The sequence below is a fragment of the Lissotriton vulgaris genome, chromosome 12 (genome assembly GCF_964263255.1).
Source record: "Lissotriton vulgaris chromosome 12, aLisVul1.2, whole genome shotgun sequence".
NCBI classification, from domain to species: Eukaryota; Metazoa; Chordata; class Amphibia; order Caudata; family Salamandridae; genus Lissotriton; species Lissotriton vulgaris.
In genome coordinates, this window is record NC_141700.1 from 75,193,540 (window position 1) to 75,337,718 (window position 144,179).

Genomic DNA, 144,179 nt, shown 5'->3' on the forward strand with positions numbered 1-144,179 from the left:
TCTGCACCACATTGGGTCTATTCTCTTAGGAGAACAAGGGTCTGAGTTTGGGTAATCCCCTTGTTCGATCACTGGGCCTGCCGGGCTGCTGTGTGGATGCTCAAAAGTCTCAGAATTCAAAATCTCTCAACTCAAGGAGAGGATGTGGCGCCAACCCCTCTCTACACCCCTCTCTCTACACCCCTCTCTCTCGCTACACCCCCCCACTCTTGCTACAACCCTCTCTCTCGCTACACCCCCCACTCTCTCTACACCCCCCTCTCTCGCTACACCCCCCTCTCTCGCTACACCCCCCCACTCTCTCTACACCCCTCTCTCTCTACACCCCTCTCTCTCGCTACACCCCCCACTCTCTACACCCCTCTCACTCTACACCCCTCTCACTCTACACCCCTCTCTCTCTCTACACCCCTCTCTCTCTACAACCCTCTCTCTCTCTACAACCCTCTCTCTACATCCCTCTCACTCTACACCCCCCTCTCTCTCTACACCCCCCTCTCTCTCTACAGCCCTCTCTCTACATCCCTCTCACTGTACACCCCTCTCTCTACACCCCTCTCTCTCTACACCCCTCTCTCTCTACACCCCTCTCTCACTACACCCCTCTCTCTCTACACCATGCTTACACCCCTCTCTCTACACCCCTCTCTCTACACCCCTCTCTCTACACCACTCTTACACCCCTCTCTACACCGCTCTCTCTACACCCCTCTCTCTCTCTAGACCTCTCTCTCTCTACACCTCTCTCTCTCTACATACCCCTCTCTCTCTACATACCCCTCTCTCTACCTCTCTCTACACCTCTATCGCCCTCACTCAATCTATCTATCTATCTATTTATCTATCACCCTCACTCTATCTATCTATCTATCTATTGCCCTTACTCTATCTATCGCCCTCCCTCTATCTTTCGCCCTCCCTCTATCTATCGCTCTCCCTCTCTCTATCAATCACCCTCACTCTATCTATCACACTCACTCTATCTATCTGTCTATCGCATGACCACAGCATCACTCAGCACCACCACAGCATCACTCAGCACCACCACAGCATCACTCAGGGGCACCACAACATCGCTATGCACTACCACAGCATCACTGAACACCAGAGCATCACTCGTCGCCACCACAACATCAGTCAGCGCCACCAGAGCATCAGTCTGTGCAACCATTCAACAACAACTGGTTCAAATATGTTCTCTCAATGTTTCAAGGTTTATTACAAATGTCACAAAAAGATGTTAATATTTCACTTCTGTTCTTGGATTTTCGTCACAATAAAATACACTGAACATAATCTTCACAAAAGTTATTTACAAAAGTTTAAGCTATTGCCATTATAAATTACAATAACTTTTTATTTAAGTATTAATTATAAAAAAAATAAAGGCCATTGTTATTTGTAATATGAATACATCTAAGTCACGTAAATAAAACATATTGCATTACAAATGCTATAGGTGTCACATTTGCAAAAGTTATAACTATTGGCATTGTAAATGACAAAGCTATCAATTTAGCTATTTTAAAAACCAACACATAAATAAAATATGTGTCATTTACAAGACCAATAGCTCCAACTTTTCTAATGCGAGACCTATTGCATTTCCAATGCTTGTTTGGAATTTGTTCCCGATTTGCTCCTTCCGGTTTAGCCATTCTACCTCCTTAGGACGGGGGTTCGGAGGTTCTCTCGCCTTGACATATATATCAACAAGGCATGTATATATGTGGAGTTAGGTAAAGAAAATGTATCCAGACTTACCCTTCAATAATGTATTCCTCGATATTACAGCTATAATAAATTGTGACCAGTCGATATTTCGGATTTGATACTCTCTTCCTGCACTGATTGAGAGGAGGGAAGTACCATTTATTTGTTGCTTCGAGGAGCTTTATAGTGGATTTCTAGCCTGTGTGTCCCCGAATGTGTGAGGTAACTGATTAGTGATAAAAGTATTCTGTTCTAAATATCGCCTATGAAAATATTGCCCCATTGGAGGTAACATAAAATGTACAAAAAATGGACAATATTTCTGAAGAGGATATTTAGAACACTACGTCAGGTGATATTTCTGTATACAGTATTCGGGCATACCACCATCCTCTGGTTAGATCAGTGCCAGCTTTTCCAAGCTATTCAATGCAACACTTTTGTGTATAGTGAATGTATAAGTAACATATATTCTGGACATGTGGAATGGATTCCAGCCTTCTGGACCTTCTTTGGACACCCGGCCTTGGTCTCTCACCCACAATCTTACTCACCTGTACTCCACTCTTCCAAATGACTCCGTTTGGAGCACCCGAGCACCACTCAGGAGGAGATTGGTAAAGAGTAAGAGAAAAGGAATGAAAATCTCTGGAGAAGGGGGAATTCAGCCAGAAGGTTTTATGGGGAATGTATACAATAACAGAGGCGCGAAGAGGGAGGTGAAACAAGCTGGGGCAGCTGCAAAGACAAACGAAGGAAAAGCAACGGAGAGAGCCACTGGATGGATGGGGACATACAAAATAAAATTAGAAAGAACGCAGAAAGTGAACGAAGTATAAAGGCCAGAGAGAGGCATGGGTGAAGGAAGCATGAAAAAGGGGGAGGGTGGGACGAAGGGAGGAAGAGAGGATGGGGTGGAGGGATTCAAGAAGGGAGATGAGGAGAGGTAGGTGGAAAGGGAAGAGGAGCGAAAGGAAGGAAGAGGGAAGGGGGTGGAAAGCGCGAGGGAGAGGAGATGCTGTTGAGATTGCGCAGGTGAGAGAGATCTGGTTTTGGCAGCATCAGTGGTCCTGGGGTGTGATGTAAACACATGCTCAGGGGGAGGCATCCATTATTATTCTGCATTGAGCCATGAAGCATCACTCCGGCCCTGGTTCCGCTGCGCAGCTCCCCAGGAAGCAGCATCCGTGGTACCCGCCTCAGCATCACTGACTTCTGTCTCATGAAATATCCAGAAACAGATTTTGGGCCGAGCCGAGCGTCCTGGGGCCTGGAGACAGCCGCTACCTGCAAGTGCTCAGTATTCAGCGGGGACCTGTGCCTGGACTAATTCAATTAAAACCACTGCAGCAGGGGGAGAGGGAGGGGCGAGGGAGAGGGAAGAGGGGGGGGGGGGCGGGTGTCTGCTTTGGGGTACACGGGGAAGGAGCAGAGAGAAAGATGTCAGAAGGAGGGGGGTGGCAGCAGAGAATTGGTACAGAGGGGGGAGAGAGGGCGGGTGGTGGGGTACACAGAAAGGATGAACGCAGAGATTTGGGTACACGTGAGGGAAGGGGAGCGGGTAATGGGGTTCAGAGAAAACAGGTCAGGAGGAGAAGGAGTGATGAATACATGGAGTGGAATAAGTTGAAGGTAAAGAGAACACACGTTGGGTTACACAGGAGGGAGACAGAAAAAGAGGGGGAAGGATGAAAACAGGCATTTGGGTACACATGAGGGAAAGGGAGCCGGTGATGGGGTTCAGGAAGAACAGGTCAGGAGGAGAAGAAGCGATCAAAGCATGGAGTGGAATATGTTGAAGGGAACGAGAACACACACTGGGGTACACAGGAGGGAGACAGAAGAAGAGGGGGAAGGATGAAAACAGGCATTTGGGTACACGTGAGGGGAAAGGAGCAGGCAATGGGGTTCAGGGAGAACAGGTCAGGAGGAGAAGAAGAGGGGATAAAAGCATGGTGTGGAATATGTTGAAGGGAAAGAGCATACACACTGGGGTACTCAGGAGGGAGGCAGAAGAAGAGGGTAAAGAATGAAAGCGGGGATGTGGGTACACGTGAGGGGAAAGGAGCCGGTGAACGGGTAAAGGAAGAACAGGTCAGGAGGAGAAGAGGGGAATCAAAACATGGAGTGGAATATATTGAAGGGAAAGAGAATACACACTGGGGTACACAGGAGGGAGACAGAAGAAGAATGAGGGAAAGGACGACAGCAGATATTTGGGTACACATGAGGGGACGCAGGGGTGTGCCCACTGCGGAGTAGGGTGGCCCACATCTCAGTGTGTCCCCATGCAACCTAAGGATGATGCATTTATGTGTGGTATGGGAGTCTCAGGGGCCCCAACCCACTGTGCATGGGAAGGGATAATTTGACATTATGTCAGGAGGCAGAAGGTGGGCACCAGAGGATGTGAAGAAATTACAGCAGAGAACTGGACATGCAAGAGGGTAAGAGAGTAGACAGTGAGGTTCTCAGAATAAGACTCATGCGGGGGGCAAAGGGCGGCAGTGGAGAGTGGGTTACAGGGGAGCAAATGAGAGCAGACAGTGGGGTGCACATGGCTTAAGGAAGCTTGTAGACCCCCACTAGCAAAGTACATGGAGGGCTCCCCCTCCGGAGTCAGTCAGGCGCTCATAGGCCAGGGTACTGTGCTGAGGCGGCCCCCTGAAGCTCGGGCCCCTGTGCACCGCGGGGGCTGCGGAGCCCTATGTTCCGCCACTGCCACAGATGAGTCCCACTCCCACAGATGAGTCCCACTCCCACAGATGAGTCCCACTCCCACAGATGAGTCCCACTGCCACAGATGAGTCCCACTCCCACAGATGAGTCCCACTGCCACAGATGAGTCCCACTCCACAGATGAGTCCCACTCCCACAGATGAGTCCCACTCCCACAGATGAGTCCCACTCCACAGATGAGTCCCACTCCCACAGATGAGTCCCACTGCCACAGATGAGTCCCACTCCACAGATGAGTCCCACTCCCACAGATGAGTCCGAAGGCGCGGGGATCAAAGAGCATGCACAGAGGAGAGATGTGCAGCAGAGAATGGGATGCACAGAACAAGGGAACACAGGCACAGCGATGTTCAACGCAGCAGGTGCAGTGGCCCGACGACCCTAATTATTGCTGCCTTTTACTCCCTGACCAGAGGCGCATGGGGCCCATTTTCTTTGCTTACAATATGTCAAATGGCAATTGTGCTATTCCATTGAAAGAGGGATTAGGGAGGGGACCAGAAACAAACACAGATGGGAGGGATGTAAAGAGTGGGTTTGAAGTGCAAGCTGTGGAAACACAAGAGGGTAGTCGGAGGAAAGAGGAGGTAACACAATGCAGCACACAGAAGATGAACCTGGAAGTGGAGTGTGGCAAAAGACAGGAATATGGTTAAGGGATAGGAAGGGAGGAAAGGAAGATGGGGAACAATAGGAAAGAGAGCCATGGAGAGCAGGTGAGAGGTAGGACAGAGACTGAAACAGGCATAGGAGAGAGGAAGCAAGGCCTCAACCACAGCTGATGATAACCCCACACCTTGAGAAGATCAGGCCTCTGGGGCTCCACAAAACATTTAAGAACCGCAATTAACGCAGGCCTTACTAATTAATCCTGTGCCAACAATTTCTGAATACTACCGAGCAACCTGCAACCTCCACAAAAGACAGCACCACGTCCAAATACTGATCAAAACCCCTTCATGGTACGGGGTTGGAAACGCGTTGACGACAGCGTCTGGGAAAAGCTAACCTCGAGGGCTTAGGGAGAAGGTTCAATTAATTTCCCTCCCATGTTACCCTAAACTTGATCAAAAGGATCCCCAGAACTGTGCATATAGGTAGGAGAAACTATAGTGATTTGCAAATTTGGATTTGCTACTCCGCCTGATTGCTACTTTTGATTTATGGACTGGCACTTTGACTACCTTTTTTTGTTTCCTCAACTGCACAACAAAATACTGATGTATTATAAACATTTGTATATAATTGTCTACATGTGTTATTTGTTTATGTAACTCATATGTTGAAAAATGTTATCAGTGTGTATGGTCCTTAATGTTTGACATGACTTGAATGTCAATAATCTTATAAAAAGTTTCAAAAAATTGTGAAACACATCACACGAGCCTCTGAATTGATTCCACTGGCTCGGTTGTGAATACATTCTAACTAAAGCTACTGGATATTCGTGTTTATACTTTTAAAAAGTTGGCATTTTCTTACTTAACCATTCGGGCCTCTGTCTGTCCCTAGAATACATGTCTGGGTTGGATGACAGTTTGATTTTGTGAATTCACTCCAGACAGTCACACACAAAGGAAGATGAAGTGAGTGTGCCCTGCACATTCTGATGGCCCATTACCAGACTGATGAGCCTTCTTGAGCTCGAATGGTGGGCGGAGCAGACACTAGCACCAAAATAGGGCTGTGCCTATCCTCACACAAAGAAGTTGCCTCCACATGTAGTGTGCCTGGAGCCAAGGCAAGGAAGGGCGGGGTCTTGCTTTCTTTGAAGTCCCCATACTTCAAAGGCCAAAATGGGCGTAAGTGCTGGACCTCAGGCACCATCCACTTGGAACACTTCTGGACTGGTGACATTCTACCAGGAAGAAGAGCTGTTGTGATGCTGAGAGAAACTACCATTCTGCTGCTTGCTTTGCTGGGTTGGCCTGCTGCTTCTGTCCTGGGAGTGAAAGGACTGGACTTTGCTCTCTACATCCTGCTTTCTAAGGTTCCCAAGAGCTTGAGTTGAGCTTGCAACCTTTTGGAAGACTCAGGGCCATCAAAGACTTCACCCATAGCACCTAGGCTCCTGTGATCGGAGTCCTACTTGCCAAGTGGAGTCAAATCCAGTTCCTGGGCCCTTGGAAGTGAGTTCCGTGCTACAAGAAAAAACTGATGCTGAGCACTTCGGAACTAGAGCCTGTCTGTAACTTTGATTCTGTGCTGCTGCCTGCACAAAGCCTTGGTGCCTGCACGACGCAACAACTGTGATTTACAATGCAGGCTTCAATGATGCCGCAGTGCCTCTGAAGAACCACCACTGCAGGTGTGTCGAGCACTGTGCCACCGATGCCCATGACGCACTACTACGACTCCGGCACCACGCTGTGGTCCAGTGATTTGACTTTGTCGCTGTACACCCAAAGCCTTGCGACTTAACACGGCTTCATCATTGACCCTGCACAGAAGTAAGGAACCGAAGGTCATCTTGGCAACCGCCACATCAACTCACCTGCACTCCACAGCGTCCATTGGCGTCACTGACTCCCGGACTCTGATGAAAAATGTTATATGCAAAGTTTGCCACATGAGGCAAGATGTCATCTCCTTGTTTAGCCCTGTAACAATTAATCTGCATCAAGCTTCTAGCTTTATCCATTTTCTTAATTCATTGTAGATAAGTGATTAATTTGTAAAGAAATAAGCGCCGGGTCCTCACCAGGAGGCCACTGCACCTTGCATCAGCCATTGCTCCGGCCAGTGCTGCTCATGCCAGTACCAACACAACTATTAACTATCACACTCCTATTCAGACCATTCCAGGTCCTCAAAGCTATAAGAATGGGATGAGCACTGGTAATAGTCATTTTAATGTATCGTTAATTAATAAGCATCTGTTGTTGTGCTCATCTCTAAATTAGACAGTCGGAGCCACCATGGTACAGACTGCCATAAGTACAGGCGTTGACAATTAAGTGCCTGTGCTGGGCACCGGAAACCACCAGCTCAAATGAAGCACTATTGTCGATGTTTTGAAACATTTATGCATTGGAATCAGGTCTTTCTCAGGACAACAAGGAAAGGAGCTGCTCCATTAATCATAAGCTTGAGGGCAGCGTATCTTAGAGGTCTATTGGCCCGGATACCAGGGCAGCAGATGATACAAATTCTGCGTGCCTACCAGGACGAAGGACCTATAGTAATACCGCCGCTCACCATTAAGTGGTTTTTCAAGCTATATCCCTTCCTTTGTATATAACTGTACACAGGCTCTCATTGATGTAGTATATGTTGTATTTTTCTCTTTTGATGTGACCTCACATTCAAGAACACTGTGCTGAACTCAGCTTGTGGAAAACCCTTAATTATATACTGGAGGAGAGAGAAAAAAAGCAATGTCTCGACAATTCATAATTCCAATACAGTAAATAGTAATATACAATGTAGTTCTTGAATATTTAGGGGTGGGCATCTATATCTGAATATAAATATATTAAACTAGCAGCCCGTCCCGACGTTGTCCGGGTATGAATTGCTGACGGCCAGTAGTATATTGTTTTGTAGGATTTCGTTTAGATAGCATTTCTTATCTGTGACAGGCCTGTGAAACGCTTCGATTCACAGTGCACTGCTGATGCACTTAAGAGTGCGTGTTCAGTAGTGTGTGAACTCGAGTTTCCCTACTTTATTTTTCCTTGCAATATTATATAGCGCGAACTCGACAACATGGCATGAGCACAATTTACATTACAGAAGAACACATTCATTTGTGGTAGGCACGGGGAGACAAAGCGATTTGCCTGGAATCACAGAATGTTGAGCTGATGCCGAAATTCGAACGTAGCTCCCCAGCTCTAAAGTTCGCAATTCTAGAATATGTGGCCGGGGGTGTGTCTAAAAGTGTATGTCGGTGCTGGCCATCAATGAGAGGGAACTGTGCATTTTTTAAATGGGTAGTGAAAAAATATGAGCATGTTGCTGGAGATGTGGGCCGCCGTGCCACCAATGTACTTACCGGGGGAGGGTAAACACCCATTATTCCGCAAATTTCTTTCTGCATACCATCACTCCGCATACTTTCATTACGAAAGTACCATGACTCCGCAATGCCATTATAACGCATGGCATTACATTTTATATGCTTTTACCACGCATACATTTACAAAGAAATTTGTTGTAAATGCATGAATGGTAAAAGCATGTTTTTTTATGTTTGGATAAGGTAAGTATGGGTATAGGGGTATATGTTTTGGGGTACTGAGGTATATGTTTTGGGGTGTTTGGGTATTTTAAGGGTTCAGATATAGTTTTGGGTTATGGGGTACAGTGGTAGTTTTAGGGTTTAGGGATAGGTATGGGTTTTGGGGTACAGGGGTATTTTTAGGGTTCAGGGCTAGGTTTTGGTTTTAGGGTATAGGGGTATTTTTTGGGTTCAGGGTATGTTTGGGTTTTGGGGTACAGGGGTATTTTAAGGGTTCAGGGCTAGGTGTGGGTTTTGGGGTACAGGGGTATTTTTAGGGTTCAGGGTTAGGTTTGGGTTTTGGGGTACAGGGGTATTTTAGGGTTCAGAGGTAGGTTTGGGTTTGGTGGTACAGGGTTATTTTGTATGGTTTAGGGCTAGGTTTGGGTTTTGGGGTACAGGGGTATTTTTAAGGATCAGGGGTAGGTTTGGGTTTTGGGGTACAGATGTATTTTAAGGGTTCATGGCTAGGTTTGAGTGTTGGGGTACAGGGGTATTTTAGGGTTCAGGGGTAGGTTTGGGTTTTAGGGTACAGTGGTATTTTTAGGGTTCATGGCTAGGTTTGGGTTTTGGGGTACAGGGGTATTTTTAGGGTTCAGGGGTAGGTTTGGGTTTTGAGGTACAGGGGTATTTATAGGGTTCAGGGCTAGGTTTGGGTTTTGGGGTACAGGGGTATTTTTAGGGTTTAGGGATAGGTTTGGGTTTTAGGGTAGAGGGTATATTTATAGGGTTAAGATGGGTTCGTGTTTAAGGGTGTTGGGGTATTTTAAGGAGTAAGGGTGGGTTATGATTATGGGTGCAAGGGTATTTAAAGGGAGCATGGTGGGATTAGCACACGATATGAGACATGGCATGAAGGGTGGAACGTACCACACCCCCCCAGCGTTTGTCACGCCCCCAGCACACGCCCACAGCCCAATGCAGACACGCCCACAAGGGACTACTTTGCTGGCACGGTTCTTTTACCTTTTAAATGTATATGGTAAGCGTCTGCATAGCCTATGTCCTTTTGCTGCAATTGCCCTTTCCAACGCTGTATTGGGTGTTGTGATTGGTGCTGTGGTTCCTGAGATTACCCGCCTCAAAGCTTTGGGCTCTCTCTTTATTATATTAGTATGGATATTATAAATAGACCGTAATGGCATATTAAAGGTTCTTATAGCTACCATCCATATCTATTTCTTCACTTATTGGTGTGTTACAGTGCCTACCACTTTTAATTTTATTCTGCTCCCCATATTTGTGCAAATTTCTGGACAGCCCCTATCCTAAGGGAATAAAGTGTTTCTCTTTCTTTCGTGCTTCTCATTTTGGCTACCCGCTGTGCGCATTTTGGTGGATCCGATGATTTTCAATTTTGTAAAATGAAGGATCTATATATTGTTGTCTTAGAATTCTTAAACATGTATTGCTTTTGACAACAAGGGGATTCTTTGACCCTTTTACAAAAAGTTAGCTTTCTAAAAATTGTTTCAGTGGTAATTCCTGATAATATCCTTCTGGAATTTTATATTCCTCACAAACAAAGTTGCACAACATGTACACCCGCGGTGCAACTGCCCTTCACACTGACTTGCTGTGTAGCCTGGCCAGTGGTAGTGAGTTGGTATCAATAGTGCAAGCTTCTCTGACACACAGAACAGCTACAGTACAGAAAACAGGACTGCTGGCTTCCTTTACCATGTAGGTGAGGAGAGGAAGCCGTTGGCCTGAAGATGGACACCCTCTTGAAGCTGGGATACGGTGAGCAGAGGGCTCGGTGCCAAAGGACACAATGCTTTTATTTTAACAACATAATGCATTCTGGTAACTGTAGTCTTGATTCCCACCAATGAAACCACTTTGGGTACACTCCAAGACAGCTATGACGTGTAAAGAAGAGGCCAGGGCTCGAGCATGGTCTTGTCGCAATATGGAAACTTCGAGGGACAAAATTCCAGGTGGTGTCCAGACATACCAGGGCGTGCCTGCTCAAAATCACAGCAAACCTTTTATTCAGGGCAGAATACCAGCCTGGCTCCCAAGGCTGGTTTCTGCTGCCTTGCACTACACTACCTGGTGCCGGCTGTGCCTGCTTCACTCACTAAGCACACTCCAGATTTGGCCTCACACTGTCACTTGCTACTGTAACCTACTTTCAGTGCCTGCAGAGGCCGGCTAGCCCAGGGCGCATGCGCACAGGCCCTGCTGACAGCCACAAAAACCTTATTTTCGTCTTTTCTCAAAGGCGCTTGGGACTGAACTGCTGTATCAGCTAAAATGCCCGTGGAAATGTCAAGGGGGAAGGGGGGCGGAGGGGGAGGAGGCAGTTTGGGGCTAGAGAAAAGATTTTCACTTTAGGAAATGTCAAGGTTTTGCTCGGCTTCTGGTTTGAGTCTGCCTGAACAAAAGGGCCGGAAGGATGGCCAGCTTTGAAAGAACCTGACAAGAATAGGGCTGGGAGTACTTAATTCCTTATAGTACATGTTGCACTACCCCTCCCCCATCCAAAACATGTTTTGGATTTAGAGTTATGAAAAGAAAACTTTGTTGTGCTTATTGTTTTCTTAAAAAGTAGTTATAATGTCACAAATAGTCTGTAATCATGAATTATTTAAAGTTTTTTAGAACAATTTCTTGTCCTTATACCATGTGGCGGAATATAAAGATATGTCGATTTTATGAATGAGTGCAGGTGCTGAGCCCCAGCAACACTGGCACAAATTAAGCACTGAAGGTGATGAGATGGGTATTTAGGGTAATTTGAATCTGAAGTAGTCATTTACAATCTAAATTACAGTGCTAGAGCTTCGACAGGAAAGAGCTTTGTGCTTGAATGGAAGGGCCTCTGGATTTTTTGTATCGAGTCCGATGAGTAGAAGATACCAAGTATGAGTCATAAGGTTTATGATCGCAGAAACAATGTTACAAGGTAACTCAGTGAGTGAATATGAAGCATCTGGTGGTCGTGACAAAGGAACTGATTATGATCCTGTGTAATGGGATACTCCATCACAAATATGACGTATGTCCCGTCCACCGTATTACAAATTCCATAGGATATAATGGAGCTGTAACCCGCCATGTGTGTGATGGAGTAACCCTGTCCGCCAAGATTGTAACGAGGCCCAAAGACTTTTAAAAGATGATTGGTCTTTTACTGATGCCACAGGAGAGTTCATATCGCTTAAAGCCAAAGAACAGGTGAGTCGCCTAGTTCTGAACTCTCTGGAGTGTTGAGAGATTTTCTAAGAGACAGGAGTATAGGCTGTTTCAGTAATCCAAGCAGGGCATGACCACAGCAAGCAATGTTTCAGGAGTAATTGATCAATGCCAGAAGCACTTTAAGCACTTATAAGGGTACAAGATGCAGTTTTGGAAACATTTATTTTTGGGAAGGGGCGTAGGACAGGCCACTATCAAAAAGCAGTAGTTGTTTATAAATAGGGCTCCCAGTTTTCTGTTTTTATTGATTTTTACAGATAAATACAGAATGAAAACTATTTATTTTCCTGTCCGCATTTATTCTTAAATACAGAAAATAGTCCTTCTTTGGATGATTTTTTTATACTGTCAGTAATGAGTGCCAGGTCAGTAGTTGTACAGATTGAAAAGTAGGGGAGATGAAAAAAAAAACCAATAGATTTCCTAATTAAGCTTACTTTTAAGTGCAGATCTACAGTTATTTATGCTATTCTACAATGCAAGTGTTTTCAGAGAACGCTATTGCACTGTATACTGCTGAAATATTTTAGACATTCAAATGCGAGTTTTATAAATGTAGAAAAATATGCATTGCAGCTTCATTTATACAGAAAATGCACACAAAAAAAGGATAGAGAAAAAAGGAGCAAAAAATAAATATGGATAAATACAGATGGAAATGTTGAAAAAATAAATACCATAAAACCGGAAGCCCTATTGATAATCCACTTGGATTGTCTATGGTTATTGCCAATCCCACAGGTCCCAGGATAAAGAGGAAGCAGAGACATTGCAGGGGACAACATTTATCAGGTGCCAACGTGGGGTTCACCCTATACACGGTGTACCCTTACTTAAAAGAAGATCTGGGACTCACCTAACCAGTGATTCTACTTGGTGATAACCCCAACTGACATTTAACAAGAATGATTGACAAACTCCGTATACTTTCATAATTAGACATGGAATTAGGACATATCTGAGGTAATTACTCAGGTTCTCCTTTACAATGGTCTGGGACCCACCCTATCAATCACATCCCCAAACTAGAAACGGATCTTGGGTGCAATGCTGGACGCACACCAATGAACACTAACGGGTTATAGGAACAAATCCCATCCAATATCCTCCTTCATTGGAGAGCGGGATACACTCCACCAATGAAATCACAGCAGGAAGTGGGACTCACCCAACCCTGTGTTCCAATCATAGCAGAACAGGAAATGTGACCACCCCTCTCAGCAACCCGTTGATTCAGAAAAAATACACCACACCCTGCAAACCCCTGTAATAAGAACAGGAGCTGTGTATACCACTAACAGGCGTATCCCTGTAATAAGAACAGGAGCTGTGTATTACACCAGTGGGCGCACCTCATTAATAAGAACAGGATCTGTGTAACACACCAGCGGGTGCACCCCTGTAATAAGAACAGGAACTGTGTACCACACCAACGGACACCCCCTGAAATAAGAACAGGACTGTGTACCACACCAATGGGCGCACCCCAGTAATAAGAACATGCAGTGACAGGCTTCCGAGCAGGCGCACCCCTCTAGAGAGAACATGCTAAGCACGGCCACTGGAAGTATGCAGTAGGAGAGGACCAATTATGCGTCTTGTTCACTAAATTATGCAGCGCAATGCAGCACATTCTTGTGATAGTATTCATTCATTATATTATCATTTTTACACATGTTAACACCATCTAGGAAAAGGTTTCACCTCATTAGTACTAGTCTGACACCCAGATACCGCACTAAGCACCGGCAAGACGAGCAGTCAACCTATGCCAAGGGCCTTCCACTGTGCGGAAATGCGCGCTGTCGCATTTTTGACAATTTTTTTTTATGCTTTCTAGCTCGAAAAATAAGATTTTTTTGTTAAAATCTGCAGATCATGTAGAAGATGATGGATTATGTTGCAGTAAATCCATAATGATGTTGAAACCGCTGCAGACACTCCATTGCATAATTCCAGTGGGTCTGGCTGTGAGGCGCCCCAGCTCTCATTCCCCTCTAAGAATGGAACACGCGCTCAGCCCTGCAGGCGCACCCCTGTATTTAGAAAAGGGTGAGGGGCCCGCCCTATGACGCAGCCACGCAGTCAGCTCAGCAGCCGATTGGCTGTAGATCACCTTGAGTTATACGTGCTGCTGGCGCCGCCTGGCGTCTTATCACTGTCATGGACTCCCTGGAGACCCGCCTCCCAGCCCCATCCATCACCCCCAGGCGGGCCACAGGACGGGAACAAGTTGTCATGCCATAAAACTCCTGTTGGACACTGTCCAGCCGTGCGCGTGAGGACTCCACAATGAGGGGGAGGCTCGGCCTGACTGAGTAGCTTAATGTAACGACTTATCCTCAGGGGGAAATGAGCAATCAATGAGCTGTCCTGACCCAGAGGGGAAACTGAATCGTTTCATGTGCCGCGGGCTAACACTGACAGTGAGGGTGGTGGTGGCAATCACTCTCTCTTTCTTTCTCTCCTCGCTCGTTGTCTCTGTTTGACTCTCTCTTTCTCTCTCTGTCTCCATCCATCTCTCGGTCTGTTTCTCTCTTCTGTCTCACTCTCTCTCTCCGTCTTTTTCTGCATATCCCTCCCTCTCTCTCCCTGCCTCCTCCCTCAAGCTCTCTCTCTTTTTCTCCATGTTTCTCGCTCTCTGTCTTTCTCTCTCCTCTCACTCACATTCCAAGTCTCTGTTCTTTTTCTCTCCCTCCTCTCTCTCTCTCTCTCTTACGGTCTGTCTCTGCATCCTTCTTTCTGTCTGTCTGTCTCTTTCTTTCTGTCTCTCTCTCTGTCTTTCTCTCTCCTCTCTCTCACATTCCAAGTCTCTGTTCTTTCTCTCTCCCTCCTCTCTCAGTCTTTCTCTCTCCTTTTTAACTTGGACGTTGCTGTCACAGTATTCAGAGCGTGTCTTTTTATTTCAACCCGACCCACAGCTTGCGGTACCCGCTCCGCGGGTCCCGCTGCGAGGAAGGCGAACTTCAACCTTCAACGAGGGAAAGTGAGAGAAGCAGGGCTGCGAGCTGTTGCTGGCGCAGGACTACCTGTCCCAGGAGCGCCAGCAACCTCCCCAAATTGTGACCAGCTGGGGCGCTCTCCCTGCCGGCTCCTCCCTCGCACCAGCAGCGCTGATAAGCTCTTCCCTCTTGCTCACCGGTGGATTCCTTTTTAACTTGGACGTTGCTGTCACAGTATTCAGAGCGTGTCTTTTTATTTCAACCCGACCCACAGCTTGCGGTACCCGCTCCGCGGGTCCCGCTGCGAGGAAGGCGAACTTCAACCTTCAACGAGGGAAAGTGAGAGAAGCAGGGCTGCGAGCTGTTGCTGGCGCAGGACTACCTGTCCCAGGAGCGCCAGCAACCTCCCCAAATTGTGACCAGCTGGGGCGCTCTCCCTGCCGGCTCCTCCCTCGCACCAGCAGCGCTGATAAGCTCTTCCCTCTTGCTCACCGGTGGATTCCTTTTTAACTTGGACGTTGCTGTCACAGTATTCAGAGCGTGTCTTTTTATTTCAACCCGACCCACAGCTTGCGGTACCCGCTCCGCGGGTCTCGCTGCGAGGAAGGCGAACTTCAACCTTCAACGAGGGAAAGTGAGAGAAGCAGGGCTGCGAGCTGTTGCTGGCGCAGGACTACCTGTCCCAGGAGCGCCAGCAACCTCCCCAAATTGTGACCAGCTGGGGCGCTCTCCCTGCCGGCTCCTCCCTCGCACCAGCAGCGCTGATAAGCTCTTCCCTCTTGCTCACCGGTGGATTCCTTTTTAACTTGGACGTTGCTGTCACAGTATTCAGAGCGTGTCTTTTTATTTCAACCCGACCCACAGCTTGCGGTACCCGCTCCGCGGGTCCCGCTGCGAGGAAGGCGAACTTCAACCTTCAACGAGGGAAAGTGAGAGAAGCAGGGCTGCGAGCTGTTGCTGGCGCAGGACTACCTGTCCCAGGAGCGCCAGCAACCTCCCCAAATTGTGACCAGCTGGGGCGCTCTCCCTGCCGGCTCCTCCCTCGCACCAGCAGCGCTGATAAGCTCTTCCCTCTTGCTCACCGGTGGATTCCTTTTTAACTTGGACGTTGCTGTCACAGTATTCAGAGCGTGTCTTTTTATTTCAACCCGACCCACAGCTTGCGGTACCCGCTCCGCGGGTCCCGCTGCGAGGAAGGCGAACTTCAACCTTCAACGAGGGAAAGTGAGAGAAGCAGGGCTGCGAGCTGTTGCTGGCGCAGGACTACCTGTCCCAGGAGCGCCAGCAACCTCCCCAAATTGTGACCAGCTGGGGCGCTCTCCCTGCCGGCTCCTCCCCCCCATAGCTTTAACACTACATTAGCAGTCAAAGAGACCCGCTGCGCGGGAGCGCGCGGGAGGGCGCCGGGAGAAGCCCGGGACAAGGGCGGGACCGACTGCGACCGACAGAGACTGATAGAGGCTGGGCTGGGACACTTCCCTTTTATTTCCTATTTAGGTTAACACTGGTAACACTTTAAACCATTAATTTCCCTCCTCATCGTTCAATTCTTTATTATTGATAATTATAGGATTGTATTGTGTCCCACATTCACCCTTGCTTTTTATATATAAGATGACTACCAAGAAACTAAGATCCGGGCGAGTACTAGTTGGTAGAGCTTGTTCTAAAACCAAATCTAATCCCTTGCGAAATAGAAATGGGCCAGCGCTACAAGTAACAAGCATTTACAATGCAATGGTTTTGCCTTTGTTCAAGTTAGAGCTATTGGCATTGCTCTTGACATTATTTTTATTTATGTTTTTTTTAACATAAATAAATGGCATTGTCATTTACAATGCCAATAGCTTAATCTCTCGCAAATGCCACACACAAACACCCACAGAGAGCCCCCCCACACACACACACAGCGCCCCCCCACACAACCACACAGCGCCCTCCACACATACACCCACACAGAGCCCCCCCCACACAGAGCAGAAGTATGCTACATTTAATGCGAGTCAAGAAAGATAATGCAAGTCAAAAATTGCCAACATGATGAATTACTTGATAAGTCACATTGGTTTGTCTTAAACTTGGATTCTACGGTCAGGAATGTTAAGACTTCCTGTTATGGGAGCTTTCCTCAATCACAGATACATTGAATCAGAATCCTCTATCTTTTACCACTGACTCACATGTGCAGATGATTCCCAAGAGGTTCTTTTGGATCAAGGTCCAAGTGATAGGAGAAGAACGCAAAATGACATGAACACCATAACCACAATTTCTCGCAATGTTTCCATGCTTGTAAGATGCAAATACTTTTCTTCTTCTCCAGGTATATTGTGCTTTGGTAGGGAGAAGAAAATGTAATCCAACCACCATCACTTAAGAGTTCTCTTGTTTATCCCCCAGACTGACCTAGATTTACATACATAGATCTCGTTCAACGAACGACAGATGTTATTCTGCCAAATAAACATGTATACTGAATCCATGCAAGGTGGAAATGCTGACATCACTTGTGTTAACGCGCAGCCCGCTTCCCTCCAAACGTGAATAATGGTGTACACGAAACAGATATCTTAGGTACAATCACGATAGTCTTTCCCTCCCTGGTAAACTCTAACTACAACATGGAGAAGAAAATGCGCATTAGCAGGGTTGTTATGAATATGCTAGTCGACTCTGGAAACAAAAACTATAAACGATTAGGCAACAATAAAAAAAAAATGTGCATCCATTGAAGACAAGATGGGGTGCCAGGGGTTGCCTCTAACGTGCACGGCAGTCAGTTTGTAGACGGCAGCACATCTGCTCCGATCATTCAAGTCACAACAGGTGAAGAGCGGTTAAAAACTGCAAACCTGTTCACACTCCTAACCACAATGAAAGCGAAGACAGGTTTGTTTTATTAGCTGTCTCGGAGCTTTTGATCACAATGCTGCTGTTATTTAGCGATTATATAGCGCACAAACAAAAAGAAACCTGTTCAGCATCGAAGGACTTTCGATAGCCTGGGCACTAGGGAATGAATATTGATAATCCTCACAAGCAATAGTTCCAGGGTTTCTAAGCACAGGGTCAATGGGTCAGAACCGATCTCTAAAACAACAGCGGGGCATCCCGTGTTTAGGAATGTAATCCTGGCTGAGAAAACGAAACCCCACCTCAGATGATCCGTGGGACCCTAGAGGTCAACAGCTCTGTCAAAGAATGAATGCACTCCCATAAAGATTCCTGTGCAACCCGTGCCTCAAAACAACTGCACTACCGTTTGCAGAGGTACCTGTCTGCATCAGTGACTGCAACCCTGACATGGTGAGTCCTATCCTACCCAAGTGAGTGCAATGTGGTTTGAGGCAGCGAGTCTGGCTGAGTCACTACAGCCCTGTACGAGAGGCTGCAATCCTCCCCCGGTTACTGTAATAACGCCCCATGGTTCAAACAAGAAGCAGCTAGAGATGCTCACGAGTAACAGGAGCAAGGATCCCTCAAGCTGGCCAGAGAAAAGAGGCATACACACGCACTGCATGGTACACAAAATCTATAGATAGAACAAACCAGGCAGCAAGCACGCTCAAAAACTTTGAACAAATGTAACACTAGGAAAGCGATTTGGAGACTTTCAGGAAGATATGGTTCTGACTGCGGCCCTGCCTGGATGAGGATAGTCCTGTCGGAGTGACTTGAATCAGCCTCACTGACGGCAATCCTATTCCACAGTCATCGACCCTACAACCAGGCAGCAAGCACGCTCAAAAACTTTGAACAAATGTAACACTAGGAAAGCGATTTGGAGACTTTCAGGAAGATATGGTTCTGACTGCGGCCCTGCCTGGATGAGGATAGTCCTGTCGGAGTGACTTGAATCAGCCTCACTGACGGCAATCCTATTCCACAGTCATCGACCCTACTTGCGCGCAGCAATACTACCAGAGTGGTAGCAATTTTGTGAGAGTAGCAGTAGAGTTACCACAATCTTGTTACTGAGTGTGATCCTGATTCAGGGGGCGCAGTTCTGCCAAAGTGACAGTAATCTTGTATTAATCCTGAGTTAATAAGTGATATCCAGAGAAACTGCAGTCTGTCTTGTTAACGTGAAAACATACCTGCTTTAGTGCCCGAAGTTCTAGTTTAACTTTAGTACAGAAAACAAAGCGAACGCACTTTTTTGTCAGTGGCAGCAAACCCCCTTAGTTACTATAATTCTGCTTGAATGCAATCGTGTCAATGTCAGCGAACCTGCCTTAGTGTGTACAATCCTTCTTCAATGACTGCAACCACGTCCTGATTAGTGCATTCCTATGTTCGGAACCGCTATCTTGCTCCAGTGACAACAAACCTGCATTAAACACATTAGTGACAGCACCTGTGCCTGTCTGAGTAGAATACTGCTGCTGCCCGGGCGGGGTCTAATTACAACACCGCTGGCCAACTGCTGAGAGCAGCACTCAGGGAGAACCGACCCCCACCGCTGGAAATGCCAGGACAGCCCTCGATCCGCTCACAGGCTGCAGCACGAGGTTTCACCAGTCTCGAGCTGGCGAGAACGTGAGGAGAAGAGGTGGGGGCAGAGGCCAGCTGGGGCCGCCCTACCTCCACTCCCGCCCATGTGCCGCTCTCCGGCACCAACAGCAGCCGCACGGAGCCCTCCCCAGCCCTTCAGACTCACCGGGCTCTCTTGGGCGGGCTCCTCCGGGCGGCGGCCTCTCTGCTGGGCGGCGGCTCGGCGGCGGGTCTCCTCCTCATAATGAAGCACCGCCTTCTCCTTCCGCCGTCGTCCTCCCGAGTGGAGCCGCCAGGCTCCCGATCCACTTCTCCTCCGGGGCGCCGGGAGCCCCCAGCAGCGGCGACGCGACCTCTCCTCTTCCCCGGTCTCCCTCTGGGCACGGGAGACCGGCAACTCCCGCAAAGGCTTCCCCCAGGCAGGGGGAAGCGGAACAACACGTCCTCCCGGCCCCGCCCACAACCAGGCGGCGGGCCGGACCTCTGCTTCCGGGGAACAGCCAATGGCTGCGCGGCAACTCTCCCTGGGCCACCCAATGGCAGCGCGGCCCTCCTGACGAGCCCACTGGCTCTGGTCGCGCTGTCGAAGCCACGGCGGCGGTTTCAGCGATTGAAAGAATGGGGAAAGGGTTTCCCAATACTAAGGACTAGTGGACTCGCCATAAATCCTCATTAGTGCGCAAGAGGGCAAAGTGGTAGGATGCAGTAGTGCCGGCAATGCCGGACCAGACACGGGGGCGTTCCCGGCGTCCCGTGACGTCGGCAAAAGCCAAAGAATGTCGGGAACGCCCCCGTGTCTGGTCCGGCATTGACGGACAGGCCCCTCGTCCAATGGCAAGGCTCCGTTTACGGAGCCAGCCAATCAACGACGAGGGCCGAACCAAAGCACCCTACGGTTCTCAACAGGATTTCGCCTGCGCGGAAAAGCTGCGCAGAGCGCAGCTTCCGCTAGGCAAAACCTAAAAAGTACATGCCAGTTATATTCATTATGGGATAAGGGCAAAGACAAAGCGGATCGAGAAGAAGTCAATTCTGAAAATACTACCATTAGTGCTAAAGATCAGGTACAAGACTTCTGCATGAATAAGATAGTTAGTAATCCGCCAGATATTACAGCTCCATCCCACACTGAAGTGTTAACCTATAAGAATCAAGAGCAAGATATAGTTCTCCCTCCAGAATCCCAAAATTCGGCAACTAAAGTGGTAAATCAAGGTTCCCCATTACTAATTATAGCACATAACCCTTCTCATTCTTTAAATAATGATCAAAATCTATGTTCTGGTTCGTCATCCCCGCCACATATTCCTCTAGAGGACTACACCCTTCCTGATATTAATCTTGAGTCCCAGAAAGTTTTAACTCAGAATTTTACCCCAAGACAGGATATTATGGCTACTCCTATGTTGCACCTATACAGCAGCACACCCTCTCATAAATCAGATTTTTCTACCCCTGAAATGAATTTATTTGTTAGTCCCTCTCTTGACCAAAATCAAGATAATGACCGACATAATTCACATATAAAAGAAAATAATGTAATCTCCGATTCCTTAACTACCCTAGAGCGACTAATTTCTTCTATTTTAATCCTTTTGGAAAAATTAGTAAATGGATCCGATAATGTTTTTGATACAGTAACCTTGATCCTAAAGGCACTATTGAGTAATCATGCAGGATTGGAAGATATCATCTATCCAAAAATAACAAATTCCCCTCAAAATTTAGGTGAGGATCAACAATTCGAAACAAAGGATAAAATAATAACTGATCCGCATACTGCATCTGATTCCCCAGGTAAGACTAATACAGACCGTATAGCCCCGCTCCACTCCCCCATTCAAAGGATTGGGAATTTAAATAATTGTGTCGCTCTTATTGGACAAGAAATTAAGACTTCTCCGCTTTTGGAGAATAATGAGAGTAATACCTTACCTCCTATCTTTCCTATTTTTGTCCCCCAAACAAATAAAGAAACCCTAAATTCGTTGGCCACACTGGATAAAGTGCCTCATTCAGATGAGAATAAACTCGAAATAAAGGTACCTAAAAAACAAAAAGGGAAAAAAAGAAAACTAAATCGTAGATTTTATAAAAAAAGACAACGGAAAATCATTTTCGAAAATGTTAAAGATTCTCTAATGGACAACTCCAATCCGGTGGACTTAGATCTCAATTTATCAAATGAACTAGTGTCAAGTCCAAAGGTAACTTTTCCAGTAGTACAACAAGATCTAATAAGCCACACAAATCAGCAATACGCTGATGTTCAACGTACTATTGTAAATGATTTAAACTCAATTCCTGTTTCTGATTTAGTTTCAACAGCAATCCTTAATCCCTTGGCTATCCCTTTCTCACAAGTTGTTGTACCTGAAATCATATGCAAGACAACTCCTAAGATTAGAGAATATGCAGATACTTTTTTTCTTGATTTTATTCCCATCTTCGATCCAGACTTGATTTTAAATAGATCAGTACTGGTTAACTGTTTTCAGGAAATAGAGAGCCTAAAACTAATCCACACGGCAGACATAGATGTTGTAAATTTAATAACTTCGAACAAAGGAAAGATAGCTCGTGTGAAATTTTACTCCAAACTGGTATTAAATCACATTCTACAGCGGGCAGAAGAATTTCAAATAAGAGGAATAGATGTTGATATTCATTTACCGGCCAACTTAGTCGGCCAAAATTGTAAAGGATTGTTACCTTATCAGGGGTTGAAAGCCTGTTCTTCGGATAATCTTCCTGTAAAGAATGAAGAGTTAAAAATACGGATACAAAAAAATAAGCGACAAGTGATAGTTAATAACCCACTCTCGTTAAAACAGACTAGGGTAAAAGATGCTGATTTCGAGTGGAGCTGGTTACCCTCTATTCTGTCGAATAAATCGGGTCCTTCATTTGGAGCCAATCCTAATCTTTAGCGATAATTTAAAAATAATCTCTTGGAACGCTGCTGGTTTAACCCAGAGTTCCGATAAATTGTTATTTTTAAACTCTTTAGATGCAGATATAATCTGCTTGCAGGAAACATGGCTAATAGGGCACTTTCCAGTCATGAAAGATTATTACGTTCTAGAGAGCAGTGCCACTCCCTCTATAAGAGGCCGAGCGAAAGGTGGGCTAGCTTGTTTGCTATCTAACAAAATAACATGGAATTATACCCACTTTGTAGACTCGAATAAATTATTCCAGGCGATTACATTAATAAATTTCCTGAACGATGGCTCGAATAAATCGGTTATAATAATAAATGCCTACTTACCCCCTGATTTAAAATATAATTGTGGCATTAAGAAGATTTGCTCCTATATCCTTAACCTACAGGAATCCTGTCCCCCCCCATACATTATACTGGTGGGTGATTTAAATGCAAAAATATCTAATGGAGCGTTAGGGTTATTCAGAAATAAAACAAAGGAGGAAATGTTCCAGATACCAAAAGCCATATTCCCAAAGAACATTAAAACAAATAAAAGAGGGAAATTAATTCTAGAGAGCTTAACCGAAGCAGACTGTATTATAGCCAATGGAAGGTTTCCCTCCGACAGTCCTGCTCATTTAACGCATAAATCAGGAAATGGTGGTTCGATTTTGGATTATGTGATTGTTGATAGCACATTTTTTGGTTTCTTGAAGGACCTGGGAGTGTCAGCCACCGATCTTAGTGATCATAATGTCTTGATGCTGAAGTTAAATGTATCATCTCCCAAAAATCATTGGAAATTTGGGGATGATTTATTGAACTTTAATATTAAAAGCAGGAAGTGCTATTGGAACCCCGGGACTATTAAAAATCTGTCCAACTTACTGGAATATACAGTATCTAACTTAGCTATATGGGAAGGCAGAGAATTAGACTGCTTTACGTCATTTTTACAAATTTTAAAATCAAAAGCTCAAAAGCAAATAACAGTTAAGGTAATGCCCAAAATTCCCTCTGATCTCCTTTACTTAAATAAGGAAATAAATAAGCTGGTAAGGACCCAATACCTTTTTCCCTCTCCAGATCGTAGACAAAGAATTTCACTTCTGAAGAGGAGAAGAAACAGGCTGAAGGTCAGATTAAAACGTCAGAAGGAAGATGCTCTTTGGTGTAAATTGCGTGAAGCAGCCAAGAATGGTCGGACTAAGACCTTTTGGTCACTAATTGGGGAGGGTTGTGGGGTGAGAGCCAGTCCCTCTCCGATATCAATAAATGAGCAGACTTGGGTAAATTTTGTTCAGGGTCTATATAGTAGCAATGGTGAGGAGTTTGATCTTAATCAACTGCAGGAAGATTTATGTCCTTATGATCCTCCTTCCGAATTTGAAATTGTAACTGCAATTAAAGCCCTCCGCTCGTCCGGTGCCCTAGGCCCAGATGAAATTCCAATCTCTGTTTTGAAGACTCATAGTGCCTTATGGGGAAAAATTCTATACCCCGTCTTTAAAGCCTGTTACAATAATGGCATAGTACCATATTCCTGGAAAGGGAGCTTGCTAATTCCTATCTATAAAAAGGGCGCCAGGGATTCTCCTGAAAATTATAGACAAATAGCTCTCCTTGACGCTATAGGCAAGGTTTTCACCAAGTGTCTTTTGAATTCTATAAATGACTGGGTGACCATGTCTGCAATCCTTCCATTAGAACAGACTGGATTTAGAAAACACCATGGTACCTTAGATAACTCTACTGCCCTACAAATTTTGATTGAAAAATATGTCACAGTCCGTAGAGGAGGCCTGTATGGAGCATTTATTGACTTCTCTACGGCCTTTGACAAGGTAGAAAGAGCTCTGCTTTGGAGTAAGCTAATAAAATTAGGAATGCCCCCGAGCCTATTGAAACTAGTTATCGCACTCCATACAGACACCTGGTGCAGAGTTTTAATGGGTGGTGATAGAGGACTTTCCAGGGTAATACCTACTAATAATGGGCTTAAACAGGGCTGCCTCCTGGCGCCCCTGTTATTTTCCTTATACATTGCGGATTTGCCTAAAGCAATATTAGCCACGAGCAATGGTATTGCCCCTGTATTAGGGGGATCGTCCATCGCATGCTTAATGTATGCTGACGATATTATAATATTAGACCTCACTCCAAAGGGTCTGAATAATCGCTTAAAAAGTCTGTACTCCTACTCCGTGGCCCACTTTTTAAAAATTAATACTTCAAAAAGTAAAATAATGTGCTTCTGTGGAAGGAGAAAACCTAAATACAGCGATTATTTCTGGTCTGTCAGGGGGGAAAGGTTAGAAGTAGTTAAATCCTACCCCTTCCTGGGGAAGATCGTCACGAGTAATCTCTCAGAAAAAACCCATACAGAGAAGAATGGTAGGAAAGCTCTCGCTCAAGGGAGGAGTCTTATCTCCTTATATAAAGCGACAGGTCGGAGGCATTTCTCAATATTGCTCGAAGTTTATCGGGCAAAAATCCCCGCATCCCTAATCTACGGATTAGAAATAGTGGATATGGCATGCTGGAAATTCCTGGATTCTATTGAGGGAAGAATTCTTCGTAATCTAGCCTCTGTAAATACTGCAAGCTCTACGTCATCTTTGCGACAAGAGTTTGGGCTGTGTAGTGCACGGTCCCAGGCAGTGGCGAGTATTGTGAGATGGGTTTTTTATATTGCTGAAGGAAAACCGGGCACCCTGAGGTCTTTAATAAAAAAAGAACTACTGGGTTCCTATAACGCTTACTCCTCTATAGTAAAAAACTTTAGACAGGCAATTTCTCTATTACAGATTGATGAACAAAGTCTTTTTACACTATCGGCTCCCCAATTAAAACTAACTTTAAAAACCTCATCTTGGGAGTTGAGTTTTAGAGCTGACAGTACGATCCGAAAGCCTAAGAGAGGAATCTTCACTCTCGGTAACTCTTGTGAAATTAAAAAATTTCAACCTTATTTAGGTTGGAATCTTCCTCATGCAGTGAGGCGATTTATTTTATTGTTAAGATATGATTTACTCCCTTTAAATTGTTTATTGTCTAAATGGCATGGTGGTACAGACATCTGTGACCTCTGTAAACTCTTTCCCCAGGATTTATACCATGTAGTTTTTGTTTGCCCAGCCCTTATGGTACCCAGACGAAAATGGGTAAAACCTCTGTGTTTTCAGCTGGGTATTTTTACTGCTTATGATTTCATTGTAGCTATGTTTAATCCTCCTAACAAAATGTTTTGCTTTAAATTGTTTTCCTTCTTTAAATGTTTTTTGACACTGTATTGACATTTTTTATCTAATTGTGTATCGAATATTGTTTTTCTTTTTCTGTTTTTCTTTTTTTTTCATTGCTCAACTGTCATGTGGATCTCGACAGAGTTCCGTTATCATAAAAATAAAAAACTTGAAACTTGAAACTCTTTCTCTCTCTCTCTCTTACGGTCTGTCTCTGCCTCCTTCTTTCTGTCTGTCTGTCTCTTTCTTTCTGTCTCTCTCTCTGTCTTTCTCTCTCCTCTCTCTCACATTCCAAGTCTCTGTTCTTTCTCTCTCCCTCCTCTCTCAGTCTTTCTCTCTCTCTCTCTTACGGTCTGTGTCTGCCTCCTTCTCTCTGTCTGTCTCTTTCTTTCTCTCTCTCTCTCTCTGCCTTTCTCGTTCGAATTATTTGAAATGTCCTGGGTTTTTTCAAAGCGCCCAGGCTTCAGCAGGCCCATGAATACATGTTAAACAACATTTCTTCTTTTATCACAAATTGCTTGCCAGCACAGGCCCAAGCAGGAAGAAAAGGAGGTTTTATGTTTTTTTAATGTCCTGCCTTTTGATGCCACTGGATATCTGGAAATTAATCACAAACCTGAAGCCGTCAGTGATACTGGGCGTGGGGAAGGGCCTGCTTTAGAGACCCCTGCTGGTACGTAAACACTGCCAGTCTCCACTCAGAGAGGTCCAAACAACTCTAAGGGGTTCCCTCACCCCAACTCATTCTTAGACACCACTATTTGACGTTCCTCGAAAATTCCCAGCATACCTTGTAACTGTGCCATCAGCCCCTCTGGAACCTCTGCTGGATTCCCACACCTATATGACCCATATTCATGGATCATATAGCACTATATCCACCTTCACAGAGTCCAGCTTGTCATTAGACACCCCCAGATGTCACTCACTAACTCTCAGCTTACCTTCAGATACTACCAGAATACCCTCTGAGACCCTCGGCTGGCAATTGAGGAATGCATACCCCCAGAGCACCTTACCCTGTTCAATTAGACAATAGCAAATCTCTTATGCCTACCTGCAGGTACTCATAACCAGTCCTGAGACACCAGTCAGAGACTGTCCGTCTGCCTTTAGACACTCTCTGAAGACCCCTAGACAACCAAGGCTGTAGCCTTCAGACCCACTGCTTGCATTTAGAATCTCACAGCTCACCATTAAACTCTCCCATCCAGCCATCGGGTGCCCTCGGCATATTATCAGAGACTTTCTCATTGCCTTCAGTTATCCACAACTGTGACTTCAATACCCCCGACCTACCTTCAAAAAAGTTGTTCCCCGAGATCTTCGGCTCATTTTACGAAACCCTTTACTCTAGGGATGATCTAGACTCTGATTCTCAACAGGACTACCTCCAGGCAATGCCCTTCCCTCAGGTTTCTAATGAATGAAACAAGTTACTCCCTGCTCCTATTACCCACGACAAAGTCAATCTTGCTATTAAAGCCCTTAAGCCCCACAAAGCCCCAGACCCGGACGGGTATACCGCCCTCTTTTATAAAACTTTTGCTCCTTACATCTGCCCCCACCTTATGCGGCTCTTTAAAATGATGGCCGAAGAGGGTGAGACACCTGCCTCCATGACTGTGGCCATGATCTCCGTGATACCCAAACCCGGGAAAGATCCTCAGCAATGTGCCTCATATTGACCTATCGCGCCTCTAAATATCGAGGCGAAACTGTACTCCTCCATCATAGCTAAACGATTAAACAACCTTATGCCTGATCTCATACACCCTGACCAATCGGGGTTTATTAAAGGACGTCAAACCCATAATAACACCCGTCAAATTATTCACCTGATAGAGAAGGCCAACAGACCCCAGATACCCACTGTTTTGGTGGGACTGGATGCTAAGAAAGCCTTCAACAGGGTTGACTGGGCATTCCTGTTCCACACACCACGGCGTTTGAATTTTCACCCAAATTCCTAACCATGCTCCGAGCTAATTACCTTCAACCTCGCTGTAGGGTGATAGTCACCGTGGTACACTCATCCTCCTTCTTCCACTCTAGTGGCACTAGGAAGGGGTGTCCCCTTTCACCCCTACTCTTCGCCCTTAGCATTGTGCCCCTTGCGATGGCGATTAGAGCTAATCCTGTAGTTCAGGGGATACCATTCACTGGGGAACCCCATAAAATGTCCCTCTTCGTGGACGATGTTCTTTTGTCTCTTTCCAATCCGGCCACGTCCCTCCCACCTTTACAGTCAGAACTTGAACGCTTTGAAGCAGTAGCAGGTTTTAAAAGAAATTTCAGCAAATCGTATATCCTCAACTTCACATTACCGCAAACGGAAGTCTGCAAGCTCCAATCTCTAACTCCTCTTCCGTGGACTACCTCCTCTATACAATATCTGGGAGTCCAACAATCACCGAGGATTGAAGGGCTCTACGCGGCCAATTTCCCTCCAATTGTCACTCGTATCCAAACGCAACTCACAAAGTGGAAACCCCTCTTCTTGTCGTTACTCACCCGGATACACGTGGTGAAAATGACACTTCTTCCTAAGCTTCTTTATCTATTCCAGGCCCTGCCCATAGAACTGGAGATAGACTTCTTCCGGCGAGTCGAAACTATGATCCTACATTTTATTTGGCAAGGGGGACCCTCTCGCTTCTCCTTCTCCGTGCTGCGTCGCTCCCGCACGGAGGGTGGAGTGGGACTTCCAGACATCCAACTATATTATAAAGCAGCACAGTTAAGAGTCCTGATTGAGTGGTCAAAACGGGAAACCGATAAGCACTGGCTACATATGGACCGTAGTGTGACAGGGAGGACTACTGAGACTTGGTCTGGCGCCCTAAAAGAGACAGACTCAAGAATGCTTACATTGCTACTCGGTTGCAGGAGATGATAGATGGACCTCTTTCCCCTCACCATTTACACCACTCCATTTTAACCCAGCATTCCCCCTAGGCCTGCAAGAGGGACCTTTTGATGCTTGGAGGGAGGATGCCTTGCTCTGACTCATCTTTTTCACAATTTTGACCCCCTCACCTTTGACAACTGTCAGCGAGATTATGGCCTAGGGAACACAGAGCGATATCACTATACCCAGTTAATGCATTGGGCCCTTACACCCCAAGTGCGTGAGGCAGCCACCCGCCCTCTTACGAAGCTTGAATCCTTCCTCACCAAGACCACTGCCATGAGGGGGGCGATTTCATTTATATATAAATTCCTACTCACTACCACACTCTCCCCGCGACCACGATATATGTCCATGTGGGAAGGAATACTACAAGGTGGTATTTCTGATGACGAATGGGGGCACTTATGGAAAAACATCCCAAGATTCAATCATTCCTCTGAGCTGCGGGAAGCCCATCTTAAGACTATGATTGACTGGTATCTCCATCCGTCCAGGCCTAGGCAAATCTTTCCCACCACTTCTGATAGATGCTGGAGAGGGTGTGGGCTGCTGGGAGACTTCCAACACATATGGTGGGATTGCCCAACTATTCGCCCCTTTTGGGAGGAAATACTCGCGCACATTAAAGATATGCTAGGATATCCTATCCTGACCACCATGGCAGGGGTCCTTCTGTGGCTTCGCGACCCCTCCTTAGAGCACCAGACCCGAGCAGATAAAACAATAATGTGGCTCTGTATGGGAGCAGCGAAGGTTACCTGGCAGCTGCTTGGAAAAGAAAGGAGGCCCCAGCAATCTCCCTTTGGCCTTCTCGACTATGGAAGCTGCTCAGTCTGGAACGAATGTCAGATGTCTTTAGAGACGATTTTAAGAACTTTGAATTCAAATGGGGCCACCTAATCACCTTCCTTCCACGTGGTCTACCATCAGTTGTCTGTCCTTCCACCATTAGGGCCCTTCATCTCTTTCAACTTTGAGCTGTCTCTCTAGAACAAAAAGAAACGTGTTCTTGAAATGTGTAACGTAACTGATTCTATGTAAAGTGCTTTGATAACATGTAACGGAACTGGTGCTATGTAAAGCGCTGGGATAACCTAATCGGTTCAAGTTCCTGAAATGTGTAACGTAACTGATTCTATGTAAACTGCTGTGATAACATGTAACGGAACTGGTGCTATGTAAAGCGCTCTGATAACCTAATCGGTTCAAGTTCGCGCTATAGAAAACTCTAAAAATAAATAAATAAATAATACCACCAGACAATTACATAGTATGGATGCTGCCGCCACCATTGTAGGGGAGGGGGAGGGGTTTTCTTTGATTCTGTTTTTGTTGTCTCCCAGTTGGGGGTTGTTCCTACATATTTGTACCTTATTCCCAGTGGCTTCCTCCGACTGGAGGACCTAGGACGCTTACCATTGCAAAAGAAAGATGGGATGGACGTTGACCTGTCTGCTATCACTAACTGATTTTAAAGAACTACCCCAAGCTCCGCTAATGTAAGGAACTGTAACCCTCATTTAAGCAAACCATTGAGACCGGGCTTGGGCTTATATTGAGCATTATGTGACTCTAGCTACTCACAGCCTTGTTAAATCCTGCAACACCCCCTGCGAGAGGTGAAATGATAGCATTGACATACGATGTACTTTGAAAAAAGTTCAATAAAAATGTTTGACAAAAAAAAAGTTGTTCCCAGAAATCTTGAACATACCCTCACAAAAAACAACAGTGACTGCCCTTAGTCACTGCTGGACCGTCACTCCCCTGGCTGGTTCTTACACCCCCTAAGTGGTTGGTACACTCCCCAGGGTGGTCCTTCACTCCCCTAGCGGGTCCTTCACTCCCCTAGCGGGTCCTTCACTCCCCTAGCTGGTCCTTCACTCCCCAGGGTGGTCCTTCACTCCCCTGGCTGGTCCTTCACTCCCCTAGCTGGTTCTTCACTCCCCTAGCTGGTTCTTCACTCCCCTAGCTGGTCCTTCACTCCCCTAGCTGGTCCTTCACTCCCCAGGCTGGTCCTTCACTCCCCTAGCTGGTCCTTCACTCCCCTAGCGGGTCCTTCACTCCCCAAGCTGGTCCTTCACTCCCCTGGCTGGTCCTTCACTCCCCTGGCTGGTCCTTCACTCCCCTGGCTGGTCCTTCACTCCCCTAGCAGGTCCTTCACTCCCAGGCTGGTCCTTCACTCCCCTAGCTGGTCCTTCACTCCCCTAGCGGGTCCTTCACTCCCCTAGCTGGTCCTTCACTCCCCTGGCTGGTCCTTCACTCCCCAGGCTGGTCCTTCACTTCCCTAGCAGGTCCTTCACTCCCCTAGCTGGTCCTTCACTCCCCAGGCTGGTCCTTCACTCCCCTAGCGGGTCCTTCACTCCCCTAGCGGGTCCTTCACTCCCCAGGCTGGTCCTTCACTCCCCTAGCTGGTCCTTCACTCCCCTAGCTGGTCCTTCACTCCCCATGCTGGTCCTTCACTCCCCTAGCGGGTCCTTCACTCCCCTAGCTGGTCCTTCACTCCCCAGGCTGGTCCTTCACTCCCCTAGCTGGTTCTTCACTCTCCTGGCTGGTTCTTCACTCCCCTAGCTGGTCCTTCACTCCCCTGGCTGGTTCTTCACTCCCCTAGCCGGTCCTTCACTCCCCTGGCTGGTTCTTCACTCCCCAAGCTGGTCCTTCACTCCCCTAGCTGGTCCTTCACTCCCCAGGCTGGTCCTTCACTCCCCTAGCGGGTCCTTCACTCCCCTGGCTGGTCCTTCACTCTCCTGGCTGGTTCTTCACTCCCCTAGCTGGTCCTTCACTCCCCTGGTTGGTTCTTCACTCCCCTAGCTGGTCCTTCACTCCCCTGGCTGGTTCTTCACTCCCCTAGCTGGTCCTTCACTCCCCTGGCTGGTTCTTCACTCCCCTAGCCGGTCCTTCACTCCCCTGGCCGGTTCTTCACTCCCCTAGCTGGTCTTTCACTCCCCTGGCTGGTCCTTCACTCCCCTAGCTGGTCCTTCACTCCCCATGCTGGTCCTTCACTCCCCTAGCGGGTCCTTCACTCCCCTAGCTGGTCCTTCACTCCCCAGGCTGGTCCTTCACTCCCCAGGGTGGTCCTTCACTCCCCCAGCGGGTCCTTCACTCCCCCAGCTGGTCCTTCACTCCCCAGGCTGGTCCTTCACTCCCCTAGCTGGTTCTTCACTCCCCATGCTGGTCCTTCACTCCCCTAGCGGGTCCTTCACTCCCCTAGCAGGTCCTTCACTCCCCTAGCTGGTCCTTCACTCCCCAGGCTGGTCCTTCACTCCGCTAGCGGGTCCTTCACTCCCCTAGCGGGTCCTTCACTCCCCAGGCTGGTCCTTCACTCCCCTAGCGGGTCCTTCACTCCCCTAGCTGGTCCTTCACTCCCCTAGCTGGTTCTTCACTCCCCTGGCTGTTCCTTCACTCCCCTAGCTGGTCCTTCACTCCCCTAGCTGGTCCTTCACTCCCCATGCTGGTCCTTCACTCCCCTAGCGGGTCCTTCACTCCCCTAGCTGGTCCTTCACTCCCCAGGCTGGTCCTTCACTCCCCAGGGTGGTCCTTCACTCCCCCAGCGGGTCCTTCACTCCCCTAGCTGGTCCTTCACTCCCCAGGCTGGTCCTTCACTCCCCTAGCTGGTTCTTCACTCCCCATGCTGGTCCTTCACTCCCCTAGCGGGTCCTTCACTCCCCTAGCTGGTCCTTCACTCCCCAGGCTGGTCCTTCACTCCCCTAGCTGGTTCTTCACTCTCCTGGCTGGTTCTTCACTCCCCTGGCTGGTCCTTCACTCCCCTGGCTGGTTCTTCACTCCCCTAGCCGGTCCTTCACTCCCCTGGCTGGTTCTTCACTCGCCAAGCTGGTCCTTCACTCCCCTAGCTGGTCCTTCACTCCCCAGGCTGGTCCTTCACTCCCCTAGCGGGTCCTTCACTCCCCTGGCTGGTCCTTCACTCTCCTGGCTGGTTCTTCACTCCCCTAGCTGGTCCTTCACTCCCCTGGCTGGTCCTTCACTCCCCTGGCTGGTTCTTCACTCCCCTAGCGGGTCCTTCACTCCCCTGGCTGGTCCTTCACTCCCCTGGCTGGTTCTTCACTCCCCTGGCTGGTCCTTCACTCTCCTGGCTGGTTCTTCACTCCCCTAGCTGGTCCTTCACTCCCCTGGCTGGTCCTTCACTCTCCTGGCTGGTTCTTCACTCCCCTAGCTGGTCCTTCACTCCCCTGGCTGGTCCTTCACTCTCCTGGCTGGTTCTTCACTCCCCTAGCTGGTCCTTCACTCCCCTGGCTGGTCCTTCACTCCCCTAGCTGGTCCTTCACTTCCCTAGCTGGTTCTTCACTCCCCTAGCTGGTTCTTCACTCCCCTAGCTGGTCCTTCACTTCCCTAGCTGGTTCTTCACTCCCCTAGCTGGTTCTTCACTCCCCTAGCTGGTTCTTCACTTTCTTCACTCCCCTAGCTGGTCCTTCACTCCCCTAGCTGGTTCTTCACTCCCCTAGCTGGTTCTTCACTCCCCTAGCTGGTTCTTCACTCCCCTAGCTGGTCCTTGACTCCCCTGACTGGTCCTTCACTCCCCTAGCTGGTCCTTCACTCCCCTGGCTGGTCCTTCACTCTCCTAGCTGGTCCTTGACTCCCCTGGCTGGTCCTTCACTCCCCTAGCTGGTCCTTCACTCCCCTAGCTGGTTCTTCACTCCCCTAGCTGGTTCTTCACTCCCCTAGCTGGTCCTTCACTCCCCTAGCTGGTTCTTCACTCCCCTAGCTGGTTCTTCACTCTCCTAGCTGGCCATAAGAGATCTTCAGTTGGCCCTTTAGACACCGGCAGGAGGCCCCAAAGACCATTGGAAAATCTCTGAGATTTTTGGTTTGCATTGAGATCCCTTACCTGGTCATTAATTACCTTGAAAGCCCTTGGCCCACGTTCAGACCCCCCCCCCCCCCACCTTGTCATCAAATCCCACCAGACATCCGTTGGAGACTCTCAGCTTCCCATAAAGATTCCCAGTAGGCTTTCAGAGAGACTAAGGAAGGCATCAGGCCCCTTCACTCGCAGACATCCCCAGAAACCACACACACCTCAAAGGCCTCCAGAAGGCAGTCATGCACCCCTTCGGCACCTCCATTTTCAACTGGCCTTTAATGATGATTGGCATGCCTTTGGATACCCCCATCATGCCCTCAAAAGACCCAGAGGCCTGTCATCTGCCACCCCAGCTGGTGCTCACACAACCCCAGCCTGTCCTCCCTTACAGACCCTCAGTGTGCCCTCAGACACCTCCAGTAGACCCTTAAAACACCCTGGTTTTGCTTTAGACACCAATCTGGATCCAGAGGTCACCTGTAGACACAACCCACTGCAGCATCATCTGTCTGACAGACACCGGTTCAACCGGCCCTCGAGACATCCGGTCTCCCCGCCTGGGGGAAGGATGCCCCAAGTCTCCCTCTAGCTACCTCCTTGACACACACACATTCACTCCTCCCACTGCCTGCTAGTACCTCTTACCCCAAGGGCAACAGCTCTGGGGGTTTTCAGTGGTGAGAAGCGCTAAACAATGGTTACGATTCAACACACACACCCATAGACACACACACACACACACACACTAGGGGAGGCGTAACTCCTGTTAGTCCATGTAGCGTCACGAGGAGATACCTGAGAATCATGCGAGATTACGCTTGAATTACGCAAGAAGAGTAATTCTGTGTTTAGCGCTGTTTTTTGGAACAAAAATGCCAAAATGGATGCGACAATGCGTTTTGTGCTAAGAAACCACGCTAATGCTGCAGAACACACATAGCTAGCGCGAACAACCGCTCCCTAAACGTGCTCTTGCAGCAAAAAAAATCCGCCCAAATTACTCAATATTTCTCAAGGAGGAGTAATCGTGTAAATACTGATAATTCCAAGTCATAGAGTAACACGGAATTACTGACATTAGTCCGATTACTCTGGCGTAATTGAAATTTCTGGCCAGGACTAATGTCACACACACACGCACACTTTCTCAAACCTGAATCCTCTTACCCAAAGGACAACAGCTGTGTGGCCTTCAAGGGTCAGGAGCGCTAAACAGCTGTTACAATATAATGCAATAAACACGCGCACTCGCACACACAGACATTCACGCGCGCTGACGCACGCACCCTGCATCTGTGCACACCCTCAGCTGACATTGCCTGCACTAGATCAAAGCACTTGCACACCAGTGCGTGGGCGGGCACCTCCGGGGCAACACACCGACCCTGGCATGGCGCCACGAAGTGGGACTTTAGGCACTAAGAGCACCAGAGGCCTCGCAGTGGAAGGCCTCTCCTCTGATTGGCCGGCCTTGCCTGGTGCATCTCCACGCGCGGGAGGGGGGCCAGGCACGAGCTAACGAGCGGTGCGGCCTACAAGCAGGAGCGGGCCCGCCGCGCGCGAGCGCGACAGATGCCGATATAATTACCTCTGCCCCCCCACTACCCCCCAGTCCTAGGGGCCGCCCCCGGGCCCGCCCCCCGCTGCTCTCCGGAGCGAAGCCCATCAACTGGAACAGGCACGCGGCCATGAGAGGCTTTTAATTGCTAAACCTATTAACCTAGTGAGTGACGCGCAATTCATCCGCAAAGCGATAGGCGGGGGCGCTCTCCGTGGACAGGGAGAGGCGGGGGCCACCCTGAGGGAGGGAGGGCGAGAGTGCGGAGAGAGGCTTTTATCCGCCGGATAGTGCTTTCCACAGAAAACGGGAGGCGCTATACGGCGGTAGGGGGAGCGGTCCAAATGTACCATATGGAGTGCGACACTATCCGTCCAAAGCACACGAGAGGCACTATCCACACACTGTGAGCGGATAGCTCCACCACATCGAGTAAAGGACACTATCCACCCACAGCTGCTCCACCACAGCGTGTGAGGGACCCTGTCAACCCACAACTGCTCCACCACAGCGAGTGAGGGACCCTGTCCACCCACAACTGTTCCATCACAGCGAGTGAGGGAGCCTGTCCACCCACAGCTGCTCCACCACAGTGAGTGAGGGACCCTGTCCACCCACAGCTGCTCCACCACAGCGAGTAAAGGACACTATGCACCCACAGCTGCTCCACCACAGCGTGTGAAGGACCCTGTCCACCCACAGCTGCTCCACCACAGCGAGTGAGGGACCCTGTCCACCCACACCTGCTCCACCACAACGAGTGAGGGACACTATCCACCCACAACTGCTCCACCACAGCGAGTGAGGGACCCTGTCCACCCACACCTGCTCCACCACAGCGAGTGAGGGACCCTGTCCACCCACAGCTGCTCCACCACAGCGAGTGAGGGACCTTGTCCACCCACAGCTGCTCCACCACAGCGAGTGAGGGACCCTGTCCATCCAGAGCTGCTCCACCACAGCGAGTGAGGGAACGTGTCCGCCCACAGCTGCTCCACCACAGCAAGTGAGGGACACTATTCACTGACAGCTGCTCCACCACAGCGAGTGAGGGACACTATCCACCCACAGCTTCTCCACCACAGCGAATGAGGGACCCTTTCCACCCACAGCTGCTCCACCACTGCGAGTGAGGGACCCTGTCCACAAACAGCTGCTCCACCACACCGAGTGAGGGACCCTGTCCACCCACACCTGCTCCACCACAACGAGTGAGGGACACTATCCACCCACAACTGCTCCACCACAGCGAGTGAGGGACCCTGTCCACCCACACCTGCTCCACAACAGCGAGTGAGGGACCCTGTCCACCCACAGCTGCTCCACCACAGCGAGTGAGGGACCTTGTCCACCCACAGCTGCTCCACCACAGCGAGTGAGGGACCCTGTCCATCCAGAGCTGCTCCACCACAGCGAGTGAGGGAACGTGTCCGCCCACAGCTGCTCCACCACAGCAAGTGAGGGACACTATTCACTGACAGCTGCTCCACCACAGCGAGTGAGGGACTCTGTCCATCCACAGCTTCTCCACCACAGCGAATGAGGGACCCTTTCCACCCACAGCTGCTCCACCACTGCGAGTGAGGGACCCTGTCCACAAACAGCTGCTCCACCACACCGAGTGAGGGACCCTGTCCACCCACAGCTGCTCCACCACAGCGAGTGAGGGACCCTGTCCACCCACACCTGCTCCACCACAGCGAGTGAAGGACCCTGTCCACCCACAGCTGCTCCACCATAGCGAGTAAAGGACACTATCCACCCACAGCTGCTCCACCACAGCGAGTGAGGGACACTGTCCACCCACACCTACTCCACCACAACAAGTGAGGGACCCTGTCCACCCACACCTGCTCCACCACAGCGAGTAAATGACACTTTCCACCCACAGCTGCTCCACCACAGCGAGAGAGGGACCCTGTCCACCCACACCTGCTCCACCACAGTGAGTGAGGGACCATGTCCACCCACACCTGCTCCACCACAGCGAGTGAAGGACCCTGTCCAACCACAGCTGCTCTACCACAGCGAGTAAAGGACACTATCCACCCATAACTGCCCCACCACAGCGAGTTAGGGACCCTGTCCACCCACAGCTGCTCTGACACAGCGAGTAAAGGACCCTGTCCACCCACACCTGCTCCACCACAGCGAGTGAGGGACCCTGTCCACCCACACCTGCTCCACCACAGCGAGTGAGGGACCCTGTCCACCCACAGCTGCTCCACCACAACGTGTGAGGGACCCTGTCCACCCACACCTGCTCCACCACAGCAAGTGAGGGTCCCTCTCCACCCACACAGCTGCTCCACAACAGCAAGTAAAGGACACTATCCACCCACACCTGCTCCACCACAGCGAGTGACGGACCCTGTCCACCCACAGCTGCTCCACCACAGCGAGTGAGGGACACTGTCCACCCATAGCTGCCCCACCACAGCGAGTGAGGGACCCTGTCCACCCACAGCTGCTCCACCAGAGCGAGTGAAAGACACTATTCCCCCACAGCTGCTCCACCACAGTGAATGAGGGACCCTGTCCACCCACAGCTCCACCACAGCGAGTGAGGGACCCTTTCCACCCACAGCTGCTCCACCACAGCGATTGAGGGACACTATCCACCCACAGCTGCTCCACCACAGCGAGTAAAGGACACTATCCACCCACAGCTGCTCCATCACAGTGAGTGAGGGAACCTGTCCACCCACAGCTGCTCTACCACAGCGAGTAAAGGACACTATCCACCCACAGCTGCTCCACCACAGCGAGTGAGGGACACTATGCATCTACAGCTGCTCCACCACAGCAAGTGAGGGACACTATTTACCCACAGCTGCTCCACCACAGCGAGTGAGGGACACTATCCACCCACAGCTACTCCACCACAGCGAGTGAGGGACCTTGTCCACCCACAGTTGCTCCACCACAGCAAGTGAGGGTCCCTCTCCACCCACACAGCTGCTCCACCACAGCAAGTAAAGGACACTATCCACCCACACCTGCTCCACCACAGCGAGTGACGGACCCTGTCCACCCACAGCTGCTCCACCACAGCGACTGAGGGACACTATCCACCCATAGCTGCCCCACCACAGCGAGTGAGGGACCCTGTCCACCCACAGCTGCTCCACCACAGCGAGTGAAAGACACTATTCCCCCACAGCTGCTCCACCACAGTGAGTGAGGGACCCTGTCCACCCACAGCTCCACCACAGCGAGTGAGGGACCCTTTCCACCCACAGCTGCTCCACCACAGCGAGTGAGGGACACTATCCACCCACAGCTGCTCCACCACAGCGAGGAAAGGACACTATCCACCCACAGCTGCTCCATCACAGTGAGTGAGGGAACCTGTCCACCCACAGCTGCTCTACCACAGCGAGTAAAGGACACTATCCACCCACAGCTGCTCCACCACAGCGAATGAGGGACACTATGCATCTACAGCTGCTCCACCACAGCAAGTGAGGGACACTATTTACCCACAGCTGCTCCACCACAGCGAGTGAGGGACACTATCCACCCACAGCTACTCCACCACAGCGAGTGAGGGACCTTGTCCACCCACAGTTGCTCCACCACAGCAAGTGAGGGACCCTTTCCACCCACAGCTGCTCCACCACAGCGAGTGATGGACCATGTCCACCCAAACCTGCTCAACCACAGCGAGTAAAGGACACTATCCACCCACAGCTGCTCCACCACAGCAAGTGAGGGACCCTGTCCACCCACACCTGCTCCACCACAGCTAGTAAAGGACACTATCCACCCACAGCTGCTCCACCACAGCGGGTGAGGGAACCTGTCCACCCACAGCTGCTCCACCACAGCAAGTGAGGGAACCTGTCCACCCACAGCTGCTCTGCGAGTGAGGGACCCTGTCCACCCACAGCTGCTCCGCCACAGCGAGTGAGGGACCCTGTCCACCCACAGCTGCTCCAGGACAGCAAGTGAGGGACACTGTCACCCACAGCTGCCCCACCACAGCGAGCGAGGGACCCTGTCCATACACAGCTCATCCACAGAGAGTGAGGGACCTTGTCCACCATCAGCTGCTCCACCACAGCGAGTGAGGGACACTATCCACCCACAGATGCTCCACCACAGCGAGTGAAGGACACTATCCACCCACAGCTCCACCACAGCGAGTGAGGGAACCTGTCCACCCACAGCTGCTCCACCATAGCGAGTAAAGTATACTATCCACCCACAGCTGTTCCACCACAGCGAGTGAGGGACACTATCCACCTACAGCTGCTCCACCACAGCAAGTGAGGGACACTATCCACCCACAGCTGCTCCACCACAGCGAGTAAGGGACCCTGTCCACCCACACCTGCTCCACCACAGCGAGTAAAGGACACTATCCACCCACAGCTGCTCCACCGCAGCGCGTGAGGGACCCTGTCCACCCACACCTGCTCCACCACAACGAGTAAAGGACACTATCGACCCACAGCTACTCCACCACAGCGAGTGAGGGACCCTGTCCACCCACAGCTGTTCAGTGAGTGAGGGACCCTGTCCACCCACAGCTGCTCCACCACAGCGAGTGAGGGACCCTGTCCACCCACAGCTGCTCCACCACAGTGAGTGAGGGACACTGTCCACACACAGCTGCCCCACCAAAGTGAGTGAAGGATCCTGTCCACCCACAGCTCCACCATACCGAGTGAGGGACCCTGTCCACCCACAGCTGCTCCACCACAGCGAGTGAGGGACACTATCCACCCACAGCTGCTCCACCGCAGCGAGTGAGGGACCCTGTCCACCCACACCTGCTCCACCACAACGAGTAAAGGACACTATCCACCCACAGCTACTCCACCACAGCGAGTGAGGGACCCTGTCCACCCACAGCTGTTCAGTGAGTGAGGGTCCCTGTCCACCCACAGCTGCTCCACCACAGCGAGTGAGGGACCCTGTCCACCCACAGCTGCTCCACCACAGTAAGTGAGGGACACTGTCCACCCACAGCTGCCCCACCACAGCGAGTGAAGGACCCTGTCCACCCACAGCTCCACCATAGCGAGTGAGGGACCCTGTCCACCCACAGCTCCACCACAGCGAGTGAGGGACCCTTTCCACCCACAGCTGCTCCACCACAGCGAGTGAGAGACACTATCCACCCACAGCTGCTCCACCACAGCGAGTAAAGGACACTATCCACCCACAGCTGCTCCACCACAGCGAGTGAGGGACACTCTGCACCTACAGCTGCTCCACCAAAGCAAGCGAGGGACACTATTCACTCACAGCTGCTCCACCACTGCGAGTAAGGGACACTATCCACCCACAGCTACTCCACCACAGCGAGTGAGGGACCTTGTCCACCCACAGTTGCTCCACCACAGCGAGTGAGGGACCCTGCCCACCCACAGCTGCTCCACCACAGCGAGTGAGGGACCATGTCCACCCAAACCTGCTCAACCACAGCGAGTAAAGTACACTATCCACCCACAGCTGCTTCACCACAGAGAGTGAGGGACCCTGTCCACCCACACCTGCTCCACCACAGCTAGTTAAGGACACTATCCACCCACAGCTGCTCCACCACAGCGAGTGAGGGAACCTGTCCACCCACAGCTGCTCCACCACAGCAAGTGAGGGAACCTGTCCACCCACAGCTGCTCTGCGAGTGAGGGACCCTGTCCACCCACAGCTGCTCCACCGCAGCGAGTGAGGGACCCTGTCCACCCACAGCTGCTCCACAACAGCAAGTGAGGGACACTGTCACCCACAGCTGCCCCACCACAGCGGGCGAGGGACACTGTCCTCACACAGCTCCTCCACAGAGAGTGAGGGACCTTGTCCACCAACAGCTGCTCCACCACAGCGAGTGAGGGACAATATCCACCCACAGATGCTCCACCACAGCGAGTGAAGGACACTATCCACCCACAGCTCCACCACAGCGAGTGAGGGAACCTGTCCACCCACAGCTGCTCCACCATAGCGAGTAAAGCATACTATCCACCCACAGCTGTTCCACGACAGCGAGTGAGGGACACTATCCACCTACAGCTGCTCCACCACAGCGAGTGAGGGACACTATCCACCCACAGGTCCTCCACCACAGCGAGTGAGGGACTTGTCCACCCACAGCTGCTCCACCACAGCGAGTGAGGGACCCTGTCCACCCATACCTGCTCCACCACAGCGAGTAAAGGACACTATCCACCCACAGCTGCTCCACCGCAGTGAGTGAGGGACCCTGTCCACCAACACCTGCTCCACCACAACGAGTAAAGGACACTATCCACCCACAGCTACTCCACCACAGCGAGTGAGGGACCCTGTCCACCCACAGCTGTTCAGCGAGTGAGGGACCCTGTCCACCCACAGCTGCTCCACCACAGCGAGTGAGGGACCCTGTCCACCCACAGCTGCTCCACCACAGTGAGTGAGGGACACTGTCCACCCACAGCTGCCCCACCACAGTGAGTGAAGGACCCTGTCCACCCACAGCTCCACCATAGCGAGTGAGGGACCCTGTCCACCCACAGCTGCTCCACCACAGCGAGTGAGGGACACTATCCACCCACAGCTGCTCCACTGCAGCGAGTGAGGGACCCTGTCCACCCACACCTGCTCCACCACAACGAGTAAAGGACACTATCCACCCACAGCTACTCCACCACAGCGAGTGAGGGACCCTGTCCACCCACAGCTGTTCAGCGAGTGAGAGACCCTGTCCACCCACAGCTGCCTCACCACAGCGAGTGAGGGACCCTGTCCACCCACAGCTGCTCCACCACAGTGAGTGAGGGACACTGTCCACCCACAGCTGCCCCACCACAGCGAGTGAAGGACCCTGTCCACCCACAGCTCCACCATAGCGAGTGAGGGACCCTGTCCACCCACAGCTGCTCTAAAACAGCGAGTAAAGGACACTATCCACCCACAGCTGCTCCACCACAGCGAGTGAGGGACACTATCCACCCACAGCTGCTCCACCACAGCGAGTGAGGGAACCTGTCCACCCACAGCAGGTGACAGACACTATCCGTCCACAGCTGCTCCCCCACAGCGAGTGAGGGACCCTGTCCACCCACAGCTGTTCAGCGAGTGAGGGACCCTGTCCACCCACAGCTGCCCCACCACAGCGAGTGAGGGACCCTGTCCACCCACAGCTGCTCCACCACAGTGAGTGAGGGACACTGTCCACCCACAGCTGCCCCACCACAGCGAGTGAAAGACCCTGTTCACCCACAGCTCCACCATAGCGAGTGAGGGACCCGTCCACCCACAGCTGCTCTAACACAGCGAGTAAAGGACACTATCCACCCACAGCTGCTCCACCACAGCGAGTGAGGGACACTATCCACCCACAGCTGCTCCACCACAGCGAGTGAGGGAACCTGTCCACCCACAGCAGGTGACAGACACTGTCCGTCCACAGCTGCTCCCCCACAGCGAGTGAGGGACCCTGTTAACCCACAGCTGTTCAGCGAGTGAGGGACCCTGTCCACCCACAGCTGCCCCACCACAGCGATTGAGGGACCCTGTCCACCCACAGCTGCTCCACCACAGTGAGTGAGGGACACTGTCCACCCACAGCTGCCCCACCACAGCGAGTGAAGGACCCTGTCCACCCATAGCTCCACCATAGCGAGTGAGGGACCCTGTCCACCCACAGCTGCTCTAACACAGCGAGTAAAGGACACTATCCACCCACAGCTGCTCCACCACAGCGAGTGAGGGACAATATCCACCCACAGCTGCTCCACCACAGCGAGTGAGGGAACCTGTCCACCCACAGCTGCTCCCCCACAGCGAGTGAGGGACACTGTCCACCTACAGCGAGTATGGGACACTACTACCCACAGCTGCTCCAGCACAGCGAGTGAAGGAACCTATCCGTCCACAGCGAGTGAGGGACACTAGCCTGTAACCACAGCTCTGCCCGAGCGGGTGAGGGAACCCGTACACCCACAGCGCTATCCATCCGTAACTACAGCATGGGCAGGTAGCCCTATCCATCTGTAACTACTGAGCAGAGACACTATCCATCCGTCACTACAGACCGAGCAGGAAGCACTATCCATCCATAACTACAGCCTCAGCAGGAAGTGCTATCCATCCGTAACTACAGCATGAAGCAGAAAGCGATATCCATCCGTAACTACAACATGAGCAGAAAGCGCTATCCATCCGTAACTACAGCATGGGCAGAAAGCGCTATCCATCCGTAACTACAGCATGGGCAGAAAGCGCTATCCATCCGTAACTACAGCATGGGCAGAAAGCGCTATCCATCCGTAACTACAGCATAAGTAGAAAGCGCTATCCGTCCGTAACTACAGCATGGGCAGAAAGCGCTATCCGTCCGTAACTACAGCCTCAGCAGGAAGCATTATCCACCCATAACTACAGCCTGAGCAATGAGCACTATCAATCCGACACTAAAGCCGGAGCAGGAAGCGCTATCCGTCCGTAACTACAGCATGAGCAGAAAGCGCTATCCATCCGTAACTACAGCATGGGCAGAAAGCGCTATCCGTCCGTAACTACAGCCTCAGCAGGAAGCATTATCCACCCATAACTACAGCCTGAGCAATGAGCACTATCAATCCGACACTACAGCCGGAGCAGGAAGCGCTATCCGTCCGTAACTACAGCATGAGCAGAAAGCACTATCCATCCGTAACTACAGCATGGGCAGAAAGCACTATCCATCTGTAACTACAGCCTCAGCAGGAAGCATTATCCACCCATAACTACAGCCTGAGCAATGAGCACTATCAATCCGACACTACAGCCGGAGCATGAGGCACTCTCCATCCGTAACTACAGCAGGAGCAGGAAGCGCTTTCTATCCATAACTGCAGCCTCAGCATGAGGCAGCATCCATCCGTAACTACAGCCTAAGCATGAGGCAGCATCCATCCGTAACTACGGGCTGAGCAGGAAGCGCTATCCATCTGTAACTACGGGCTGAGCAGAAAGCACTCTTTCAAATATATATGTGGTCCGCACACACAAAAAAAGACAGTCCGTTCTTGTAATGATAATTCACACTGATGTATATTCAATCTTTATTTTCTTATTACACTTCACAGTAGCCAACGCGTTTCGTCCTTTTGAAGGACTTCTTCAGGGCTCTTCAATCCGTGTATCAGTTCCACCAAGTGTCCTTTCCTCCTTAGGACAACAGTGAGATCAAATCCCTCTTCTGTAATATAGTGTATGTAGGTCTATCTCTGTGTTCCATAGAAGGGGTTCTCTAGTATTCCCTATTTGAATCTTACCCCAGATCGATATCTCACGGTCCTCAAGGAGCAGAGAAGGACCATAATCCAATAACTCTTGCGTTGTCTTCCGCCCGTGGGGTTTCCAGGCAGACGTACACTAAGCGGACGACTCCTTCAATGATGGATGGTCACTGTAGACCCATTCCTGCACCAATACACAGGTGTGCGTACGAGCAGGCAGCACTATCCATCCGTAACTACAGCCTGAGTAGGAAGCCCTATGCATGCAGTCTTCGTTTTTTGCAGTTTTATGTGGCACGAACATGGCTGAAGAGAGAACAGCAGCCACAAAAAGCTCCTCGTCTGAACCATTGTTCTCTGTGTTCCTGCCGTGGTACTTTGATGCTGAGAGAAGGTGAACCAAGCTCCGACTGAGCAGTTTCACCTCAGGTGGTCTTTGCTGGATGTGAGAGCCCATCAGAGGACCTTGGACAGATGAAAGTCTGTGTTCACCTGCTACCCAGGAGGAGCATCTCACACTTATTGCTGGTCAGAATTCATGGGCTTCTGACCTAGAGTTAAACATTTCTGGCTGTTTTAAGTGCAATTTGCAAAGGTCTAAGGCTCAGCCCTGCACCCAGGGCCATTTCTAATGCCTATGGCCAGAGGGCAGGGAACAGGGGATAAGGTGAGTTCACCCAGGGAACTTGTACTATACACATGAATAACATAATACCTTAAATAAAAGTCTGTTTTTTATTTTCGTGTGCAGAAGGAGACAGGCGGGGGCACTGTGCAAGAGGTGAGGCGAAGATGTGGAGTGTTTCAACCCTGGGAGCAGGTTCAAGACATCACTTCCTCTGCAAAAGTTATGTGAATTGTCAGAAAAATGATGCGAAATTACACTAAACTCTAGTCTAGGATTTTGCACCAATTTTGTATTGCAACATCTGTCCTCATGTTAATTTTTTGACAAGCGCGGATAATCACGACGCGCGCACTTAGGACCCGGCCTCTCCGGACCCCGCCCCCCTAGTCTCTGGTGGTTGGTCGGGCAGACGGCCCAATCGGCATCCGGCCGACCCATTTCCGGTCCGGCGATATCGCGTGACCTGGGGGTCAGGGGGCGGAGACCTTTGGCCTATTTAGGGTCAAATCCTTGTGACTGGGGTCTCTGTTCCCGCTATCACTCCTGGATACCTTACTGCTCACGCCGGCACCTGGCCATTCGCGTGATCCTGGTCGGCTTTCCGAAACTCTAGAAGCAGAAGGATCGAGCATCATTCGCGTAGCCAGGTAAGGGGTCGAGTGCCTCTGGGGGCCTCGTGGGCAGCCGTGAGTCACGGTGGGTGCTGGGACGGGATAGAATTGCCGCTGCCTTTACGGGGCTTACGGCTGTGTGCGGGGATCCTCGTGGTGCGGGCTCCTGCCGGGCGGCGTGAACGGCGCTTAGGGGAGCGGGAGCAGGGAAACCGGGGCGCGTTAGGTGCAGTGCGAGGTAGCGCGTAAGGGCGAGATACAGACAGCATGGCGCCAAAAAAGAGAGGACAAAAGAGGAAGGATTCTGAGCCTGAGTTGGCACAGATTATAAAATTACTGCTGGAAAAGTTAAGCAAGGAGACTCCCGATAGCGGAGAGGATAGCGATTCTTCTCAGGGGGAGCAGCCCGAGGTAGTGGAACGGCCACGCAGGGAGGCGGTGCCACCTAGGGCCGCTTTTCCACCATTAAGGAAGAAAGTCAAGGCACAGCCAAAGAGGAAGGGGGGAGCCAAGCAGGGGAAGAGTAGGCCTAGCCCTGCCAGGGGGAAGGGGGACGAGGGATCAGTAGGTCCCGTCTCCACGCCTCCTTTAGCTGCAGAGCCGGTCAACTCTTCCGTTCCCATTCCGGATGTTCAACAGGTGGTAGTGCCCGCGCCAGTAGACCCAGTGGGGTCAGTATTGTCCGAGATTAGGGAGGCGCTGAAGGCGTTGGCCCCGGGAGGCGCGGTACCAAAGGTTACGGGCCCACCGGCCCCACTCCCACCGCAGCCGGTGGCCGCAGTGGCAGCCGCGTGTGATCCATTAGATAGCTTGCTGGCATCAGTCTCCACATTAGTAGGCCAATTATCAGCTCCGGATAAGGTATCAGTGAGAGTGAGCAATGGAGCGGCGGCACCGTGGGTGCCCCCTCAGGCCACGGAACAGGGCGCGTTGCAGGACATTCAGAGGCAGTTGGCGCTCTTAGTTGAGTCGCGCAAGGCGTTTCCCAGCGTAGCGATTGGAGCGCATCCCCCTGCGACAGCGGTAGCTGTAACATCTACAGGAGGTAAGCCTGGTGACGCTACAGCGAGGAGCAGCGAGGTTGGGGCTATACAGGGGAACGTGTTGTCTCAGTCAGGGATGTTAGCTACACATGTGAGTATGGAAATGCGTGAGAAGATTTGGAAGGGTGCCTACGTGGATATATTCTCCCTTATCAGGCCTAAGAGAAGAGAGGAGGACTACAAGGACAGGGAGGGGAAAGAGCACTCCTTCCAAGATCGGAGACCTAGGATTGAGGAAACAATAACGAATTGGCTTTTCGGTTTCCACGTTTATGTAACAGTATTGTTGGAGAAAAGGCCAGAGTTGGCTATACCATTGGTGTTTTACACCAATAAGATCGTGAAGGCACATTCCACTCATGGGGGCTCAGTCTGGTTGACTTATGATAGGGAGATTCGCTGGGCGAAGGAAGAGAACCCAGCCATTTGTTGGGATCAGGTTGAGGTCAATGCCTGGTTAGAGAGCGTGAGCAGTAGGGAGCATCCGGCTAGGCAGCCTTTTCGGACTTCCCAGGGAGGGCCGGGCGAGAAGAAGGGTACATGCTGAGCACTCAATGGCAAAGGGTGCACATGGCCTCCCGGGCAGTGCAAGTTTAAGCACGCATGCGCCTACTGCGGTCACCTGTCCCATCCCGAATCCAAGTGCAACAAGAAATCCAAAGAGCGGGGGGGTACCGCCCCTAAGGATATCAAGCCCCCCAGGTCTAATCTGCCTTCCCCAGTGGATATTGAGAAATTGATTTTTTGGCTGAACAAGTACCCAGACAGGGCAGCTGCTAAGATGTTGTTTGATGGTTTTTCCAAGGGATTCCGTATCCCGGCGTCTCATGTCCCCCCTATTAGCCAGTGTAGGAACCAAGTTTCAGCGAGAGCCCATCCCTCTGTAGTGGCCACAAAGGTGGAGAAAGAGCGGGCCTTAGGCCGAGTAGCAGGCCCTTTCCCTGCTCCTCCCTGGGTGAACTACGTGTGCTCCCCTCTGGGAGTAGTGCCCAAGAAGGAGCCGGGTCAATACAGGATGATTCATAACCTATCTGCACCAAAAGGTGCATCTGTAAATGATGCCATCGACCCGGCATTATGCTCAGTGACGTACTCGTCCTTTGATGCTGCAGTTCAGAAAGTGAGGGACTTAGGCCGGGGGGCGTTGCTAGCGAAAACCGATATTGAGTCAGCATTTCGCTTGTTGCCTGTGCACCCCGAGGATTACCATTTGCTAGGCTTTCAGGTACAACAGCAGTTTTATTACGACAAATGTATGCCCATGGGGTGTGGGGTCTCCTGCAAGTACTTTGAGACCTTTAGCTCCATGCTGCAGTGGGTTTTTTCGCAGAAGTCAGGATGAACAGATGTGGTGCATTATTTAGACGACTTCATGGTGATGGGCCCGCGTCTTCAGATGCCTGCGCCTTGGCCCTGGGTCAGCTGGTAGCTATGTTGAAGGAATTTGGAGTGCCGCTGGCACCAAGCAAAACAGTCGGCCCGGACACGTGCATGTCCTTCCTGGGCATCGAGATTGACACGGTAGCGGGGGAGTGTAGATTGCCGATGGATAAAGTGAGAGCCTTTTCCCTAGCCATTGAGGTAGCCTTGGCGTGTCTGAAGGTGACGTTGCACCAGTTACAGGTACTTGTGGGACAGTTGAACTTTGCTTTGCGCATCATCCCCATGGGACGCCCTTTCTCGAGGTCTATAGCCAGAGCGATGGTAGATCTTACCCAGAAGCACCATCGGGTGCGATTAAAAGCAGGGGTTAAAGAAGACCTCAAGGTGTGGCGCGATTTCCTGAAGGACTTCAACGGGCGGGTGGTGTGGCCCGCGCCGCCGGTGTCCAGCGTTGAGCTTGGCCTATACACCGATTCGGCCGGGAGCATTGGTTTTGGGGCGATCTTGGGTCCCGCCTGGTGCAGGCGGTCTGGCCAACGGCTTGGCATTTAGCAGGCTTAACGAAGAATTTAGCCTTCTTAGAACTTTTCCCCATTTGGGTGGCAGTTACTGTCTGGGCGGAGCGCTTTAGGGACAGGGCTGTGACTTTCTGGTCGGATAACATGGCGGTGGTTCAGGTTATCAATCGGCAAGGGGCGACGTGCCCACATGTGCTGAGGTTGTTGAAGCCGTTGGTGTTGGCATGCTTAAAATTGAATTTAACTTTTAAGGCTGCGCATATACCTGGCGTTGATAACCATGCTGCTGATGCTTTGTCTCGTTCCAAGTTGCAGGACTTCCGGAGGTTCCATCCGCAGGCGGAAGAGCGCATGACGACGTTCCCTACGTCACTGTGGAAAATTGGAGCCCCGCTTTAGCGGGGCTGGTAGGTGCCGCTCTGAGTGATCGCACCAAACGTGCTTATCAGTCACAGTTTAACGTTTACAGATCATTTGTAGAGCAGACAGGAGATGCGAAGATCTTTTCTACTGAGACAATCTACGCCTTTTTACAGGTTATGCGGGATCAGGGCAGAGCAGTGGCATATGCTAGGGCCTCCCTTTCAGCGATAGGCTTCTTTGCTAAATTGGCAGGGGAGCGGGACCCTGGGGCATCATTCTTGATCAGGAAGGCCTTAGCAGGCTGGGCCAGATTAGAGGGGCCGCGACGGGACTGTCGTAGGCCTTTGGATCTCCCGACCTTGATTGATATTTTGGGGGTGTTGCCTGCTATTTGCCAGTCCCTGTTCGAGGGAACCATGCTGGGGGCGGCCTTCTGCCTGGCCTTCTACGGGGCCTTCCGCCTGGGTGAGATAGTTGGGGCCTCCAGACTAGACCATGGGGGGGGGGGCCTGCAGTTCCGGGATATCTCCCTTACCCCGGGGGGCTTAGTATTGCGGTTGAGGCGGTCCAAAACCGATCAAGCAGGAAAGGGGGTCACCATTCGTTTGCAGCCTGCCCCGGGGGTAGCGGCCTGCCCTGTATCCCGTATGCAGGCGTACCTGGCCCGACGCCCAGCTGGGGGGGGGGGGTCGGCTCTTTTCGTCCATGAAAACGGGGATTGCCTGTCCCAATACCAGTTTAAGGCAGTATTTAGTTTAGCACTGGGGAATCTGGGTCTGGGAGCAGCGGGCTACTCGTCACATTCCTTTAGAATTGGCGCTGCCACTTTGGCAGCCGGGGCGGGTCTCGCCCCTAATACTGTGAAAGGCATAGGTCGCTGGACGTCCGAGTGTTATAAGCGATATGTAAGGCCGGAATTGTTGTGAAAACATGTGTGTAATGTGTCTAACGGTTCCATCTCTCTCCTTTTGATTAGTATGCCCGCGTCTGTGGTGTGGGTACTCGGGCACTCTTTTGTGCGTCGCGCGGCGGTGCGCTTGCAGCGAGGAGAGGTGGTGAAACCGGCCGCATTGGGTGAGACCGAATTCCTATGGCGTGGCGTTGGAGGGATGCGAATCCGGCACTTGAGGCGAATCGTCGAGGAGCTCAGGGCACGAGAACACAAATCACCTGATCGGATTATCTTGCATTTGGGAGGCAACGACATGGTCGACAGAGGACGCTTGGCGGTCAAGGAGGCCCTACTGGCAGAATTTGCCTGGCTGGGGCATATGTTTCCATCAGCAAAGATTGTCTGGTCAGGCATGATATCACGCAGGGCATGGGGCCCAGGATTGCGTCCTAGGTCTTTGAACATCTCAGTAAGAGGATTGAACGGCGAACTAGCAAGGTTGTGCTCAGTGAAGGACCGCTTGCGCTACCTCCAGCACCGGATGATTTCTGGAGAAATGATGTACCACCGATGATGGGGTACATTTGTCGGACTTAGGAACAGACACTTTTATCAGAGAACTTTGGTCATTTATGCTGAACGCAGGTGGGGAGGGTGTCAGACCTTTGGGCCTTGGCCACCCTTGTGGCGGAGAAGAGACCTGCGATCAGTAACCAGTGGCTAAACAAAATGGATGGGAGCCCGCCTGCCGGGCTCCATAGGCCAGCTCTGAGGGGGGATATGGCAAGCTCTCCACTGGGAGGAAGTGACCACCGGCTGGGGAGGCTAGGGCGACAGATTTTGAGCCTCCCGGGCGTCCCTGGGCAGCCTGGTGGTCCCCGGTAATGGCGGACAAGGATCGGAGGGCGGGACCCACCACTCTAAGGGGCAGGTGCATGGCACCTGGCGTAGGATACCCAGTTGCGAGATGCGAACCAGATGGTGTTCCTCCCTTAGGGTTGGGAAGGTGAAGGAGCATAATAGGCTCGTAAATGTAGTTATAAATGTAATTTGTAAATATTAGATATGCATGTTATTTGCTTGTCATGTTTATACAATGTTGTGATTAAACATGGCCTTTTTAACCCCACCTGAATCTAATGGTGATTTCAAATGTGGGGATTATGCATGTCTATGTCAAGTGGGCGGCGGGGGCATATCTGGAGGGTACGGGTCCTATGACAAGCGCGGAGAATCACGACACGCGCACTTAGGACCGGCCTCTCCGGACCCCGCCCCCCTAGTCTCTGGTGGTTGGTCGGGCGGACGGCCCAATCGGCATCCGGCCGACCCATTTCCGGTCCGGCGATATCGCGTGACCTGGGGGTCAGGGGGCGGAGACCTTTGGCCTATTTAGGGTCAAATCCCTGTGACTGGGGTCTCTGTTCCCGCTATCACTCCTGGATACCTGACTGCTCACGCCGGCACCTGGCCATTCGTGTGATCCTGGCCGGCTTTCCGAAACTCCCACCCACCCTTCCCTTAGATAAAATGGTTTGAGGGGCGTTCTGCGGAGAAGAGACCTGCGATCAGTAACCAGTGGCTAAACAAAATGGATGGGAGCCCGCCTGCCGGGCTCCATAGGCCAGCTCTGAGGGGGGATTGGCAAGCTCTCCACTGGGAGGAAGTGACCACCGGCTGGGGAGGCTAGGGCGACAGATTTCGAGCCTCCCGGGCGTCCCTGCGCAGCCTGGTGGTCGAGAGGTGGGCCCCGGTAATGGCGGACAAGGATCGGAGGGCGGGACCCACCACTCTAAGGGGCAGGTGCACGGCACCTGGCGTAGGATACCCAGTTGCGAGATGCGAACCAGATGGTGTTCCTCCCTTAGGGTTGGGAAGGTGAAGGAGCATGATATGCTCGTAAATGTAGTTATAAATGTAATTTGTAAATATTAGATATGCATGTTATTTGCTTGTCATGTTTATACAATGTTGTGATTAAACATGGCCTTTTTAACCCCACCTGAATCTCTTGGTGATTTCAAATGTGGGGATTATGCATGTCTATGTCAAGTGGGCGGCGGGGGCATATCTGGAGTGTATGGGTCCTATGATTGTAGGATGCATTTTGTGCTAATAAAATAGTGCAAAATCGCTTGTGATGTGAACCGCCAGTCAAGTTCAGTTAATTTGTATTGCGTGCTCCCGCAATATGGCCCCTGAATGCAAACTCTAATTCTGCAATGTGGTGTAATGCTGGTATTTCGGGTATTTCCGTGTTCACGCGTTGGGCGAAATTCTGGAAATTACGTGAGAGTACGTGTGCCTTATTAACATTTTGCCCAGGCCTGCTTGACTCATGGGTGAATGATGAATGAAAATGGCATTTATGTGGCTCACTTCATAGCCAGTTTACTTTAGATGCAGGGAAGTGTGGCTAAGGGAGAAGGTAAACCTTGTTTACAACGCGGTGTTTACACCGCAGTGCCTTTACAACTATGCCATTACAACGCAAGTCGGTACTACGACTTGCGCTAGATGGCGCTGTTGGACAAGGAATGTTGTAATTTTATATTCCAACACCTTCCCTACTGTTACGTGGACTGGTGTTGGAATATAAAATTATAATATTCCAAAATCCGAGCCCTCCAACGCAAGTTGTTGTAATGACTTGCGTTGTAATGCCCTCGTTGTCAAGTACCGCGATCTAAAAGATCGTGTTGTACTGACATACATCCAAGGGAGAAGGGTGCTCAAGCAAGCCTCAGCAATTGCATGAGTGTTTTAGGGCATTGCTGGTGAGTCCTCACACTTATCTCCCACCACTGATACAGGCACACCTCACTGTCACATTTACACACACTGTCACCTCTTAACATTCATACACTCTGTCCTGGCACTCCTTACCTCTCTGACACTCTCGGCCTTACACTGATTCTCCGTCGCCCCCTCACTCTTGGATCCTTGCGCGGGATCACATTGCATCCTCAGATCTGAACTATGTCTTGCATTAATATTTCTTGGAACTCAGGACTCATAAAGGGTACGACATGATATACTAACATGATATACTTTTACTCTGCTATAGTTACTCGCAATCTTAACTCCCAAACTGGACACCTCAGTGGGGTTCAGCTTGTATGTTTCCAATACTAATAGTACTGAAAAAACTTTAAAAAAAGACCCAAAAACAAATTGCTCAAATGCAAAAGTAAATGTGGCATCAAGGTAAGTTCAAGAGAAGTGTTAGAAGTTTGGTAACTGACGATCTCCCCAGAGGACACAGTTCACAAAGAGGACCAGTTAGGAACTCATCTGGTCTGACATAATTTGGGGTCTGGTGGCTGGAATGGAGAGCATGGGTGATAAAATGTACAGTTTACGTCAAAGGTTTGATAGATGGGAGCCCCAGATGTCCCAGGCCACCCTCCGGCCCAGGACTCGACTAGTTGAAACTGGCAACCAGTTTGTAGTGGTAGGGTTCAACTGCAACTATATAGGTGCAACCCAGGAACAGTAGGAGCTAGAGAGATCGTTGAATGGTCAGGACTCCAGGCAAACAGCACAGAGCTTGGGCTACAGCTAAAAGACTTAAGGTATAGACTTTACATGGGAGATAATGGTATAGTAACGAGTTGGTCATGGGCAATGCAAGCTGAACACACCCAAAGTCCTGCGTTGTATCTTATCAGGAGGGCAAACTCTGGCCTCCCACTCGCCTCTTGATCAGTTCTGGTCCTCTGGACTTCAAAGGCTTTGAGGCAAAGAGCATTTAAGTTCCTTGAGAGCCACCTCCAGGCATGCTTCACTCAACCAGGCCTTGCACTGGTCTTTCTTGACAGGGGAGTAGTTCCTTTCCTCTCTCCCAGAAGCTTCCAGTGAATACCAACAGAGAAGACGGACAGCGGACGAGAGGTCACAGATGTGTCCCTGCAGCAGCAGTGAGATCTTAGACCTGGTCTTGATTCCTACATGACAGTGGTGATGGAGGAGGCTGGGGCAGGAGTGGTACCTTTGGTGCCTTTATCTGAAGGCAGGAGGTCAGTGGTGCACTGCTGAGAGAGGTCATTGAAGGAGCCCTTTTGTCAACCTGTGAAAATCACAGAGAAAAGCCACCTGAAGCTGTGAGATTAAAGAAACACAAGTGGGTAAAGTATAGACTTGACTGTCACTCATGTGAGCTTCATCTCTGTCTAAGCCACTGACAGATGCACTCAATTCGATCAAAGAATAAACAATAACTTTCAATCAGAAAGCGACAGACTGCAGATGCCTTGAAACAGCGCGGTAAAGGTTCAGGTGCTATAGGAAAAGTACCTTTTTAAAGAAATCTTGACAAATAAAATTGTTACTTCACTTCATTTACTAATAATAAACAAAACATAGCAAAACAAAAAAAAACTCAAGTTTGGAGAGTCAAAAAACAAAAATATTAAAGCATTCCTTTCTTCCACTCGGGCTACAGGTACTCTGAGGGTCAGTTTGGGAACGGAATCCCAAGACGCCTTGTTCCCATCAGAGCCGCGCGGAGCATCCGGCTGCGGAGAATGGACCACTAGAGTGACACTTCCCACATGGACACATTTGTGAACTTCACTTTTGTTTGTAAAGTGCAAAGTTCCTGGACGTTACCATATTTTGAAGATGGAGTGTTCCGCTTCGAGCATTACCAAAATCTAGCACTAATATGAAGGGTTATCGTATAGTAGAAGAACTTTAAAAAGGGTATAATCCATATGGTATCTCATGGGAAACAGATGTTATTATAAAAGGTATTCCATGATACCTACATTTTAAATCTACAAATTCGCAATAATTACGAGAAGATCACATCAGAGGTTGTAGAGGTTGGTCAGAACTTGAACAGTTTTTTATTAAAATATGGGTGCTGAAGTTTGAATAAAACACACAGGGAATATATAAAGCCAAGATAAAATTCACAGCACATTGCTGATAAAATATTAAAGCCTCTGATGATCTCACAACAGACCTAACTGTTGCAGGTACCACTGGTAAAAAATACAACTTCACTAGGTTGAATGTTTTTTTTCTACATCCAATCGATAAAAAGCAGAAAAGTTATGCTCACCAGATATAGAATCTATTTCTTCAATAAATTCATGGATCTTTGCAAATAGGTGGCCTCCTTGGATAAATCTTGCTTGATGTTCACTGTTGAGTAAGCAGATTCTTTACTTAAGTACATTCACAAATGTATATGTTTCCTCCAAATTTTACAATGCTTGGATCTTCCTCTAAGAGAGCTATATTCCTACCGTATGCATACATTTTTGCAACTGTTGCATTCTTTTCCTCCTTCCATTGTGTGGAAAATAAATACAAACTTGGTGAACATTATCGGCGCCATCTTGCCCCTTTTCACGCCCATTCGTGCGTGTAAGCGGCAGCCATTTTGAACACCATGGCCTCCCTGCCCCTCGCTGATAGCCAGCGCGTCTCTCTCTCTCTCCTAACCTCGCAAGCACCCCCCCCCGCACATTGGCAACCTCCGTTCTCTCATGCCTCGGGTCATAAACCCCCCCTCAGCGCAGCTTCAACACAGAATCCCATCCTGTTCCCAGCGCGACACCTCCCCTCATTCCTTTCATGGCCACAGATCCTTTTGATGCAAACCCCCTTTTCCTGTGTCCCCGTTTGTCTTCCTTGTTCCCAGGCCGCCACCTGGCCCTGCGGATACTGTTTATTACCCCGTACAGTAGGAAGCTTCCCCTCCCCATCAAAAGACCCTCGAGCCGATCAAAGCCCCCACCCTATGAGATCCGATCAACCCCATGCATTCCGTGAATCGGCGGAATGCCCTGCTGTGCGGCAACCATCACCTGTTGTGACCGGGGTGGGGAATCCAACTGTAAATGTATGTGGGAACGGGCCTGAAGGGGAGATTCCGAGGATGTTCTTTCAACTATCAACGTGTTGCGAGAATGTGTTATGTGCAATAAAGGTCATAAACCCTAGTATAAGAGGCCAGGCCTCAGAGATGTGGTTAGAGCACCTCGTGACGATACTTGCTGTCTGAATTGATGTGTTCTCCTCCGGAGAGAATAAAATCCTCGTTTCTTGCCTTCCAGTCTCCAGCGCCTGCTTCTTCATTGATTAACATTGGTGGGTCATAGAGGCGATACCGCCGGGCAACAAAAAGGGGTCTTGGTTACTGGTTGTCTTTGGAACCCTTTTTAACAATTGGCGTCCCAAACGTGGGGCCCATCAGCGACTCGTGGATCCAGTGGGAGAGGTCCTGACGACAGAGTGAACGACTGCAACGGTCGGAAGGTACCCTGTCCGATAGACCCTCGTCTGACAGCCGATCATCCGAACTTCACTGGTTCCGAACAGACCTCTCTCGAGTGATCTGCGGTCCTGACTGGGAACCATCAGGAGTGCCACGAGAAGTACGAAGAGAAGAGGACGATCGGGCGCTGGATTCGGAAGACAAGAAACTGTCCATGCGGTCCGGGTAAGGTCGTGTAAACACGACGAATTGCGAAAGTGATAGATAATTGAAAGTGATTGATAATTGTTGAGAAAATACTAGTATTACTTTTTGTTAATTTATTTGGAGATTCACTGTCTGCAAACGGAGAAACAACAGGCTCTCCCTTTATAAACAGCGAAGGATAGGTACGCACCCGTCGGACCTATCTTTCTCCCCCATTGAACAATTGCCCCCCACCCCCCATTGATTAACTGTTATAGATTGTTTTCTGGAGATTCTCTGTCTGCAAACAGGGAAGAATAGGTCCCCTCTTTGCAGATAGTGAAAGGGTAGGTGACGCGAACCTTTGCGAGCCTACTTATTCTTCCCATTGACCATATTGATTTTTTATTTTTGACCTAACATTGATTGCTCAAGATTGGTTCATGAGGTATTCACTACGTGCAAACAACGTAGAATAGAAATATTCTGTCTAGTCTTTGCACGCAGCGATAAGATAGGTAGTGCTGACTATTATCCCGTTGTGATCCGTCATGCCTGTCTTCTCCCCACTGGTTAGTAGCCTGTTTAGCCCGGACCGCTTATTAGAGATGAACCATCCGGCTCCGCTGGAAGGCACCCCTAATAAGGACATGTTCATGAAGCATGGATTAATCGCTATAGCCTATAGTGAGCTGTGGCATAAATATACGAAAAAGGATCGAGAAAGTCAGTGGCCACTGAGAGGATCCTTCGATCTTGACAAAATAGAAAAGGTAGAAATAGCCCTTCGTAGGAATGAAACAACACCTATTATGCTCGACAGTCTCGGTATGTGGCGCAAAGAAGCCACACGACGAAGGGAAGGCGACGAATTTAGAAAAGGTGAAGGGACACGACGGACAACCCTCCAAACGTCTAGTAGGCAAAGGGAAGGGCCAGCGATGGCACAGTCCCGAGGAGTAGACATGAAAAGAGAACGGTGTAAAGGGGTGTGCCGACAAGTCGACCCCGGGACACAACGACCCGAAGATAATCCCCCGACACTATGCACAGGACGAACAGATTTAAAACAAAACCAATGTGCTTTCTGTAAATGTCTCGGGCACTGGAAAGCCCAATGCCCGACTCTGCAGAGCATAGGTAAGAACGGAGGGTCGACAGAAAGAACAGGCCGACAGAAAGGGAAAAGGCGCGAGATAAAAACCAATCAGACTAGTGCAGACAGGACAGACAGAACCACCCCTTTTGATTATGCTCGATGGCACAGATTTCGTCAGACCAATTTTAACGACATGTTAGAGTTCTGGGACTGATTGCTCTCTGTTGCTCCCCCACTCTGAAAACCAAACACAATTACAGGCCAGTGTAAACAACCCCCGTTAGAAAAAGGACTCAAGGAAGCCAAGCGTCTATTATATAACTTAGGATTTAATTACGGTAAAGAAAACACACAACCAACAGTAAATAGAATAACTAGTAGAACTCTCTCTAAAACAAACTTTACTAATAGGAAAAATACAAAACATATTATGCTCACTTCGGAAGTCCTCGAAATGTAACAGTTCGATGGTCCCGCCCACCTGAAACACATAGCACGTGTGGGGCGGGGCCTGCCAGCAACCATGGGCCAAAAAGAGATCGCCGGCGAGAAGGTACTGGAGGCTCCACAAAGCAGGCAATGAAATGGTCTTCCCATACTACCCTTCCAGGGATGGCGTCCCCCGGGCCGCGAGTAGGGAGGGGGCGGCTGCAAATGACCCCCTCCCTCGTATCTCCTGGTCCGGCCATCACGAATTCCTCCATCGAACGGATGCAGGGTGGGCAGGGAGGGAGAGGCGACGCGGACGAGCCTCTCCCACCTCCACAGGTAGGAGGCTCCCCTGCCCTGGTCCGGCGCCGATGTCCTCCAGCCGGGCGACGGCCATATACCTACGCCGCACAGGACATATAATGCCCGACTGGTATATTTTCGCAGCACAAGACATACAACGCCCGACTGGTATATTTACGGAGCACCGGACGTACAATGGTCCCCCAAGAGTCGGAATCAGGGGTGTAGGGTGGTCATCATGTGCACCCCTGATTCAAAGGGACGGCGTGGGATGCGCCGGGAGAGGGAGACGGCACAGACGAGCCTCCCTCACCTCCCCAGATGAAGGCTCCACTGCTGCACCCTGGCGCCCCGAACCAAAATGTCCTGCTCCAGCAGCATGATGCTCTGTCCTTCGCCATCACAAGAAGTTTCTTCCATTCCTGATGGATACGACAAAGGGTGGCTGCTGCAGGGTCTCAAAATGGCGTCTGGGCCCTCGAAAGGCGGGTCTAGGCCGCTGGAGTAACTTTGTCCGAAATTGCAACTCGGGCACTTGCCCACCTGGGCGCAAACCCCCACCATCGACAAACGTCCCCTCGACTTTGAAGATTCTACCAAAGTCCCAAGAGCCCTCAGCCCCTTCAGGCTTCCGGTGAGGAACAGCTGCATTGATCTCATATGAAATAACCACGGCACAGCAACAAGATGGCGGTGCTCTCGTGTCTGCATCAGCTTCCGTCTGAACCACCCAGGAACATTATGGGCTAACGAACTCGAGTAAGTTCCGGCTGAACATCAACATGACCCGGTAAGAAAGACTCTACCCCCTCCCTCTCTTGATTGACGGTCCACATCGCCAGCCCCTCTGTTAGCACAGTTTTTTTTGAACTGCCGAAAGGGACCCTGGTCCAACCGCCAATCGTCGGGGACATTTTTTGCCCCTGATGCTACTTCCGGACTAAACCGGCCTCGCCCAAAATGGCGCCGGTATCAATGGAAACTAACGGATGCCTCGTGGTATTCCTTAGCTAATGAAACTTGATGTACTAAGATATATATACGAACCATTGTGCACTCGATGAGAAAGGGAGGAGGATTCACTTGGCGAACATGTGAGAGGGGTTCCGTAAAAAATGTTGATTTCAATGAACGATTTATTTTTGATATTTATTGTAACTGGTACATAACGTCGCTTATGATGCACACCCACGGTTTACATCTAGGAAATGTGATTCTGATGAGCTTGACTGTGTTTCCATTTATGAACTGAAATGCCCCTGATTCCCTCGTCACGCAATGAAATGTTTTCAGTTACGTGCAAATAATAACTTAGGCCTTTTTTTACATGTTCTTGTGCTACAAAATAACCCCCTACTGTATGTGCTTCCATCGACGACATGTCAGGCCAAAATATGATTGCGCTCTCACATTTTACGTACTGAATAATTATACAAATAAAGGTCTTAAAAACTATGAATAGGCATCGCATACTTTTGTAAATGCGGGTATCGGTGGGAGGGTTTTTCTGTGCGCAACTGTTCTGCTCCTTTTTTTAAGGTTATCCGAGAAATGGTTGTTCGGCCCTGGATTAATGATCGAATCGAAGGTATGATACGTTGCCTCCAAAATATGCGACTGAACTCAGGAACTTGCGTATGAAGAAGGACCTCGACTTCTGAGAATGGGTAAAGTAAAGCGGTGTGATTGATAAAATGCTATAAAGTTATGGTGGTTGAAGGTACTCAGGTACAGGGTTGAACGAAGAACTGATATGCCTTAGAACATCACAGCTTTAGGGAATGATTTAAGGATCCCGATGGCCGGATACATCTACAAAACCGGGTACCTCACGCTAGGCACCTCTGATCTTTTTAGCGTTTCCCTACACACGATCCTTAATGCCATCCTCGAACCCCCCCCCATGAACCACCTATCACATTGCCCGCCCTCTTGACTTCAGAAGCCAAGACCCTAGGGATTATATCCCGAAGAGATAAGTACGAGTATGCGGTAAGTAAAGGACTTTCGTGCCCGTACATTTGATGTGTTCGAATGTTGTTCCCCCACCTCCCCCTTTCCCCCCTTTTTTCCCTCTGCAGGTTACATTAGAATCCCGATTAGAGTATCGTAAGGGATCTGGAGCCACGTCACGCCCGATGCATGAAAACGGACTAACGCTGCAAGACGACACAAAAAGACGCCCTACCCAATGCACGACCTTTTTTGTACCTGATCTAATGCTCTTCTGTCCCAAAACTGCATGCTTTCTACATCCTAACACAGACCCGAAACGTCTAACGTTGGGTAACGCACTGAATAGCCCAAACAATACATGGTCATTCTCCATGTCCCACGTGTACTGTTTGGCCTATTGTCTCTCTCTCTCTCTCTCTCTCTCTCTTCTCTCTCTCTCTCTCTCTCTCTCTCTCTCTTTCTCTCTCTCTCTCTCTCTCTCACTCTTTCACCCCTCCACACTTTCCCTCTTCCTAGCGACTGGCACCTAATTGACGAACCTGGTGCACCTCCTGATTGGCCCCAAATACCACAAGTATTTGCACAAATTTGTCCTAAATAAAATTGTATCGGTACCACGTTACTACCTCTCCTTTTCTACTAAAATATGGATGAAATTTAAATTGACCAAAAGGAAAAGGACAGGTAAGACAACTAAGGTTCTCCAAATTTGACCCACAACCAGGGAACTATTTGTCAGTGGCTTCTATGATAAAATATGTCTGTGGTAATGCGACCATCCCCATTCCAAATTGTCCCCATACCCCAAACAGTAAGAAATGATCGAGACACCCCCGTCTTCCCAAAATGCCCCCAGTTTGGTATCAGCTGCCCTGAACGGGAGCCTGAAAAACGCCCCCTGCTCCAATTCACTGTGTTCCTAATTGTTTTCCATAAGATCCCACCTTCCCCGAGGATGAGTTTACTAATTATCGCAAACCACCCCCCCGAGTTTTTGTAGTAACCAGGTTGCGAGGATTTATATAGAAAGTTAGAAAAATGTGTGCAAAGTTAAAATTAGATCGAAAATCGAAAGAACTTGGTGCAGTAAGCCTTGTTGAAAATAAGATGTTTTGATGTAATGAAGACTTGTTTAGCCTATGTTCACCCCTCAGAAGGATGCCTATCAGACTGTGGTGAATAGCACGTTGTACTTTTTCGTAAAATACAAGGCCCTGAAGACCAGCCTAGCCTTGCAAGACTCGTACTAGGGAAATGGGTCTCTACCAGAAGAACTGACATCTACTATAATAGACGTATGCAATAAATGAGTACCAGACCTCGTACCTATTACAAATGAACGTAATAATCATCAAAGCGCCAAAGAATTAGCCAACAAAAGGAGGTTGTAAGGAATCCAGCAAACCCAACATCAATTGTTTATACGTTAGCCGCAAAAATCTCAAATGTAGCGAGTGCTTACCCCAGTTGCTTGGTGTTGGGAGAGAAATAGATTTATGTAATTACCTTCTTCTGCAAAATCTCTAAAGACTGTCTTTTCAACACTCATTTAAGGGTATCACTGTCGGAGGAGAAAGAGACCGGATGTGGGAGCACGCGGCCTGACTGCGGATTGTGGAACATCAGCGACGGAGGCCGAGGCGAGACCACAGCAGTAAGGAGTCGCAGGACGGGGCACTGTTTCAGACAAAGCTAAGGAAAGGGCTGACCTGAAGCCCCTGCTCTATGATCAACGTGTGCCAAAAGGTCCCCGCTCTCTGAACATGGTTACGGACCCGCCTGTCGCAAACTCTCCGTCCCCCTGATCTGTTCCCGACTTGGCCTTGCTCCATCCCCTCCTCCTCCGACCTACCATAAGGACTGTTCACACCCGCACCTTTCCACCCGAACTCCCAAGTTCCTCCAAATCCTACTGAGCTACCCAGAGAAGAGTACTCCCTGCGTCAGAAGGGAGGGAGCTCCGACTAAGTAGACCACGAACTATGTTAATCCCAGAACGGTGACCTAGAACTCCACCAAGGATCGCCCCCGAAGAAAAGATAAACGAAGTCTGTGGTTCTGCCCGCTACCGAGCACCTTGAAGATGATGGAAACGCCAGATAAGAAGATGATGGAGGCAACAGGAAATACCCATCACAGAGACTCAAGAAACAAACAGACCCCACCACTCAAAGACAAATTGCACTTTCTTATCACCATCCTTTCTGCCTCCTACTAACTATGCACTGGGTTACGGAAGAAAATGCACCCCTCCCCGCAGACCCCCAACGACTCAATCCACATGAACATTTCTGTTGATAGGTAATCCAGGTGCTCAACAGTGCCAACAGAAGACGGCATAGACACTGAGAACTCTGATTTTTTATTTTTTATTATATCTCATTTCTCTCCCAACCACCATTGGACTGACTATGCTCCCGCCAAGTACAAAAAGGACTTACTTATATGATAACTTACCAGTTCTTATTCCAAATGACTATAAGTATCTATGATCTGTACCCAACGCCCTCGCTACGTAATTTTAGTCTGATATTACATTACGATGACTTTTTCTGCAACCAACTTAACAATGAACCCGCTTACTAGATGATGAGATTTTTCAATGTGATGTTTATAATGTGATGTTTATGTACAGTTCTTTTGCCTAAGTCCCCTCTCCCTTACTTATGATCGCTGCATATAGGTGTGGATAGGAAATAGGCCAGCAAGATGTCTTGGAAATGTTAAAGGGAGGACTGTGGAAAATAAATACAAACTTGGTGAACATTATCGGCGCCATCTTGCCCCTTTTCACGCCCATTCGTGCGCGTAAGCGGCAGCCATTTTGAACACCATGGCCTCCCTGCCCCTCGCTGATAGCCAGCGCGTCTCTCTCTCTCTCCTAACCTCGCAAGCACCCCCCCCCCCCCCGCACATTGGCAACCTCCGTTCTCTCATGCCTCGGGTCATAAACCCCCCCTCAGCGCAGCTTCAACACAGAATCCCATCCTGTTCCCAGCGCGACACCTCCCCTCATTCCTTTCATGGCCACAGATCCTTTTGATGCAAACCCCCTTTTCCTGTGTCCCCGTTTGTCTTCCTTGTTCCCAGGCCGCCACCTGGCCCTGCGGATACTGTTTATTACCCCGTACAGTAGGAAGCTTCCCCTCCCCATCAAAAGACCCTCGAGCCGATCAAAGCCCCCACCCTATGAGATCCGATCAACCCCATGCATTCCGTGAATCGGCGGAATGCCCTGCTGTGCGGCAACCATCACCTGTTGTGACCGGGGTGGGGAATCCAACTGTAAATGTATGTGGGAACGGGCCTGAAGGGGAGATTCCGAGGATGTTCTTTCAACTATCAACGTGTTGCGAGAATGTGTTATGTGCAATAAAGGTCATAAACCCTAGTATAAGAGGCCAGGCCTCAGAGATGTGGTTAGAGCACCTCGTGACGATACTTGCTGTCTGAATTGATGTGTTCTCCTCCGGAGAGAATAAAATCCTCGTTTCTTGCCTTCCAGTCTCCAGCGCCTGCTTCTTCATTGATTAACATTGGTGGGTCATAGAGGCGATACCGCCGGGCAACAAAAAGGGGTCTTGGTTACTGGTTGTCTTTGGAACCCTTTTTAACAATTGCAGTTTTGCATCAGAGCTGGTACCTTTTCACCAAATAAGACCCGGGAGGTATAGTTTTAACTTTGTCTCATACAACGTCACAATACTCTTGACTTTTCATTTAACAGAAAGCATTCTTTATTGCACTGAGTGACTTGCTCTCTAAATGCTGCATAAGCCAAAAAGGAACCCTTGAGGAGCAGCCATTTCAGCTTGATCCTCTCTTCCCTGCTAAACTCACTTTCAATCAAGGAATGATTTAATAACATTATGTGTTCAATACTAACAGCAAAACCATTTGTATTGTCTTTATCCAGGAAAAGATCAATGCTCAAAGAGCCAATATGCACTTTCCTGACATTTACATATGTGAAGGTTGGAGTTTTGTTGACGCCGGACATCCCATAGATTGAAAGTGCTGATCATCTCTCGGAGGCGAGATAGCGCTATTGATTTCGGGATGACTTCATATAGCTGCGGACTAGGTTTCGGTCACCTTTTTAATCCGTCTGCCTCGTGCACGGAAAGTAAAATTGAAATTGCCACAGAACATTATGGGGCATATTTATCGTGGTGATGTCACGCAAGGGGGCGCACAGGAAATGCATATCCTAGAATGACATTTACCAAGCCACGCAAAGCCACATTGCGTGACTATGCACAGCTTGGTAAATGTGGAATAACGCAATGCAGTGCAAGCCACTGCCTTGCGTTACTCTGCCCCAGGGAGGCGTTCCTTGGGTGGAGAGTGGGTGTTACCACGCTCCACCCATGGATTTTACTGCATTCCCATATTTTCCATTAGTGGAAGTTCTAAGAATGCATCAAAATGCCACGTCTTCCCAGGGAAGGCATAATGAGGATAAATATGTCTATTTTGCCCTATTTTATTCTTTCTGCAAGAGCTGCAGAATGCAGCCCACATAGAAAGAGGAAAAAGCCTCAGAAGATTGTTTTTGTACAGGAAAGTGTCCCTTTCTGCACAAAAAAAAGTTCTGCCTACAATGTAGGGACCCTCGCACCATGGTGCATGGTGCCTATGTTGGCGCTCGGCCAGGAATGTGGTGTATAATGTTAAATACGGAGCATTCCTGCCCTCTCCCTTTCACGCAGAGCAGCGCAGGGTGGCTTGCAGCATTGCCTTTCGTGAATATTTGATATATATGCCCCTGAGGCTTTGGGACACAGGCCAAGAGTCGCTACAAAAACGCTGCTTTGAGGTCTTCTTACTTCTCCAGGTGGGAGACATAGATATTCTAGCTGTCTCCGAAAACCTGGTTGGGGGAGTCATCCACCCCAGATGTCATCGCAGCTCTCTCGGGGGACTTTGATGTCCTTTGGCACAATAGACCGGAAAACATGAGAGGGGGAGGCGTCTCCATTTTTTATAACAACGGCTGGTGGTTACAAAAATTGTGGCTGAAAATGCGGACTGTGCAGCCATCTTAGGGGTAAAAATCGCCACTAAGTCCCTTTGTTTAGACCTTGTGGTAGCGTACCGCCGCCCGCGAGTAACATCTAAGTTCAATGAGGCTTTTTCTGAAATTATTAGTAAGGATTAGTTACTTACCTGTAATCCTAGTTCTCTTCCAGGGGTATCCTCATCAAATTCATAAGCACATGAATATTCCCGCCCATGCGCTTATGATTATTGATGAGGATCCCCTGGAAGAGAACCACTGTTCCCAGGGCCAACGCCTCCAAGTGTTTGGATATTTTAACTACCAGTGGGATGTATTTCCAAGGGAGCTCCCAGCCAGTCTATTTGATGGTGCAATGAACGCGATGGGACTCTCCCAGCTGGTGGGCACCCCCACCCATGTCAAAGGTCATATCTTGGACCTGGTCTGGACCTCTGTGCCACAGACGACCTTCACTGACATTAGCCCTTGCGCCTGGTCAGACCATTGTTTAATTAGCTGCTGGGTCCCGTCGGCTAGCCAACTGCTCCGTCCCCCCCCCCGAGTGGAGAATGGTGCGCAGTTGGAATAAGATCAAAGCAGACAACCTAATTGGTGCTCTGTCCAATAACTCCCCAAATTTAGCCTCATACGATAACCTTGATCAGAAGTGTCAAGCACTAATGGGAAATCTAAGTAGGGCTATAGATCAGGTGGCAATGGTCCGGATAGAAAGAATAAGAGATAAGGGCAAGGGAGCCCCCTGGTATAATGAAGATCTGCGAAAGAGGAAACAAATCCTCCATCAAGTTGAAAGATCATGGCGTAAACTATACCATCCAGATGCACTTGCACACTATAAAGCCCTGTTAATGCTATATAAAAAGGCCATAATAGACAGGAAGGTAGAAAATCATGAGACCAGAATAATGGAGGCTGCCAATAAACAGAAGGAAGCTTTTAGAATTTTTTAAAGGAGCTTAGCCAGAAGTCAGAACAAAAATTGGCAGCGGATGCAACAGACTGCAATAAATTTCAGGACTTTTTTCTTCAGAAAGTCAGGGACATCCTCATTGAGATAGACAACAGCCCAATGTATCAGGTGGATACAGACCAGACCCAAATCCCCGGTAACCTAGATGTGAGGCTCACTACCTTTCCTAACCTAAATTCAGCCCGTATATAATGTCTGATGAATAGGGTAAAATCTGGCTCCCCGTCGATCACTGTCCACCAAGGATTTTTCGTATGGACCTTCCCGGGCTAGAAAGTATGATTCTTTCACTACTCAATCATTCCTTAGAGACAGGTTTTTTGCCCATTAGCATGAGGGAAGCCAGAGTCACCCCTCTACTGAAAAAGCCAGGGGCGGATGTGGCCAAACTCAAAAACTATAGGCCTATCTCTCAGCTCCCCTTTCTGGCAAAGATTATGGAGCAACATGTCCTCACAATATTGTCATCTTTCATTGAAGAATATAATCTACTGCAAGGGAGCAGGCTGGCTTCAGGGCCCATCACAGTACTGAACTTGTGATGGTGGCCATGCTCGATGAGCTCAGAACTAGAGCTGATAATAAAGACGCGAGCGCACAGTTTTTGTTAGATCTGTCGGCAGCGTTCAACACTGTCAACCATGCACAACTCCTGCTGAAAATTGCTAATTTGGGCATCGGCGGGCTGGCTCATCAGTGGATTGAGTCCTTTCTGTCAGGAAGGTCCCAAAGGATCCAATTGGGTGACCAAATATCAAAAAAGGGTGAACTTACTTGTGGAGTCCCTTGTGGGCTCAGCTCTGTCTCCTCTTCTTTTTAATGTGTATCTGCAACCACTAGTGGCAGCACTAGCCTCTATGGACTGTCAAGTATTTAATTATGCAGATGACTCTTATTCTGCAAATTAATAATTCCTCGCAAGCTCAGTCCAGCGGCCAGAACATCCTCAGATACAACGGTGAACTGGATGACAACTAATTCATTAAAAGTCAACCCGGACAAGACTGAAATCCTTCTGATCTGCCCTAAGGGGAACCCCTATACCGACCTCTTTTGGCCGCAGGAGCTTGGCATTGCCCCGAGGTCAGCGCAGGTTGTTAAAAGTCTGGGCATTAAGATAGACGCCAACCTCTTCTTGACCAATCAAGTGTCCTCGGTGGTTGGCACCTGCCTGGGTCTAATGCGACAGTTGCGGAAGCTGGCTCTCCTGCTTTCACCTACCACTCTAATAATTATTGTATCTGCCACGATCGGGTCCAGATTAGACTATGGCAATGCTTTGTACATTGGTCTCCCTGAGAAATTAAGTTGCAGGTGATCATGAACGATGCGGCCAGGCTGATTTTTAAGCTGCCTAGCTGGGTTCATGCCGCCCCTTTGTTGAACAGGTTACATTGGCTCCCTGTTAAACAGAGAGCCAAGTTTAAGTGCCCATAAAGCCATTTTTGGTAAGGCCCCGGGCTATATCAAGGAACGTCTGATGAACTATGTTGCGGAACGTACATTGCGATCATCCATGGCAGGTTTTTGGGCCCTTCAAAGAGTCAAACTGGCATCAAAAGGTGGCCAAGCGATCTCGGTCCTAATTCCCCGAATCTGGAATTAATTAAAGGACTCTACCTCCTTTCCTTGAGGAAAGGTCTGAAGACTTATTTGTTTAGGGAAGCCTTGGCTACAGTATAATTCTGCATGTTCCTGGGACTCCTGTGGCTACCTGAGTTTTATCTACAAGCGCTAAGAGACCTGCAGGTGATTATGCGCTATATAAGTTACAACTAACATAACTTACCAAAATCATGCATTGATCTGAGATCACCTGCAATAGGGCACTTGTGATTGGCTATTAGTTTGTGTTTCCCTTTAAATTGGCATTTGACCAAGGCTAGTCACAGATGATCATAAGTTTCTATCCATTCCCATAAAACAAAACAGGCCTGCCATATTGCGTGGGGCCCCTGTATAAAAGTAGTGACAACTTTGGGTGATGCACACAAACCCTAATCATGTTGCACTGTTATAGTCCTATTTAACATATTAAAATGTACTGAAAGAATATTTTCATCCACTATTTTACTTGTTAGTTAATCTCTCGTGCAAAAGCACCCTCTGCCTGCTCTTAGGCCCATTTCTCCTGCAGTTTCCCAGTGCCCCCCCCCCCACCCCGTACTGAACCCCTGCACCTTCCCTACCCTCTCAGAGGGCCCAAATAGAGGAGCATCGTGGCCAGCTCTCTAGTCAGTCTTCCTCCAAATTGTGGTCACATTTAAGCTGAGCTTTAAACCCTATTAAGGAACCAAAGTGGCAAAAAAGGAGCAAAGAAAAACAATGAAAAGGGAGAAAGTGAAAGGAAAGGAAAGAAAAGACAGGGAAAGAAAAATAAACTACTAACACAAACACCATAAATAGGAGTATTAATTACTCCAAAATAACCTATCTTCACAGCAGTCACAACAGTATTAAACTATGTATTACCAACTATACAAAGTGAAGTTATAAATCTACACTCTTAGTTAAAACTTACTTACTTACAAACCACATTGTCATTTCTGAGTGCTGTGACTAATGGATCTTACTATGACGTAGTTTAAAGGAAGCCAGAATGTGTATAGCCGGGATTAGAAGTTGTGACCTTCGGATCACTGTGGATGTCAGGGCGACCCTTAGCTCACTGAGCCACCTGAGGTGTAGGATCACTGCAGATTTTCAGCTTTCTAGCAATTGTCAAAAAATTACATGAATAAGGATTACAATGTGTGACTGTTACAGCTTCCTAGCAGCACTTACATGCCTAAATATTTAGACATATGGAAATGGAGCAGGTTTACATTCCTGTCTGCAAAAATATATGACCTGAATGCATTTACATGCTTATCTTTTCCCTTTCTTTCAAAATGATACATATATTATTCATGGGAACACTTCTTCAAAAGCTGCTAGGACTTCCGTGTTTGTTCCTCCCTTTCTTTCCCTGAGGTAGATGCACAACTGCTGATTGCTTGAGAAAATCTCTGATTGGTTTTCAGGGTGAGATAGAACCTGCAAGGAGATTGTGAACACCCACAAATATCTGAGCGCTCTATAAATGTTTCAAGTATCGCTTTAAACGATTGCACGGATGCATGAGTCTGAGTGAATTTATTGGAAAAATGTTGTGTGAATTAAACCATTTACAAGGGCCAAATCTGATTTCTAGATTTGCAGCAAAATTGTATGTATTTATTGACTCAGGGGAGTTTTTAATCTGTTTCCCAGAGCCTACGGCTGTAAGTTAAATGGCTTTGTCAGGTACGGTTGAGTGTAAAAAGATACCTTTTCACCCATGTCTGTAGCCTAGTGGTGATCCACTCCCTGTCCAACTGCTTTGGAGTCCATGCGCAGCCAACCAATGATGAATGTTATGCTCTATGTAAAAGCGTACATAAAGGGATGTGGAAATGCTTGAATTATTCTCAGCCACTGACAATTATTCGGGTCGCATCCCTGTCAATTGTTATTTTGCTCACCATGCCACCTCAGTTTGGCCCGAGCCATATGCAAATCAGTCTTGACCCTGCTCCAATGGGGAGAGTCCAGCCCGAACTGCCAGCCCATAGTCTCCTTGAACCAAGCACAAGAAACCCAAGACCGGTTTTGCCCTGATTTTCGTCAGTTGGGTGCAGCTTGGTTCTGCTGGCTCCGTGAGCATGGCCGTAACCATTGCACTTAGGGCATCACACTCAAGTAAACAAAAAGTGATGATGGAATACTTTAATTAATTTCAGCCACTGGTAATTACTCTGGCTGCATCCGAGTCCATTGGTTCTTATGTAACACATACCTAGCCGGGTGGCATGTTGAATGAAACAAAGTTATGGTTGACAATCAAGAGACGGAGGAGGAGCTCTTTATGGGCTGGCCGAGGTTGAAGATCCACTGGGCTGCTATCAGTGTTGGAAAAAGTGTTGACAAGATGGTTTCTTTGCTGCTTTCTGAAGTGGAGGAGTGAAGGTGCTTGTCGGATTCAAGTTGAGAGGGTGCCGGATTGGATGAAGGAACCTGGCTGATGTTGAAAAAGGGCATGAATATGATGTCGGTTGCATTTGGTCTCTAGTGAAGGTCTGACATGGTCATGGGGAAGTGATCAGAGTTCTTAAATAACACGATGAGACTGTCTGCTTCGTGCAAGACGCTTTTCATTATTCCAAGAGCAGTGTTAGAGGCTTCTGTGAGAAGGGATTGTGCCAATATAATCCTATTTCAGTATCTCCTCCTCATCTGACTGCAGAACCAAATCAACTAGAAGGTTGTAAATTGGTGACATTTGATCTTACTCATTCTGGGCTCCAGGGGGTGCTGCTTGTTGTGGGCTGTGGTTGGTGTTTGGTGTCTGAGTGTTATGGGGCAAGGTTTAAATATGAAGTGTAAGGAGAGGGGGATTTCCTGAGTAGTTGCCACAGAGTGGAGTTTGGTGAGGGTGGGTGTCCTTCTGAAGGTGGGTGGGAGTGCACATGTCGTACAATGAATACAGCATCACTTTTTGGAAGGGGCTGAAGTTTATACAGTTTACAGAAAGGATGGTGGAGCCAATGCGGATATAGAGACAAGAAACAGAGTGGACGATTATATGGAGTTATAGTCGAGTATGAGTTGTGACATGAGTGCTATGATGCAGCAGGAGCAGAAGACGAGGAGTGGCAAGTCAGAGTCGGTTCTAAATTTGGGGTGTGGAAGCAAGGCCTCGTGGTTGAAATTGGGATGGTGAAGTGGGAACCAGTGCTGAAGTGGCGTGCAGTAGGTGGAGATGGAGCTGGACAGCAGGAATGGGGGCGGTTTCAGTAATGGAGGCGGAGTTAGGCAGTGGGAGCTGTGATTGGGTAGTGGGAGCTGAAGTTAGGCAGTGGGAGCTGTGATTGGGTAGTGGGAGGTGAAGTTAGGCAGTGGGAGCTGTGATTGGGCAGTGGGAGCTGACATTAGGTAGTGAGTTCCGTGACTAGCTAGTGGGAGCTGGAGTTGGGTAGTGAGTGCTGTGATTGGTTAGTGAGAGCTGGAGTTAGGTAGTGAGTTATGTGACTGGCTAGTGGGAGCTGGAGTTAGGTAGTGAGTGCCGTGATTGGGTAGCGGAGCTGGATGGGTAGTGATAGCCCTGAGCTGGAGCTGGAAGATGTAAGGACAGTTGGAATTGGTGTTGGCGATGGGTAGTGGGTCCTCAGGTTTGGTAGTTGGAGATGGAGGTGGCATTGGGAGCCAAGCGAGCTGGTCTTTTGCAGCAGCAAGCCAGAGGGGGAAGCAAGACCTGGGTTTGGGCAGTGGGAGTTGGATTGGGTCCTGTGTTGGGCTTCTGCACTAGTAGCAGGAGATGGCAGTGGGAGCTGGGCTGGGCAGTGAGCTGGACTTTGGCAGTACCATCAGGAGAGGGTAGTGAGGGGTAGGGTTGGGCGGGGGGGTTGGGTAGTGACCTAGGCTTTGGCGTAGCAGTCAGAGAGGCAGTGAGAGCTGCGGTTTGTGCCTTGGGAGAGTAAAAACACACTGAACCCGGAAGGTGTATGCAGGGCTTTAAGAGGGATAAAAAAAACTGGGGGTCTCTCAAAGGGGCGTGGCCGATGTAATTAAGGGAGTGGCTTAAAACACGTAAACTAAAAATCTGTGCTTCGCATATTGTGCAGCCCAACTTGTATTTTGCTGTTCTGTCATTTCATCCGGATATATGATACAACAAGTAACATCATACCTACAATAAGTCAGGACTACTGGTGTTGTCAATGGTTGTTAGTTGCATAAGACAAATAAGCAGCAACTATGGCTTATATATAATATTGAAAAAGCATCCACTTAAAGCCCTGGTGACACCGCAAGAATGTTGTTGCTCCTAAGTTGTAATAAGAGAAAGGAAATCGGAGAGAAAATGACTCTCTTTAAAGGAATTCCTTTCTCCTACAACACTCACCTGGCATGACGTCATGCCGTAACTTCTCTACTAGTGAGAAGTGAGCAGTGTGAGCACGCGCACATGGATATGCCTGCTGTCACTGCAGTCCGTGCACAAAACAGAGCCCGATAGAGACCCGTTTCGAGGCCCCCTTTAAAAAACTGCCGGAGCTCAGCACCGGTGAGACCCGGCCCATTTAAAGCCCTGGGTGTATGGACTCTAATGGCCGCCTCGCATTGCACTTCATGATAAATTCCCCAGCCGCGGCCCTCCTCGCCTCCCTGGACAAGGCCCTCTCCTCTCTCGCAGATGCAAGGGGTTTGGGCGAAAGACCCCCTTCCTCCGCCCCCCTCCCACACCCACCCCAGGGTCCAGCTCCTCACTCAGAGTTACCTCTGCTCTGGCGAGTGGGCCTCCATCTTGCATTGATGTCCGCATCATGGCCGCGGCCCGTGCGCTCCCAGCCGTGAGGTGATGGGGGCGAGGGGGGGCCTGAGCTCAGCCGTCAGGCAGCTGACCAGATTTTCAATTAAGGAAACTGGGCCATGGATGTGCATCCGTGCGGCACGCAGGTGCCCCTCGCTCCGTCTCTTGCCTCCTTCTGCTTCGCTCCTACAGTCTCTCCTTGTCCCTCCTTCTTCTGCACTTCGAGTGCCCCCCCTCTCGCCTCTTATACCCAGGGATGGGCAAGCCAGCACAATATCAGAGAGAGCTGGGCCAGGACCCTGGCTTGTCTTCAAAATACCATAATACGAGCCGAGCCATCAACATATTTGCCATGTACATCGTAATTTTTTTACATCTTTCTCATAGGTTCCAACGTAAACAATGGACATTGAAACCCCCTCCCCATACCAAATAATGCGCCCACTCCAATGTTAGCGAGTAAAGGAGTGTTTGTTCACACTACATAATTTACGTTCTTTATTTACAGAATTCACATTGATTACTCTACAATGTATTCATAAAGATTGGTCCAAAGCCCGTTGGGTTTAGCTGCCTGCCAGGCCTATGTGCCACACTATGGTGCATACAGAAGGTCTGAGCCAGGGCGCACTCGCCTCAGTCACCCCGCACTGCACTATGAACCCTTGAGCAAACTCCGCTGAAGACACTTCTTGTCCCACTTGTTCCTGTCCCTCCCTGATATGAGCAGGAAATTGTGACAAAAGAGATGCTCAAGAGTTATAACCCTTTGTGTGGTAACTTCATAGTCAACAGCGCGTGACAAACAATAGAAAACATTTTTGTACGATGGACATGCCAAATATGTTGACGGCTTGGCCCATGTTATTGTACCTGGTGACAAGCCAAAATTCTGCCCACGGCTCTACCTGATAATTTGGTGGCTCCTTCACCTCTAGGTAGACAATTATTGCCATTTCTCCTGTTGTGAGGGAGTTACAATCCTGAGGAAGAGGATGGATGACCTGACGCAGACTCCCAATCTCGCATCGACCGCCACCGGCACTTCAGTGGCATTAATGCCTCCTGCACCAAAAGTATGGGAGATACTCCCTGGGCCCACCAATGTTCTTTGTTGTCCCTTGAGTCGTATTGTAATATTATTTTCAGAAGTTGCGTAAATAGTAAGGTCCTTTTCAGAGAGCAGCAGTCGCGTACCAAGTAGGGAGCATGGGAGGTGTTGGCTGTTACGGTCAGAGCTGCCTACTTTTGAACTAGGCGGTACACAAGAGGGTGGTGATGGACGGAGCATCTGAACCAATCAAACACTCACACCCAGTCAAGAGATCTGGGTTTAATCCATCACCGTTCTTTAGCCCACTCTGCCACCCCAGTTCAGACATTGCTATATGCAAATCAGTCTGACCCTGTGCCTCATGGGAACAGTCCAGCCCGAACTGCCAAGCCATGCCTTTCCTGGACCGGAAACAAGCTTCCGAGGACCGGTTTCTGGCATTCCAGCCGTCTTCAGCCCGGCTTGCTTGAATCCAGTGGCAAAGTGAGCAAGGGACTCACGTCTGAGCATATCCTGCCAACTTATGGACTAGGTAACCAGTTTCAAATCTTGGTGTTTGCTCAACAGCCTCGGATTCCAGGAAATGACCAAAGGAATCACAATTGCCTATGCATGTAGGAATCGCAAAAAAATGTGTGATTCCTACACATTCCTTAATTGCGACTCACAAATTGGAAGTCGCAATTAAGGAATGGCTTCCCATTCATTCCTATGGACCTAGAGGCCCATTGGAATGAATGGGAATTGCATATGCAATTTGCGAGTACCAAATAGCTACTCGCAAATTGTGCATGCAATTTCAAGGGTGCTGGGGTGCCAAAAGGACACCCTAATCCACCCCTGAATTAAGCATTTGATCACATGTTGCACTCACACATGCCCCAAGGGCATGTATGTGTGCAACATGGAACTTAGAAAAATGCACTTTTGGGCATTTTTCTAAGTTTTCGCAAATTACCATCAACTTGGATTTGACGGTAATTTGCATTTCATAATTGCGAACTCGCAAATATTTTTTGGTTCTTGCATTACATTTAAGGAATTGCAATTTGCGATTCCTTAAACACAATCGCAATTTAAGTAATCACAAATTTAGCGATTACTTAAATTGTCATTTTTGCATTAGGGTTGATGCATCCCAAATGCAAAAACACCAGTCGCAAAGGGGCAGATTCTGCTGATCTGACCCTTTGCAACAGGCATTTTTGTTGATTCATGTGGCCCATAGTTTCTACACCTAAGAGACATTCACACCCCCATAGTCACCACCCTAACGACGATGCCATCGGTAAACAAAGAGGCAAGTCAGTAGTTATATGAACCCTGTGTGGATCATGGTTATTGGAACTACATTATTACAGAGTCTGTGAGTCCAACAGCTTTGAAGTCGAAACAAACTCTGGTTTCCTTGGACCATGCCGATGTAAAACTTTGATAGTGCTGTGGGAGGTTCTATAAAATGTGGCGGCTTCTCAAGAACATGTAACAGAAGGGTCAGATGCCTTTAAAGGGGATTTCGCTAATATATCAAGTCTGCGAAAGGCTTTTGAGGTGGCCTTAAGATCTGACATGTGGATGCTTGACGATTGTCTCACCTCTCCATGATGGGATTAAAATTATGCAGCAATGGTAGAGGGCTTAAATTGGGGGATTCACTAGGCCTTCTCACATGCATTGGTCAGGTGCTTAAGGAGAGAACCGTAAGATTCATCTACAGATAATAGCATGCTGTCTGGCATTCCAGGACTTCTTCGCGCATGTAGGGCAAGGTTTCACGAATCAGCGTTTCACATGCCTTGAAGAGTCTGTACATGATCATTTTTATGGGTGAACTAGATTCCGAGACTTAGGCACAGGTGAAATCTGTGAACCTGTGAGATATTGCCATTGTTGGGGTACTGAAAGACAGTCCTTGAAATGCAATGTTCATCGAGGCCACTTTAAAACCTCAACCATCTAGTGGGGCTACAGACTTTATAGTTTGGCGGACGGGATACTCCATCACAAACATGAGTGATGCCCCATATTACTAGTGCTGCACAGCCTATGGGACTTGTAATATGGTGGACGGGATAAGGCCCTTGGGGCCAGGTGAAGGTGGCCAAATACCGAGCGGTAATGCAGAAATTCGCTGCCGAGTGCAATGTAGATGAGTTTAAACCTACTTGCAAAATAAGGAATCGCAAAATAGTGATTCTTTATTTTGCTCTTGCATTTAAGGAATCGGAAATACCGATTCCTTAAATGCAATGTATGTAGCACTAAAAAAAGTGCACTTCAGCCTTAAGGAATCGCTAATTACCACCAACTTCAAGTTGGTGGTAAGTATCGATTTCCTTTAAAAAAGCACTTTTTTGCTTTTTTAAATGTGCCACACATCCATGCCCACATGCACAATTCAGCGGCGCAACAGGGTGTCCTTTAGACATCCTGGCACCCTTGAAATAGCTCCCGCTATTTGCGATTCTGTAATACCGAATCGCTAATAGTGGATATCTTCCCATTCATTCCTATGGGCCTCCTAGCCCATAGGAATGAATGGCTAGGTATTCTTTAATAACGAATCTCAATTAACGATTTGTTATTAAGGAATATTAAGAAATCGCTAATATTTTAGCGATTCCTACCTACATTCAATTTAGCGAGTCCTTAATAGCGATTCTGTGAAAATCGCTATTAAGGACTCGCTAAATTGAAGTTACCTACATCTGGCCCGTAATTTTTTATGGCTCAAAAAGCTCAGACACTTATTAAATGAAGAGCTCTTGTATCTCAAACAGCAGCAAGTGAGAGATACAAGGCCATGTACGCCTGCCTACAGGCGGTTAGTTTGTTAAAAAGTGTAAAATGGACAGGTTCTGCCGAGACGAGACCAGCCCACTATGATCTTACACTTGACACAGATAAGGAATATGGGGACAATACTGTATGCCAGGTCAGGTGTGTTCTCGCACATCCTTTGCTAGGAGATTGCATCAGCCTAGTGATCAAGCTTTGCCTGTGCCTCTAAACACAGGGATCTGACTGACATGAATTAGTAATTGTGTCTATAGAGGAAATGAATTCTGATTGGCTGATGGAGGGATTCAGAACAGCCAATACCAATTGGTATTCGGAGCGTAGCGTTACTTGTTCTTCTGCGTCCCCTGCCTGTCGGAATCTGAGCATTGTCTAGTGGACGGCCCAGGCTGTAACCACCAGCGTTGAGGCACCGTCCTGACAGCGCCATGCTGTGCAGGTCTTCCCACAAAATGGCTGCCTTGACTTCCCTCACCGCAGCCTCTTGCGCGTGAAGAGCGGGCCTCAGTTGGCATGCTGCGGCCCAGCGGGAGTGATACTTTGCAGAAATTGAGAATGAACAGCAACCAGAGCTGAGCAACATTGTCTATTGAAGCGGGACTGGGGACTGAGAACTGAAATTGCATTTTCATTTAATCTTTTGCTGCCATGGGCTGATAAACTGAATGTGGGGATGCGCCGCAGATACCATCAGAGCCTGCGCGAGAGTGTGCATTTGAGAGAGAAAGCATTCCCAGATTGATCCATCAGAGAATCTGTTCGATCTTGTTCACATTGACAAGAGCTAATACAAATTATGGCCTGGCTACAGTCAGATGCCTGTACCCTACCCTCGAATGGTCACGGGAGATCCATATCCGGCCAATCCCCTAAAACATCCCTTTACGAAGATCAAGAGCAAATTAGATCAGTCCAAAGCCCTTACAAACATAAGTCTGAGAGAGAACCAGCTCTGTGTTTGAGGAGTTTCCTTTTAAGCTTGGGTTGGGGTGTAGGCGTTTATTTACGTTTCTCAGTGTGGAATACTATTTGTGTGGCTAGGCACTTGGGCTCCCCATCTGGGGGTAGTAAGCACTACATAAATGCTTCAGTGTAATACGCTATCCTACGTGGAGATGATGATGTTTTATTTCTACAGTTTTACATCTTCAGATTGCACCCTATCTCAAAAAAATCTTCTCTATAGTCCTAAAATCATGCATGAAAAATGTGCCTGGACTTAAAACTCAGAACTCTCCTCTTTCTACTTCATATCTATCGAATGGTCGTCACCCTAGCTTCCAGCCGATGCTTGCCTTACTCTCTATCTGTGTAGCCTGCCATAAGTCACATGCCTGTCTGCCTGTTATCTGTTATTGTATTTCTGCAAATTGCTCACACCTCACGGAGCACTTGTGTTTTACAAATTAGAACATTCAGCCCTCTAGGGGCGCAATGTTCGAATAGCCTTAGAGCTCGCTGTAGCGGGCACTACCGGCCATTAAAGGCCTTCGGCTCCGGCCTTTGACACTAGAGTGGGCCTTTAATGGCAGGTAGAGCCCGCTACGGCAGGGCTCTAAGACTATATTACCCAATAACCAACAATAACCACATTATTACCCACAAACCTTGAGTCTGGAGTAGCTTGCTAACCACCATAAAGCGATTCAGCAACTGATCAGGGGTTGTAAGTGGTATATAAATGCAATTACAGTACAATATTGAAAGGTTAGAGACAGCTAGCATTAGAATACGGTACAGAGGAGCCACATCACATGATGGTACCTGAAGTTACCATGGTTGTAGGATCAGTGATTTCGAACAAATGATCCTAACCCAGTTAAGGTAAAAAAGTGTTCATTAGAAATCTTTTGGCTTCCAGTTTAAAAGCAGTCGTTGATGAGATTCTGCGTACTTCCGGTGGAAGAGAGTTCCATATCCTTGGGGCAGCGCCAGAGAAGGCTCGGAGACAAGTTTTCCTTTTCCTAAGGATGGGGGTTTCAGAAAGAGAGTGATAGCGCTTCCTGAGGCTCTCCCACCACAGGATAGTTCAAGCTTTTGCGCTAATGAATGCACTTTACCCCAATGTTTGTTTCACTGAAGTTAGAACAGTAAATCTGACCGCTATCTAATGTATGAGCGTTCCCTCAAGGTTACTGGACTGGAGTTCAACTAGTCAAACTCCCCTTAGCCAATGTATGCATTTTCCTCTAAGTTTGTTACAATAGTAAATCTGACCACACATTGTAGTTAGAATAGTATATTAAATTTGATTTGAATTGTTAATTTTGTTTAACGGTTTGATTTGGGGTTGGTACAATGTTTTCATCATTCATTTTTTTCATTCCATTTTAAAAGATTTTAATTACTTTTTATTGAATGTTTTCAAATGATTTGTTATATTTATTTATGCTGTTCACTATTTAAAAATATTTGTTTTTGTTACATGTTTGTGCTTTGTTTAAAAGTTTGCTAAATGTAAAATATGTTTTAATTTTGTATAATATCAATATCAGACATATGTTTTTACCTCCTTAGGTGGTAGCTTGGTTTTGAGGGAGAACGTTTGTTGCTGGACAGGTCCTTGCAAGGCTACCCCGATGAAAGTGTGTACCCTGTTCATTTACTGGTGGATTTTGTGCAGGCGTATCCTGTGTCGCGGTGTGAATTCGGAATATAGGGTATAGAATATCTGGAGGTCAGAGGATTATGACTGAAAAATTGACGACAAAAATATCGACAGGTAAGTGTTCCCAGATTTCCTATACCTAACTTAACATCTAAGGCACTTAGATGTGGAGACAAGAATAACAAATCTGTACTTATCTAAATGCACTTATACCCTTGATTTTTTGTTTTTTGATATTTTGATCACAATATTGTGGACACTAGAATTCTATATTCGATATTCTGGACTCCAATACTGTATTTCCAAATGCACTCACTGATGATAGGTTTTTGGGCTGTAGTTGGAAATGTTGACCGATCAGGACAGTTGTGCCAAGGACATGTAGTGACAGTGGTAGTCGGCACTTCAGTGTCTGTCTCCAGAGTCTGCACTGAGGTGTCACAAGGAGGCAGTTTCAGATCAGGCCGTATGCAGCAGACAGGAATGGCTCAAGGCACTGTAAAAATAAAAAGTCCTACTCGGTATTTAAGGGGCAGTGTAAAAATTGTAGGAAGGGCTTCCTTACTGGAAATCATTTTGGGACATCTAGGCACATACGCTTACTTCCCTGAGTGAAAGTTCTTCCTTGAGTAGAATGCCGCATAGTAACAGTTCATTGGGCTTCCTTTGCTTAAATTCTAAAGAAAGAAAGTGCCGGTGCTCAGAGATTTGTACTGGTGAATGCTCGAGATGCACATACCAAGGTTGTTCAGTCTTGATTCCACCTCATGCCTCTTCCTTCCACAAACCAAAACTCTGTTTCTTTATCTCCTTCTTGCAGCCTCACACTCATCCCTGCTTTCTCCATTTGTCGCTGTTTTCCTGTGGTTCTCTTCCTCCGTCTTTCCCGCTTTTTACCTATCTCTCTTTTGCTCTGGTCAAAGTCCACTGATGAAAAATAAGTCCCGGTCCACAAAAAGGAGGTAAAAAGCCCACCATTGGTAAGCACCTGCACAAATTAATCACTGAATTAACTTCAATACAGTCAGAGGCCTGGAACTGCCTGCTGGGTAGAGGGTGGGAGTGCAAGAGATGATGCTACTGCCCAATGCCCACCATTGATGCTTTGGGAACCCCCCGCTTTAGCAGCTATGGCTGGGCGGGGTTCTGTATGGGCCGACAAAAGCTCATAATTAGCACAGTGAAGGAATACTAGCGTCAACGCGAGAACAACCCAGAACAAAGAACGAAAGTTGGGTAAATAGAAAAAGGGAAAGAAGAAAGGAAGTTTGAATGGAAGGAGGGGTGAAATGAAATAAATGTGAGAAAGGTCGAAAGGGTTATAGGAAGGATGGATGGATGAGTGGGTGAATAACTGAGTGGGTAGATGAATACGTGGTTGAAAGGATGAATGAATGGATAGCTGGGTTGACCGGTGAAAGGATGGCAGAGTAAGGGAAATCTCAGTGTGGATGAATGGATGTCTTTATTGATGGATGAGTAAGTCAAAGGATTGATGTTTTTGTATTTTGTGTTTTACATGAGCGCCAGTTACATTACACAAGGACACATTCATTTTTCGGTAGGCGCGGGGAGAATACGCGATTTGCCCAGAATCCAGTGATGTTGAGCTGACGTCAAAACTCAAACACGGTTCCCCAGTTCCAAAGTCAGCAGATCTGGTCGTTACGCCACACCATGGATAGTTGCTTGGATGGAATAGACGATGGAGCTCGTCTAGGTAGGTTAGGCTCACTTGCTTTGCTTGCTTGGTGCCATCAGAGCTTTGCTTCAAAGTGGAAGGTATTTACATTTTTTTGGCTACTCCGTTGCCCATCATTAGCCATTGTCTTGAAAAGTCCTCTCTCTCCTTTGTTTTCCCCTTACCCTCCCCCACCCATCACCTCCAAGGATCTTCCTTGCATTCACACTTCACCGGCTGGGATTAATATTTCATCACTTTTATTTTTGATAACTTGTGTTTCCATAATTGATGTGTGTTAATGAGACAGTACCGCGGGCCTCGGAGCAGAGCCTGTTGAAATTTTAAAGTACATTGCTATCAATAAGTCATAGGCAGGGCCAGAGAGGAAATGCTGACGTCTGTGTTATATGGAAGATGGGAAGGGGGCTGGTGCCCAGAACTTAGCATGGCATCACTGCACCTTCTTCGGGGTGGCAAGGCCACTGCCACCTACTAAAGATAGAGTGCAGAAGTGTTACATTTCCAGGTGATACGCTTTTCGCTCATCGCGTCTCTTAGTATTCATATCGGATAGTTCTTAGATGCGTGAACCAATTATTGGAAGCATTCATTGGTGTTGCTTAGCTGCAGTGACAAAGTAATCTTACACTAAGTTACAGAAGTCCTATGATAGATATATTGTCACAGAGACACCTTCTGCATTCTAAAATTCTGATAATAATGGAGTAGAGTGTGGTAGAGTAGAGTGTAATAGAGTGGATCAGAATTTGATGGAGTAGAGCATCGTAGAGTGGAGTATCATAGAGTGAAGTGCCCTAGAGTAGAGTACCATAAAGTGTCATAGAGTGGCCCAGAGTGAAGTGGCATAAAGTACCGTGGTGCAAAGTAGATTGGTGTAGAGTGCAGTGGTATAGAGTGCAATGGTTTTAAGTAAAGTGGTGTGGGGGCCATTGACGTAGAGTGCAGTGACGTAGAGTAGAGTGGCGTAGAGTACAGTGGCGTACAGTAGAGTGGTGTAGAGTAGAGTGAAATGGCGCAGAGTAGATTGTTTCAGAGTGTAGTGGTGTAGAATAGAGTGGTGAGTGTGATGTGGTATGGAGTGCAGTGGTGCAGATTAGATTAGAGTGGTGTGGAGTGAGGCAGAGTGTAGTAGCATAGAATGGCATAGTGTTGAGTGGAGCAGAATAAAATGCAGTGGCATAGAGTAGAGCGGTGCAGAGAGCAGTGGTGTAGATTACAGGTGTGTAGAGTAGAATAGAGTGGTGTTGAGTGCAGTGCCGTAAAGTGTAATGATATAGAGTGCAGTGGTGCATAGTAGAGTGGTGTTCAGTTCAGTGGCAGTGGGGGCAGTCTTGGAGAGTACAGTGTCATAGAGTGCAGTGTTGCAGAGAAGTGGTACAAAATACAGTGGCGCAGTGTAGAGTGGCACAGAGTACAGTGGTAAGAACAGAGCAGCGTAGAGTGCAGTGACATACAGTGCAATGGTGTAGATTGGCATAGCTTGCAGTGGCGTAGTGAGCAGTGGTGTAAAGTGCAGTGACGCAGAGTAGAGTGGTGCTGAGTTCAGTGGCCGAGAGTGCAGCCTTTCAGAGTAGAGTGGCGTAGATTGAAGTGGCACAGAGTAGACTAGTGCAGGATAGAGTGGATCAGAGTAGAGTGGTGCAGAGTAGAATGGTGCAGAATAGAATAGAGTGGAGTAGCGAGCATTGGCGTAGAGTGTGTTGGGTTTTAGTAAAGTGGTCTTGATTGCATTGGCTTATAGAGCAGTGGTTTAGAGTAGAGTGGCGTAGAGTGCAGTGGCATGAGTAGAGTGGTGCAGAGTAGAGAGGCGCAGCGTAGACTGCAGTGGCGTAGAAGTGCCGCAGAGTGTAATAGTGTGGCACAAAGTGGAGTGGCGTAGAGTTCAGTGGCATAGAATGCAGTGGCATAAAGTGGCATAGTGTGGCATAGAGTGCAGTGGCATAGAATAGACTGTTTCAAAGTAGAGTGAAGTGGCGTAGAGTGGAGTGGTGCAGGGTAGAGTGCAGTGGCATAGAGTAGTGGCATGGGGTGAATTGGTGGAGAGTGTAGTGGCATAGAGCGCAGTGTTGCAGAGTAGAGTGGCATAGAGTGGAGTGGTGCATAGTAGAGTAGAGTGGAGTGGCCTACACTGGTGTATAGTGTAGCAATGAAGAGCTTAGTAAAGTGGGGTAGAGTACACTTGCACATTGTGTAGAGAGACATAGAGTGAAATGGCGTAGTGTCCCACCATGGCCGGCTTGCCACACCAGATGCCAGCAGTGCTGGTGGTAGGCTGTTGCTGTTTCAGTGGAACATGTTCACCTATTTCCCATTGTTGACAACACACGCATCCACCAAATAGTATATAGATGATGTTTTGAGATAGGCAGGATGTTTAAGGCTGTAGTGTAAATACTGTAGTTGTTTCCAGGCTCCTGTTTATAGTTTTCTGGAAAGCAGTCATCTGTGTTGTCTAGGTTTTTATGGCACAGTGCTACTGCACGTGTTGCACATACTGAGGCTGTTGCCCATTAAGTGTAGTTGTGTAGGCTACACCTTTTGGCTTGCCAATGCCTGTTATTATTGAAAGGGTTTGGTTTGCGGATTCGCTGACTGTAAACAGAAAGATCATTAGACATTCACTAGAGGATCACTAAGCAAAAGCCAACTGTGCTTTGAAAGAAGAACCTCGAAATGAATATTTGTTGGCACACAAAGTGCGTGCACCTCCTCCCCGGCGGCCCCGTTTTAAGTGTTATGTTACAGCCTCGCAAACTGGCGCACAGGAGCGGCACAAGCGGGCTCCATGGGGAGACTAATCTGCATTCCAATTACTTTCCTATAAACTCTCTCACTTTGAATTCACTGAAAGAAAGTAAAAACTCAGCTCCCTCAGAAGAAGGAGCCTGACATTTGCCCTTTGTGTTTAAATGCACAGCAAATTGGACAAGATAAGAACAAGATTTAAAGGCCTGTTTACAGAAAATGAGATCTTGAAGGATACAATAAACAAGGTTTGTGCAAGGGAAGGGATGAACTCAAGATGGACAGCCTAAAACAAATAGAAAGCAAGGAAATGTGAGTTACACACCACAAAAACAATGGTAAGAAGTGGGCAGAATGCATTCCTGTGTCTACTTTCTGAATATCCCCAAGATGTCTTAGTTAAACCAGACAGCTGCACTGTCTGCCAGGCCTAAAACGTGGTCTGGCCTTGAGTCAGTGATCATGTCTAAGATATTTAGTCAATTCTTGATCATTGATTGTGCTTTGACCTGTGGACAGTTTAGGTGATGGTGAGTGGTGGAGAGACGCCAATAAGTCAAGGTGGTGATTGAGATAAGTTTCAAATCTGTTGCATGTGTGGAGAAAGACAATGGAATGTTGGGAACATGACTCCTGTTTGTCGGAGTGGGATTCACTTCCAAGAGTTACAATTCTAGAGAAGAGCGCTGTTGTGCAAGTCGAAGTGTCTGGAGTCACTTTATAGTGAAGAATAACGAGTAGAGGTTCGGTAGTGTTAGGTTTGACTTGCATCTTGGTTTACTACGTGCACCTGATGAGTAAAATCACCAAAGTCCTCTTTTTTGTCATATATTTTATTAACTTTATAGGCCTCACATTACGATTGGTACCATCATGGAGAAGCAGGAATTGGTACAAAGTCAACTTGTTCACTCTTATGCATCATCTGTGAATCCCTAGGGCGCATACATTATCAATTTTATGGCCCCCCCATCGCAGCCGTATAACCTTATTACTGTTACTGTACATCCTTGGGTTATTTCCCCTATTTTTGTTGTTAAAAGAATCACAAAGATAAACATTTAGTGGCATGGTTATGTATCTTACATACTTTTCTTTTATAATATTGTAATCATGCATTATTGTTTAAGGCCACTTGTCAAACATCTCAACATTTTAGCCCATTGAGTAATATCATTGGCCTCCTTCTTCTCTTTCCATGTGTCTTTAAAATGTCGTCCATCCGTCGAGTCATTGAAGTCCCTACGACTACGTGAAGTTCCGTCCAATGTGACATGACAGAAATAGACGGAGGCAATGAGGATTGGGTTTGGGAATTACTATGTATAGGAAAAACCAATTAACTACCAGAAGACCAAAGGTTCTTAGGATAAGTGTTTTACTAACTGTCCTCCACCTATCCTTCATCTTCTATGTCTTTTACAAATGTTCTTTGGCTTGTTTTTGTGTCTACTCAGTCAGGGCTTTAAGTGGGATGAAAAAACTGGGGGGGGGGTCTCCCAAAGGGGCGTGGCCAGTGTAATTAGGGGCGTGGCTTTAAATCACTTAAGCTAAAAATCCGTGCTTGGCATAGCGTGCCGCCCGACTTGTATTTTGCTGTTTCCGTCATTGCATCCAGATATTTGATACAAGTAACATCATACCTACAATAAGTAAGTAATATTGGCTTTGTCAATGGTTATTACTTGCAGAAGATAAATAAGCTGCAACTGTGACTTGTATATAATATTGACAAAGCTTCCAATTAAATCCTTGGTGACCCTACCACAATGTTGCTGCTCCTGAGTTTCAGAAAGAGAAGGGAAATCCAGAAAGAAAATGACTCTTAAAGGATTTCCCTTCCCCTACAAGGCTCACCTGGCATGACGTCATGCTGTAACTTCTCTACTACTGAGAAGTGAGCAGTGTGAGCAGCGCACATCCATGTGCCTGGTGCTGTCTCGAAACGGGTCTCTATCAGGCTTTGTTTTGCGCCCTGGCACTTTTTTCCGGACTGCAGTGACAGCAAACAGCGATCATTGCAGTCCGGGGAAAAAACGGACCCTCTGTGCCAGGGCTCAAAACAGAGCCGATAGACACCCGCTTCGAGGCCCCCTGAAAAAAACTGCCGGTGCTCAGACCCCTTGAGACCCGGCCCACTTAAAGCCCTGTGCTCAGTAGAGAAAGGGATTCTGAAGCACCTCTTTGCTGCTCCTCTCCCCACCAAAAACGTCTACTACAAGCCATAATCACACTTCAACTAAACTGCATACATTGACAGTCAAAGGAGACAAATTTTCTACCTTTAACCCGTTCATTCTCGTTGTTTTCACTTTTGTTTTTTTTCTTCTTACATGCACCCGTTTTTTTCTGGCTTTTGTTGCTTTCTTACCCTTTCTTTATATCGTCAGTCATGTCATTATCTACTGTTATGAAAACATTTTTTTAGGAGTACTTGATATGGGAAGTTGAAATCTAGCACCAGATAGCCCAATCTTTTAAAGGTATAATTTTCACAATTCACGAAGACTCTAGATGGTAAGTAGCGCTTTTGATAAATGCCACGGCTCAGCTGGTCTGCTGATAGCGCCCCCTGGTGGCAAGTGATTGATGCGCCACACAAGTTGGTCTGGCAGAGGAAAGAGAGTTGACCAGAGATTTGTTGCATTCCAGTTTTTAATTGAGCAGACTTGAAATGATGTCATGGTGGAATGCGTATTTGGGAGGCAGTTATGGGGAATTTTCTGAGGGACGTACGCTCAGAATAAACTTCTGGACCTCATTTATACAGGGATCATGTTCCAGTGCATTGAAATACTGCACAAAGGGATGAAAGGTTCACTAATCAGGATCACGTGACAGTTTCTAAAGAGTGTCACGTGGTTCATGTGCATATACACGTTTATTCCTACAGCAGTAATAGCTAGCAGCTTGCTTAGGGTTGAAGCAACATTGAGGACGTCTCCACAAGAGTGTACAAATGTGAGCATTATTAACTTTGCTCTGTACAGTAAACGGTTAATTGCTTAATGCGAAGCTGAAGCTTGCATAATGAGGAGAAAGTTAATGCCCCGTGGCACACTGACAACAAGGATTTTCCTTCCAGTGGCCAAAACACAGGCCTGCTGTCCTCAGCTACTCCATGTCACTCTTCCACACTTTGTCTTGGCATACAATGCAGGCAAGAAACAATAGTTGATGCCCGCATTCTAAGCTTTCTGATTGGCTGAGCCCAAGTCTCTTAATTACAAAGATGACATATGGACATTTCCACATGAATTCTTCAGAGGAACACTTGTGGAGGTTGTGGATAAAGCCACACAACCTCATGTGTGATGAAAAATGCAAACCTTCGCAACCGGCACCATGCCAAACCTTGCCCGTGGTTGCCACTACCAGTGATTGTTTTTAGCCAGTCTTGGTTTTTCAGCCTCCACCTCTATTCAAGAATGGTGCCAAGTTTTTCTGATCCCCAGAGAAAATAAAATTCTACACCTGGAACACTCTTCATTCAACAAATAAATGCAATTTTGTGGCTTTTTTTGCCTTGGAGGCCAAGTCAGGATGGTCAAAGTGAAACTACAAACCTCTTTAAGCTCAGGGCAGTGGAATGAAAACCCCAGCTAGCTGAAAGCGGCCCTCATTACATGGAACACAGTGGGAAGCTGTGTGTGCGGCGCCCAGTATTATAGTTGCATTCCTATAGCACTTATTACCACTCAAGACACTTTGAAGCGCCTTATAACGAGTAGCACACAATGCAGCTTGGGATTATTATTATTATTAAATGGAGTTTGTAGAGCGCACTGACACCATGGGTTTCCTGGCGCTATAGGACAGAGGTGATACACAGTCTGGGGTTTATGCGAGGTTAGCAGGGTGGGGGAAAGAGGAAGGTTTTGAGCAGCTTCCTAAAGCGAAGGAGGGAGCTGCTTGATTTGATGGTCAGGGGGAGAGAGTTCCAGAGCTTCGGGGCCAAGAGGGCGAACCTTCGTCCGCCAAACTTGTTGGTTCTGGTTTTGGGTACGACAAGCGACTGAAGATGAGCAGAGCGTAGATTGTGATTTGGACGGTGGGGAGTGATGAGGGAGGTCAGGAAGGCAGGGCTAGTGCAATGGAGGGCCTTGAACGTGAGGCAGCCCAGCTTGAAGGCCACCTTCTGTTCTATAGGCAGCCAGTGTAATTTATGCATCAGGGGTTTGGCCGATTGCCATTTCGGAGATTTGAAGATGATGCGAGCTGCCTGGTTTTGGACTACCTGAAGGCGGTGGAGAAGTGTTTTTGGAAGTCCGTGGTAGATGCAGTTGGAAAAGTCCAAGCGGGAGAGCACAAGAGAGATGATTACTTGGATCAGAGCAGGCGGGGGAAGCAAATGGCTGACCTTCCGGATCGTTCTGAGTTGGAAGGAGCAGGAAGAAATCACAGAGCCGACATGGGGTCGGAGGGAGAGCTCGGCGTCAATGGTCACGCCGAGACTCTTTACAGAGATCGAGGGGGTCGGTGGAAGGCCTAGTTCGGGGGGCCAGAACTGGGTTCCCCAGAAAGAGGGGCTGGAGCCTGGGGGGAGAAGCTTGGTTTTCCCGGGGTTCAGCTTCAGTTGGTTGGAGTTCATCCAATCTTGGATGTGGAGCATAACAGAGTGGAAGTTGTCTACCGCATTGGGGGAGTTGAGTGGAAAGATGATCTGCAGATCATCGGCATAGTTGTAGACTGTTATGTCCCAGTTCCGGAGTGACAGGAGTAGGGGCCGGAGGTACAGGTTGAACAGTAAAGGTGACAGGGAGGAGCCCTGGAGATCTCCGCATGACGTGGGGGTCTTGGGTGCTGTGTAGGGGCCCAACCAGACAAGAAAGACCGAATCCAGCTGAGGGCAGGGTCCTGGATGCCAGCCTGTTCGACACGGTGAAGCAAGATGTTATGGTCAACCGTGTCGAACGCGGCCGATAGGTCCAGGAGAACAAGGGCCTGGGGAGTCCCTGAGTCGGCATTTCTCCTCAGCGTATCCAGAACAGCTAAGATGACGGCTTCAGTGGAGAAGGAGGGCCTGAAGCCAGCCTGATTAGGCTCCAGGTAGCCAGAGGTCTCAATAAAGTTGGAGAGGCATCTAGTAGCATGTACTACAAGTAGTTTGGAGAAATAGGGCAGAAGCGATAAGGGGCGGTAGTTGGACAGTTCAGCTGAGTCCGCGCCAGGTTTCTTGAGTAGCGGGACTAGGATGGCCTCTTTGAAGGATCTGGGGACAATACCTGTACTGAGCGAGCCGTTCAGGAGAGGTAAGATGCATTCCGGTAGGGAATGACATACGCTTCGTAGGACTGAGGGTGGGCAGCCATCGTTCGGGGAGCCTAATTTTATCCGGGACGCAAGCTGTGCTAGGGAGGCAGGGTTGATGGGGGGAATTCGGTGAAGACGGAAGAGTTGTTGAGGGAAGTGTCCGGATAGGTGGTCTGAGGGACGGTGGAGATCGATGCCTTGATTTTATTGATTTTTTCAATGAAAAAGAGATTGAGAGCTCACAAGTTTCTTGGGTGGGGGTTTGGCCTGGGAGGGTTCTGTCATCAGATGTAAGTTTGTTCATAATTTTTAAATTTTCTTTAGATTTGTTGTCCGAAGAAGAGATTCGGTCAGAGAAGTGGGTTGATTTAGCTGAGGCGATTGCGATTTTGTAGTCTCTGCGGGCTGAGGTGTATTGCAATCTGGCTGATTCGGAGTAGTCACGTCTCCATGCCCTTTCTAGCTGACATACCTTCATATCAACAGACGCTGGCAGAGGCCACGTGGGTACCTGAATGGAAGGGCAAAGTTCAACTGTGCTCTTTATGGATGGTTGACACCAGGAACAGATCAGGTGGTACCCTTAATTCACATGAATCAAGGGGATGCAATGAGGCAGGTAATTGAAAACTTCAATGGGCAGCTCTCAGGATTTACAACAGAGCTCGCTTCGCTCTCTGAGGCCAGTGGTAGGCTGCCAGAGGTCTCTCATCTTGACAGCATATTCCTCTGTTTTTTCTTTCATTGACGTGAACACGTTATGCTCTATAATTTTATTAAAAATGGAAATAGAATTCCTTCACCTTACAAATATGCCTGGGCGAAATTGTTTTAAGCTCCTGAAATTCATGAATTTTACATTGAACACAGGTGACGACTTTGAACAGAAAATGTCTTGCGGGACACTTTGGCATTGAACCAGTCTCATGACGGTATCTCTCTTGACGTTTAAAGGCAAATTTTGCATGTTCAGTTTTCATATGATGTACCGGAAAGTTAATTTTGTAAAATGTTGATTCATTTGCATGAAAAGTATTGAGCATGTGTGACCTTGCGCACACCAACTCACAAGATAGATATTTGATTCCATTGGTTGGCAAACGTTTCAGCCCCAGCCGCTCCTACTGACACAACTGCCCATCTCCTCTATGTTACTACCGTATAATTTGATGATTCTCCCCGACAGGGTCCACCGTCTGCTCTCAGCACTGCCCAGATGCTGTAGAAACATATTCATTCTAACTCCCATCTCTTCAAGTGGTGGTGATGGGAAATTACCACTTAGCCGTTGATATTAGCCAGTACAGAAGAAAATACTGCCGGGCGGCAAAGCCCACTCCACTCTGCCAACACTGGAGTAAGATGGATAAAAGCAGAGCAAATTGCTTTACATCTGTTTTCCCACTTACATCTACACGCCATGTTGCTGGATGTCATCCAGGGCAGTGGTTCTTAACCTGTGGTCTCAGCACCCCCGGAGGGTTTGCAAAGCATACTCAAGGGGATCGCGATAGCTTCGAAAATAAATATTATTCACAGATTAATAAATTGCAAATAAATAAAAAAGTAAAATGTCAAATTGGAAGTTTCAAATTAAGTTGGTCTCCTCAGATGGATTCGTGGGAGCGGCGCAAGTGCGTTAAATAAGATACACCAAGGACGATGAGTATCCTTGAGTAAACTTAGAAAAGCTCCAACCTTCCCATTAAAATAAAAATTATGTAATTGTTTTAATATTTATTTGCAGATTAAATAAAATATTTCATCATTTGTGTATTTGTTTGAAAAATACTTGCTTCTGTACTTTTTGTGTATTGTTTTGCAATTCAAATGATCGAAAATGCTTAGGTTGGGGTCCCCCAGCTTCCAGTAATGATTCAGTGGGGGGTCCCCAGCTTCCAGTAATGATTCAGTGGGGGGACCCCGGCTTCCAGTAATGATTCAGTGAGGGATTCCCGGGCTTCCAGTAATGATTTAGTGGGAGGACCCCGGCTTCCAGTAATGATTCAGTGAGGGGGTCGCCAGGTTCCATTAGTGATTAAGTGGGGGTCCACAGACGCCAAAAGGCTGAGAACCACTGATCTTGCACACAACGGTACTTTCCGCCAGGACACACCGCACACTAGTCTACAACAGAATACAATGATAGACCTCCAACTCAGTCCAAAGAAGCCACCGCCTCACCCATGTGAATCACTGAAGACGCATCCTCACAATCCAAAAACCTCAGAACCCATTGGCAAAAATCACCCCTGGCTGCAAAAGAGAGCTGCAATGCCAAACCAATGGCAGATTGTGTTCTTTACAAATGCTAATAACACAACACATCATTCTGCCTGAAATGCTGCAATTTACTGCCCAAAGCGAGTCTGGGCTATGCGATGGTCTGGTGCAAGCGTAGTTTAGTGTAGTACTCAGTTATTCGTCTTTATGCAGTTTTGAAACTTTCCTGCTTTCTCTTCCCCTATTCCCAAGTATAGTTTTTTCAGAACTTGAAAGCAATCTTTGCTTCTGATTTCTCAGCAAATAGTAATGTGATGCCCTTAGAAAGAAAAACACATCATTTCTCTCTCACACTTTCTCTCTCTCCTTCATCTCTTAAGCTTCCGTGGTCAAGCACTTGGCCACAGGGAGTGGGTGGACACACTTGGCATGTGGTATTTGTCATTTTATACTCTTGTGCATATCTTGTATAGCTATAGATTTGGTTGACAACACACAATGCAAAGCTAGGCCAAAATATACTTGTTTGGACGTTTTGAAAGTGCTAATTCAGGAGCTTCGAAAAGGCCCAATTTTGATGTTGAATCCCAATTCTGTATTACTTTGTGACCACCGCATATTTACCACAGTTTTTGCGAGAAAAACACAATGGTCAAAAAACAAAGTGCACTCTCCCACGATATCCGCTGTGAGATTCTCTTAAAATGGGTAGGACCTGCGATCAGCAACCACATTGTGAAACATTGAGTGTATACGTATTTGCTAAACATTCAGGAAATTTGGCAGGTACTGCTTGCATTCTACCATCAGAAGAGCCACTGGAATTATGCGGTAGGGGGGCGAATTAAGCGGAAAGTTGACTAAACTACGTGTCAAGTAAAGGCAAATTATGGGGCATAGTGAGAAACTTTTTTGAAAAGTATTGCTTCATTAGTTTGTCATTTTACACGTTAATACTGTCTGGACATCTTCTTGGAGGTGATCTCTGTGAGGGGTGTCACAAAGGACCCATACCCTTTGACCCAGTCAAGCCAAGGACTTGGGTCTAAGTTGTTAGAGCTACCGAGTCCAGGATGGCCTGGATCCTGGACTGTAAGGGCTGCACTTGGCCTTCACCAATAAGGTGGCCCAAGTATACCACTGTTCCCTGTCCTATTTGGCATTTGGATGCCTTGATAGTTGGGTCTGCAAATTGCAGGGCTTTCGGGACCTTCCCCAGGTGGATCAGGTGATCCTGTCAGGTGGAGCTAAAGACAGAAATATCATCTAGATATGCTGCACTAAGGGCCTCCAATCCAGCAAGGACTTGATTCACCAACCTTTGGAAGGTGGCAGGGGAATTCTTTAAACCAAAAGCCATAAGAGTGAACTGATAATGCCCATCAGGTGTGGAGAATGCGATTTTTCTTTTGCTCCTTGGGCCATGCCAATTTGCCAGTACCCTACAGTTAATTCAAAGGTACTCAAAAAAATTTGGCTGCACCCAATTTGTCTATTGACTCATCAGCTCTTGTGATAGGATGAGCATCTGTCTTGGTGACAGAGTGGAGCCCTCTATAGTCCACACAGGTCGTCATTTCCCTCTTTCCACCCTGTGGATGAGGTTTGGGGACTAGAACCAGTGGCTCTCAGAGGGTTCAATAACCCCTAACCCCAGCATCTTGCTGACTTCAGCTCTGATGCTCTCCTTAACTTGATCAGACTGTCATTAGATCTTATTTTTGTCATTTACACTCTGCCCAATGTCCACATCATGGGTACACCAGTTTGTCTGACCTGGGGTTAAGGAAAAGAGCTCAGCATACTGCTGCAAGACTTGCGTGCAATCAGTCTGCTTTTGGGCAGAGAGGGTGTCTAAACAGACAACTCCATCTATTGACCCATCTTTGGAACTGTAAGAGAGGAGGTCAGGGAAAGGTTCACTCTCTGTCTCCTGATCCTCATCAGTCACCATCAGCATGGCGATGTCAGCCCTGTCATGGAAAAGCTTAAGGTGGTTAGCATGGATCACCCTTTTGGGGGTCCTGCTTGTGTCCAGGTCTACCAAGCAGGTGACCTCGCTTTTCTTCTCTAAGATGGGGTAAGGGCCCCCCATTTGTCCTGGAGAGCTCTTGGTGCCACTAGCTTCAAATTCCACACCTTTTGCCCTGTTTGGAACTCCATCAGTGCAGCCTTTTGGTCATACCAGTGCTTGTGGAGCTCCTGGCTAGCCTCAAGGTTTTTGGAAGCTTTTTCCATGTACTCTTCCATTCTGGACCGTAGGCCTAGTACTAGTGCACAATATCTTGTTTGGGTTCTTGGAGAGGCTTCTGACAGCCTTCTTTTACAAGACAGAGTGGTCCCCTAACAGGATGGCCAAACAGACGTTCAAAGGGGGAAAACCCTACTCCCTTCTGAGGCACCTCTCTGTAGGTGAAAAGCAAGCATGGTAAGAGGACATTCCATCTCCTTTTGAGCTTTTAAGGTAGCCCATAATTAGGCCCTTTAATGTCTTGTTAAACCTTTCAATTTGACTATTGGTTTCTAGGTGATAGGGTATAGTAAAATTGTACGTCACTCCACACTCTTTCCACATATGTTTTAGGTATGTAGACATGAAGTTTGTTCCTCTGTCTGAAACCATCTCCTTGGGAAACTCTATCATTGTGAAGACACCAATGAGGGCCTTGGCTACTACATGAGCTGTAGTAGTCCTGAGGGGAATTGTCTCAAGATACCTGGTGGCATGATCCACTACCACTAGTATACATTTGTTTCCTGATGCTGTGGGAGGTTCAAGTGGACCCACTATGTCCTCACCTACCCTTTCAAAGGGAACCCAAACCGCTGGCAGTGGAATTATGGGGGAGTTTGTTTGTCCACCTGTTTTGCCATTGGCTTGACATGTGACACAGAAGCTGACAAACTCCTTTACCTTCTGAGACATCTGGGACCAGTAAAAGTGGCTAACTAGCCTTTCCTAAGTTTTGGTCTGGGCCAGATGCCCAGCTAGGGGATGTCATGAGCAAAAGTGAGTAAGAACTTCCAGTACATTTGAGGCACTACCACTCTCCTAGTGGCTCGAGGGTCGGGGTCTCTGGCCTCACTTCCAATTGGCTCTGTGGGTACCACTGACATATTCCATTGATTGTGCAGCAGCTTGCTGCCTCAGGTTTTCAAGAGTTGGACAGGTCTGCTGTCCAAGGCACAGCTCTTCCCTTGTTGGTCCCCCTGGGCCTAAGAGCTCAACCTGGTAAGGGTCAAGTTCCATGGGCTAAGTTCCCAATGGGGCTTCCAAGTCCCCTCCCTGAGGAGAGGAGTCCTGAGGTTTTGGCTGCTCAGAAGCTGGTTTCTCAGTCTTCTTACCTTTCCTCTTGGAAGGGGGGGGGGGGCTTCTTTTAGGCTCGAACACTTCTTTTTCACCCTGCTTTCGGTTTTGTGCTCTAGTCTTGACACAAACAAGCTCAAGGATGTCCAGCACTGCGGCATGGGTTTTCAATTTTACCTCAACTCATGCTGGGGTCTCCAAGTCATTTCCAAGCGAACAGGCAGGTGGAAGCTTTGGAGAGACCACTACCTGTTTCAGACCAGTAACATTCCCCAGTCTAATCTCACCATAGACATGGCATGGTTAGTGACAAAACTGTCAGCGTGGGTGACTGGGTAAGATTTTCCAATCAGGTATTGCTCTGGGGAAAACAGTGTGTCTCTCACCATAGTGACACTGGCACCTGTATCCCTCAGGGCCTCTATTCTAGTCCCATTGATCCAGGGGATTGCAAACACTTCTTTAGGTTGGGTAGCCACACAGCTAAAGTGGCAAACTCAACTTCACCCTCTGTGACTAGAACTGCTTAAGTGTGAACCCTGATTTGCTCTGGGCACACTGTTGATCCCATCTGGAGACTGACTACATCAGCAGTAACTGGAGAAAGACTGGGGGGCTTCTTGATAGGACAAGTAGCATCTACAGTTAAGTGTCCTAACGTCTTACAGTTGTGACACCAGGTCTTTAGGGGATCAACGTTCTTCCCTGTGTATCTACCTGTGGTCTGGTAAGAGTTTTGGGACCTGTTGGACAGGCCACATGAAAGGCCGCTCTCCCCCGGCCCGACCCGGCCTGAGCCCGGTCCCGCAGGTACCACACACCACCCTTGCACGCCCTCCGTCCCCTCAGGGACCCCTGCCCTCGAGCATGTCAACCTCGTGGGTCCGATCCACTGCCAGCCTACGCGCCCATCCTGGGGCGCCATCTTGGACACTCCACCACGTGGCCACCTGGCCCCCGGCCGACCTCAACCCTGGGCCTGGCCAGGCCTCAGACATCCCGGCACCACCATCCACCCAGGAGGTGAGCGGGCTACTTGGCAAGTCAATGGGAGAAAGAGGTGTCGATGGCTCTCCCCCGCCAAGTGCCGCTCGCCCATCACCTCCCCGGGCACTGGCTCCACCCCCCTGCTGGGTGTCTGGACCCCCTCATCCCGGACCTCCCGACCTCCAGGTGCGAAGGTCCGGACATCAAAGCACTCCAGCCCTATAACTGGGGCAGCTCCAGAGCAGGAAGGCAGTTGTATCTTGGAGTCGAGAGACGTAAAGAGGAACTCATCCTAGACAGACTACTGGCGCTGCCATAGCTCTGTCCTGTGCACCATCGTCCTGCCTGTTGGCGCTGCCACAGCCTTCGCAACCTTCATCACCTTCATCGTCGTCGGGACCTGCTGGCGTGGCCGCGGACCGTTGTAACCGTCATCTTCACCGGGACCTGCAGGCTCCGCCGCGGACCGTCGTTTTCCTTCGTCCATCTCGGGACCTGCCTGGCTCCGCCGCGGCCCGATCATCTAGAACGCCGAGCTCGAGGATTGAGAGCTATTTTTCCCTCATTGGTAACAAGACTGTCCCGCTACCCTTTCCCCAAACCAGAGACTAGAATCGAGGGGACCCCTGAGTCCAGACCTCCTTGTATCATATCATCGTAACCTAAGAATTGCATATAAAGTCTCGTTAACCTTCAACCTTGTGTGGTGTCCGTCTGTGGGGGGGAAGTTACTCGTCTGTACAGTCGTTGGAGACGGCTCTCCCCGGAGACCTCTCCCCGTAGTCTCGGCCGACCCTCCCGGTCCGTCTAACATTGGTGGCCAGCGGCGCGATCCGAATCACCGCGTAAACGTACAGAGAGTAGCTCACCCCACGACGAAATCACAATGACAACTAAAGAAAGCGGATCAACCGAGAAATTCCAAATGGAGAAATTGGAGGAGTACAGCCATCGTGAACTAAAACAATTCTGCATCGAACTAGGTATCGCTACCACCGGACTAAGCACCAAGGACGATTTTAAGCATGCCCTAGAATCTTGGGCAGAGACTGGGGCTGCCGGAACCCCCGATCAAAGCACCGCAGAAAAAACCACCACGGCCCCTGAAGGGCAAAGAACGGGTCTCTCGCAAGACGAGATCCAGGAAAGAGAAAGAACCCGACTACACGAGCTGGAAATGGCCCGACTCAAAATGGACGTTGAACTTAAGTTGGCCGAACAAAAAATCAACTTAGAGCACCTGCGTCTCCGAGAAGAAAGAGAGGAGAAACAAAGACAAAGGGAGCTCGAGGAAAAAAAACTGGCGTACGAACACGAACGGAACCTAGCCGAGATCAACCTGCGCAAGCAGAATAAAGAAGCAGGGGTGCCCGAGCGACCCCACACCTCAGGGACCACAGAGAAAAAGGTACACATCCCCAAGGATGTGGTCCGAGAATATTTCCGAGAGGACGACATCCAGCAATGGTTTAAGGCCTATGAAATCGCTATGACTGCACACCGGATCGATAGAAGCGACTGGGGAGCCGGTCTATGGGGGAGATTCCTCAATGAGGGCCGCGACACCCTGCTACAGCTCCCGGACCACCAGATGACCTCCTATGACCATATGAAAGCGGCACTCCTCACCCGCTATGGCCTCACACCCGAGATGTACCGTCAGAGGTTCCGAGACTGCACCCGCATCCCGGGTACAACTTGGGTGGACTATGTAACATACTTTAGCCGAGCCTTCGAGGGCTGGATCAGAGGAAGCAACGTCACGACCTACGAACAACTGTTCAATCTGATAGTATGGGAGCACCTGTCGAACAATTGCTTTATTGAACTCCGCCAGCACCTCCTCGACAGCAAGTTAACGGATCCCCGGCAGCTCGCAGCCGAAGCTGACCGGTGGGAGATCACCAGAGTGGGCCGGAATGGGTCCTACAAACAGAACCGGAACAACAATGGTCAGCACCGACCCAGAGGAGGAGGAGGGGGCCAAGGACGAGGAAGAGACAACGCTCCGGTCACCCCCGCTACCAGCACCACCCCCCCGGCCAACCGGGGCAGCACCCCGGCGCGACCGGGGTACAGAGCCAATGTCACGTGTCACCGATGTCAACGAGTCGGCCACTATGCCAACGACCCAAACTGCCCGCAGTACCAGAGCCCAAGACCCCGCCAAGTGGCCGCTGCAGCCCTAGGGGAAGAACAGATCTCCGAGGAGCAGGAAGAATACGAACAAGAGCAACAAGAGTGGGAGCCAGCCGCCATGGCTCTAGCATGCTTAGGGGGGAAAGACATGGTCCCGCGGGTCCCCCTACCCGCTAACACCCAGAAGTACAGCCAGTGGGTGAGCATCAATGGACGCCGGGCCGAAGCCCTTCGTGACACCGGGGCCAGTGTAACAGCCGTCCGCTGTCACCTGGTGACCCCAGAACAGTATCTACCGAACATTCTCTGCCCTGTACGATCAGCCGATAACTCGGAAAGTCTGTGTCGGATGGCCTGCGTCCCTTTCGAATGGGGAGGGGTCTCCGGCATGTTGAAAGTAACGGTCCGAGACGATGCCCCCGTAGACTGCCTCCTGGGAAATGACCTTGAAAGCTCTCCGTGGGCAGCCGTGGAGCGAAGAGAACACCTGGGGATGTTAGGCGTCCCGGACTGGGCGTGCGTCACCACCCGGTCCATGGCCGCCCGTGCCAACCACCGCCCAGAAGAACCCGAATGGCCGGCGCCACCGCCTCCGGTCGCCCCAGCCGAAAACACCGACCGTGATATCCCCCCCGAACCAGCTCAACCTTCCGACCTCGCTAACCTCGACCAGTGGCCTCAAGAGGGGGGGCCCACGCAAGAACAATTTCGCCAAGAACAGAAGACCTGTCCCTCCCTCGAGGGACTCCGCCAGCAAGCGCTCGCCCAAAGCGCAGGGGATACCTCCGGAACTCATTGGGTCTACTGGGACAATGATCTGCTGTACAGCGAGCAAAGAATCGCCGAGCTGGGGAGCAACCGAGTATTAGTGGTGCCCCTCCGTTTTAGAGACTTTCTGTTAAACCTGGCCCACGATGTCCCCCTGGCAGGACACCTGGGACAAGATAAAACCTACAGTCGCCTGGTGACCCACTTCTTCTGGCCCAAAATGAGGAACCATGTGCACCAGCATTGCCGATCTTGCCCCACGTGCCAAGCCAGTGGAAAGAGCGGCCGCAAACTAAAAGCTCCCCTACAACCTTTTCCCGTGGTCACTACCCCGTTTGAGAGGGTCGGAATAGACATTGTGGGGCCCCTGGACCCGCGTACAAAACAAGGCCATCGATTCATCTTGGTGCTGGTGGACCACGCCACCCGCTACCCTGAGGCTGTCCCTCTGCGGACTGTGACCGCCCCGGTAGTCGGCCGGGCTCTGATGGGGATCTTCTCCCGTGTGGGCTTCCCCCGAGAAGTCGTCAGCGACAGAGGCACGAACTTTATTTCTAAATACATGAAATCCCTCTGGCAACAGTGCGGGGTCACCTACCAATTCACGACCCCCTATCACCCTCAAGGGAACGGACTCGTTGAGCGGTTCAACCGCACGCTAAAGGGGATGATCGGGGGGTTGGAAGAGCCCCTCCGTCGCCAGTGGGATGTGCTGCTGCCGTGCCTCCTCTTCGCTTATCGAGAGGTCCCCCAGAAGTCCCTGGGCTTCAGCCCATTTGAACTGCTATATGGACACCCAGTGCGAGGGCCACTCAGCCTAGTCAAAGAAGGCTGGGAGATGCCTCCGTTAAAGAACCCTCCAGATGTCTTCCGGTATCTCTTAACCCTCCGCAACCAGACCCGGCGGTTCCGGGAACTGGCAAAAGCCAACCTAGAGGCCAGTCAAGAGGACATGAAAAAGTGGTATGACCGAAATGCCTCATCCATTGAATTTGAACCTGGACAACAGGTATGGGTGATGTCCCCCACCGAGCCATGCGCCCTACAAGACAAATGGACGGGGCCCTTCAAAGTAATCGAGCGCAAGGGCCCTGCCACCTATCTCATCGACATGGAATCCTCCCGGAACCCACTCCGGGTCCTCCACGCTAACAGACTAAAGCCCCACTTTGTGCGTACAGAACTCAGCCTCCTGATGGCCACAGACACTGGGGCTGAAGAAGACTCCGAGCCCCTCCCTGACCTCCTACGGACTCGGGAGCAAGACGGCTCCGTGGATGGGGTCCGACTCTCGGAGACCCTCACCGGAGAGCAACGTCAGGAATGTCAAGCTCTCCTATCACAGTTCGCCAGCCTGTTCTCCCTCACCCCAGGTGTCACTTCCTGGTGTGTGCACGATGTAGACACAGGGGACAGCCCCCCTATCCGCCACCGGGCCTACCGCGTGCCAGATCGGGTACGGGCCTGCATCCAGGAAGAAGTAGCCAAGATGCTCACACTCGGGGTCATCGAGGCTTCAGACAGCCCCTGGGCCAGCCCGGTAGTACTGGTCCCCAAAGCAGCTGCCCCCGGCACCACCCCAGATCTTCGGTTCTGCGTCGACTACCGGGGCTTGAACGCGGTCACCCGAACAGACGCACATCCCATCCCTCGGGCAGATGAACTGATCGACCGCATGGGAGCTGCCCGCTACCTCAGTATCTTCGACCTGACGGCGGGCTACTGGCAGATCGGCCTCACACCCCGGGCGCAAGAACGTTCTGCCTTTTCCACACCCGATGGCCATTACCATTTCACAGTCATGCCCTTCGGCATGAAGAACGCCCCAGCAACCTTCCAACGGCTCGTCAATCAGGTCCTGGCGGGGCTCGAAGGATTCAGCGCCGCCTACCTAGACGACATCGCTGTGTACAGCCACCATTGGTCCGAGCACCTCCACCACCTCCGAGCAGTGCTGCAAGCCCTACAGCGGGCTGGCCTCACAATCAAGGCCAGCAAATGTCAAGTTGGACAAGGGTCTGTAACCTACCTCGGGCACCAGGTGGGAAGCGGCCTGGTGGCCCCTCTGCAGCTAAAAATTGCCGCCATCCAGTCCTGGCAGCCCCCATCACACAGACTGAGGTACGAGCCTTCCTGGGCCTCACAGGCTACTACCGAAGGTTTGTGAAAGACTATGGTACTATAGTGGGACCCCTCACAGAACTCACGTCGAAAAACCAGCCCAAGAAAGTCAACTGGACCCCAGAGTGTCAAGCTGCCTTTGAACAATTGAAAGCCGCCATGTGTTCCGCCCCTGTGCTCCAGGCCCCCGACTACAGCCGGGAGTTTGTCGTCCAGACGGATGCCTCCGACCATGGCATTGGGGCAGTCCTGTCTCAAGTGAACACCGAAGGCCTTGATCAACCGGTGGCCTTCATTAGCAGACGACTCCTACCACGAGAACAGCGCTGGAGCACCATAGAGCGGGAGGCCTTCGCTGTGGTATGGGCCCTCAAGAAGCTCCGGCCCTACCTTTTTGGCACACACTTTCGGGTACAGACCGATCACCGACCCCTGCAGTGGCTGATGCAGATGCGGGGGGAAAACCCGAAGTTACTACGCTGGTCCATCTCCCTACAAGGTATGGACTTCACAGTCGAACACCGGCCTGGGCCAGATCACGCCAACGCGGATGGCCTGTCCCGGTTCTTCCGCCTCGACGAGGAGAGTCCCCAAGAGGATGGGTAACTCTCCCCGCCTTCAGCTGGGGGGGACGCATGTTGGACAGGCCACATGAAAGGCCGCTCTCCCCCGGCCCGACCCGGCCTGAGCCCGGTCCCGCAGGTACCACACACCACCCTTGCACGCCCTCCGTCCCCTCAGGGACCCCTGCCCTCGAGCATGTCAACCTCGTGGGTCCGATCCACTGCCAGCCTACGCGCCCATCCTGGGGCGCCATCTTGGACACTCCACCACGTGGCCACCTGGCCCCCGGCCGACCTCAACCCTGGGCCTGGCCAGGCCTCAGACATCCCGGCACCACCATCCACCCAGGAGGTGAGCGGGCTACTTGGCAAGTCAATGGGAGAAAGAGGTGTCGATGGCTCTCCCCCGCCAAGTGCCGCTCGCCCATCACCTCCCCGGGCACTGGCTCCACCCCCCTGCTGGGTGTCTGGACCCCCTCATCCCGGACCTCCCGACCTCCAGGTGCGAAGGTCCGGACATCAAAGCACTCCAGCCCTATAACTGGGGCAGCTCCAGAGCAGGAAGGCAGTTGTATCTTGGAGTCGAGAGACGTAAAGAGGAACTCATCCTAGACAGACTACTGGCGCTGCCATAGCTCTGTCCTGTGCACCATCGTCCTGCCTGTTGGCGCTGCCACAGCCTTCGCAACCTTCATCACCTTCATCGTCGTCGGGACCTGCTGGCGTGGCCGCGGACCGTTGTAACCGTCATCTTCACCGGGACCTGCAGGCTCCGCCGCGGACCGTCGTTTTCCTTCGTCCATCTCGGGACCTGCCTGGCTCCGCCGCGGCCCGATCATCTAGAACGCCGAGCTCGAGGATTGAGAGCTATTTTTCCCTCATTGGTAACAAGACTGTCCCGCTACCCTTTCCCCAAACCAGAGACTAGAATCGAGGGGACCCCTGAGTCCAGACCTCCTTGTATCATATCATCGTAACCTAAGAATTGCATATAAAGTCTCGTTAACCTTCAACCTTGTGTGGTGTCCGTCTGTGGGGGGGAAGTTACTCGTCTGTACAGTCGTTGGAGACGGCTCTCCCCGGAGACCTCTCCCCGTAGTCTCGGCCGACCCTCCCGGTCCGTCTAACAGGACCCACTCCCTTGAGCAGGTTTTTGAGGCCCTTTAGAAGACTATGGCTTTTTGCCTTTGGGGTTCTCACCCCCTTTCCCCTGGGGAGGTTTTATAACCCCTTTCTTTTGGTCACCCCAGTGGCTGTTTTTGTTACCTTAGTCCTGACCCAGTGGTCTGCCTTCTTTCCCAACTCTTGGGAAGAAATTTAGACCTAGGTCTACCAAATGCTGATGTAACTTTTCATTAGTGCAATAACTCAAAATATGTTCCTTCATAAAAAGATTGTAAAGTCCATTGAAATCATGCACATTATTGCAGTTAACCATCTATCTAGTTTCTTAACTGAGTAGTCATCGAACTCAATCCAGGACTGATTTTGGATTTTGTGAGCCCCCCTGAATCTAATTCTATATTCCTCAGTTGTGAGTCCCAAGACCTCAATCAGAGTATTCTTCAAGAGCTCATAAGACCCAGCATCTGCCCCTGTAAGGGTCAGGAGTCTGTCCCTGCAGTTACAAGTAAACAGTTCCCAAAGCAGTGCCCCCCAGTGTGACTTCACTTTTGTCTTTTCACAAGTTCTCTCAAAAGCTGTGAACCATTTGGAGATGTCATCACCTTCCTCATATTTGGGGACAATCCCTTTGGGTATTTTGGGATCATAAGATTGCTCTCTGTCCCTATTTGGTATATTGCTGCCACCCTTGATGGGAGCTAAGCCCATCTCTTCTCTCTCTTTTTCCAGAGCCAGGAGTCTGGTCTCTAGGTCTAATCTCTTGGTCAACCTCACTAAGAGGTTGGTCTCCTCATTGAGGCTGTCCTCAATGGTCTCAGAAGCACCTGGCCCACCTGTGTGGGATCTAGGTGCTGAGAAGTGTATTCTTGGTGTCAGGCCACGGGGCCCTTTTCTCCCTAAGAAGTGGATGGAGAAGCATCCTCATTCCCTCCATCTTCTTCCCCTTCTGAGAGGTCTTCACCATTCTCAGAGGGATGGTCCATAGCATACCCTGCCAACAGCTCCTGGAGCTTTTGTTTGGAGGTGTGGTACCCCATGTTAATATGTTTAAGTTTACATAGAGACCGTACCTCTCTAAATTCTAGGTGGAGATAAGGGGTGAGGTCGAGCTCCTCAACCATATTCTCTATGTCATTGGTCTTATCTTCACTAAAAGCTGGGTTCTTGTTAAGAAACATTGTAAAATAAAACTTCTAACCCTGTGGAGCTTTTATTTTTCTAAAATTCTAAAGGGACTTAACCAAGGTCCTAACAAGACTTTTAGTAATTTGGAAAAAAACTGTCAATTCTGAATTTCTAAAGACAACTTTAGGAGTTCTGTTGTGTGATCAGGTGTTGACCAAGTCAGTCCAACTAATGCAAAGTTGTCTATCCCACCGCTGATCCACCAATGTAGGAAGCTGGCTCTCTAAATACTATACCAAAGTGAGGTATAGTATGCACAGAGTATAGTGGAAGTCCAAAGGTAGGCAGAGGTAACAGTAGATAGCACCTTACTCTCTATTTGTGGTAGTGTGTGTGAGCAGTAAGGCTTTATGAGAAGGTAGTGTTAAGTATTTGTTGTACACACCCAGGAAAGAAATTATGTCACACACTCAAAGATTGAACTCAGACCAATTTGTTTGTATCAAAAAATATGATTTAGTTATTTTATTTCCAGAACCAAGCCAAGCCTGGTGCTGGTAAGTGAAATAATACTTTGCAAGTTTGTATGCAGTGATTTACAGTTGAATGCAGGTTCAAATGCAGTTGGTTAATTTACAGGTAAGTGGCCAGTTCTGTATTACTTTTCAGTTACTTTACAGATTACTGTGCATGTTACTTCTTGGATTACTTTGTAAGTTACTTTTGCTAACAAGTGTAATATGCCTAGATATCACACTGGTCCCATGCATAATTGAATTCAAGGGAAAATAAATATAGACACAGTGGACCTATATTAAGTAAGGTGATTTGTCCAGCCGGACAGGGATCACAAATCTTTACTGTATAATTAAATGATCAAAACAATACCTTACATTTATTAGAGTGAGACACAAGCCTGTGCCCTCACCCTTACAAATTGGCAGAGTGACAGGGTAGTAAAGAGACAGAGGTGCACACTTGAAGCCTCCAATTTCGGCTCGTGCGATCGCGTCTCACTGGGGCGTTCGATCCAATTCCCCATTGTGGGCTCTAAACACGGATTACTGCGGTCCCCTCGGGTAAGCTCTTGGCTGCCCTGAAGTGTTGGTGCTTGACAACCTCCCTTGCGGACCTTTCCTCCCTTGCCGCGCTCGAACCGGAGCGCGCCCTGATTCATAGTGATTTGGCGACCCTCAACCCTTCCTTCATCCGAACCCTGGCACCTACAATACGGCGACCCACTGTGGTTGATGCCGTGAAGTATTGCCCTCACCCCGCTCTACGTGACTACCAATTCTACCAGGCTATTGTGTCCAACATCCTTTAGGCATAATCTTTGTCCTGATGATGATCCCATGAATTTTGTAAAAGGGATCGAAACGCCGTCGACTTGTTGAAACACCATATATTTAAATGTATACTAAATGTGATATGCGTATAATGGTGTAATTGAATTTCTGTCATTTCTTCACTTTCAGAAATCGTTCACTCTTTGCATAAAAAACTCTTCCCTCTGTCTCTTTACTACCCTGTCACTCTGCCAATTTGTAAGCGTCAGGGCACAGGCTTGTGTCTCACTCTAATGAATGTAAGGTATTGTTTTGATCATTTAATTATACAGTAAAGATTTGTGATCCCTGTCCGGCTGGGCAAATCACCTTACTTAATATAGGTCCACTGTGTCTATATTTATTTTCCCTTGAATTCAATTATGCATGGGACCATTGTTGTTTGAGTAATATGTTCCCCGAGGTCCTGTGCTGACTCGTTTGGGCGCCCTTGTTGTTTTTGATATATAGATATCACACTGGGACATCTCCTAGACAAATGATAAGTAATACAGTTTGTGCATATTTGCAGTTTTTCAAGCTTTCAAACAAACCAACTCCACACGGAAGATTTTTCAAAGAAAACAGTCAATGCAATCTTATGGGAGGAAATGAAGTTATTAGTTTACAGGTAAGTACTTTGTTGTGAGAGTTGGTATTCTGGGGTTACCACCAGGGTTCCCTCAGGGTCAAGGATGCACTCTTCAGGTACCCTTAGTGGCAGTAGGGCAACCCGGGTGCAGAGTGCTGAGGCCCAATGTTATCCAATGGGAGATAGGGGGTCTCCGGTTGGTGGCTGCTCAGGAGTAGTCCACAAAGTTGTGGAAGCAAAGCTCCTGGTGTCAGACTCAGGACATAGGGGGATCCGATTTAGCACACAAAGTGCACCCACAGCGGAACTTGGGGGGGCGGGGCGGGAGCAGGGTGCTGGTTTGGCATAGGGTGCCCTGTTGATTTCAATGGGTATTCTCAGGTTGCAAGACTTGAGGACGTAGATCTTCTGGAGGTGACCATCGCTTAGAGAGGTAAGTTGGGATGCCTTGGGATGCTGGGACACCTTAATTTGGGCCAACGAAGGCAATGGGACGTCGGGTGCAGGGGTGTCTTTAGACGTCGGGTTTCTTACCAGCTCGGGTCGTTGTCTGGGGGATCTTCCGGAAAGGGGCTGCAGGCGTCGATTGAAGATTCGAGGCAGGTCAGAGATCACCAGGGGCCCGATGTAGGTAATTAAATTTTACCACTTCTTAAATACCGAATGATACCGATTCGGTATTTGAGAAGTGGTAAAATAGAGGGGGGGGGGGATGTAGGTAAATACCGAATCGTTAAGATTCGGTATTTACCGATTCTGTAAATACCGAATCGGTAATGCCCATTGATTCCAATGGGCATTGAAGCCCATAGAAATCAATGGACATTACCGGACACACCTGAATTCGGTATTTTACCACCCAATAGGAGTGGTGGTAAAATACCGATTCTGAAGGGCCTGTGGCACTCTTAGGAGTGCCACCTACATGTGGATTTACCGAATCGGTAAATATACCGATTCGGTATTTTACCGATTCTGTAAATTTACTGATTCAGTAAATTTACAGAATCGGTAAAATATAGGCCCCCTACATCTGAAAACCCATTTACCGGTCGGTAACGGCCGAATTCGGCCACCTACATTGGGCCCAAGATCTCAGGTCAGGATCGCCGGGGAGACCTCCTCGTGGTGTTGGGCCACTCGAACTTTGGCCGTGGGCGTTGGGTACATAGTGGTGCAGACTTGCTTATTTGGCCGGACCCTATGGGTGAGCAAATCCGGTGCTCACGAGAGACAAAGTCTTGGTTTGGGAAGGCAGGTCCTCCGGGTTCTTGGGGGCTCTGGCTGCAGGACACACCGGGATTTCACTGGAGCAGGCTCGAGGTGCGGCCACGGCTGCATTGTAAAAAAAAAAAGACTATATATATATATATAGTTAGGATTTTTTCTCTATGGAACTTTTGAAAATTCTATGTCTAATAACTTTGGCGTTTGTGGACGGAATCGGCTGAAATTTTCAGGAAAATGGCACATTTTGTTTCTGAGCAGCCTCGTCAAGGGGGGGCCGAGAAAAAAGGGGGGTCCCAAAACGCGTTTTTCCCATTCATTTTTCCATAGGGCGTTTGGCCTCACTTTTAGCTCGAACGGCTGAATGGATTTGCACGAAACTTGGCAAAATTGTAGGGACTGTTAGCCCGATGTGCCTTTGCTGGGTCTCAATATATGTGCTCCAGTGGATTTTGAGAAATGAACGTTTAAAAAAACAGATATATCTGTGACAGCGTACCGGATAGCGCACCAGTTCGCGTACTTTTCGCGTAACGGAGCTTTGCGAAGCGAAGCTGATTGGCTCTCCAGTGTCTGTAAACATTCTAAACAGTCCGGAGCGGCCGCCATCTTGTCTCTCGGTAGGATCGAGCGACAAGAGGAGGCCAAAACGAAGGGGGAAGTGAAGGAAAAGGGGCAAGGTAGACCCCTTCTGACCCCCTAGGATTGATGAGGGGGATATTAAAGTGCCCCGCAGGGCCCAAAAAAAAAATTGCGATTTTTTGTCGTAGAGGCGCAAATCGGTACGTGAACCGGGCAGCTAACCGGCAGCGTAACGGGAGTCTGAGGAGAAGCTGATTGGCTGTCAACATTGTAAACAGTCTGGAGTGGCCGCCATCTTGTCTCTCGGTAGGATCGAGAGACAAGAGGTGGTGAAAAACGAAGGGGGAAATGAAGGAAAGGGGGCAAGGTAGACCCCTCCTGACCCCCTAGGATTGATGAGGGGGATATTAGAGTGCCCCGCGGGGCAAAAGAAAAAAAAAGAAAATTGCGATTTTTCGCCGTAGAGGCGCTTCCCGGTACGCCAACCGGGCAGCTAACCGGCAGCGTAACGGGAGTCCGACATCTTGTGTTTTTGGAGCGTCCGGTTTGCGTACCGGGTAGCGTTCCGGTAAGCGTAACAAGGGGAAAACCAAGAGAAACAGTAAAATAAAATTTAAAGGAATAGATTTCCACCAAACTTGGCAAAATTGTAGGGACTGTTTGTTTGATGTGCCTTTGCAAGGCCTCAAGATATGTGCACGTGTGGATTTTGTCTAATTAAGGTTAAAAAAAATATATATATCTGTAAGCGTGCTCTGGCGCGCTTACGTTACGGGTTTTGTTTGCGCTGCAGAGACGATACGTCACGTTTATGCGACGTGTCATGAGGCGTCTCACGTGGCTACGTGATACGTCACGTAATAAAGAATATATTTTACAGCTATAGATATTAGCTTTTAAAAAACCAATGTCATCAGTGATGTCATTTGAGATGTCATCAGTGATGTCATCAGTGATGTCACTGACCATGTCATGAATGATGTAATATGTGACATCATCAGCAGTGGGTTGCGGGTGCGCGATATATAGTTATTGCAACTAACTATATATGCGTATTTCTATGGTTTTGTGCGAGTAAATTAAGGTTTTGTAAATGCTAATCCCTAACTATATATGGTCTATAACCAATGGTTTTTTCAGTGAATTTTGAAGGTTTTGTAAATGCAAATTCCTAACTATATATGGTCTAAAACCTATGGTTTTTTCAGTGAATATATATATATATATATATATATGTGTGTGTATATGAATAGGCTCCCACCCCCTAAGCCAATCAAAACACTTCAATAGAGCGTTGTGATTGGTCTGAGCACCCACCAGCAAACAAATTACATAAAATGGTAATAACTAAAAGTTATTATCATTTTATGTTTTTGCTTCTCGCACTGCAAGAAAACAGTAGGGCGACGATCCTCCACCATAGCGGAGTAGCCGCCACTTGGTTATCGTGTTAAGGGACGCAGCGCGTAGCAATGTGTTGGCTGATGAAGTGTAAGAGACAGACGCTTGTGGCGACCACCGAGGTGCGGTTATCGCATTATGGTACGCAGCGTGTAGCAGTGTGTTGGCTGATGAAGTGAAAGAGACAGGCGCTTATGGGGACACGAGGCCTGTATCTCACCATCAGCCACAACCACAGGAATCTCTCATATTTCTATCTCTCTTACTCGCTGTCTCTCTTTAGGTCCTTCTCTCTATCATTTCTCTTTCCTCCTCTCCTAATTTTTGTCTCCATCTCTCACTTTCAGACACAATCACCCTCTGTCTTCCTCCCTCACGCTCCATACATCTTTCTCTCCATTTCTGTATTTCTCTCCTGCTCTGTTTGTCTCTCTACATGTCTCTTTTGCTCCTTGTTTATCCTCCCTCTCATTGTCTTGCTGTCTCTAACGCACACTCCCCATCCTTCATTCCTCTTTCTACTTTCCTCTCTCCCTATAAACATTTATTCTTTCTCTTTTAGTGTACCCCTCTCTTTCTGCGGCTCTCAGTCTGTCTTTTCCTCTCTCTCTCACACACTCTACCTTTATGACTTTTTATTACGCTGTCTGTCCCTCTGTCTATCTATCTAGGAGGGTTTGTCTCTCCTTCTTCACGCCAGGGCTTTGGACGTATATGCTTTTCGAAGGATTACCTTACGTTTTCAGTGGAAAAAAAACAACTGCAACCTAAATGAGGGTCGCACCCTCTATTAAAGAACACATCGTGCTCTCTCTCTTCTTATGTCCCATTTTCTCAATGTTGCAGTCTATTTTCATTCCACTCCTTTTATTTCCTCTATCATTTTGCCTTATTTTGCTTCATCCCTTCTCTTCTTTCTGAATTCGCATTCCCCTCTTTCTTGTTTTATATTCTCTTTTGTGTCTCTCCTGTTTAGTCACAAATTCATTTTTCCTCTTTCAGTTTCGTTGTAATGTCTATTTCCTTCTGGTGTGTGCTGTCTTTATTTTGCTGTCTTCTATACAGATTTTCTTTCTATCATCCATCCGTTCTTTCGCCCTTCTCTCCATTTTCCCCTATCTTTTTTATTACTTCCCTTCGAAATATTTCTTAACAAAAGTACCTTTTCTTTTTCACCGCCTCTTTCCACCTCTCCCGCAAGTGTCACTTTATACTTGGTATTCTCTTTTCTTTCTGGTGATTTCGGTGCTTGTTTTTGTTTTGCCCTCCGCCCAGACTCCCCCTTTCTCTCCCTGCCTTCCTACCTAGCCCGTCTTCGCTCCCCTGCTCCAGCGAGGGTGGTTTGCATTCAGGCCTTGCATTAATAATCACCGGAGAGCCGAGGCTGGCTGCTCCGGAAGCCCCGCTCGCTCTGATAAACAAAGGCGCCGAGTGACTGCGGCTGGCAGCAGCCCCGGCTATCAGCGCGCCTTTGTTATTGGCGGGAAATGCGCAGCGAGCGAGCCTCGGGGGCTCTGCGGGGCTCCGTGGGCGCGCCCTCCCCTCCCGCGGGCACTGCTTTCCCTTTCAGGCGTGTGCACGTTCTCGGGAACACAAAAGAAGGTGTACTATCACGTTCTGCCTCACAGGGATCGTGTGATGTGTTGATAAACAATACAACAAAGCGCCTGGAAGAAGGGAGGGGTAGAGGAATGAGATAGGTGGGTTGGGAAGAGCTTGGCTTTAAAGCCTTCTTTTGTTGTTGCATTTTTATATAGCTTGAACTCGACTCGAAGCTATTAAAGCGCTTTACACGAGCACCCGTACATAAGGACGCTTCCATTTTAGTGGGCCCGGGGAGATTGTGTGATTTGCCCAGAATCACAGGATGTTGAGTCGACCCTGAGACTCGAACCTGGTTCCCCAGTTCCAAAGTCGGCAGCTCTGGTAGTTGCGCCACATTCTTTAAAGGGACCGTGGACTGAAGTCACAATACATGTCAAAACCAAAGCTGATGTCAGCAAAAAGAAGATTCAAGAATGCCTTTTGTGGATGAGTTCTAGTGATGGAGACCTGGGTCAAGAGAAATCTTATTTTTCTCTTTACGAGAGTGTCCCTTGAAACCCTTCTGTATGTGATCAGGGCTCGACTAACGCCATCGGACGCTTAGGGAGTGACTGAAATCCAAATATGGAAAATGGACAACTCTCTTAATATAAATGGTTATAAGGATCATTCTACAGAATATCGAGCATAGCAGGGGCGTAACAAAGGCCCCCACGGTGCGGGGTGGGGTGCAGGCTTACCCATATCGGAGGGGGCCCCCCATCAGCCCCTACTGGTGTGAGGGGCCCCTTCAGCAAATCTTGCAGGGGGCCCCCCTCATGTTTTGTTACGCCACTGGAGTATAGGGATATCGTGGTATCAGACTATTGTGGACAGAATATTGAGGGACAAAAAGTGGAAAGTTAAGTGCATATAGGGGAAGTATGGATTTACTATTCGAAACTCTGCATCTACTCACCTTGAAGATATATCTATCGTCCTGCTACATACATGAGGAGTTAGGTATGGAAAATCTCTGCTTATTTACCCTTTGATATTTCAGCCTGGTTGTTCTGGTCGCGAACATTAATGTCTATTATTATTATTTTGTAGTTATATGTAGGACTGGGCGTAGTTCGCTTAGTTTTGCTATGCAGAACTCCGCGAAGTTACAAAAAAACTCTGTGACGTTCCACGAGTGGCAGAGTGCAGTGCAGCGGCAGCTTGCGCTCGCAAATCTACTGTTCGCAATCACAAACTTAGTGTTCGCGATCGCGAGTGTGGAAAAAACTTAGCTGCACATCGCAAAGCAGACTTTTCTGCACTCTGCGAGCTCCGCAGAGTGCGGAGTGCAGAAAACTCTGCAAACTCCACGAACGGAGCAAAGGTCACCGCCCAGGTCTAGTTATATGTAGCGCAAAGTCACCCAAAGGTATCAGAGCGCTTTACATGAGCACCAGTTTCGTTACAGACAGACTTGTTCATTTTGTTAGGCGGGGGGAGAGTAAGTGATGTGCCCAGAATCACATGATGTTGAGAGTCCCTGCCGTGACTCCAGCCCGATTCCCCAGCTTTGAGGATGACCGCTCTAGCAGTTAGGCCACATCCTCTCTCAATATGATAAAGGTTATTTGTCTGAAATGAACCTTGTTGAGATTCTAGACAATAACCCGACCAGCTTGGCCTTGCCTGTTCTGTATTCTTCAACAATCTCTTTACACACCGGATGCAAACTGTCTGGGGAACTGACTTCTTGTGATTAAGAAGGCTGAAGACAATTATTTCAGTTATAAACCGGGCCCGATCCACACGGCACACAAACGTCAAACCTATAGGCTTTGCCAATGCTTGCAGTTGAGGTGATCCCTTTTGCCTTTCTCACAGAAAGTAGGTGATATGTTGTTGCTTTTCAGTGAGTGAGCTCTTTTGACGGGACATTGAAGTCCTGGGCACTCTGGGGTTGTGGAGGAGTTGTCTTTTCCATGTTTCTGGTTTACCCGTGGCAGCAAGAACATTAAAGCAGTGTAGCATTACATTTGGTACTTAAAAAGAAATGGAGGAGTTCTACAGACATATATGCCAATCTGCACTAGTTTCTGTGCATATGTACTACACATGAAGTATTACACTCATAGTTAATTGAAATTTTCCCATTTTAGGTCTGTTGGCTAATACTGGCCAGGTGTCTAATTAAACACAACAAAGCCCCACACAAAACCTTGCGGGGCATGCAAAGCTTCTGTATCAGAACTCAGCTCCAAAATCAATCAATACATTTCATATACCATTTACTGAATTGATATCACAGACAATTCTTTAAATTGTTAATTATTTTCATTTAAATCATCTTGTGCAGTGATCAATTAATACTACAACTCACAATGCGCTGTGGGTCGGTCGCAGTCTACTGGCACCAAAGGAAGTAGAGGTCTAGCTGACGACTTATGATGTAAAGTTTCAAATATAACGGAATATGTAACAGGAGGCACAGACATCGTTATATTACATTTGTTAGCTCCCCGACACAATACTTCACTGAAAGTAACAGGAGATAGCTTGGAAGGTGGCGTTGATGACCTCGTTGAGGTGGAAGTGGTAGGAGATCTCTGCCTTCTCCTAGGATTAGGAGACCGGTGAAGCCTACTGCTGTCCCTTGAGTGTGAACGCCTCTTTACTGGAGATCTAGATCGTCTTGGAGACCTACCAGCCGGTTGTCTTGAACATTCTAGAGCAAGAGCATCTCTTACGCTGACGACACCCAGTTGATCCTTTCCCTCACCAAAGACCCTAACACCGCCAAAACCAATCTCCACGAAGGCATGAAAGAAGTAGCCGAATGGATGAAAAACAGCCGCCTAAAACTTAATTCAGACAAAACGGAAGTCCTCATCCTAGGATCATCCCCCTCTGCCTGGGACGACTCATGGTGGCCATTGGCCCTGGGCACGGCACCCATACCCACAGACCACGCACGTAACCTAGGCTTCATCCTAGACTCCTCCCTCTCGATGACCAGACAAGTCAACGCCGTATCTTCCTCTTGCTTCAACGCACTTCGTATGCTCAAAAAAATCTTTCGCTGGATCCCCACCGAAACAAGAAAGACTGTCACCCACGCACTGGTCACTAGCCGACTGGACTATGGAAACACCCCCTACGCCGGAACCACAGCCAAACTACAGAAAAAACTCCAACGTATTCAAAACGCCTCAGCCAGACTCATATTAGACATCCCACGCCAAGCTCACATCACCAGCCACCTAAAAGACCTCCACTGGCTTCCCGACAACAAGAGAATAATGTTCCGTCTCCTCACCCACGCACACAAAGCCCTCCACAAAATAGGACCCGAATGTCTCAACATACGACTGTCCTTCTACACACCCACCCGCCAACTAAGATCCTCCAATCAAGCCCTCGCCGCAGTTCCGCGCATCCACAGATCCACCATCGGAGGAAGATCCTTCTCCTACTTGGTAGCCAAAACCTGGAATTCTCTCCCCACTCACCTCCGCCTCACACAGAACCACATTTCCTTCAGAAAGGAACTTAAAACCTGGCTATTCGATAAATAATGCACCCCCTCCCCAAGCGCCTTGAGACCCTCTGGGTGAGTAGTGCGCTATACAAATTCCTGAACTTGAACTTGAACTAGGCTAATTGCCTTCCATTACCTGTTTTCTTTGATGAAAATAAAAGGTGTTTTTCTGTGGAATGCAACTAATGTCCATGTTCCTTTCTTGCATTATGTTATGTGTATTTTCATAATAGAGAAAGGCATGTAATTATGGCTTTATTAGCCTAATGGATATATTTTGGGCTGCATATTATTAGTTTATACATGTATATCTGTATATTTTTTTAGTACTATGTACTCTTTTTATATATTTTACACATATATATGTATTAGGCTATGTGTTCCGGGTTCCCGCTTATGGGCGGAGATAATTCAGTGCTTATGACTATTGATGAGTATCCCCTGGAAGAGAAGTTTGTTTACACTATTTTTAAATTTAAAATACTTCTACTAGTATTACCACTACTAACAATACAATAATAAAAACAAAGCCAGTAGGTCACAAAGGCGCGACCAATTGCCTTTGCCTATGCTTGTTGTACTCTGTCTCTGTTGCACTTAATCAACATTCCAGCCCTTTTCCCTCTTCTTTGGGATTCTAGTGCAGTTTGTGGATAATTCACTGCCCTTTAAATATTTGCCAGCAGCAGGTCTTCCTTTGCCTTCTGAAGCAACAGTCACCTGGGTCCTGCAGGCCTGTTATCGCCTGTGGCTCTCGGCTGAGCTGTAATCTGACAGTGGCGGCGACAAGCTATTGGCTACGGCTCTGGGCCTAGGAGCCTCAGATGCCTGTAGAATACTGATCAGCTTTAGGAGGAAGATGACGTGTTCAAGGTAAGGCAAGCGCAGGGGGTCAATCCTAGGCGTGTGTGAACATCTCCTTGTTATTGCAACCAAAGCGGAGCAAATGGCAGCGTTGATCAACTTTCTCACACAAAAGGATTTTTGCACCAAAGGTTTGGGAAGTGCAGTTCTAATTGTCAGTGCACCACTTAGCGCTTTACCGCAGATAATTCATGCAAAGTGGGCGGATCTGGGTGGCAACTGTGCAAAACCAGTAGGATTCCACACAATGTCAGATCATTCAAAGTCTTGCAGAGCAGCAAAACCAGGTTATGGTTGGAATACTAGCACCAAATATTTGCAAAAATGGGCGTCAGGAATATCACATGATTATTCCACACTATATATGATTAATTTTTGCAAAATTATACATTTTGGGCTATTTAGACTTGGGTAATTGCTCATAGAAATTTGCACTGAAGAGGGTGCCGCGTGCACACATTTCAAGAAAGACATCACTCACTTACCATTCCACAGTAGCTCAATGCAAAACCATCTCTGAGGCATGGAATTCTCAGCCTGAGCATGGGATATGATATCATCAATGCGCATCACTTAGTAAGTACAGAATTTTGACAATTTTTCGCTGTTGTGAAGTACAATGCTGGGTTTTTACATGCAATGTGGCGTGATCCTGGTATATCTTTGCTATGGTCTGCTGAACCCACAACCATGCAGTACAATTTAGCAATATGCTGACGTATCTCATGACAAAAAAAGTTATAACAATAACATGTGACTTTGGTTGAGTATTCTTACGTCAACCCTTAACCACAGCTTTCATACTTACTCACAAACTACATATTAAATTATAATTAATTACCTGAACTGTTTTTCACGTTGAAATTTACATTGATTTTTTCTTCTTGTGGATTCATAGTAACAACATAGTCCTGTATTTTATTAAAAGCCATATTTGAAAGAAAGGGCCAGGTGACCCAGGACCCTCCTCAGGAGTCCTCTGTCTCACATAGAGCACATTTCCCCTAGAAAAAGACTCAATTTTCTGGTCCCCACCACAGGAGCCTCTGACTAGCGCTGGGAAGACCCTTTTTTCGGTAGCTATGCGCTTTATAAATCCCCTTAACATAACATAAATAAGCCATGCCACATTCACAATTGAAAAAGTAAAAATGTTCTGGTCCCACCACAGGAATCCCTAGTCTCACCCAGGGCCCATTCACAATTGGAAAAACATCAATTTTCTCTTTTTTTAAAAACTTTATCAAGTGGTCCTGATGACTTAGCTCCCTGCAGGATGACTTCATCTGCATTGTAACCAGCTCTGTCTTGGGTTGGTTGTAGTGTGTGAGAGTGTGAAATCAACAGAGATGGAAACTAATGTTTTCACACTTCTCCTGACCATAAATCAACAGCATGGTGTCCTGGGGCACTCCGAATTAAATAAAATGAAGAAAAATTCATCCCCATCAGAGGCAAATTCAGCTTGAAAAAGAAACAGCAGAAACAACCCGAAAAGGATGTTTGTCACTTTACTGAGGGAAGTAAATTACAATCATCTGCAATGCAATAGGTCTCGCATTTATGCAAGTTTGAGCTGTTGGCATTGTAAATGACAATGCCTTTTATTTAAGTTTTGGTTTTTAAAACATAAATAAAAGGCATTGTCATTTACAATGGCAATAGCTTAAACTCTCGCAAATGCGAGACCTATTGCATTCCAAATGCTTGAAGGCATCGCAGAGTTGCCCCCTTCTGTCTCCTATGGCCTCTTAAACAAGCCAGTGGTCACAACTATGCGTGAGAGACCCTCCTGCAATCAGAGAAACTCATTAAAGAAAATAGTGTTTACAGGCTAAGGAAGACGTACCGTGTAACAACCAAAGTAAAAGGGCCAGTCCTCATGGGAGGTTACAAATGAAGACAAGGCAGTACTAAAGAGGGACTAACAATTCTAATAACAAATCAGAAGCCAGCATTTAAGAAGGCCAATGACACAAGCCAAAGACAAATATGGGCGGAGAGTGGGCGGGGCTTCAAGTACATACTCCAATACAGCATGCCTCGCAGAGCAGCGCATGCGCTGCCCAGGCTCGATCTAAAAATAACATACAATAGGAGCCTATATCTTAGATTGGATTTGTTTTCTTTTTGTCCTGTGTGAAGAATGAATTAAATGAAAAGTGAACAAAAGAAATGTATGGTCCCGATATTGGTTAAAAAAAATGCATTCAGTGTATCATGCTACATAATCGTCAAGATAATCACTGAATGTGGTCGTGTCTGAGAGTATAGCACATTCTGCGAGGATCGATTTGTAATCGGCAGGACACTGGTTTGAAACCTAACAGGGACAACTCAGCATTTCATCTTTCCTATGTTGATAAAATGGGTATTACTGAGTTCACTAGTAGGAGACTAATAGAAACACCTGTTGTTTGCAAGGCTCAAAATGGCTGCTGCAGAGCTGAACCCAATGAAAAAAAGTGTCATTTTATGTTAAAGTTACAATTGGCACAGGCCAAGAACAGAAAAAAGCACAAGTTTCAGGCATAGTAAAACAAATAGATCAAGGTGCTTAAAAAAACTTCATTGTGCTGTACAAATACCTTATCTACTGGATACTGCAAGTTGTGTTGTGGAGTACTGGGGATCATTAAATAATTACTTGCTTTTGTATATTGAACATTTGTGGTTTTGAAGAACCGTAAACAACAGATGTTACTAGCACTCACTCATGGTACTTAATTTACAAATATTCGGGAGGATGGAAGGCTGAGTCGGCCTCGCTAGGTCTCAACCTCCAGACCTGCCAATCACCTTTTCGGACCAGCGACAAACGCTCAACTCATCGAGCTATCCTATAAGTTAAGGATATTGCAAACCACTATTATGTGTTTTTGTCAAGGGCTCTCTTCAGTACCAACCAAAGGCCTGCAGCTGATCCTTGTGGGCAGTGGGCATGAAGCATGGCCTGTACTCATGCCAGTACCCCTGCTCAAAGTACACGCTGGCCACTAGGCACAGGGAATGGCCAATGGTCTTATACAATATATCTAACATAAATATGCGCAAACATTATATTTTAGACCAATTTGTCAGTGGTGCCTAAAACAGCTGATCTCTTGAGAGCTTTGATGATTTTTGCCCACTTTGCCCATATTTTCTTGCTCCACCCAGATCCTATATCCTGTTGCCTGGGGTTTACTCATAATATCTACAGTATCACCATGCTACAATACAAGCATAAAAATACTGCACCAACTCCATCAACCAAACTACTATACCCAGTGCTTCATTTGTACAAAATAAAATAAAAAGTGCCTTTGTCAGGAGGCCAATACACCGCCAGTGACAGAATCAAGATAACTACTCTCACACCCTACATGTGGGACAATTCAGGTATTAGTCATTTTTAACGTATATTTACTTGTTAAGGACCTGTTCCTGTGTTCATCTCTAACTTAGACAAACAGTGCCACCATGTGACAGACTGTCATAAGTGCCGGTGTCGATAATTAAGTGCTGATGCTGAGCACCGGAAACCACTGGCTCAAATTAAGAACTGACTACATCACAATGTAAGTTCAGGAGAGTAGATGTAGAGGGGAGAATGTTAGCGATATAGTTCCCTTGACAACGTATTGCTAGGCACAGTGTAGCGGATGTGAAATTATTGTAGGTTACCATTATCAACCGCAAAATAGTGTCAAATAACCTCATCTAAATGTCACTGATCCCCAGCTTGCTGCTGGGCGTAGTAAAGAGGGATTTGATTTCAACTCTTCTAAAAAAAACACTCAAAGCTATCCCAAATACCTGATTAATTGAAGACCTTTACAAACCTTCCACTTCAAATGAAAATCATAGGAACACGTTTGCCGTTAAGATCTGCGTGTTTAGCAGATTAAATGCTTGAATCCAGGAAGTGCAAGCACAACCTCTATGCCTCTAGGGTTGATAAATGTAGTAGCAATACATTGGGCAGTAACAACAAGGAGCAACAAAATACATGATATGAAAGGATGATCAGCAGTAGGGTGGAAACAATCACAAGTACACCTTCCAATCTAAGATTGACCACCTCAATGGTTTTACAGATGTGCATAAGTACAAGTACAAGTCACAGGCTCCAGTATAATAAGCAGACCCTGAAAGTACCAAATACTTTCAGACAGGGCAAGGTTAATATACTGTTTGGGGTGACTTGGTTCTCAAATTAAATTTTAAAAAAGAGAAAGGAAATGAGATAACCACTGTTAGAGGGAGAAATCAGTGTTCACAAAATTATAAGGACATCGATTGATTAGACTTGAGAAAAGAAACGTAGACAAATATAAGGAAACATTTGTTCATATTAATTTGGGTGGAACCCTTTCCATCTCCACTTGGAAACATCTCAAGATCATCTCTTTCTGTAAATATCTCTAACAAACTTTAGTTTCCTTTCTACTGAACACTTGCAATGTCTCTAATCACTCCCAATAAGAAAATGGTGTAGCTGTTCAACAGTAATAAGTTATTACCTGCCAGCACCAGCATGTGCATATTTTTTTTTGCCAGCTATAGTTGATTACGGGTGGGGGTTAGTTTCACAATACTCAATAGGTTTTTATTCTTCATGTCTTAAACCATACTATTTCTTTAATATGCAGGAGCAAAGCATCGAGGAGTTAAGAGGTTTGAGGAATGGGTGACGGTTTGACCATGTATTATAGGGAATAAAACACCCTCTACCATATGTTAAAAGGATATTAAAAGTCATCTCAGATTTCCTTGACCTTATAAACTCGACCTTGTACCTTTATATAGCCACCGAAATCCTCTGTGTCTTGCTAAACCCTTATGATATATTCCAGGAGTTAATTTATACCATATGTAATCTATTTGTTATGGGGATTTCATATATTTTAATACTGCAAGTATGAGACCTACGGCCCACAGCCTTAGATTTCATCCATATTGTTTCTATATGAAGCACACTGCTTTTCTTCCACGACAAATCACATTTTACTCCAATTGTTTCTTAAAATTAGTTTCCTTTAATTTAATTGTTTTAAAATTCACTTAGATTTAAATAATGGAACTCTGTATCCGACACGTCATTGATTTCAACCATAAACGTCTTACCCGCTCCAGGAATTGTGAAATTTCAAAGGTTTGTTAACTAAATGCTACGACCAAAAGGAGTGGAACAGTTGAAATCATTTCCTACTGAGGGACACCTAGTGGCTTCTCGTTCTCCTGAAATTGGGAAAAGGAAATGATTGGTCATGGAGGACCCGCAGAACTATTCTACGTAGAAACAAAATGTAAAACTTCCTCAACCTAGACTCACAAATTGCAATTTGGCAAAAAATCCAAATGTTAGACGGAGCCAGACAAATCGATCCAAAAGAAATGGAAAACCCCCTAAGGCCCGTGCAAGTCAGCCAAAATCTTTCAATGTGCATCATTACGAAAGCTTGAGTCCTTCACTCCCGTCATCACGGTGTTTGGTATCAGATTATGTAAATTATTTAATCTTGTTTTGTGTTATGGTTTTGCCACTCTCTGGTGCTTGTTTAGTGCTCTGAGATACTTCCTAGTTGTGGATCACAATATATTGCTACTACTGCGTAAACAAGTACATTTATAATCAAAGGTAATCTCTCTGCCCTCAAAAATGAGGTTTTAGAACGTTACGCCTAGAAGAGCCCTCCGGACTCATTCAGAAATCCCTTCCTCTAATCTGCTGGAACACCTGCGATAGGCTGGACATCCCTCGCGAGTTCTGGCTGATCTTCTACTGATCTTCTTGAGATATTCTTGAGGTCCTCTCTTGTGAACGAGGCTGATGCCAATCAACATTGATGTCTCGCTGCATTTTAACGCCAATGCTATCGCTGAGAGTGGTCCATTCTTCCCCCTTGTGAAGTCACCTGATGTTTGTAGATAGGATTAAGGATAATCCGTACAGCTAATGTTGGTCCTCTTTCATTCTTAATCAGATAGATTGAAGAAAGCTCAAGTTGGGACAGCAGTGTCCATGGTCGTTGCCTCTAATTGTGCCATCCCGCACGGCTTTGCAAGCCTCCAACGCTGCTCAGAGTTTCTACTCCCAGAAGAGATACAAGACTGTTGCGGGAATCAGCCCCACCTGGTTCCAAGTTGTAATCCATGAGGGAGAGAGAGATGGAGAGAGACAGACTGTTTGTGTGTGTGAAAAGGATAAACAAAGCATGTGTGAAAAATAAAAACATGTGTGCGTGTAAGAGTGGACATGTATAACCCATGCTGTAAGGACCGGATCGGTCTTCATAGTGTGGGTGAACTCTGACAGAACCAGACAAACTCTATCTTTGTGAGGACCGATGTGTTATCAGGATGGGTCCCCATAGTGTGTTTTGGTCAGTGGGACTCATAGTACGGCTCGGGGGCCGCCTTGACCTTTACATGCGGCCCCCCTGGTGAACAGCAGCACATGCTGCTGTTTAGTTGCTGAGCACTAGCATTCATATTATTTTTTTAAATAAACGGACAAGCATTCATTACCCTGCAAAAAAATGCTTGCCCGTCTATTTAACAATTTTTTAGACCTCCTCACACAGTCCCTGACCCACCCAGAACCCCACCGCCACCCTGCTGGCACCAGTGAGGCCCTCGGTCACACCACAGGCCGTACTTTGGAGCCCCCGGGCAAATGTTTACGAGTACCCATGGTGTAGGTACTTTCGAGCGAGTGTATCAAAAAATTAAAGGTGCAGTTACGTTTGCCTGGGTCTGCTTTAGAGGTAGAATAGGAAACACACGCACTTCATTACCGTCAATGCCCGGTCCTCATAATGATGGGTATGAAATGTTGTGTATGGGTGTGTGTGCGCGTGCATGCCTGTTCAGCTCAGAGGGAAGAAGCTTTCCCACCAACAAACCATGTATGTTTACCGCCTGAAGTGCCAGGCTATCAAAGAAATAAAAACTGCTGCCAGGGATGATGTATCTCCCCGCCTGTAAGCCTCCCGCGCTCCCCGACCGAAGATATATCACGTTGCAGAAGATGTAATTTTTTGGGTAATCGTTTCTATAATTAAAAGCTCCATTGTGTCTTGTCTGCTGACGTCGCTGCTCCGGAGAGAGGCGCTCTTGCGTGCATGATGAATGGCCGTGAGGGGTGGGGGGGCTGCCCCGCTGAATGAGCGCACCACAGACCCCCCCACCCCCCTAGCTCAGCCCCGGAGGGAAACATCTGCTCCTGCCCCGCACAGCTTCAGCCTTGGGAGCGGTGCCTACCGGTGCCAGATGCTGGACCCAGGAGAAGAGGGCACGGTGCCACGCATCTTCAGAGCTGGTGCCACCCTGGAAGTGGCAGGGCAAGCTGCAGAGCCTGGGAGCCCATAGGTCCACACATAATGAAGTTAATGATGAAAACAAACAACAGATTTCCCCCCCCCCAAAAAATTATATATATATATATATATATATATATATTCAATGAAAAAACCATAGGTTATAGGCCATATATAGTTAGGAATTAGCATTTACAAAACCTTATTTTACTCGCATAAAACCATTGAAATTCCATATATAGTTAGCTAACTATAAGCGCTAACTATATATCGCGCACCCGCAATCCACTGCTGATGATGTCACATATTACATCATTCATGACATGGTCAGTGACATCACTGATGACATCACTGATCACAACATCCAGTGATTGTATGTGTCTGTAAAGTTTAAATATGTTTCACATATTGAAGAATGAGTGGATGTATAAGTGTCTGGATGAAGAATTTAGTAGGTGCATGACTGACTGTATGAGTGAGTGATTAAATGTGTCTCACTGAGTACATGGGTTAGTGACTAAACTGTCTTAATTCGTGCATCAGTATATTTGTTGTTGTGTAAGCTGCTGCATGTGTTGATCAGTAGCTATAAGAGTGGCCATATGGGTTATTGATTGGTTGCCCAAGTATTTGAATGGGAGGCTGAGTGTGTGTGTGGGTGGCTGGGAGGTGCGTGACTCTGTGCATAGATGTGTAAGCAGTTGATTCACTAGGAGTATGAGTTCAAGAGTGCATGTGGAAACAGCTATATGGGCGGTTGACTGTGCATGGGTGTGTTGGTGAGTGAATGGATTTCTCATTGCTACATGTGCAAGTAAGTACGTATGTAAAACACAATACATGTGAGAGTTGAGATATATAAATAACTGAACATAAGAGCCAGTGAATGTGTGAGTGGCTGTATCGATCACTGTGAGCTTGTATCAGGGATTATATAAGAGAGTAAATATGTGTTATTATATGTTTGAATAAGTAAGATGTGTATAACTGTATAGTTGAGGAAATGGAGGTGTGATTGATTCTTTGCATGACTGACTAGGTGTGTGAGTAAGTCCATGGATGAGTGACAGTCTGTGAGTGTCTGTTTATACTGAGTGTATGTAAGGTTATATTAGAGTCTGAAGAGGTTCATTGTATTATCACATGAGTGATGTGATCAGTGATGACAAATGAGATGTCATCAGTGATGTCATTTGAGTTGTCATCAGTGATGTCATTTGAGATGTCATCATTGATATCATTTGAGTTGTCATCAGTGATGTCATTTGAGATGTCATCAGTGATGTCATCAGTGATGTCACTGACCATGTCATGAATGATGTAATATGTGACATCATCAGCAGTGGATTGCGGGTGCGCGATATATAGTTAGCGCTTATAGTTAGCTAACTATATATGGAATTTCAATGGTTTTATGCGAGTAAAATAAGGTTTTGTAAATGCTAATTCCTAACTATATATGGCCTATAACCTATGGTTTTTTCATTGAATTTTCAAGGTTTTGTAAATGCAAATTCCTAACTATATATCCACTATAACCTATGGTTTTTTCTGTGAATTTCATTGGTTTTTTAATAGCAAATATGAAAAGCTTTAAAATGTCAAGTACGTGATAGATAAAAACATTTTCGTATTTATGCACGCTGATGTGCTTTGAACGCTGCCCCCCCCCCCCCTCCCCTCTTTTGCCTTTGTTAGTACTCTCTCTTTGCAGATACAGAAGGGTAGTTAACGCAGGCCTTTACCCCTGTTGTAATCCGTCGTACCTCCTTGTCTCTCCATTTGATTGATTGTTGTCCAAGCATTTACTGTTTTAGAATTGGTTCTCTTTGGATCATTCTCTATTTACAAACAAGCACAAAGTCGCAATACTCTGTTTAGTCTTTGCAGATAGTGAAAAATCGTGTAAAAAAATAAAAGTAATCGAGCAAAATCAGTAGGCCACTAATTGGATCTCTTTTTGACCTCGCTAAAATAGAAATATTAGGAACAACCCTTCTTGAGAAATACGAAAATAGTGAGATGAACTGAGCTCCACACCATGAGGGCTGCAAGACAGCTCGGCTCCATCACCCATCCCGCACAAAATAATGACAAACCCTATGCAAATATTAAAAATATAGACAACACACCAGCAAAGAAATAGGGTAAAACATTTTATTAAAAAACTATTTACATAACGTTGGTTTATAAGATGATGTCAGTAGTGGACCGATGTGTGAATAGATCGAAAACAGCACAAGGCTCCAAGATCCGGATAGCAAGCTCCTGGATGTTGGGTGCCATAGTTTAGAGTTCTGAATTTCAGCCTTTTTCAATGCCTGTGCTTTGTTGAATGAAAATGGCGGCTTGACACAAAGCTGACTCAAGCGTTGTTACTGATGCTATGCAGACCAAAACTGGTTTTCAGTTTGTACATTTTTCTAGATTTTTCAATCCAAGTTTGATTGACTTTGTAGAACGATGGCTTCAGATTTTCAACATACGGTGTGGTGGCGCTGACTGGGAGGGGGCGCTTCGCTCCTGCCCCCTCCCCAAGTAAGATTTTCATACGTGAAAGTACGTTAATGGTTTTGGTCCCCGAGATGCTTCGATGTCACTACCATTCTCAAATAGCATAAGTTCTGGATGTTGGGTGCCATAGTTAAGAGTTCTGAGCAGCGCTTGTAACACTGTCTGAAGCTTATTTCCTCCTACTGCAGCTTCACTATTCTCAAAGTAAGTGAGTGTCGTTTGTGGACCTGACTGCATTAGAAAACAATATGATATGTTACCTTCCTAAACAGCTTGACGGAGGCCCCTGAGGGGCGCTGTGATGGCCATGGACTCGGAGAAGACGCTTGGCTCCGACACCCTCCCCAAGTCTTATAGCACTGGTGTAGCCTGAGATCGCCCCCGACATAGGCGGCCGGCTCCCGGGGTCCGGCGGTACTTTTTGCCTTTTGATGACTCTTCAATTCTGGACCTTGTCCCACAATCCGTTTGACCTGAAGACAAGCTGTAGTGAGACGCCCCTTTATCGTTTTAGTTGCCATTCCGCCCGCTTTTGCTACACTGTGCCTCTTCCGCCATTCAGCTGTTTTCCGCCCGCTCTTGCGACTACAGCGTCTCGCTCACCATGTAGTTGAGATGCGCCCGCTCTAGCGGTGCAGCGATAGGCGGCTGCCACAGGACTCTCAAAATGGCGGCCGGCTCTTCGGTTTTGGGCCTGGTCCACTAAAATGGCCCTGGGACACCTTGGAACTCGGACGCTTGTCTGCTAGGGCTTGGATCCCATTCTCGAAAAGCGTCCCCTCAGCCGTGAAGATTCTACAAAAGTCATGGGGGCCTCCGACTCCCGCAGGCTTCTGGTGGGGAGCGGCTGCCATGATTGCTCGTGGAATGGCCACGACGGAGCTACGAGATGGTAGTGGTCTCATGCTGACGCCAGCTTTAGTCTGAAACATCCAGAAACACTGTAGACTACCAATTCGATCAGTTCCGGTAGCGCCCCAACATGACCCGGAAGAGAAGAACTTGCCCTCCCCTCTTTGACTGATGGTTCTTGTTGCCTGTCCCCTCTGTTGTCATTTAACAGAACTTTTTGGACTGCTGAAAGGGGTTGTGTTCTGAACGCTGGTTGGTGGAGACATTTAGACTATATTCTTGACCTACGTTGTCGCGTAATGCGTTTTATGACACGCCGCGTTAGCGCACCCGGAAGTGATCCGAGGCGCGGCGCGCAGCGCGTAACGTAAGCATAACAGGTCATGTGACTTGTTAATAAAACTTTTCATTGGTTCATTTTACTTTTGTTAATTTAATGATGAAAAGCTTGGTCATATGACCTAAAAATTACGCTTTTTATTATTTTCGAACAATATTTTTTTTTCAAACATATGTTATAATATTCCAGGCTAATGTACTTTCCCGGAAAATTTACAACTGTCTGGCAAGTAAAATATATTCCTTTTTCGAGAAAAAGGGCGTTTCTTCCTTCCATGACGGAGCCGTTGAGTAAAAGAGATTCGGCCTGCTGTCTTAGTCGCCGATGCGCCTGATTATCAGATTCTTATCGATCACTTTATGTTGCAGACATGAAAAACACAACTGCCCTTGACCATTTATCTTTACTGCGTTCCTACATATTATACCTTTTATCCGTCATGTAATTGGACTGCTTTATTTCACTTGCCTTTTACTGATTCGAAAACAGTCACTAAAAGTAAAAACTTTACAAATGAAAATACTACTACCGTGTTTTGTTTTAAAAACCTTTATTGTGAAAATGTCAGTATACAAATACGGGCCTATAACCACGTGGGCCGGCCACGGAGCAAACTCAAATCGTATATGATGAGGAGACATTTACACTGTAGAAGAACGTAACGAGCGGGCCATTAGGTGACAAGAACAAAGGTGTCTAACAGTTGCGGAATCGGTGGACGTACATTTTGTAATTAAAATACGACAGGGCCACTTACAATAACATTTTCTAGATATACATTTGCGGGCAAAGAGTTACGAGTCCCATTTATACCGGCGCCATTTTGGGCGAGGCCGGGCAGGTCCAAGATATAGTCAAAATGTCTCCACCAACCATCGGCCAGACCAGAACCCCTTTCGGCCCTTTATGCTACAAGATGGTGTCTTCCATTCAGAAAATATTGGTGGCAGCATTTTGAAAGGAAACAGAAACAGCCGTTCTCCTAGTGAGTTTCACATTGTTACATTTAGGAAGAATGTTGAAGAGTAGTATGTGGAAAATCTGAAGCCATTTTTCTACAAACTCTCAATCAGACTTGGATGGAAAAAAAACCTGAAGAATGTACAAACTGAAAACCAATTTTTGTCTGTATAGCACCAACAGTAACGCTTGAGTCAGCTTTGTGTCAAGCCGCCATTTTCATTCAATCAATAGCGTCCCCCTGCACACATTCAGGGACCTGGTCGTGTCTTTAGATGAAACGCATTGTAGGAAAAGAAGCAGAAAGGAAAAGGAAAAAAGTTCCGCCGGACCTAGTGAAGCTGCAGCAGGTGCAAATAAGCTTCAGACAGTCTTACAAGCACTGCTCAGAACTCTCAACTGAGGCACTCAACATCCAGGACTTGCCATTCGGATCTTAGCGCCTTGTATTTTTGTTTTGTTCTTGATGGAGGGGAAACAACAAAAAACAGGCATTGAAAACGGCTCAACTGGAGCAAAAAAAAAATGACTTCTTGGGTGCATTAGGGCATTTATGATTTTCGAATGCCGTATTCATCAGGTTGATGCTCATGTTGCCATAGGACAGCATAGCACCACAGTGTATACAAGTTAACTTCATATGTTCAGATGAGGCAGGTGGCATATTTAGCATTCACCTTCTTTGATCCAGGAGGGATGGAGAAAAACTGCCAGATGAAACTTGAAACTTGGCCATCCAGATCTCGGCACATCGGTCCGCTACTGACAGTGACCGCAACTCAGCTGGACACGCCGTCTTTCGGCGCAGCATTGTAGGATGGCCACACCAGTGCGGCAATTTGCTGGACACCACATCGGTGCCATCCGCATCTCGACGCGTTGTGCTGCCTTCGGCCTATTCGCACATCGGTCCGCTACTGACAGTGACCGCAACTCAGCTGGACACGCCGTCTTTCGGCGCAGCATTGTAGGATGGCCACACCAGTGCGGCAATTTGCTGGACACCACCTCGGTGCCATCCGGATCTCGACGCGTTGTGCTGCCTTCGGCCTATTCGCACATCGGTCCGCTACTGACGCCGCCTCACGTGCCAACGGATTTTCTACGCTTTTTGTAGCCCTATGCCGCAGAACAGGTCATGTGACTTGTTTATAAAACTTTTCATTGGTTCATTTTACTTTTGGTTTCCTAAAGATGGAAGGCTTGGTCATATGACCTAAAAATAACACTTTTCATTGGTTTAGAACATTTTTTTTCCCAAACGATGAAAGCCCCACCTTGTTTCTGGATCATTCAGACTGAAGCTGGCGTCAGCATGAGAGCACCACCATCTCGTGGCTCCGTCGTGGTCATTCCGCGAGCAATCATGGCAGCCGCTCCCCACCGGAAGCCTGCGGGAGTCGGGGGCCCCCAAGACTTTTATACAATCTTCACGGCTGAGGGGACGCTTTTCGAGAATGGAGCCCAAGCCCTAGCAGGCAAGCGTCCGACTTCCAAGGTGTCCCAGGGCCATTTCAGTGGACCAGGCCCAAAACCGAAGAGCCGTCCGCCATTTTGACAGCCATGTGGCAGCCGCCTATCGCTGCACTGCAAGAGTGGGAGCAACTCCACAACATGGTGAGCGAGACGCTGTGGCCGCAAGAGCGAGCGCAACTCAGCTAGATGGCCGCCACCTGAGGAGGCCCGTTCACGCCGCCTCCCCCCCCCCCCCCCCCGGGCCGCCGCACGCCAATTTTCGGAGCAGCATTGTAGGATACCAAAACCAGTGCGGCAGTTTACTGGACATCACCTGGGTGCCTGTCGTACATGTTGTGTCAGCCATGTGACACTGGACACAGACCGCTACTGACGAGGCCTCCCCCCGCACCACCCGGGACGCCCCACGCTGTTTTTCTGTGCTGCATTGTAGGATCCCTAAACCAGTGCGGCACCCAGGCGACATCACCTGGGTGCCGTCCAGAACTCTGCACGTTGTGCTGCCTTGGGACTATTCGCACAACAGACCGCTACTGACGAGGCCTCCCCCCGCCCCACCCGGGACACCCCACGCCAATTTTCGGAGCAGCATTGTAGGATCCCTAAACCAGTGCGGCACCCAGGCGACATCACCTGGGTGCCGTCCAGAACTCTGCACGTTGTGCTGCCTTGGGACTATTCGCACAAAAGACAGCTTCTAACCATTGTTGCTTTTTGTGTTAATAAATGTTTAAATGTTTTTAGTTTTTGTTCTGTTCATTATCGTTAAAAGTTAATAAAGTTTTATAACCTTACTTTGTTGGACTGTTATCTATTTTTTGAAAAACGGGTGAATGGGGCCTTGAATCGGGTTATTGTCATGTGTGGGCTTTGGAAGTGTGCTGCTGCAGGATCGGACATTTCAAACTCAAATGCACGTTCTTTTTCTTACCTTTCCGAAGCATGGAGCGCAATAGCAAGCAGAGAAAGGGTGATGCACGTGTTGAACACTACCTGACCTGGCAAGTTGCTGGCAGTGCCCCCCCGCCCGCTCCTGAAAGAGGGCACACACACACCGCCGCCCCGAGTACTTCAGAAATCTTTAAAAGACCATGCGCTTGTTCATGAGGCTTAAATGGTTTATCACCTCTTCTAGAACCCCTACATCGACCCTCTGACGTTTCATGGAAAAATTACCATGTAACACAATACCAAGCCCTATCAGCTGAAACCCCCAAGGAATCGTGGGGCATATTAGCAAGGGGGTTTATCTCCGCTTTTTTGGCTTTAAAAACCATGAAAGCGGAGATAAAATTATTTCCCTATTATCAAGCTGTCGCTAACACCAGTTAGTGACACCTAAAAGGAGATAGCGACCATCTTGGGCCCGGCTTTGCATGTCAGTGATACTTATCACTAATGACATGCAAAGTGGCGTGCCAAGATGTTAGCGACTGGAAACAGTCCCTAACATCGCTACCTTCTATTACCAACTTTTGGAGATATTCGCACTAAGCGCGAATATCTCCAAAAGCTAACACCTGCCCTGAGCAGGTCTTAGCCATGTTATCCAATGGGAGGTGGATAACATGGCTAAGAGCATTAGGTCGATAATACATGAATATCGCTGACTTTTCTGCGATAATAGCAAGGTTTATCTGCGATAAAAATCGCCGATGTGCGGCGATAATTTTTGTCTCTAAACAAGTTATAGACAAAAATTATCGCTAGTTGTTAGTAATATGCCCCCGGGTTTTTGCTTGCTGAAATCGGGAGGCGGGAGACTAGCACTGAAATCAGTACTCACACGCCTGAATCAGGAGAATTGGCATGTCTGAATTCTCTACAGCTGGGGCCATAAACTACATCCGCAGGGGTAGGTGATAGCCTGGGACCAGCCTGGCATCTAAAATGGCTGCCGTGCACGACAAAATTGTGGCATTCGAAAAAAGGCAAGATGGCGCAGCCGCTGGAAGAGATATATCAACATATATCAGCCTCCTCAGCCACCCTCAGGAAACATAGGGGATTAGGATATGTCTCCCGCACCCCCTTATACCTAGTACTTTAATTAACGAAGCACAAAATGGCGAATTCCCGTTTCGCTACCAGTTTGCGGCCCAGTTCGCGGCCCGTGAAGCGCTTCTACCGTGAAAAATCATTTTTTTTTTATTTTCCCCACGGGACCCTTTAATAACCCCAACAACATTCCTAGGGGGTCAAGAGGGGGATACCTTGCCCCCTTTCATTAAATTCCCCCTTAGTTTTTCACCTTTTCTTCTCTCTCGATCCTACCGAGAGACAAGATGGCGGCCGCTCCGGACTGTCACGCAGCAAAAAAAAAAAAAAAGCTCACGCACAGCCGCTGGAAGAGATGTATCAACATATATCAGCCTCCTCACCCACCCTCAGGAAACATAGGGGATTAGGATACGTCTCCCGTACCCACTTATAACTAGTAATTTAATTTACGAAGCACAAAATGGCGAATTCCCGTTTCGCTACCAGTTCGCGGCCGCGCTTCTACCGTGAAAAATCATTTTTTTTTTATTTTCCCCACGGGACCCTTTAATAACCCCAACAACATTCCTAGGAGGTCAAGAGGGGGATACCTTGCCCCCTTTCATTAAATTCCCCCTTCGTTTTCCACCTCTTCTTCTCTCTCGATCCTACCGAGAGACAAGATGGCGTCCGCTCCGGACTGTTTAGAATGTTGACAGACACCGGAGAGCCAATCAGCTTTCTGCGCGCAAAGTTCCGATAAGCGAAAAGTAAGCGGACCGGATCGCTGCCCAGAGCGCTGTTACAGATATATATCTTGGTTTGAACGTTAATTTCTCAAAAACTACTGGAGCACATATATTGAGACCTAGCAAAGGCACATCGGGCTAACAGTCCCTACAATTTTGCCAAGTTTCGTGCAAATCCATTCAGCCGTTCGAGCTAAAAGTGAGTCCAACCGCCCTATGGAAAACTCAATGCAAAAAACGCGTTTTGGGACCCCCCTTTTTTCTCAGCCCCCCCTTGACGAAACCCCACCAAATTTTCAGGAGCTGCTCAGAAACAAAATGTGCCATTTTCCTGAAAATTTCAGCCGATTCCATCCACAAACGCCAAAGTTATTAGACATAGAATTTTCAAAAGTCCCATAGGGAATTTATCCTAACTATATATACCTACTGGCGAACGCCAGTAGGTAATATATATATATATATATATATATATATATATATAGTCAAAGTCAAAAAGCTTTATTTCGATAAAATTTCATTATCATAAAAGCAAGTTTAAAAAGAATTGGTAGTGAATAAAATTAGTAACACATACAGTTAATAGCAAAAAATATGTCATTTACTAGAATTAATATTGTTTAAAAAGAAATTAAACGGAGTATTTAAGCTTTCTGGCTCGAATAGCCCAAGCCCAGAATAAATATTTAGCTAAGGCACAGGCATAGGGTACATAGCTGTCCGAAACAAGTATCCTGATAGCCACATCATGGTTCCTGGTTCCCAGTTGCCGGCACAAGTTCTTCAGCCACGCCCTTCTTGGATTGGCATATTCGTTGCAGACAAATAAGAAATGGGCTAATGTCTCTGGGTGGGCTAAACATGATGGACACAAGTCAGTTTTGTGTGTACAGGATTTCCATGTTTTGGTGAAAGTATTCAATGGCAAAGTACCCGTTCTGAATTTAAAATACAAAGACCAAGCAAACGGTTTCCCGATTATGTCTAAGTAGGGTTCTCGCCTGGGACTGTCTTTAAACTTCAAAAAATCCTCTGTAAGCCTGCCAATGGATGTGCTAGAATGTCTTTGGGAGCAAATCCAATCCCGGTAAAGGTTTTTAAGTACTTGTTTTGGGGGAGAGGTTCTGCTTGTCCAAGAGTCCAATAGGCCCAAGTTCGACAATAAGGTTTTCATATCTGTTAGCCATTTGACTCTGGCCCAATGTGGTGACGCCAATATTTCTTCTAGACCTCTGGCGTAGGCACTAAGTTCCTCTACCCGCCAAATGCGGGCCCATAATAGGAGAGGGCGAAATTTCGCGATTTCGCCAATCTGGGTGCAGCCAAGATCCATAAATAAGGGTAAAAGTGGGGTGCTTTGAGGGAGGGACATTATTTGTCTTCAGAAATTATTCTCAGATTTTTGTAAAGCTTGAGAAGATGCAAAGCCCCAAAGTTCAGCTCCATAAAGTGCAGAGCTGACACCCTTGGCAGCATAGATCTCTAGGACTGTTCCTATTGGTTTGAACGAACTGGAACGTTGCTCCCTCAATAGGGCACCTGTGATCCTTTTATGATTCAACAGCATCTTATCTAAATGGGGAGTCCAATCCATTTTGTCTGAAATGCGTATCCCTAAATAGTCAAATACTTTTACCCTTTCCAGGGACTCGGTGTTTAAAATAGGGGGACGCACTTGCTGTCTAGGGGGATTAAGGACGAGGTATTTTGTTTTATTGGTATTTATAACCAAGCCCCGGTCAGTACAAAAGGATTGGAAATTATCCAAGAGTTTCTGTAGTCCCATTGGGGTTTTAGAGATTAGGAGCGTGTCGTCCGCGAAGAGGAGGGTCGGTATACGTACCCCCGCCAGGGATGGTTCGTCAGATGGAGATTTAAGTAAGTGCTCGACCACCCCATTGATGTACAAAGAGAAAAGGGTGGGAGCCAGAACACATCCCTGGCGGACCCCTCTCTCGACCGGAATACAGCCCGTTTTCTCCCCTCCAGAGCCCCACCTAATTTGGGCAAAGCTGTCCTGATGGAGCCTGACTAGTAGGGATAGTAGATACTGTGGGAGCCCCATGTTGGCCAGGACCTTCCATAGCAAGTCCCTGGGGACAAGGTCAAAGGCAGTCTTTAAATCGATAAATGCGAGATAAAGACTGCCCTTGCCTATCACTACCACCTTCCAGTAAATCATCATAAGCCTAAAGGCCTGCTCTATCGTTCCAGTGCCTACTCTAAAACCGGCCTGAAAATCGGTAAGTATTTTGTTTTCATCTACCCAGTTGAGTATCCTGAGTAGAATAACTTTACCGACAACTTTTTGGCTTACATCTAGCAAGCTAATCGGCCTATAATTGGACGGATCATCCCTTGGGCCTTTCTTGTGGATGGGAACCACCTCTGCCCCCTTCCATGATACGGGAATGGGGGCACCCCTGCAGATGGCAAGAAGGAGGGAGTGGATTAATTTGCCCCAATTAACACCATCGGATTTTAGCAGGTCCCCCGGGATACCATCAGGTCCTGCAGCTTTTTGTAGAATGATGGAGTTAATAGCATATTCTACTTCCTTCAGTGTAAAGTCAGGATCACTGGGGAGAAAAATATAATTAATGTAAGGAGAGGATTGGACAGACCCACTTCCATTCAGGTCGTTATGGCAGGAATAAAGTTTGGCAAAATGAGCCTCCCATACCTGCCCCGAAATGTTGCAGGTTACAAGGTCGCTATCCAGTCTGTTTCGTGCCCTTATGGTGTCCCAGAAGGATTTAGAATCTTTTTTCATACTGGCTTCCTTAAGGGTTAGCCAGTAGGCATCCTCCCACTCCCTTTTAGCTACCTGTAGGGCCTTTTTATGGTCTCTTCTGGCAATTTGGATTAGTGGGGGGGACTTCCCTTTGACTGCCTCTATTAGGCGAGATTTGGCCTTCCTGCATGTTGCCGAATACCAATCGTGTTTACCTTTGGGTTTAAGTAAAGATTTCTGTTTCCCTAAGGGTAATTGTACCCAAAAGAGGTCCCCTATGATTTTTACGGCAGCTTCAAAAATAGCGGTGGCCTTGTCTGCTGCTATAGTTAAATCAATAGAGCCAATTTCGGCTTGCGTGCCCTTAACCACTTCGTCTATTGTGGATAGTTTGTCGGTGTTACACATAATCTTACTCCACTTTAGACGCCTGCCGCAAGTGGCAACAGTAATCCCCTGTGGGCGGCTCAGAGAGACTGGCAAAACTTCGATGGGCCAAGGATTTTTTAAGGATAAGGAGAGTGGGTTATGGTCGCTCTCTATGGTATTGGTAATAACCATGTCGTTAACATGGCTCCAGAGGCCCCTATCCAGCAGAATATAGTCAATCCGTGTGCATTGACCAACTCTGTTAAATGTGGGAGCACCCTGGAGGTCAGATCGAGTGCGACCGTTGGCAGCTCTTAATCCAAACTCCAATGTGAGTGCATTTAGATGGATTGCACTGCGAGTCCAGCGCTTGATGGGTGGGATAGAGAGGGTAGGGATACCCCATCTGCTATCCTCTTCTCCTAGGTCTGGTATTCCTTCTAGGGGGAGTGGTTCATATGTACAATTAAAATCCCCTGCTACTAGGATATGCCCAAGTCCACTCTGCTCTCCTAACTGAGCCTCAAGCTCCATCATTGTAGGTGAGATACACCCGTTTGTTGTTCCCCTAATATAAACATTATAGAGGTCAACAGTTATACTTCCCCGTAGGCCCAATAGAGAGACACCAAGAATATCCGGGGTTCCTGCCTTCTTAGTAATTATCCTGCAGTTGAGCAGGATACTTATCCAAATAATAAGCCCCCCCGATGGCCGCCCCTTCCCTGCCTTGGATTTTACTGCTGGTGTAAAAAAAGTGACAAACCCCACCCGGTGCAGTGGTTCAGTGGCCCATGTCTCTTGGAATATACAAATTGTATGGGCATTGTAGGAGAGTAGGGTCTGCTATCCTATGGTCACCCCAATTTTTGCTTTTTGCTTCACTGGTTTTCGACTTACTGAGGCTGTGGGCCTGCTAATCAGACCCCCAGCCTGCTGTTCTCTCTCTAAATTTATAATACATGTGCTATAGGTACATACCACAATTGGAAATGGACTCCTTGTCAGCCCCTGTACCATGCACTATAGGTGCCCAGGGCATAGGTGCCACCAAGGCCTACCAGGGGCTGAAGCATAGCTTTTGCCACCCCTGGCTGGTTCTTAAATTGACACAACTGGCTGATCACTCAGCTGGGGCAAGTGGGTGTAATCACCCCTTGCTTAGATATAGTATACCTATATCTAAACCTATATCTGGACACATATATAGCCTGTAAGCCACTCCTATGGAAGGCCTCATCAATCCTGGAGGCAGAGTGCGTGGTTTTATGTGAGATAGTGCTCTGGCATGAGCTGAGCCTGTCTGCAGCTGTCGGGAACAACTCCCTAAGCTGATCCGGGATAATGCCATACCATATACTCTTAAGCGCCTTATAATCCTCGCGGTTATATAGCAACTTTGGTTTGGCTTTATCAAAACATGTCGTGTAAGGTGTCATACGAATTGGAATACTACCCCCTCGCCAGTTCTGGCGACGGGGGTAGCATTCCACCCTTCTAGAGGGAGAAGACATGTTACTTTACTGAAACGCGGTTGATTTAAAATGAGCCTCAGATCCACAAAATGGATGCCCCTGCCACAGACACGGGTCTGACCTCCTGCTGCTGACCGAAACCCGGCAGAGGAGGCCTGGACAAAGAGTTTCCTGTCACAGGGCGGTGTCAAACCACCCCAGACAGGAGATAGTGGATTGGAGTAGGGAGGTTTCAATGAAACCAGACACTGCCTGGGGAGCACAAGGCTGCCCCTTGCAGGATCCGGCCAAACCGGTTCTGGGGCCTCCCAGCCCCTGTCCCAGCGCGGCCAGGATCAAAGGAGAGGGGTGTAACCACCCCCTTCCTGGGTCCCACCCATAGGAGGGGACCTAGCAGGATGTCCAACCCCCGAGATTCGAATAAGAGGGGGAGCAGTCCCAACGGACCTCAGATCATCCTGAAGAAACATAAGAAACGAAATCTGGACCCTTCGACTTTCTACACGACGTGAGAAGACTGAAGAATCTCCCTTGTGGTCAAGGAGTGACCACCCTGTGCAAACAGGCACCATCCAGCCCTCGACCCTTGCTTTGTTGCAGTTCCCGCCGGAACTCGAGCGACAGAGATCGACGAGATCAAGCTTGCCTGCCTTCTACCTGCCCGATCCACAGTCCCTGCAGAGCTGAGACCCGTGGAGGCGACCGGAAGCGTGGGGCACGCCATCTTGAAAAGGCCACGAGACGCTGACCGTGCGGCCCACGAGTGACCCTCGAAGCTGTACACCGGGGTTTGAGAAGCCCCAGCCCCGAGCTCCACTTGCACCAAAGCTCACCCCTCCACACTCGACGAGTGCTGCGTGGGGCCCTTCTGCTTGTGTGCGCTCGACGCGTTGGCCCGGTCACTTGCCAGCTGGCTTGTGGCCCCTGTGCCGACGAACTTTGAAATACGACTTGCTTTTCTGGTTGCTCCAGATCTGCACCAGCTCCTGTAAAAAGGAGCACCCACTCTGACCCTCCTGGTTCGAGTGATAAGCAATCTCCCGGTTCCGCGTGGATTGCTTTTGCCAAGTGCTGTTTGCTACAATCTTCAAGCCGACGGTGCTGACGGCGAGAGCCTACGTGGGACAGATCGTGACCCGCTCCTGGACGTCGCAGATGCCCCAGAGCCCACGTGACAGCGGAGAGAAGCCTATCGACAACTGCCTGATTGCGCCCGACATTGCCTGGTTCCGTCCTGGTTCCACCCTGGTCACTGCTGAGTGACCCAGACTCTGTCCCCTCTGCTTTCAGGTACTTTTCTACATCGATCCACCCTTGGATCGCACCGGACACTTCTGCTTCACAGCGCCTGCAGCTGCAACAGCTCCAAGCACCAAGAACCTGCGTGACAGAACCCGACGCCACTTCGACCCTGTGCACCCACGGCCTGTGGGTGAGGTAACTTTGCAACGCCGGTGTCTTTACACTGGTACACACCTCTAGGGTCTGTGTCTAAAGTTTTGTGTTCCTAGGTTCAGCGGAAGTATCTTTTTATTCACTTTAATTGACTTTTACGCACCATTGACAGTGCATTGGTGCGCGCTGCACTTTCCGTGCTGCATCCGTCTCCTGTGGGCTACTCCCGACTTCTTCATTGCTTGTCCTGACTGCTCCCAGCGAATCTCTAGGCCCTAGGCCTAACCATTGTTCGTAAAGTGTTACTTATACCACTTTTTTGATATATGGTCTGAGTGGCCACCCGCCCTCATCCATAAACGTGCAACTTTATATGTGTAACAGTGCTTTTGATTTAACGCTTGTGCCCCTTTCCTCATAAAGAGTACTGGGGAGTAATTTAGTAATAAATACATATATTTTTATAATATATACTTGTGTGGTGTCCTTTCATTTGATTACAGGATTGTATGTGGTAAAACAGCTCGCTTAACACGACCTCTTAAGTTAAGCCTTTAAGGCTGCTTAGTCCATGCTACCACTAGGATAGCTTGTCTACAAGGTTGACTTACAACCTGACATCTTTGGGGTTTGTTTGGACTGATAACCAGTGGTTCCAGAATTGGAAACACTACCTATCAGGCCAACTTCTCACATTGGTGGCAGCGGTGGGATTTGAGCTTGCTGTTTGTTTTACCATTGCAATCTTTATCAAATTGAAAGATCACATCAAGTACCTCTAGGTACATATAAATCAAAAGCTTAGCATATTAAGTTCTACTGAACTTAGTAGTTGTAGATTAAAGGGATTAGCACACCCTGACTACAACTCACTAGCAAGGTACAGTAGGAAACCACTTAGTGTAGGTAAGTGCACCACTTACACCTCACTAGCAGTCATGTCTGATACAGAAAGAGCCTCAGGCTCTGCTCCTGTAATAGTTGATCCTATAGGGACAACATCCAGATATGACAACCTTAGCCACAAAGACCTGAGTGCCTTGTGCACAGCCAGGGGGCTAAAAAAGGGCAGAGGCCCTACCATTCCTTCCCTAGTGGCTCTCTTAGAAAGGGATGACATAGATAAGGTGAGTCAGACTCCCTTAGAAACAGAGGAAGGGATAAACTCCCCTGAGAATGAGGATCTTCAAGAAGGAGAGGTGGAGGAAGACCCAGAAGAAGGCTCTGATATAGATGAGCCTGAAGATCAGGATCAGGGGGGAAACCAGGTACAGGTTGCCAGGCTTAACCAGGCCAACTTGGACCTACATGGGAATGGAGGGGGCCAGCACCACTCCAGATCTCATAACCAAATTCTCCCAGGTAATAGAAGGGAGAGATCTCTGTCAGGGGACTCTCACCTTTCTAGTGCCTCAAGAGAATCTCAAAGAGGAATGACTTCCTCCCAGAGAAAAGAGCATAGGGCTAGAATGAGGGCTGTCCAACTCCAGATAGAGAGGGAGGAGGTAGCTCTGGCTCAAGCTAAACTGACCTTAGCTCAAGCTAAACTTACCTTGGCTAGGGAACAGAAAATAAGTGGCTTAGATGCCACTGGTGGCAGCAAAGTTCCTAAAGAAAAAGACAGGGCCTATGACAATAGAAACCTGACAAAAATTGTGCCCCCCTACAAGGAAGGGGATGATATCCACAAATGGATGACTGCTCTTGAGAGGGCCTGCATGGTACAGCAGGTCCCTGAGGATCAGTGGGCAGCAATTTTATGGTACTCCTTTTCTGAGAAAGGGAGGGACAGGCTCCTCACTGTTAGACCTGAGGATGCCAAAAACTACTCTGTTCTGAAGAGTGCTCTTATTGAAGGGTTTGGCCTAACCACTGAGCAATACAGGTTGTTGTTCAGAGACACCCAAAAAGCACAGACTCAGGACTGGACTGATTTTGTAGATTGTGCCACTAAGGCTCTGGAGGGTTGGCTGCAGGGAAGTAAAGTTTCAGACTATACAGGATTGTACAATCTTATGATGAGAGAACAGATCCTTAATAACTGTCAGAACCAGCTGTTGCATCAATACCTTGTTGACTCTGATTTGACCTCTCCCCAAGAATTGGGAAAGAAGGCAGACAAATGGGTCAGAACAAGGATTAAGCAGAAAAACCAGAACCAAGGTGACCAGAAGAAAACAGACCAGAAGGGTGGGAATCAGAAAGATAAAGAAAAGGACCAGAAGTCTTCAGGCCCCCAAACTAGCAATAAGGAGGGGGGTTCCCAAAATGGAAACAAGAAAAAGAAGAATGATGGCCCAAAGAAACCTTGGTGTAATACCTGCAAATCAGTTTCACACTGGGGCAGTGAATGCACTAAGAAAAATCCAGTCCCCACCACTGCAGCTCCTAAAGCAACTGCACCCCCTAGTACAGTCAGCAGTGGTGGTACACAGCCAAAGGGTTTAGTAGGGTTGACCCTGGGTACTGAGGTGGAATCTGGCCTAGTCAGAATCCCCACACAGGCAGTTCTCCTATATGATGTGGACATATCTTTGCCCACTGCAGTAAGCCCCAGTAACCTGGGCAAATATAGGCAGACTCCCTTAATTAATGAGAAACTGGCTCAGGCCTACAGGGACACTTGTGCCAGTGTCACAATGGTGGCACCTGGCTTTGTGGACCCTGGACAAATTGTACTAGGTGAAAGTTACCTAGTGACCAATGCAAGCAACTCCACTACTTCCCATAGTGTGGCTGTTGTGAACTTCTCCTGGGGAGGGGTAGATGGCCTAAAGAAAGTTGTTGTGAGTGCAGACCTCCCAGTAGACTGTCTGTTAGGCAATGATCTTGAAAGCTCAGTTTGGTCAGAAGTGGAGTACAGGACTCATGCAGAAATGCTAGGGATTTCAGCTCATGTCCTTGCAGTGACAAGGTCTCAGGCTAAGAAGTGCCTTCCTGAACCAGTGGTGGATCTTGAAACAATAGACCAACCACAACCCAAGAGAAGGAGCAAGAGGGTTAAGGCTGTGCCTTCCCCCTTGCCCCAGGTTGAGGATCAAGTTTCACAGGAAACTGATTCTGCAGTCCAAGAGGAGACTGTCTCTGAGGAGCTTGAACCTGATCAGGTTGAGTTTCTGGGGACAGGGGGACCCTCAAGGGCAGACCTGGGGCAGGCCCAATTAGATTGCCCTTCACTTGAACCCCTCAGACAGCAAGCTGCTGCTGAGGCTGCAGGGAATGCTCAAGGTACCCATAAAGTGTATTGGGATGAAGGACTCCTTTATTCAGAGGCTAGAGACCCCAAGCCTGGCACAACCAGGAGGTTGGTTATACCTTTGAAGTTTAGGGGCTTCCTTCTTACCTTGGCCCATGATATTCCCCTTGCAGGACACTTAGGCCAGAATAAGACTTGGGACAGGCTTGTTCCACACTTTCACTGGCCTCACATGTCAGAAAATGTCAAGGAGTTTTGTCGCTCCTGTGTCACTTGCCAAGCCAGTGGTAAGTCAGGTGGCACAACAAAGGCCCCCCTGATACCACTACCTGTGGTGGGGGTACCCTTTGAAAGAGTTGGAATAGACATTGTGGGTCCCATGGATCCTCAAACTGCATCTGGGCACAGATTTATACTGGTGGTAGTGGATCATGCCACCAGGTACCCAGAAGCAATTCCCCTGAGGACCACCACAGCTCCTGTGGTGGCAAAAGCCCTCATTGCAGTTTTCTCAAGAGTGGGCTTTCCAAAGGAGGTTCTTTCAGACAGAGGTACCAACTTCATGTCTGGATACTTAAAAGCAATGTGGAAAGAGTGTGGAGTAAACTATAAGTTTACCACACCCTACCATCCACAGTGCAATGGGCTTGTGGAAAGGTTCAACAAGACCCTAAAGGGAATGATAAAAGGTTTACCAGAGAAGCTTAGGCGGAAATGGGACATCCTTTTACCCTGCTTGCTCTTTGCTTACAGAGAGGTCCCACAGAAGGGGGTTGGCTACAGCCCTTTTGAACTTTTGTTTGGCCACCCTGTAAGAGGTCCATTGAGTTTGGTGAAGGAAGGATGGGAGTTACCTCTCAAAAAGCCTAAACTAGACATTGTGGACTATGTACTTGGTCTCCGCTCCAGGATGGCTGAATACATGGAGAGAGCATCCAAAAACCTTGAGGCAAGTCAGGAATTACAGAAAGCCTGGCATGACCAAAAGGCTGTTCTGGTTGAGTACCAGCCAGGGCAGAAGGTGTGGGTGTTGGACCCAGTGGGGCCAGCAGCTCTCCAGGACCAATGGACTGGACCCTACCCTATCATTGAAAAGAAGGGAGAAGTCACCTACTTGGTTGACTTTGGCACCCCTAGGAGCCCCCACAGGGTGCTCCATGTCAATCGTTTGAAAGCATTTGTTGACAGGGAGGACATGAGTCTCCTCATGGCCACAGATGGGGAACAGGAGGAAGAGAGTGACCCTCTCCCAGACCTGCTTTCCCAGAACCCTGATGATGGTTCAGTTGATGGAGTAGCCTTGGCAGGCAGCCTCACTGAGCAGCAACAGGTGGACTGCAGACAGGTGTTGCAGGCCCACAGACATTTGTTTTCACTCACACCCAGTCAGACTAACTGGTGCACCCATGAGGTGGATACTGGTGACAATCTGCCTGTGAAGAATAAGATCTACAGGCAACCTGACCATGTCAGGGATTGTATAAAGGCTGAGGTGCAAAAGATGTTGGAGCTTGGAGTGATTGAGCCATCAGAGAGCCCATGGGCTAGCCCAGTGGTCCTTGTGCCAAAACCTCATACCAAAGATGGGAAGAGAGAAATGAGGTTTTGTGTGGACTACAGAGGTCTCAATGCTGTCACTAGGACAGATGCTCATCCCATTCCAAGAGCAGATGAGCTCATTGATAAATTGGCTTCTGCCAAGTTTCTGAGCACATTTGATTTGACAGCTGGCTACTGGCAAATCAGACTAGCTGAAGAGTCAAAAGCCAAAACAGCATTCTCTACCCCTAGTGGGCATTATCAGTTTGTGGTAATGCCCTTTGGTTTGAAGAATGCACCTGCCACTTTCCAAAGGTTGGTGAACCAAGTCCTTGCTGGGTTGGATGACTTTTGCGCAGCATATCTAGATGATATTGCTGTCTTTAGCTCCACCTGGGAGGATCACCTGATCCACCTGAAGAAGGTTCTGGAGGCCCTGCAAAAGGCAGGCCTGACTATCAAGGCTACTAAGTGCCAGATAGGGCAGAGCAAGGTTGTGTACTTGGGCCACCTAGTAGGTGGGGGTCAAGTTCAACCACTGGAGAGCAAGATCCAGACCATACAGGACTGGACTCCTCCAACTACCCAGACACAAGTCAGAGCCTTCTTGGGCCTGACTGGGTATTACAGAAAATTTGTAAAGAACTATGGGTCCATTGTGACACCATTGAATGACTTGACATCCAAGAAGATGCCCAAAAAGGTTCAGTGGACAGTTAGCTGTCAAAAGGCATTTGATGACCTGAAGAAGGCCATGTGCTCTGCACCTATCCTGAAGAGTCCTGACTACTCCAAACAGTTCATTGTACAGACAGATGCTTCTGAGTTGGGGGTGGGAGCTGTGCTTTCACAACTTAATCAAGATGGTCAAGACCAGCCCATTGCTTTTATTAGCAGAAGGCTGACCCCCAGGGAGAAACGTTGGTCAGCTATTGAGAGGGAGGCCTTTGCTGTGGTTTGGGCCCTGAAGAAGTTGAGGCCATACTTGTTTGGTACTCACTTCCTAATTCAGACAGACCATAAGCCCCTCTTGTGGCTAAATCAGATGAAGGGTGAAAATCCCAAACTGCTCAGGTGGTCCATTTCCCTACAGGGGATGGACTTTACAGTGGAGCACCGCCCAGGGACTGACCATGGTAATGCAGATGGTCTCTCCCGGTACTTCCACTTAGAACATGAAGACTTATCTGGTCAAGGTTAAGTTTAATGTCCCTGCGTTTGGGGGGGGGTTATGTAGGAGAGTAGGGTCTGCTATCCTATGGTCACCCCAATTTTTGCTTTTTGCTTCACTGGTTTTCGACTTACTGAGGCTGTGGGCCTGCTAATCAGACCCCCAGCCTGCTGTTCTCTCTCTAAATTTATAATACATGTGCTATAGGTACATACCACAATTGGAAATGGACTCCTTGTCAGCCCCTGTACCATGCACTATAGGTGCCCAGGGCATAGGTGCCACCAAGGCCTACCAGGGGCTGAAGCATAGCTTTTGCCACCCCTGGCTGGTTCTTAAATTGACACAACTGGCTGATCACTCAGCTGGGGCAAGTGGGTGTAATCACCCCTTGCTTAGATATAGTATACCTATATCTAAACCTATATCTGGACACATATATAGCCTGTAAGCCACTCCTATGGAAGGCCTCATCAATCCTGGAGGCAGAGTGCGTGGTTTTATGTGAGATAGTGCTCTGGCATGAGCTGAGCCTGTCTGCAGCTGTCGGGAACAACTCCCTAAGCTGATCCGGGATAATGCCATACCATATACTCTTAAGCGCCTTATAATCCTCGCGGTTATATAGCAACTTTGGTTTGGCTTTATCAAAACATGTCGTGTAAGGTGTCATACGAATTGGAATACTACCCCCTCGCCAGTTCTGGCGACGGGGGTAGCATTCCACCCTTCTAGAGGGAGAAGACATGTTACTTTACTGAAACGCGGTTGATTTAAAATGAGCCTCAGATCCACAAAATGGATGCCCCTGCCACAGACACGGGTCTGACCTCCTGCTGCTGACCGAAACCCGGCAGAGGAGGCCTGGACAAAGAGTTTCCTGTCACAGGGCGGTGTCAAACCACCCCAGACAGGAGATAGTGGATTGGAGTAGGGAGGTTTCAATGAAACCAGACACTGCCTGGGGAGCACAAGGCTGCCCCTTGCAGGATCCGGCCAAACCGGTTCTGGGGCCTCCCAGCCCCTGTCCCAGCGCGGCCAGGATCAAAGGAGAGGGGTGTAACCACCCCCTTCCTGGGTCCCACCCATAGGAGGGGACCTAGCAGGATGTCCAACCCCCGAGATTCGAATAAGAGGGGGAGCAGTCCCAACGGACCTCAGATCATCCTGAAGAAACATAAGAAACGAAATCTGGACCCTTCGACTTTCTACACGACGTGAGAAGACTGAAGAATCTCCCTTGTGGTCAAGGAGTGACCACCCTGTGCAAACAGGCACCATCCAGCCCTCGACCCTTGCTTTGTTGCAGTTCCCGCCGGAACTCGAGCGACAGAGATCGACGAGATCAAGCTTGCCTGCCTTCTACCTGCCCGATCCACAGTCCCTGCAGAGCTGAGACCCGTGGAGGCGACCGGAAGCGTGGGGCACGCCATCTTGAAAAGGCCACGAGACGCTGACCGTGCGGCCCACGAGTGACCCTCGAAGCTGTACACCGGGGTTTGAGAAGCCCCAGCCCCGAGCTCCACTTGCACCAAAGCTCACCCCTCCACACTCGACGAGTGCTGCGTGGGGCCCTTCTGCTTGTGTGCGCTCGACGCGTTGGCCCGGTCACTTGCCAGCTGGCTTGTGGCCCCTGTGCCGACGAACTTTGAAATACGACTTGCTTTTCTGGTTGCTCCAGATCTGCACCAGCTCCTGTAAAAAGGAGCACCCACTCTGACCCTCCTGGTTCGAGTGATAAGCAATCTCCCGGTTCCGCGTGGATTGCTTTTGCCAAGTGCTGTTTGCTACAATCTTCAAGCCGACGGTGCTGACGGCGAGAGCCTACGTGGGACAGATCGTGACCCGCTCCTGGACGTTGCAGATGCCCCAGAGCCCACGTGACAGCGGAGAGAAGCCTATCGACAACTGCCTGATTGCGCCCGACATTGCCTGGTTCCGTCCTGGTTCCACCCTGGTCACTGCTGAGTGACCCAGACTCTGTCCCCTCTGCTTTCAGGTACTTTTCTACATCGATCCACCCTTGGATCGCACCGGACACTTCTGCTTCACAGCGCCTGCAGCTGCAACAGCTCCAAGCACCAAGAACCTGCGTGACAGAACCCGACGCCACTTCGACCCTGTGCACCCACGGCCTGTGGGTGAGGTAACTTTGCAACGCCGGTGTCTTTACACTGGTACACACCTCTAGGGTCTGTGTCTAAAGTTTTGTGTTCCTAGGTTCAGCGGAAGTATCTTTTTATTCACTTTAATTGACTTTTACGCACCATTGACAGTGCATTGGTGCGCGCTGCACTTTCCGTGCTGCATCCGTCTCCTGTGGGCTACTCCCGACTTCTTCATTGCTTGTCCTGACTGCTCCCAGCGAATCTCTAGGCCCTAGGCCTAACCATTGTTCGTAAAGTGTTACTTATACCACTTTTTTGATATATGGTCTGAGTGGCCACCCGCCCTCATCCATAAACGTGCAACTTTATATGTGTAACAGTGCTTTTGATTTAACGCTTGTGCCCCTTTCCTCATAAAGAGTACTGGGGAGTAATTTAGTAATAAATACATATATTTTTATAATATATACTTGTGTGGTGT